The 121,480-nt window shown below is 38.4% G+C and overlaps 3 protein-coding genes and 2 long non-coding RNA genes across 5 annotated transcripts; 2 read left to right on the top strand and 3 right to left on the bottom strand.

The window, feature by feature from the left end:
* Nucleotides 1-4,224: 4,224 nt before the first annotated feature.
* Nucleotides 4,225-23,254, top strand: LOC122661156. Its single transcript, XR_006332836.1, has 3 exons — nucleotides 4,225-4,353; nucleotides 12,690-12,692; nucleotides 23,244-23,254. It is a non-coding gene; the product is annotated as an uncharacterized LOC122661156 (long non-coding RNA).
* Nucleotides 4,282-9,208, bottom strand: LOC122661155 (triacylglycerol lipase OBL1-like). The gene is made up of 5 exons (XM_043856486.1): nucleotides 8,861-9,208; nucleotides 7,410-7,606; nucleotides 6,123-6,156; nucleotides 5,394-6,007; nucleotides 4,282-4,655 (listed from the first exon to the last, which is right to left on the bottom strand). Exons 1-5 carry the CDS (start codon nucleotides 9,174-9,176, stop codon nucleotides 4,359-4,361), a joined length of 1,458 nt encoding a protein of 485 aa, XP_043712421.1. The 5' UTR covers nucleotides 9,177-9,208; the 3' UTR covers nucleotides 4,282-4,358.
* Nucleotides 23,255-37,215: 13,961 nt separating the features above from the next.
* LOC122662582 (poly(ADP-ribose) glycohydrolase 1-like) lies at nucleotides 37,216-84,146 on the bottom strand. The gene is made up of 12 exons (XM_043858248.1): nucleotides 83,805-84,146; nucleotides 83,411-83,596; nucleotides 83,064-83,167; nucleotides 79,457-79,661; nucleotides 79,212-79,316; nucleotides 67,282-67,400; nucleotides 52,545-52,688; nucleotides 50,842-50,980; nucleotides 50,457-50,660; nucleotides 49,036-49,098; nucleotides 47,339-47,592; nucleotides 37,216-37,228 (listed from the first exon to the last, which is right to left on the bottom strand). Exons 1-11 carry the CDS (start codon nucleotides 84,051-84,053, stop codon nucleotides 47,437-47,439), a joined length of 1,674 nt encoding a protein of 557 aa, XP_043714183.1. The 5' UTR covers nucleotides 84,054-84,146; the 3' UTR covers nucleotides 37,216-37,228; nucleotides 47,339-47,436.
* On the bottom strand, nucleotides 53,796-55,201 carry LOC122662583. Its single transcript, XR_006333056.1, has 2 exons — nucleotides 55,086-55,201; nucleotides 53,796-53,839 (listed from the first exon to the last, which is right to left on the bottom strand). It is a non-coding gene; the product is annotated as an uncharacterized LOC122662583 (long non-coding RNA).
* Nucleotides 84,147-86,906: 2,760 nt separating the features above from the next.
* Nucleotides 86,907-107,236, top strand: LOC122662579 (6,7-dimethyl-8-ribityllumazine synthase, chloroplastic). Its single transcript, XM_043858245.1, has 8 exons — nucleotides 86,907-87,113; nucleotides 87,229-87,341; nucleotides 88,337-88,432; nucleotides 93,513-93,608; nucleotides 94,846-94,924; nucleotides 95,083-95,129; nucleotides 96,373-96,432; nucleotides 106,829-107,236. The coding sequence occupies exons 1-8, from the start codon at nucleotides 86,984-86,986 to the stop codon at nucleotides 106,865-106,867; spliced, it is 660 nt and encodes a 219-aa protein (XP_043714180.1). The 5' UTR covers nucleotides 86,907-86,983; the 3' UTR covers nucleotides 106,868-107,236.
* Nucleotides 107,237-121,480: the final 14,244 nt, after the last annotated feature.

Genomic DNA, 121,480 nt, shown 5'->3' with positions numbered 1-121,480 from the left:
TGAATACAATGCACAAACCAGGGGGAAAAAAAAATAGAAGGTTCAAATATATTGTTTTGGGAAGAATCAAATAAATTATAATTCAAAATTAATTGTGTATATTTTATGACTTAGCTTCATAAGGATGAATATTTTACAAATGTCCTAAATTTGCTTTTGACTTAATAATGCTTTATTATCTTTGAAAATCCAGTTGGTTCTTTCCTTCACCGTATACGAACAAGCTATAAATATAGTTATTCCACATAGAACTTTCCTTTGTGCATCAGTGGCTTTCGAAGTGCTTTTGGTGGCAACCACAAACCCTAACTCTAAACTACTAATATAATTAAAGTAAATTCAGTTTGGTTCTCATCGAATGGTTTCACCCTTGAAATTGAAAACGAACCGAACTGATAAACAAATCAATTCTTCTCCGATTCAGTTCAGCCCGATCTTGATTTCGATTTTCGATTTCAGCTCCAAATTGACACCCTTAGCTGTTAGGGAAATGCAAGAAGTAAAAACATATAGATTTCACCGCAAAACACAGTGGGCTCCAAACTGTAAATAAGTGGAGCCCCCAATGTTTCTTTATGTATATGGTCTCACAATCACGATGTGCAATAATCTGTTTACAATTGATCACATTTTCCGTCAAGTGGACCACTAATTGGATTGATGAGAATAAGTAGCTCGAGTTTTGTGTTTTAATGGGCTTTTTAAACCCGCACCGCCACTTTTCTCTATGCTATCAACAGATAAGGGCCTTGGTTGCCTATAGCTAAGGCTTTGGTTGGTTTTAGCTAAAGTCATGGATTGAATCCTTAACCTAGGAGATGGGTTGGAGGGATATAGTTAAGGGTGTTTACGGGGTTGAAAATATCGTATATGATAATTCAATGGGAGTGGTTCAGCATGGGTATCATTTTGTGTTGGATTTATGTGTCTATCAAACCCGATTTACTTTAAATTAAATCGTTTATTTATTTTGGTTTAATTTTATCACCTGTGATATAAAACTTTTTGAGTTGTTTGTGTCCTTAAGTTTACAATTTAAATTGGAGTCATGACATACTAGGGTTCGGGCTGAGCACCTTTATCATATGGTCGTCGCATTGGGTATGCCTAGGTATGTTGATGTCAAGGTACGAATGTGAGCACACATGTGTGTGTGTGTGTGTGTTTGTGTTAGCGAAGAATCTTATCGTGCTGATTCCCGCATGTATAACTGTCAGTTATAGGTAAGGGATAGGCACAGGTCACCGAGACTCTATACCTGAGAGGGCCTTGTCACTGCAAAATGTGAACGTGTACTTTGGTATATCAATGACTAAGGCCATATGGTCCAAAGCCGATATGTTGGGTGCGGGTGAGCATTTTGTGAGTGAAAGAGTCACTCAACAAGGTTTTCCACTGTCCGATTGTGGAACATCAAGAGAGAGATTGTTTGTTGATGATCTGATGATAATCAAGATCTTGTACCATTTTAGAAATGGTTTGCAAAATTTATTTGCTTCTAACTTAGTAATGTTTTATGTCCTTACCTTTGAAAATTCAGTTGATTCTTTCTTTCACCATATACGAACAAGTTGTAAGTAGAATTATTCCACATAGAACTTTCATTTGTGTACCAGTGGCTTTCGGAGAGCTTTTGGTGGCAGCCACAAACCTTAACTCTAAAAAACTAATACAAATAGAGTAAATTCAGTCTGGTTCTAACCGAATGGTTTCATCCTTGAAACCGAAAATGAATCGAACTGATAAATGATTCCTTTTTTTAAAATCAAAACAAATCAATTCCTCTCATTTCCCCCTACGCTCTGTAACTTGCGGATCACCCAAACTCCCTTCCCGTGATTTTTAAAAATTCTAAGAATACCCCTATTTTTAGGATATCTAAGGTAATAGCTATACTAATGTGGTAGGTGTAGCTTATTAAAATTCTTTCATATTATATAAATAACACGGAAAGAGAGGTAATGTGGGGCTACATTGAAAATTGGAAGATTGAATATGACTGGCAAACTACAACAATCAAGGTAGCTCAAGCCCTTAATTTCAAGCTTAGAACTTTTAAATCATATACAAATTCTAGCCTTTATCCAAAGCTCAGACTTGGCCAGGCCCAACTGAAGCCCGGTGAGCTGGGCACAGGCCCAGAAATCTTAGCCCAAGGTCGAGCCGGTCCAGACCTAGTCCAAAGCTAAGGTACCCATGAACTGGGCCTGGGCCTAATGACCCATGCCCAGTCCAGCCCAGTTACATCCCATTTGTATCGGGTTGGAAGCCTTCCAATTGATATATGGCTTGATATGTAAATTCTTAATTTAATCACCCCCCCCAAAAAAAATGCCAATAATAATTGGAATCATTAGAGGATCATCAACAAAATATATTAAGGGAGAGGGATAGGCACACCACTTGTATGCGGTAAATTAACGAGCGGCACCAATGAGGATGCGGGATAAGGTATCACACAAGATAAGCAAGAGGTCATTTCAAAGGGAGATTGTTGCCTTAAATTCTATTATTCTTCAAAATATATACTGATGGTGCTTGGAATTTTTCTGCTTCTTTTCTAGGATGGCTGAGAGTCATGATTCGGAATCATAAAGGAGCTTTTGTGGCGACCAAATGTAAGCATGGATGCAGTGACTCAGCTGTGGCTATGGAGGCCAAGGCAATTAGGGAGAGTCTTCTTCTAGCAAGGAGTATTAAGTTGGATAGTGTGTTGGTGTTTTCAAATTGCAAGTCTTTGGTTGTGTTGCGTGTGGAAATCTTCGATGCTTGGTTCGCCCACGGATGAGCCTGCAAAGACCAAGTGATGAGCACAAGAGAGCCGGTGTGGCTCCGGCCTAGGACTCTCCGATGCTAAAGTTAGATCACCAGTGCAACAGCGTAACTGCTAGTAAAAGTGAGATGATGAATGGTGCTCCATACCTGGGTATTTATAGAGTGAGGATGAGATGAGGCGGTTGGGAGAGTCCTAGTATGGTAGGAGTCCTTCTTTTGGAAGGCTCTCTCGCGTAGAGCGGAGTGGAGAGCTATTTTCGGGGTCGGACTCTTATTAAGGTAAGAGTCCATGTAAATTGTGATTTCGTATTGCGCTGGGATCGTGGATCGATCCTTATCCCGTGATTCTCGGGATGTGCTGACGTGGCCCCACGATCCCCGGTGGGGCGCTATGGTAGCCTCTATGGAGGAGGGCTCGGCCTAGGAGGTCGGCCTGGTAGGTCGGTCTTGGCAGTCACCTCGACCTGGGAGGTCGGCCTGGGAGGTCGGCCTGAGAGGTCGGCCTGAGAGGTCGATCTTGGCAGTCAGCTCGGCCTAGGATGTCCTGTGTATGCTCGGTCAGGAGTTTATGGCTGACTTATGTGAGCTTGGCTCAGAGCTCAGCCTCAGCCCCGGCTGACTTGTGTGAGCTCGGCCTCGGCTTCGGCTTCAGTGCTTGGCCTCGGCTTTAGTGCTCGGTCTCGGCCTCGGCTTCAATGTTTGACCTCGGCTTCAGTGCTCGGCCTCGACCTCGGCTTCAGTGCTCGGCCTCGGCTTTAGTGCTTGGCCTCGGCTTTAGTGCTCGGTCTCGGCCTCGGCTTCAATGCTCGGCCTCGGCTTCAGTGCTCGGCCTCATCTTCGGCTTCAGTGCTCGGCCTCGGCTTCGGTCTCGACTTCAGTGCTCGGCCTCATCTTCGGCTTCAGTGCTCGGCCTCGGCTTCGGTCTCAGTGCTCGGCCTCGGCCTTGGCTTCAGTTCCAGTACGTTTACGTGGTAGCTTTTGGTTGGTTGGGGGATTTTATGACACATCAAGTTGCCTTCCTGAACAATTCTACCCCCACTCTACATTGGGCAGCTTCATTGATAGAGACGGATATTCGTCATTTGGTTCAATGTTTTTATTCTATTGATTTCAAGTATATTCCTAGACTGTTAAATAAGGAAGCTCATGTTTTAAGAGGTGTTTCTTTGTTATCACTTTCCTCTGTTTGGTGGGTTAATCCCCATAATTTTGTTGTATACCCTTCTCTTCTTAAGATGAGGAACATTTCTACTTGGTTTTAATAAATTGTTTGGATCGAAAGGCCTTTTGATGGACCAAAAAAATTTCAAAGGGGGAAGAAAGATAGATATAGTGGATGCTAGTTTACGGTACAAATCAACTATATATTATGCATGCATAAAACTCTAGGCAAGCTAGTTATACATACCTCATTCTTGGCAAACCAGTTACAAAAAATGCATTTTTACTTCTTAGATAATACATTATTCAGTGGTGTTGTACCATTGTCACCATAATTTTTTGGGAGATCAATAGTCACCAAACACACCTTCCAAATGAAAATCTAAAATTCTAGCATTTTAGATTTTAATTTAATGTGTAATCTATATTTTTTTCTCATATTTCAAACCTTTCTGGTGAGTTAGATCTTGGATTTGAAGGGATGGAATCGAGGAACACAATCTGGTAGAGTTTACATAATCTTGAGGTCCATGAGCTGATAATCCTGGGAGTAACAATCCAATAAGCCTAAACATTCTCAGAATCCCTCCTTCTGCATAATCTCTTCCCTTTGCGTATGGAATAATGAAGCCTCTTATCAGTTCCCACATTGCATTTAAGTATATGGGTATTGCCTCCAATATCGACAAGTAATTCTTGTTTGGTTCCTCTCCCACAATCTGTTTTACAAGAAAAACAAGATAATCAATGTTAGTGTTTTTAACTCTTTTTTTTTTTTTTTTGTGGGGGGGGGGGGGGGTGTCCTTGTAGGCTTCACTATGCCTAGTGAAGTATAACAGTTCACTATTTACCACTTGAAAGTACATGGGTTAGCCCATGTGATAGAGGACTCCAAATACATCTCCATCAGTGGCTAATTTTGAATCCAAAATAAACAAGGAAAATTGCTCAATCACTGATTCAAAGTTTTAATGAATTACCAAAATGCCATCAAGTAGAGATGAATATAAAAAACAAAGGGTCGATGTTCTGTATGGGGAAGCATGGCCTTGCGTGCGTGGGGCCAATGAGAGTATGCATGTTGGCATCATGGGGGACAGGATTTCCACCTTTCATGGGGCCAGGGGGCCATTTCGCCCTCCCCTTGATATCTGGGCGTGGGTGATGTACTCTCCTCTCCCGCCCACCATAGAGAACTTTTCTCCAAATACAAAATAACACATTTCCTAATTTTATCTACTTCCTCTACTCATTTTAAGCAGAAATTGTACTTGCTTATCCTCTATCATATAGACTAACCCATGTATTGCCATGTGGCAAATAGTGAAGCGTTATACCTCACTAGGCATAGTGACAGGAAAAAAACCCTTTTTTTTTTTATGTAAAAATCAATGTATATGATGGCTTGATGCATATAAATATGAGAGAGAGAGACAGAGAGAGACAGAGAGACTTACTTTTCCTTCATAGAAGCTATTATAGTAGAAGCAAGTCCCAAAGTGCTTAAACAAGAGGGTACAGTCATCATAAGGCAACCTTGGAACCATGTCATTACAATAGACTAATCTCAAATATTTAATACTATGCACCTTAAATTGTTTGTTCATGTATTCTCCAAGCTTCTGATCACCTACTCTAGGCTGCCCAAATGTATAAACCCCTTCCATCCTCTCCAATAACCATGCTTCATCATGTAAAGACAATACCAATGGGAAGAGAATAGCTAGTGCACCACCCAAGCTATGCCCAGTCACAATAAACTTTGCCTTTTCATTCTTCTTTAGCATGTCTTTCAGCATTTCCCTGATTGCATAATAAGCAACAGAAGGGTTGTTATTCCCTTTTCTTACTTCTTTTGGCCATCCTTGGCTTTTTTGTAGGCCTAAAGCTTTCATGAAACCACCATGGATCTTTCCCACACCTGGGAGCTCATACCAAGATATATCAAAATCTGTAATCCAATCATCTGCATTGAATGGTTCAGTGCCTCTGAATGCTACCATTATAATTTCTGGGTTTATCTCTTTATCTTGGAACATGAAGGCCTGTGTTGTCAATTTCTGTTCATAATCTGAAAGCAACATTAAATGTAATAATATAAGCAACTAGAGTGTTAATAAGTAAAGAGCTGGAAATATAAACAAGTGATGGGAAATAGTACTTTACTACTTCAATATTCTTCTTACCATTCCAGAAATCATAGAAGCCTAAGAATTTCATCTGCAACAAAACAGAGTAAACTTCAGTTATTAAAGAAAGGGAAAAGTGTCTCTGACTCTACAGTCTACTCTCAGAGACATTTGAATTTTTTTACTTATTTTCTTTTGAAGAGAGATATTTTGATAAGGTAATGGAATGTGTTTGGCATAGCTAGCTAGCCTACATGAGCTCAGAGAAGCCTTGCCTTTAAAGAAAAAAGGGGGAAAAGGTTTCACTTTCACTAATATTTTTTTTAATAAATAAATAATATATTAGAAAAAAAAAAAGGGACAATATAGGGGAGACAAACCCAACAAAACAAGCCACCAAAGAAGCCAAAATCAAGGAGTTCAAGGGAGCAAAACTACACCTTTTTTTTTCCCCACTAAAAGGATCAATTATATTAAAAGAGGGAAAAAACAAGTACAAAAAAGATAAAACTGGCCATCACCAGATACAAAAGAAAAAAAAAAAAAAAAAGAGCCTAGACCCACTGTCCCATCTACAGCATAGCCATCAATTGACCTACAACACAGAGTTTTATTTTCTCGCTAAAAGATCATTTGTTTTAGAAAAACAAAAGAATTACAAACGGACAAGAGATGAACAAAAACAAAATGCTAAGACCCTCTTCTTAACCCAACCTACGACATTGGCATCAGCTGGGGAGAGGGCAAACAACAATCATAATTATAAATTCTGCAACCGATATCTCGGTCTACACTGAGCATCCACCAAGAGATTGTCTTGCACCAAAGAAGGAAAGGCGGGAGAAACTACACAAAGAGTTTTTAGCTGCATCCTTGGCCAAGTAGTCTATAATCGGATTTGCCTCATGGAAGCAATGAGAAGAGTAAACCTAATGAGAAGGAATCCACCGGAGGTTAAAGCCTAGGGGAGCTTGAGAATTGCATTGGAATATTCCAAGAAGAGACAATAATTTCCTTGATAGATTTCTGAAAGGGGAATTGAGGAATTTGAGGGAGAGGGTTTTCTGACAGACATCAAAGGAGATGGAAGCTTGGATCTAGGAAAATGAGCAAGAAGAGGTAGACCAATGTCTCATGTTCCATGCACCAAGTAGAGATCTCTAGTAATAAAGTAGAATTTGTCATCAAGAACTTCTTCTTTTTTTTTTTTGGTGGATGACCAGCTCCCCCCCATCCCCCCCCCCCCCCCAAAAAAAAAGAAAGAAGGGAAGGAATAAGAAAAAAACATAAAAAAATAAAAAAGGAGATAACTCCACAATAGGGATCAAGAATTTTAATTAGTACCTTCCAGTGATTTGTGACTACATTTTGTATGAAGGCTTTATTCTCATAGACTATTTTAGATGCCATCATAGAGAGTTCTCCATAATATCTGCTGTCTCCATTTTTGATGCTCTTGTCTAAGTCCAGTCTTGTATCCAGACTTCCAATATATGATGTGAAAGTGGCTGACGATTTTTCAGGAGGCATCACAACATTCCCTACATCACCATTAGTTCACATTGTTAAATCCAAATTATATAGAACAATTTCTTTTCATAAATTCTGTCTTTTCAAGATGAGGAAAAATACTTTGTTTTTTTTTTGGTGTAGAAAATACTCTCTCCCCCCCCCCCCCCCCTAACATGCATTTATGAATAGGTAAACTGGTTTAAATCAAGTATTTGGAGAGCAATGTAATTAATTTATAAGAACTTTCTAACACATTGAATGAAAATTTCAAATACCTTTCTAAGCTGTTTAAAATTTCACCATTTTACCTTAATTTTTTTTTATGTTAGAACATAATCAGGAAGAGATTCAAGAGAGAGGAATTCTGTATGATAAAAGTCTAGTTACACTTCAGAGTTTGGTATGCATTCTTGGAATGCAAGAATGCATTCTAAGTCAATTTTGCATTCTCGGATGATAAAAATAGTTGTTTTTATTGTCTGAGAATGTAAAAATCAACCTAGAATACATTCAAAGAATGCATACCAATCACAGCCTTAACTGCCATTAAAATATGTGAATCATTGTAAACATCTTAGGAAGGTGTGAGAGGAAGTGTACCTAGCAAGGGTTTCTCAGTAAATATACAACCATAAAGTAATCCAAATGTGTTCACCAAAACACCTTTTCCAGAGTCATCACTTTCCACTACATCTTTAAAATGCCTTATTTTCTTGTGGATTAGATGTGGCTGTCCCAGGCAGTCTTTAAATGTCTCACAAGGTTAAAGTTTAAGAACTTGATTAATTAGAAGGTATGTCAAGTTAACAAGTTCAAATACAAAGATGTATGATTAATAATCTGAAATTATTTTAAAAAATGTTTTATGTTTTGGATTATAAAAAATGACACAAACTTTAACACCTGATAGTACCCTGACATAGTAATTGGGAATTTTGCTTGGCTTGTAATTTTTCTTTGATTTCATGTTTGACTCTTATCTTCTAAGTTTAGGTTGTTGGGAAGAAGAAATTCCTAGCTCATCTACAAGGCTTTGCACTTACTCCATAAATGGGTCAGTAGGTGAAGTATAACAGATTAAAGAAAGGCAAATCAGCAGCTATGTTCCCCTCCCCCCACAAAACATCTTTGTTTAAACCTAAGCTTAAACAATAAAGTAATTCAATTATTAGTTTGGTTCTTGAGGAATATCTGAACCAATTGGACTCACTAGTTCATGTTTGATCTACTCAAGGCTTAAATTGATTTTGAATAATTTCAGATAAGGAAGTAAGGAGACAAACCTGTAATGAGATTGAAGATAAGTTTGATGAAACCACCATTACACAAAAGAAGATTCAGCCACTGCTCCAAAACTGAACCAAACCAAGACATGGGTTTTGCTGAGAGGAGAAGAATTTTTTGTATGAAGACAGATACAAAGATGATCCATCGACGTCGATGATCGACCTTCTTCGCGCCTTTTCGATGATGTTTTACAAATTTTCTTTTCTCTAAGTCACTAGAAAATAAGAGATGGAATAGATCCATAAAACTTGCTTCCTTTGGGTTCATAACAAGATAGTTATCACAGAATCCCTCATTGCAATTGCAGGCCATGGAAACAGAGTGGGGGGGTTCAAGGAAGAACAAGAGGAAGAAGAAAGTGGTTCTGAGTCTTCTGACTTCAAAGTCCTCAAACTTTACTTAGCCAAGGCATACATGAACAAAGGAATTGTACTCATATTTAAATGTTTGAAGTTCATATAAATTATTGTATTATTGAAATACTTATCTTGTTAATGGAATGGTTATTGAATCAGAAGTCTTAGAGAGAGGACATTTACAGTTCACACATTTGATTTAAAATTAAACTTCATTAACTGGACAATATGGGTTTAATGGGTTGCAAAGCATAAATTAAGGTAATTGGGGTCCCATTGACTTGGATTAAGTTCATATTTTAAATGTGTTAAGTATATCTTGAATCATTTCAGGATCTTTAAAATGCTTAATTATATATCTTAGTGATTGGCATGATTTCTGAAAGAGAATAAAGTTCATGAGAGTCCATTGGGTCTGGTAGATCTGACTTGTTTTTTACCAGCTAAAATAAGGTGAGGCACATGGAACCTTCATCATTAACCATTTAATTAATTTACCATTAAGTCAATAAACTAAAGTAATTAACACTTTTAATTAACAGTTCCACGTGGGTTTGATGGTTCAAAGCACAATTTAACTGAGGTAGTTAAGGTTCTTCCTTTTGGGGTACTGTGAAGGCTGTGAAGTATATGAAGTAATTAATGTCTTAACTCTTAACTTTTAAACAAGAAAGTGACGAAACACGTGCAATAGAAGAGAAAGTTCAAAGAAAGAGCACTTAGAAATTGCTACTTTTTTCCTTTTCTTTTGTGCAGAGAAAAAATGACCTTTTCTATTCTCTCTCTCTCTGTGTGTGTGTGTGTGTGTGTGTGTGTGTGTGTGTGTGTGTGTGTGTGTGTGATGCAATAGAAGAGAAAGTTCAAAGAAAGAGAATGGAGTGGATTCAGTGGAGGACTTAGACATTGCTACTTTTTTCCTCTTCTTTTATGCTGAGAAAAAATGACCTTTTCTATACCAAGGTTCTCTCTCTCTCTCATGCAATAGAAGAGAAAGTTCAAAGAAAGAGAATGGACTGGAGGGATTTAGAAATCACTAGTTATCTATACCAAGGTTTCTCTCTCTTATAAATATTCAATTCAAAAGCCCCAACTAGTGGGTGAAGGGTTTCATAGATATATGAGGGGATAGAATTAATGTCTCACGGGTAATCGGCCAATGAGGGACTATTTTCTCGAATAATTATCACCTTTAAATTGCGGGTACTTTCAATTCCTTCAATTCCTCTAATAGGGAGTGGACCCCACCTTAGGTAATATTTTCGAGGAGGGACTAAGGTGGTCATTTCTGCCCCCATGTGAGGAATTGGAGGAATTGGAGAGGACAGCGAATTGGAGGGGACAACGATTCGTATTTTTTCTACACATACTCCCCTTCACGTGTAGTTAAGACGAAATTGTGTACATGTGGACAGATGAGCGAAAACAGATCTGGAGGTTCCAATAGTAGAATTGGAAAAAAACCCTCTTTGATACATGTAAATATTCAATCCAAAAGCTTGAATTATTAAATAAAGGGTGAGAGGACATAAGATCTCAACACCTATGTGAGACTATTCTCCCAACATCTTTCTCACGTGTGCATGTGTACACACGCATGTGCACACACACGATACGACAAGAGAGAGAGAGAGAGAGAGAGATATATGGAGATATATTTTAAAGGAAACAAAGAGAAAAGGAGATGGTGTACCATATGATTTGCTCTAAATTGATTCCTATATATTCTAGTGAAATTGTCGCATAAATTATTCAAAAGGCACAGCTAGCATGAGCCTTGAGCAGCCATGAGCCCACACGAAAATCAATAAATAAAAAAAAACCCTCGCATGAGGTCTCAGACACAAGAAAAACATGAAAGAAAGACATGAGGGTACAATATCCCCTGATCCTAGGAGGAATTCATCATAAATTATCAAGCCATTTTGAGTTCATGTTATCATCATTATATCCTTATTCACACATTTAAGTTCTATTCTATTCATCTGCAAAGACTTGATATTTGAGTAAAATTAATTATCATCGCTCGAGTAGTTAGATGGAAAAGGACTTCATAAGGTTCAGATTTTCAGCCATCACAGCAGGTCGAAATCTGAGATACAAAGCAGAGAGAGAGAGAGAGAGAGAGAGAGAGAGAGAGAGAGAGAGAGAGACCTGTTACTCTGGTAGTTGGAATTGTAAACCAATAATTAGAGAGAGAGAGAGACCTGTTACTCTGGTAGTAGGAATTGTAAACCAATAATTAAGATTGGATTTTCTTCTCCGTCACTATGAGGGTGGGCCTTGGTGCAACGGTAAAGGTTGCTTCATTGTGATTAAGAAACAGTCTCTCTGCAAAAGTAGGGGTAAAGTTGTGTACTTATGACCCTCTTTAGATCCCGTAGTCTTGGGAGCCTTGTGCACTGGGTATGCCCACTATGCGTAGTGAAGTATAATGTTTCACTATTTGGCAGATGACATAGTCGCAGTACATGTGTTAGTCTATTTGTCTATGTGATTGATAAGGGGTGTCAAAACTAAGTTCGAACTGGTGAAATCAGCTTGACCTGAACCGATATAGCACTCACCGAACTTAACCAATCCTTATTGGATTGGCTTTGGACCAAACCGAACCCAACTTAACCCGAACTGGATGGAAAATCGAACTAATACCAAAATCAAACATATATAACCTGATACCTACCCGAAACTCATTATGAACCATATTTTTTTTTCTTCCATAATGTTGCATACATTATGTAATAGAGGACTCTACATACATCTCAACGGCCAAATTTTTTGTCTAAAGTTGTTTCCACTTTTTTTTCTTTGGCAATCAACGATATGAATTGAAAATGCACAGGCGTGCCATAAAATGAATTGAATCAAAGAGTGGGTTCTTTCCAGTGCCTTGGTACTCCAAAGACTTTTAAATGTGCAATGCCAAGAAGAGAAGAAGAAATCAAATCGCTAACTTTACAGAACGTATCTGTTGAAGTCTTTACAACTTGCTAAATTCGAACTGCTGAGGCTTACAATTTGGTATTTAAATTACAATACTAACACTACAACTACTCTACGATCAAATTGCTTACTTCCCAAAAATGAATTTGTTGAAGTCTTCACAACTTTGCCAACCACGAACTGTTGAAGCTTGCAATTTGATGATAATGGATTCTTTTGAAACAAGCCAAAATATATGTGGTTGGATAAAAGTTTACATTGCACTACTCCTAAGATAAAAGATAAAGGCTTGTTGAGTTGATTTTTTAGGGTGTCTCTTCCTTTGTTTTGAATTCTACGTTACACTACTCCTAAGATAAAAGATAAAGACTTGTTGTGTTGATTTTTTAGGGTCTCTCTTCATTTGTTTTGAATCTACTTTTTTATACAGTTTTGGTGGTTTTTGTACTTACTAGGTAGTTTTACAACTACCCACCTCTTAGAAAATTGATCATAACCACACTGCTGATTGTTTGTTGATCACTATCAGTTTGTCAATCACTGGACATTTCGGTCATTGATCGTTTTATATCACTATTTGATCACTGAAATATTTCTTTATTGACCGAAATAGACCAAAAATAGAATGAACAAAAGTAAATAAAGAAAATTGTTCAACATTAATTACATGGACTAACTCGTGTATTACTAAATAGCAAATAGTTAAACATTATGCTTCACTACGCATAGTAACACCCAGATGGCCGAATCCATTAAGATTTCATTTAAGGTTAAGAAATTTTTTTTTTTTGGGTACACATTTAAGGTTTAGATTTCCAGTCAACAAAGCAGGTCGAAATCTGAGAGAGACATTTTTGGGTGAGAACGAGAGACACGTTGTGTGGAATTTATTGTAAACACATAATTAACCAACAGAGCTTATCTCAATAATGCTGGAGGGTCCAGGCTACCTACCTACCTGGCCAGCATACCCATATGGAAGAAAAATCTGGAGGGATCCAGGTGACAAAAATACTCCAAATTAAGTGAAAATTCCATTCCACCGACTTTCCTCGTTTACTTTTTTTATTTTGGTAAAAACATTTCTTCAATACTTGTGAGCATTTCACTCATAAACGTTTTAAATGTTTAATTTTTGGATAGGGGTGTCAATTGGTCTGGTTTTGGGTTATCGATCCGATTTTTTAACGGTTCTAATCCTAAGGGGTCAGGATCAGAATCGGATTAATAAATTAATCGATTTTCAAACATGAGATTCAGGATCATTAACTAATGGGTGGATCGATTTGGTTCCTAGACGGTTCCAAGCAGTCCAATCAAAATTTAAAAAAAAAATCCCTAACACATGCTACATATATTTAATAATATTATAATAAGACACTAATTTCAATCACTAGAGATATGATTCTTGTTTTTTTTCTTCATCAAATCACATAATTAGTCTATATTACCTCTTGTTTGGTATTAATTAATAAGTAGGAACACCATCACCCTTATAAGTTAGAATTATTTTAAGGTATGTTCTTAAGTTAGCATTCCTAAATGGACCTTAAAAATTTACAGCCAAATCTTTGGTAAAATAGTATATGAGACAAGTGGTATCAGCCAAAATTGAAAAACTAAAAAAATAAAAGGGTTTGACCTTAGCTCTCATGACCTTGAGTCTTAAGAATTAAGGTTAGGATGTGAATTTATTCCGGTTCTACCGGTTCCTAATTGGTAGATCTGAAACCGGACCAATAAGCTATTGGGTGGATTGGTTCCGATTCCTAGCGGGCCGGTTTTGGTCTGGTTATCAATTTTGGTCCAAAATTGACACCCCTACTTTTGGGCTTCTCTTTATACAAAACGATGGAAGATTGGAAAATGACTAAGTCAGTCCACAACAGGGAATAGGGAACACCAACTCCCCCACCCCTCCCCCAACCCAAATATTTTGATTAGGTTAGATGATGTCTTGGCTGGGGAGAGCAGAATAAGAAAAGGAAAAAACTATATAGACAGACCTTGTGGTAGTGCAGGTGCTCCCTAGACGTTTTCGAAGTAGATTGGAGAGATTTCTTCATCGAAGGGGTTGAACACTCAGTGTTCTCAAAGGGGCCCCCTGGCATCCAAATCGTCTGACGAAGATGAACAATTACGTAACCCAATTTTTTTGTTCAAAAGAAGATTTGTTTTCCTCTGCATTCTCAACAGGAATGCACCAACAAGACTGTCCTTCTATATAAACTAAAACCATGCACACTTAAAGAGGGAGAACTGAAGGGTCCACAAGCTAAATTGGTGAGTCCCAATTAAAGGTAACCATGAACCTATTCCTGGTGTTGTCAATACATGAGTCTTGGATGAATTGCAATTTTTCTCGAATATCAAAGGAGATAGAATCCCAGATTTGATGAATAGTTCTAGACCTATGAACCCAAGTCTATAGATGAAAGCTACAAAAGCAACCTTGCCAATCGAATCAATAGTGGACTTTCCTTCGATCTCTTTTTTTTATCCATCTCCATTTTCCCTTTAGATCCCCCACCCTTCGATTACTAGGATAACACTTACACAAAATACCTTCCCAAACTCTCGAGGAAGTGGATTGCTCTTTAGACCTGGCCAGTTCTTAAACAAGCACGTGACTAATTTTATGTCCAGCGTTTGGGCTATGGTTGTATTCCTTAAAAGCCTATGCACACTAGGCCTTCAGGTCGTCATCTTACAAGTAAATTATAACAAAAAAAAAACTTTCAAGGGAACAATGTAGATATTTCTTCTTACCTTGTTTAATTAAAAAAACAAAAAGCTTGGATCAACAGATCTTCATATTTATTTTGTTGTCGCTCAACAACATCTCCTAGAGCTTAATATATAAGTCAAATAACACCCTGGATCACACTCAATTGATCTCAGAGTGAGAGAAAGAGTGCATAATCTTTTCTATAAAAAAATATGCATCATTGCATCATGTGTTTAAATATATGGTCATCCAGTATTACATCTCGTGTCCTAAATTTTTTTTGTCATTTTTGTATAGGAAGAGCTGAGCTCAACAAAATACAAATCAAAGTTGAGAATGATCTTCCCTCAAACCCCATTTTTAATTACAAATTACTCAATCTCTCAACCTACCTCCATGGTCAAGGAATGTAGTTTGTCTGTCCAAGCATTCACCTAGCGAGCGTACTCAATACCTGGTGCTCAAGCCAAGGCATTCGTGAACAAAGGAGTTGTACTCATATTTAAATGTTTGAAGTTCATATAAATTATTGTATTAACGAGTAATAGTGATTATTGAAATGCTTATCTTGTTAATGGAATGGTTATTGAATCAGAAGTCTTAGAGAGAGGACATTTACAGTTCACACATTTGATTTAAAATTAAACTTAATTAACTAGTCAATGTGGGTTTAATGAGTTGCAAAGCATAAATTAAGGTAATTGGGGTCCCATTGACTTGGATTAATTAAGTTCATATTTTAAATGTGTTAAGTATGTCTTGAATAATTTCAGGATCTTTAAAATGCTTAATTATTTATCTTAGTGATTGGCATGATTTCTGAAAGAGAATACAGTTCATGAGAGTCCATTGGGTCTGGTAGATCTGACTTGTTTTTTACCAGCTAAAATAAGGTGAGGCACATTGAACCTTCATCATTAATCATTTAATTAATTTACCATTAAGTCAATAAACTAAAGTAATTAACACTTTTAATTAACAGTTCCACGTGGGTTTGATGGTTCAAATTAAGCACAATTTAACTTTGGTAGTTGAGCTTCCATTGGCTTAATGTCTTAACTGTTAAACATGAAAGTGACGAAACACATGCAATAGAAGAGAAATTTCAAAGAAAGAGAATAAATGGAGTGGTTTTGACTTAGAAATGACTTCTCTCTCTCTCACTCTCTCACTCTCTCACTCTCTCATGCAATAAAAGAGAAAGTTCTAAGAAAGAGAATGGAGTGGAGGGACATACAAATTACTACTTATCTATACCATGGTTTCCTCTCTCCCATGCAATAGATGAGAAAGTTCAAAGAAAGAGAAATGGAGGGGAGGGATTTAGAAATCACTATTTATCTCTACCAAGGTTTTCTTCTTGTAAATATTCAATTCAAAAGCTCAAACTATTGGGTGAGGGCAAAATTTTGCTGTTAATCGGGTAGCCAAGGAAATGAGATCTTAAAGGGTATTTTAGAAAATACAAAAACCTAGGAGGGTATTTATGAACCCAAAGGGGAATTGAATTATTCTATTTCCTTAGCTGCTAGCAAGGGTAACAGGAACATTCTTGCTACCCAAGTAGCAATAAATTTTTTAATTCGGTGAATTGTAAGGATTCATAGGTATATGAAGAGATAGAAGGTCCCAGGGTAACCGACTGGTGAGGGATTATTTCCAAATACTCCTCTTCACGTAAAGTTGCGTACATGTGGATAGATGGACAAAAACAGATCTGAAAGTTCCTATAGTAGAACTGGAAAAAATCCGCTTTGATACCATATAAAAATCCAATAATCCAAAAGCTTGAACTATTGACAAAAGGGACTCACATGTGAGATTATTCTCCCAACATCTCTCTCACATGCGCATGCGTGCACACACGCGTGCACACACAATCCGAGAGAGAGAGAGAGAGAGAGAGAGAGTGTATGATGGAGACATATTTTAAAAGGAAACAAAGGGAAAAGGAGATGGTGTACCATATGGTTTGCTCTTAATTGATTCGTATATATTCTAGTGAAAGTAATTATTCAAAAGGCACAGCTAGCATGAGCCCATGGCACGAGAATCTATAAATAAAAAAACCCTCGCATGAGGTCTCAGACACAAGAAAAAACAGAAAAGAAAGACATGAGAGTACAATATACCCTGATCAAAGGAGGAATTCATCATAAATTATCAAGCCATTTTGAGTTGATGTTATCATCATTATCTCCTTATTCATACATTTAAGTTCTACTCTATTCATCTGCAAAGACTTGATATTTGAGTAAAGGAAAAAAGATCTCAGTCCGGGAGTGTGGCTTACGCCAGCACTCTCATGAGTCTATCTCTTTTCTCCCCATGTGAAAAAACACCTCTGCCACCTTGTTTTAAGGAGGAGAGAGATAGACCCATGGGAGTGCTGGTGTAGGCCACACTCCCATACAGAAAACTGTTTCCCTTGAGTAAAATTAATTATCATCGCTCGAGTAGTTAGATGGAAAAGGATTTCATAAGGTTCACATTTTCAGCCATCACAGCAGGTCCAAATCTGAGAGATACATTTTTAGGTGGGAGAGAGAGAGAGACCTGTTACTCTGTTAATTGGAATTGTAAACCAATAATTAAGATTGGGTTTTCTTCTCCGTCACTATGAGGGTGGGCCTTGGTGCAACGATAAAGGTTGCTCCATTGTGACCAAGAAACAGCCTCTCTGTAAAAGCAGGGGTAAAGTTGCGTACTTATGACCCTCTCCAGACCCCGTAGTGGCGGGAGCCTTGTGCACTGGATATGCCCACTATGCGTAGTGAAGTATAATGTTTCACATACTATTTGGCAAATGACATAGTCGCAGTGCATGTGTTAGTCTATTTGTCTATGTGATTGATAGGGGGTGTCAAAACTAAATCCGAACTGGTGAAACCAACTTGACCTGAACCGATATAACACTCATCGAACTGAACCAATCCTTATTGGATCGGCTTTGGATTGGGATATTGTACACCTAAAACCAAACCGAGCCAAACCGAACCCAACTTAACCCGAATTGGATGGAAAACTAAACTGAAACCAAAACCAAACATATATAACCCGATACCAGCCCGAAACTCATTATGAACTATATTTTTTTTTCTTCCATAATGTTGCATACATTATATAATAGAGGACTCTACATGCATCCCAATGGCCAAATTTTTTGTCTAAAGTTATTTTCACTCTATTTTTTGGCAATCGACAATGTGAATTGAAAATGCGTAGGCGTGCCATAAAATGAATTGAATCAAAGAGTGGGTTCTTTACAGTGCCTTGGTACTCCAAGGACTTTTAAATGTGCAATGTCAATAAGAGAAGAAGAAATCAAATCGCTTACTTTACAGAATGTATCTGTTGAAGTCTTTACAACTTGCCAAATTCGAACTGATGAGGCTAACAACTTGGTATTTAAATTACAGTACTAACACTACAACTACTCTACGACCAAATTACTTACTTCCCAAAAACGAATTTGTTGAAGTCTTCACAACTATACCAGCCACGAACTGTTGAAGCTTGCAATTTGATGATAATGGATTTCTTTTGAAACAAGCCAAAAGATATGTTGTTGGATAAAAGTTTACATTACACTACTCCTAAGATAAAAGATAAAGGCTTGTTGAGTTGATTTTTTAGGGTGTCTCTTCCTTTGTTTTGAATTCTACGTTACACTACTCCTAAGATAAAAGATAAAGACTTGTTATGTTGATTTTTTAAAGTCTCTCTTCATTTGTTTTAATTTGAATATATTTTTTATAGGCATCTTTGACAGTTTTGGTGGTTTTTGTACTTACTAGGTAGTTTCACAACTACCCACCTCTTAGAGAATTGATCATAACCACACTGTTGATTGTTCGTCGGTCACTATCAGTTTGTTGATCATTGGACATTTCGGTCATTGATCGTTTTATATCACTATTTAATCACTGAAATATTTCTCAATTGATCGAAATAGACAAAAAATAGAGTGAACAAAAGTAAATAAAGAAAATTGTTCAACATTAATTACATAGACTTTGCCTCTTTGGTATAGTTTTTAGTTTTGATTTTTGCCTTAAAAAACGTTTTTGGTTGCGTTTGGTATCGTTTATGGAACCTGTTTTTATTTAAAAAAGATTGAAAAAAACCAAAAACCAAAAATAGACCAAAAGCCATTTATGATTTTTGGCCAAAAATCACTTTTGATCATTTATGCGGGACTTTAATAAGCACGTGCTCATTGATCTCAAAATAGAAGGATAAGAGTGTCATTTCATTGTTTAATTAGAAATATCGATCGTACTAGTCCAAGAACTTCTTCTTCTTCTTCTTCTCCCTGCAACCTCATTCACCACTTCCCATCTTTATTTGAGTTTCAAGGTAGGCTAGGAGTTGATTTTCCTTTAAATACTTGGCTGTACCCAACGATTGAGGTTGAATTGTTTTAACTGAAATAGAAAGAAGTGTTTACCGGTGCTGCCTAGAGCTGTGTGTGCAACCTTTCCTCCTCTGATCGTCTCTCTCTTTTCTCCCATACTCCTATCTTCTCACTCTCTTCGTGTGATATTAATACCTATTTCCAGCGACACCTGCAACCTACCAGATCTGAACCAAACTCTAATTATCCTGTCCAGTTCTACCTGAAAATTGGATCGAAAGATCTTACACTACAGGGCGATTTCCCCATCTTATTTTCAGACCGAAATACACCAAGGGCTGTGAGGTCGAGACTAGTAATTACTGTTGGTTCCAATTACACCACCAGAAACGAAACCAGGTAGTTTCCCTTGATGATTTGAAGGCTGTTCATTGGGATAGTGCTTGGATTTTAAAGGATTTTGATAAGCAATTCAAAGCCCTAACCTTGGCTTGATTGACTTTGCTGCTTGGAAATTTCTGGTGATCGAACTCGTAACCTCTCCTGTTCTCCACTGGTTCTGCTTGACTCAAGGCATGGAAACAAATCTCGATTGAAACCACAGGCTTCGACCGAGTCTCAGTTATGAGTTTATGCTTTGGGAAGGAAGATGGGTAAATGTGGCATCTCTCCACCTACTCACTTCAAAAAACCTATTATGCATATAGATATGCCAAACATGTTTTTTTGTTTTCAATCTATTCTGTGTAGTGATTTTCAAACGATTTTTATGTTTTGACAAAAAATGATTTTCATTAATGATTTTTATTAAATTGATAAAAATTAAAAATAAAAACTAGATCAAAGAGAGCCTTAACTCATGTATTACCAAATAGTAAATAGTTAAACATTATGCTGCACCACGCATGATAACACCCAGAAGGCCGAATCCATTAAGATTTCATTTAAGGTTTAGGAATATTTTTTTTTTTTTGGGGGTACACATTTAAGGTTTAGATTTCTAGTCAACAAAGCAGGTCGAAATCTGAGAGAGACATTTTTCGATGAGAACGAGAGACACGTTGTGTGGAATTTATTGTAAACACATAATTAACCAACAGAGCTTATCTCAATAATGCTGGAGGGTCCAGGCTACCTACCTACCTGGCCAGCATACCCGTATGGAATAAAAATCCGGAGGGACCCAGGTGACAAAAATACTCCAAATTAAGTGAAAATTTCATTCCACCGACTTTCCTCGTGTACTTTTTTTTATTTTGATAAAAACATTTTTTCAATACTTATGAGCTTTTCATTCGAAACCGTTTTAAATGTTTAATTTTTGGGTAGGGTCGTAGGGGTGTCAATTGGTCTGGTTCTGGGCTATTGATCCGATTTTTAACGGTTTTAATCCTAAGGGGTCAGAATCAGAACCAGACCAATAAGCTAATCGATTTCCAAACATGAAATTCAAGATCATTAACTAATGGGTGGGTCGGTTTGATTCCTAGACTATTCCAAGTAGTCCAATCAAAATTAAAAAAAAAAAATCCCTAACACATGTTACATATATTTAATAATATTATAATAAGACACTAATTTCAATCACTTGAGATATGATTTATTTTTTTCTTCAAATCACAACTAGTCTATATTACCTCTTGTTTGGTATTAATTAATAAGTTGGAACACCATCACCCTCATAAGTTAGGATTATTTAAGGTATGTTCTTAAGTTAGCAGTCCTAAATGGACCTTAAAAATTTATAGTCAAATCTTTGGTCAAATAGTATATGAGACAGGTGGTACCAGTCAAAATTGAAAAACTAAAAAAATAAAAGGGTTTGACCTTAGGTCTCATGACCTTGAGTCTTAAAAATTAAAGTTAGGATGTGAATTTATTCTGGTTCTATCGGTTCCTAGTTGGTAGAATTGGAACCGGACCAATAAGTTATTGGGTGGATTGGTTCCGATTCCTTAGGGGCCGGTTTTGATCCGATTATTGATTTTGATCCAAAATTGACACCCTTTTTTTTGGGCTTCTCTTTACACAAAACGATGGAAGATTGGAATTTGACTAGTCAGTCCACAATAGCGAATAGGGAACACGAACTCCCCCACCCCTCCCCCAACCCAAATATTTTGATTAGGTTAGAGGATGGCTTGGCTGGGGAGAGCAAAATAAGAAACGGAAAAAACTATATAGATAGACCTTGTGGTAGTGGAGGTGCTCCCCAGACGTTTTCGAAGTAGATTGGAGGATTTCTTCATCGAAGGGGTTGAACACTCAATTCTCAAAGAGGGCCCCCTGGCATCCAAGTCGTTTGGCGAAGATGAATAATTACGTAACCCAATTTTCCTGTTCAAAAGAAGATTTGTTTTCTTCTGCATTCTCAACAGAAATGCACCAACAAGACTGTCGACCTTCTATATAAACTAAAACCATGCACACTTAAAGAGGGAGAACTGAAGCGTCCACAAGCCAAATTGGTGAGTACCAATTAGAGGTAACCATGTACCTATTCCTGGTGTTGTCAATACATGAGTCTTGGATGAATTACACTTTTTTTCTCGAATATCAAAGGAGATTGAATCCCAGATTTGATGAATAGTTCTAGACCTACGAACCCAATTCTATAGATGGGAGCTACAAAAGCAACCTTGCCAATCGAATCAATACTGGACTTCCCTTTGATCTCCTTTTTTTATCCATCTCCATTCTCCCTCTAGATCCCCCACCCTTCGATTACAAGGATAACACTTACACAAAATACCTTCCCAAACTCTCAAGGAAGTGGATTGCTCTTTAGACTTGGCTAGTTCTTAAACAAGCACGTGACTAATTTTGTGTCCAGCGTTTGGGCAATGGTTGTATTCCCTAAGAGCCCAGGCACACTAGGCCTTCAGATCGTCATCTTACAAGTAAATTATAGCAGAAAAAAACTTTCAAAGGAACAATGTAGATATTTCTTCTTTCCTTGTTTAATTAAAAAAACAAAAAACTTGGATCAACAGATCTTTATATTTATTTTTGTTGTCCCTCAACAACATCTCCTAGAGCTTAATAAGTCAAATAACACCCTAGATCACACTCAATTGATCTCTGAGAGAAAGAGACAGAAAGAGAGAGAGAGGATAATCTTTTCTATAAAAAAATATGCATCATTACATCATGTGTTTAAATATATATGGTCATCCAGTATTACACCTCGTGTCCTAAATTTTTTTTTGGTCATTTTTATATAGGAAGAGCTGAGCTCAACAAAATACAAATCAAAGTTGAGAATGGTCTTCCCGCAAAACCCATTTTTAACCACAAATCACTCAAATCTCTCAACCTACCTCCATTGTCAAGGAATGTAGGTTGTCTGTCCAAGCATTCACCTAGCGAGTGTACCCAATACCTGGTGCTTAATTTGGGTAGAAATTAGAATAGTCTATTGACATTCTGCAAAATGTGTATCTCGGTTGGAAAGGAACATGGCATCCAACTCTTTAAAGTGGAAAATGAAATAAGGCAACTCTAACATTTTAATTTATGTGGGGTGTTTGGTGTTCGAACTCTATAAATATTGCTTTATGTTTATCCTATTAGCAGTTTCAATTGGTATGTTCTATTTTCTTAATTGGCCATTGTTATATCACAAGTAGGGGCAGTCTAGAGTCAGTCAGTTGAGTTTAGAGTCTGGACCTAAAATGGCAAAAATAGGGGCAACCAGGTCACTTAGGGTTAGCCCGGCCCAACCTTTGGCATTCAAGGTCAGGTTGGGCTGGGCTGAGCTCAACTGACCTCAACAGGCTAGGCCTGGGCTGAGCTATGAGGACCCAGTGTTGGGCTGGTATTTTAGAAAACATAGCCCAACCCAGACCGATTGCACCCACTACTAGAAAATTTTACTTCTTATTGGTTGGCATAACACCCCCATATTGAGCACATTATAGCGAAGTATCCGATCGGTAACCTGTACCTAGGGAGAGAGGTGAGGTTTGAGAGGTGTCCTATATATATAAACTAAGGAGAAAAATTTTCTGTGGAAAAGTATACAGCCCACGCCCAGACATAGTGGAAGTACGAAATGATCACCCCACCCCATGATGCCAACATGCCCATGCAGGGGCCATGCTCCCCCATAGAGAACATTGACCCATAAACTAATGTAAGATTGGAGAACCACATAGAATGGAAAACAAATACTGTCTTGGCTGAACCACGTAATCTCTAGTTACTGCTTTCTACTTTTTTTCTTTTTTCCCCTTTGATTGCTATATTTAACATGGGATCAAAGCTCTAGGTCGCATCTTTTTTCTCCAAATCTTGTTGGAACTTTCTTCATTGACAGTGTGTTGTGATCGGATATTCTCCACCATATCGCTGCCACCTCCGTTGCTGTTGCATTGTCCCAAGCCACAATCCAATACTTCTTTCCTAGGATCCTCTTCTTTGACCAGTTTTGGGTTGTTGTCTTCACATCATGATCCAACCCTTCCTTCCCATTCCTGTGATCGTCAATTACAACCTGTTGCAACCATCCCTCCCTTTTCATCACTCTGATCACCTCACTATCAACAAATGCAACATAGAAAGAAATTGAGTTAGCATCAAGGCAAACAAAAAGAGAATCAAAGCACAGATAAAAGACCAAACCAAGAACTCACCAGGACTCAACTTCCAAAGGAACAGAAAGGCTTCCGACTCCAACTGGCAAACGTCAAACTTGTTACCCTTCAGGCACCAAGTGAGAGACTCGTTCTCAAAGTTATTCAGGTCGAGAGAACGATTCACACTCCTCAGGTCGATCGCCCCCCAATGGGTCCGAAGTGGGCATTGAGAGATCGTGACAAAGAAAAATCGATCCCTCCAACGCTTAACTGAGTTAGGGATCCTCTCGAAGAAGTCGAAGTTGATGAAGGGACCCTTGAGGGGACAATCGCAACAATGGTACCATCTCCCCTCCTCAACATATAAAAATGCGAGAATAAAGGAACAGTAGCGGCACGACCCAGCCGAGCAAAGAACACAAAGAAGCCCAGGATGACCCTCCATGAGTTGGGTAACACCTGTCCGGGGGTGAGATGCCAATGGTCTAACACCAACTCGACAAACTTAAGGATAGTGAAGCGAAGGCCAAGGGAGAACAAAACCTCATAAAGGCATATCTCATCTGCCCGGTGGGAGAAAGCACGATCACCTTCCTTAGAGGCATGGAGGATGATCTCAGAAGGAATGTGATATAACTGACATAAGGTCGCTAGGTCAGAGGTGGTCAAGATACTTTGGTACTGTCCCATCCTACTAGTCATATCCATTACTGGGGGAGACACCTCAGAATCATCTCCATCAAAACAACCATCTAAACCTGGGCTCTCGTCAGTGCAGACGGGACCAGTGGCACCCTCGCCATCATTACTAAGTAGAGGTCTAGGGGAAGGCAATGGAGGGAGGGTATCCACATCAAACTCAGACGAGGATGAGCCTGAAATAGACCCATCAGTGGTGTACCCCTCGGGAATAGCAACAAGATCAGAGTCACTCGACATGGCCACAGGAAGAGAAGACTTACTCAGATGAAGCTCCCCCACCAAATCAAGCACCTCAAGAGAGAAGAGAGCTGCAATATGCCCAAGCACACAACCAAGTTAATACCCCCTAAAAAAATTATTAAATTAAATTTGATGGTAGCCAAACCTGGAGGAGACCGTGCGGGTGAGATGGCCGAGACCAAGGCACGCGAGCAAGATAGCCAAGACCAAAAAAGGGATGGGAGAGACCAAAAAAGAAAAAAGAGACGGGAGAGACCAAAAAAGAGGAAGAAAACGTAAAATCTCTCAAAGAGGAGAAAAGACAAACACTTGGGGGCACGAAAAGTGGACTTAGTAAAAAAGGGTGAAGATGGGTAGAGCTCCAAGGAAGAGAGAGAATGAGGAAAAAGTGTAAAGTGGGAGAGTGAAGAATGAAGAGAAAGTGAACAAAAGAAGAAATAGAAAACGTGGGCAAAAAGAAAGAAAAATAGGATAAAAGTGTAGTGGGGGGGTTTTGAACCCCTCACCTCTCCCACTCATTAATAAGAGAAAAAATCATCTACCCCAAGAAGCAAAGTTTATTCAAAGGTCACGAGATGCTCATCACAAAGCTCCCTCCAAGAAACTTTAATTACAACAAGCCCCTCACAAGCTTGAAGACAACAAGGACACTACTCTCTTGAGCACTCTGTTTCAAGAGAGTGGGGGGCAAGTGATAAACCAAAAATACACAGGCCAGACCCGAGATGCCATGTGTCCTGACCCAAAGGAGAGGTTTGTCCAAGCTGGACCACGACTGAATCCATTCGACAAATTCAAGAGGAATAGACCCAAGAAGTCATCCAAAGACCAAGTCTTCCATGCAAGCCAACAATGTCCAACCATGATGTTACCGCCAAGGTCTACGTCATCTTATCATTAGAAGGACGTTATCCTAAAGATATGTGATCCTATCCGGACTCATACCTCAAGGATCGTTATCCAACACGTGAAGAACACGCATATTTATCTATTAGGGAACCTCTTCCCTACCAGGACTCTACGTCTCATAAAGAGACACCCTACTACGTGATAGACTCTTCCACGAAGAATACTTATCACCAACAGAGACTCTCCACATCGCCATACTCAAGTATTCTAACCCATTATTCATCTTGAATTCCAATAATTCATCTGTTGCTAAGAGAGATCTAACTAAGGCATCGAAGAGTCCTAGGTCCGAAACCCCATCGGTTCTCCTTTGTCACTGACGTTCTTTTGCAAGTTGGGCACCCGAAGGGCCAATCGGCGATTTCCTGACGCAACACATCTCATAATGATAAGACCCCCCAAAATAGAAGGCTAAGATTCATCTCGCGGTCTAATTTTAGATCTAATGGGCGATATGTATCAATGATGGTATATCCTGAACCATGAGACTGTGGATTAAACATTTGGGTTGAGCTTAGGATATTAGAATCAAAGTCATACCCTGATTAACTATTTCTAATAGTTCTATTTTTTGTTCATGATATGTTGTTGAATGGATGCAATCCTATTGAGTTCTCCACTTTAGAATTGGAATGCCTATGATTTCTTTGCTGGTTTTTTTCTTTTAATCTTGGAGTGTAAGATGTCTATCAAACCCTCTACCATTTTATAACATTTTTTCATTTCTAAATTAAAATGCCTATGATTTTCTTGCTGAATTTTTTACTTTCAGTACAAATGTCTATTGAACTCTGTAGTGTGTTGCCATTTTAGAACTGATGTACTTATAATTCTCTTGCTGATTTTTTTATCTTAGAATGTGATTATCTATTAAACTCTATAGTATCTTCATTTTAGAATTGATGTACTTGTGACCTCTTTGCTGAATTTTTATCTTGGAGTGCAATTGTCTATTGAACTCAATAGTATCTTCATTTTAAGATTAATGTACTTGTGATTCGTTGTTGAATTTTTATCTCGAAGTGCAATTGTCTATTGAACTTTATATTATATATCTTTCCATTTTAGAATTGATGTACTTATAATTCTCTTGTTGAATTTTTATCTTGGAGTGCAATTGCTTATTGAACTCTATATTAGAATTGATGTACTTATGATTCCCTTACTGAATTTTTATCTTGGAGTGCAAATGTCTACTGAACTTTCTTGTATCTTCACTTGCTAAATTTTTCATACTGAAGTTCAATTGAGTGTTTCTTTTTGTTGAACTTTTGGGACGGAATTAATGCACTTGCGTTTCTTCTTGTTAAACTCTTGGGGTAGAATTGATGTACTTATGTATCTTCTTGCTGAATTCAATTAAGTGTTTCTTCTTGTTGAACTCTTGGGACAGAATTGATATATTTTTTTCGCTATACTCTTATCTTGTATCTTCATTTTGTTTTTTTTTTTTTTGTTTTTTTTTATACTTTGTAGTAGATACTTAACAATGCTAGTTTTTATTTACTTGTTTGTTGATACTTGATAATTGCCTAACTATAGAGACTAGAATGGATGATCTTCATTGTAATACTACATTAGCTGCTACACTTGGTAGTGTTGTAGCTCCATTTAGTACTAATCATAAAGAGAATGAAAATGCGATTAAGTATGAGGAGACGAGTACACATAAAAAGAATGAGAAATGGGAGAAGAGTAGTTGTGTGGGTGTAGCATAGTCACACTCACAACCCAAACGTTGGAAAATTACTTTCGTAGTTTGGAATGACTTTGATAGGGTTGTTCATATAACAAGGTGACAGAATAATGAAAGCATTGTAGAAGAGTCTTTAATGGGTTAAATTCTATGGAGACATCTCACTTAAATAACCATAAAAAACTTGTAGTAGAAGGACCCATTAAGATGTTGGTCAACAATTTATTTCAATAACAAATAATATTAAAAGTGAGTCTTTTTAAGTTGAAAAATTATAAGTTTGACCCTGAGCTCATCCGAAAACATTTTGCTCGGAAACATGGTTGAGCATGAATATTACAAATATTTGCAAGAAGTCTAAACCTCATGTTCAAAGTTTATTTAAGGAATATAATGAAAAAAGATGTTAGAAATGTCTTTGAAGAAGAAAAGGAAAAAATATATCAGGAGTTGGACAATTTGTTTTCTAGTGTCACTTTCATTATAAGTTTGTGGACAATAGAACACCAAAATCTTGGTTATTGTATTTTAACGTGTCACTACATTAATGATGAGTGAAACTTACATAAAAAGATCCTTTCTTCTAAGGTGCTTTTAACCTCCCATACTGGGAAGCTATAAGTGAGCACATAAAAGTTCAACTGTTAAGTTGGAATCTTGACAAAAAGGTTTGCTCCATTGCAATGGATAATACATTCACAAATGATGTTATGATAAATCATCTAAAAGAGTGGATTAGTAAAAAAGGAGCACTGATAGGGAATGGAGAGATTTTTCATGTGCAATGTTGTGCACATATTTTGAATCTTATTGTCATAGATGGATTGGTAGAGCTTAAAGATGCACTGATAAAGATTCAACAAATGGTTAAGTGAATAAATGCATCACCATCAATGACTGAGAAATGAAAGTATGATTTGTTTCAAAATAGGTTTTTTAATAGATAGAGGGTCTCTGTGGACGTTTCTACATGGTGGAATTCCATTTATGAAACACTTTATAATGCTTTAGAGGTGAAAGTAACATTTGAATGTCTGGAAGGATTGAATAACAATTTCAAAACTTTGCCAACTGAGGAGTGGGAGAAGTGCAAAAAAATTGAGCAATGTTTAGAAATTTTTTTTTATGATGCTACTGTGCACATGTCGGGTTGTAAATATCCTACTACGAATTTCTACTTTAAAAATTGTGATTTTCTTTCGAAGAAATGTATATGAGAAAAAAGTAAAGATGATTGAATTTATTCTATGGTCATTACCATGAGATTAAAATATGAGAAGTATTGAAAGAGTGCTAGTTTGTTTATGATGCTTAAGGTTATTCTTGATCCTCGCTACAAGATGACACTAATTATATTTTGTATGTATAGGATTGTGAGAATATTGATGCTGAACATTATGTTTTGCAGATCAAATTTGATGTGATTGACCTCTCTATTGAGTATGTAAGCAACTATGGTAGTTCTTGTATCCAATCTGATGGGGATGTCTCTAAAAGTGTTGCTAACAAGAAAGAGTCTTATGATAGAAGTTCTAAGAAAGAGAAAAAAAAAAGTATAATGATGATTTTAAGAAATTTGTAGTTGAAGAGTGGAGTGGTTTAATGTAATCCCCAATGTCTGAATTGAATTAATACCTAAAAGAAAATTTATTTCTCGATGTGGACGATGATTCTTGCTTTGATATTTTACATTGGTGGAAAAATAATGGCCCAAAGTTTTCAATCTTTTATAGAATGACTCGTGATATCTTGGCAGTTCCAGGTTCAACAGTTGCTTTAGAATCTACCTTTAGTATTGGAGGTAGATACATTATTGAATCTCGCTCATTGTTACTTCTGGACGTTGTTGACAGTTTACTTTGCTTGAGAGATTGGTTGCCATCATTTAAATTTGGTAAGTATTTACAAAGTTTATAGTTTTAATTATTCTGATATTTATAATGTATATAGTATAAACTTATTGTTTTCGTACTAATTTGGGCATTTTTGTAATGTTTAATGGATCAAATTCCATTATGGATGTATGAGCATGCCTATCAGGTGTTAGTTGTTGGTGTTTTTTCTATTTGATGTAGCTCTTTATTAGGTTAGACAAACTCGGATCGGGAGAAAATAACAATTACAAGAGTAAAATCCAAAATTCGGACAAATTGACCTTTTTGTATATAACTTGGTTTTAAGTGTAACAAGTTGGGTATGAAAGTTACCAAATAGGACTAAAATTTTTGTTCTTTGAGTTTCTGAAATTAGAAATTAAAGAGGATGATAAGAGGACGTGAAGTTGAGGTCACTTCACAGATCCGAATCTGGGAAACTATAGAATGAGTTTTCAAACTTGGTGTGCAATATAAAAATAAAAAGATAGATATTATGAAATCAATTTTGGGTTGAAAAGGATGAGAGGGATATGAAAAAATATCAAAAAATAGTAGACAAAGATAGAATATAGATGAGGATGAGAATAACTCCAAAAAATTACTCTTTTAAGTCTTTTAGTGGAGGTAGGTTTACCAATTCTTCAAGGTTGATGGAGACAACACTTCAAGGTCACCAGAGGTTCTTCAATTCTTCTAGATTAAATATTGAAACTCAACTTTATTTTAGGTGGAGGAACTCAACTTGGTTCACAAGAATGTTTAAAGCAACAATGGAGAATTTTATTCAAAATGGATGTCTTACAAACAACATAGATAGGCCTTTTATAGGCAAATAAAGAAAACCATAAGAACTCCTACGATATCTCAACCATTGATTTTCAAAGGTTGAGATGACATGCTTAATTCTTCCAAAAATAAAAATTATAGAAAATAAATAACTAAAAGTAGACTTCAAAGCATAAGGGTTGTTCCAATGTGCCTTGATGCAAGCTTCAAGGTTGAAGTGGGTGTCCGAATAGAAAATCCCTTAAAAGATGTTTGCTGCTTTGTAGTATTTTAAGAAGACTCTCTTGGGCTATAATGTAAAGTATTAATTCATAACTAAAAAATTTAATTAATTAATTGTATCTTTATACCTCCTCAATGCTTGAACGGTCTGCTTCTGAATGCTTAATGTTTGAATCTGTACATGCTACCATTCAGGCCATCTTTTGCAATTCATACTTGTTTTCTAACCGTGGGTCTACAGGTCCTGCATATTCGCTATATTTCATTGCACGTGATAAGAGAAGTTTAGTCTACTCTCACATAGACAGAAAAGACCAACAAAGTCAATTAATGGATGGAGAAATATAGGGTGATGAATGATTTTATTGAAAATATCAAGATAGGAACATACCCAGTCGACAATGCTCTCTTCGACAATCTCTAAGTCAATACTATTCGGCATAACTCATTGCTTGGTAATCAACTCTAGCAATATGACATCAAATGAGTAGACATCGGATTTTGTTGTTGGATTGCCACCTTCCACAAGCTCTGGAGCTAAATATGACATGCAATATTAACATGATAAAGAAAATAATAATCTTATTTGTATATGTGAAATTATAACTTGATTCGTTTTCATAAATCAATATCTAATGGATTTTATGATTTTCACCCAATATTTTTCATTGGTGATCGCTTCATCCATCCAAAATTTATCACCTGGATTAATATTATTTTAAGTACATATATTATTACCTCAGGAAAAAACATGAGCAGTACTGATGATTAATAAATAAATAATCTTATACCCTCTCTCTAAGGCTTTTACGTTATGTGCTACAAACAATAATTATTTGGTTACTACAATAACAACTCAGCCTTATTCCGATTATTAAACATAATAGTTTATATAATGAACCTGAACCATTTCTTAAGGCTATTTTTCAACTCAAACCTGGAGCAGCCTTACCGTTACGCCAAGGTATACCCTATTAACTTAAAGTATAGTGATAGGTAAAATAAATTCTAGTTGATATGATTTAAATAGATAGTTAATTGTTATCTAAAATCCAACCACACGTAGATAACCATATAATTATAAAAAACTAGAACATTTTTTAAACCTAACTATTGAAGATTGTTACTTATTAAGAAATCTATTCTTATTAGTGAGCATGTTACATATTTTCACTACCTAGTGATTTGTACTTTACAAAAAAATACTGGTATATGACGGTGAATAAATTTAAATACGAAGGGAATATTTTATGACAAACTGATCACTATCATTTTCTATACAGAAAAAATTGAATTCATAAAATGACAGCAAGAGATGATGATAGAACAGTCATACCTTGGGTTTAAAATTTTGATCGAAGTATATATATTTGAAGCTGAAATATTTCAAAGGACACTTCGAGAGTGATCTACAATCAATAGTCGAAATTAAGATAAGAGTGTGTGTAGAGATTATAAACATATTTATTCTGACATAAACTTAAACATACAACCTCTTTAAAGGTTCTTCGGCTATGTCCACTGCAATCTGGAACCTTGTTTCTCAATCTAAAGTTGGACTATTATCTCCTAACAAAATAACAGAATCATAAAAATATGGATATAAAAATAATTAATTAGTGTTAACAATAGAAAATAATAGAGAATAATAGAGAAGAAGATGACTCAAGGATGTTTTTACGTGGTTCAATTGTTTCAATCTATATCCACGGTAATGTATTTTCTTCACTATTTGATCTGTCGTATAAATTTCTTATTTTAGGATGAGTCAGGTTCTCTCTTCCTAGTTATACGAGATAGATTTGTAATAGGACTCTCAATGTGATAACATTGATTTGTTGAAGTCCTATGTGGATAATCACTGGGCTTTCATTTGTGTATATAATATCCATTAATCGCTGAGTTCATTGGTACATATATAAGATAATGATATACTTGACGCATGAGATAAGGTAAGATTATCTTTAACAATTGGAAATATATCTAAGATCAAAACAATAAAAGTATTACGGTACGTACCATGAAAAAGGTAGTCTAATGTCTTGTTAGAAAAATAGGATGAATTTGAGAAACAACTCATTTTTTTAGACAACGTTTGGGCTTTAAGGGGTTTGTGATTTCAGAGGGTGATGGTGGAAAACGAGATCTACAACTCGTTGAAGTAGAGAAAAAAAAAAAAAACAGAGATGCTCAATGGTGTAAGTGCTCTCTCTAATACCCCAACAACTCTAAAAAATCTGAATTATTTCAAAGGGTAAAACAAATATCACGAAAACACAGGATCCAAGTGCCGATTGCAAGTTTGACAGAGCACTAAGACGCCACTCTTGGGAAATACAAATTTTTTCTCTAATGTTGGTAGGATGGCATGATTATCATGAGTTCAGAGTTCAGACAATTGACCCAAATAAACGAATTCTAAAACTCTCAAGCTCTGATACTAATTGACGCAGTCTCGATCGAAAACATAATTAAAATAATAAAATTATTATGCTATTTTAATGAACTAAGTGATTAACAATAATAAACAAAAAAAAGAAGGGAATATAGTTCTTCAAGACTACTAGAATAACATGACTATTTAATGAACACAAACGTTGATATCATAGTTGTCACGACAACATGACGGTCCAAGGTGGTGGAGGCCAACCTAAGAGCTTAGAGGGTAAAACGTCCACCAAAGCGGCGCCTAAGCAATAAAGGCAGTCTAGTGTTAGTTTTCCCCCCTCCCCCCCCCCCCCCAAACACTCAATACATGATGTCATGATGCATCATACCTTATATCAGAGAGTTAGTGAATTACAGAGAAGAAGGAGGCTAGATGCAGTTAAGTTACAGAGAAGAAGAAGAAGAAGAAGAAGCAGTTAAGTTACAGAGAAGAAGAAGAAAGCTAGAAGCAGTTAACTACTAAACTAAGCAAAAAAAAAAAAAAAAAAAGTAACAACATGCATTACAGACTACAGAAGTTAATCAAGCCAAAAAAAAAAGTAGCAGCAGCAAACGTAACAAACTACAGAGAAGAATAAGCAGAAGAAGCATACAAGTTACCACTTACTAAGCCAGAAAAAAAAAATAGAAGCAGCAGCAAGTGTGAAAATTTTTTACAAAAAAAAAAGAAAGAAAACATATAAGTTAATCAAAGGTAGAAGAAGCACAAAAATAGTAGGCATTATAAAATACAGAGAAGAAGAAGCAGAAAGCAAAAAAATTTAAAAAAGAACCAGCAGCAAGTGTTACAGACTACAGAGAATAAGAAAAAGAAACAATCAAACAGCATTACAGCAATTAATCAAAGGTAGGACGAAGTAAGCGTTAAATTTTTTTTTTTTTTAAAAAAAAAGGAAAACAGAGAAGTAGAAGAAGAAGAATACTAGGGAGTAGGGATTTACCTTGCAGGAGCTGGACAGGTAGGAGGGCGAAGCTTTGCTTGAGTGTAGTTGCTGACTTGCTGTTGCCGAAATAGCAGAGATTGAGTGTGAGACACCGCCAGAACTGGAAGATCGCATAACCTTTTGGGTTACAAAAAAAAAAAAAAAAGGAGAATAGAGAAGTAGAAGAAGAACTAAAGAAGAAGACTACGGAGTAAGGACTTACCTTATCGGAGCCGAAAAGGTAGGAGCTTCGCCTGACTGCCTGAGTCGAGTTGTTGTTGTCGGAATAGCAGAGACGCCGAAACTGGAAGAGTCGAGTTGCTTTTGCGCAGAGAGGAGTAGAGGACTCGAGGGTTTTAGACTTTTAGCTTTTGTGCAGAGATGACTTTTAGGGATTTTAGATTTTTTAATTTTAAATTTATTCCATGTAGCAACACACATATAATACATATATACCAACCAATAAAAAATAAAAAAACCATACTCAACATTGGCGTCTGACTTGACCCCATGGCGCACCAAGGCGTTGCTTTAACCACCTTGGCGACGCTTAGATGGTCAAGTCGGTCACAAGTCGTGACTCTTGTTGAGCGTAGCCCTACTCAGTGCTTGCATTTTCGCCTGAACTCTAAGGCAGCGCCACGCCTAGGCGATGCCTTCACAACTATGGTTGATATGTTATGCTGATACAAACCTGATACGAATTTTGAAACTCTCAAACTCTGAAACGAATTGCCACAGTTTTGGTTATAAGTATAGATAAAATAATAAAATTATTGTGTTGTAGACATCTGATTTTTATCACCCCCTTGGCAACGATGATACACGAAGGACTTGCGACTTCGATCTCAGACACATCAAAAAATAAAAAAGAGAGAATGTGTGGACTTGACCCATGGAAAAGCCCATTGGTGTCAAGTCCATAAGGGGGTGCCACATGGCATCCAAGGGAATCAAAAAAGAAAAGGATAAAAAAGAAAAAAAAAAAGAATTTTCTAAACCTAAAAGAGGGAAGGGGTAAAATGAAAAAGAAAGCTTTTTAAAAAAACAATATACCTAAACCTAAAAGAGGGGAGGGGTACAGTGGAAAATAAAGCTTTCAAAAAGGAAAAATCTAAACCTAAAAGAGGGAAGGGGTAAAATGGAAAAGAAAAGAAATACAAAAACCCCAAACTAAGAAAGGACTTTAAAAGAGAAAGAGAAGAGAATTTTTTTAAGGAGGGGCAGCCGTCATTCAAAGGGAGGGAGAAAAAGAAAAAAGAAAAAAGGACAAAACAAAAAGAAGAAACAGAATAGGGGGGAACACAGAGAGAAAAAAAAAGGGGAAAACAGAGAGTGAAAGAAGCAGAACAAAAAAAAAAAAAGAAAAACCAGAGTGAGAAGAAAGAGGGAGATGGTCTGAGAAGATAGCTGCAAGAAGCTTCCCTGAGCCAAGGAGATCTGCATTGAGTTCCTCTTCTTCGTCTTCTTTTTCTTCATTTTTTTAATTTGTTTCCTTCAATGGAGCTATAGCTCTTAAACCATCTTCTCCTTCCATTTCTAATGGATCTATACCTGAACCGAACCCATTCATCCTCCTCCATCTTGTCCATATAACCCAAAACCCATCTCTATTCTCTGTCCACTCCCCCTAAGATCAGCCACCCATTTACCCACTTCCATTTTTTGTTCCTGTCAATCTATTTGGAAGTTTATGTCTACATATGAGTAATTACTGAGCTTCAAATTGGAGACGATCACAGGAAGGTCGAAGCATTCGTTCATCGATGGCGTTTGGGTGACTTGCATACGGGTAGTACCTTCCGAGCTCTTCGGTCCGGCTCCTCATCCCACTCAATATTATTTTGTTTAGCTTTCTTTTAATTGCCAAAATAGTTTGTAATTAAGTCCCTTCCCTTTTTTTTAATCCCCAATTTGTAATAAGTCTCTATCCCTTGATTTCAAGTTCTGTCATTAGTGTCATGGAGTCACACGAAGCCCTCGGGTGAATTTCTATTCTCATAATATTTTTGTTCTGTCTTCTTTTGATCTATATGTGCTGCCATGCCCCCAATCCCCTGTTATTCTATTTTGGATTGAATACTGTGATCCCATGTTTGCTCCGTTACATCTGTTGCATGCTCTCCTTCCCCTGCTTGGAATAGCCCATTTCATGCTGGTATGTTTGATCTATTATGTGCATATCCCATCTCTACTTCATCCTTGTTTTTTTGGTTTTGTTTACTGTCATTTCTCTGTTGTCTACTATATCTTGATTTTAATAAGAGGTTCTGACTTGGTTTAAAGGCATACGTCAGAATGAATCAAACAAATTAAATGAAAGTGGATCAAAGGAATTGGTGTAAGTCTACGATGATAAAATGACTCTTCAAAGAACATAAGTGAATAGAAACGTTGATAAATTCTATTGATCCAAAGTTGATACAAATTTTAAATCTCTGATATCAACTAATGCACATATTGATCCAGAGACGCGTTGAATAACTCGCATCTTAGATGAGTTCCAATTAAATTAAAAATGTATGATATTAAACCAGAAAAAAAAGAGAGTAAAATCAACATCCATTTTATTCTTGTATCTCCATTTATGTGCATATAAGTTTTACATGTAATGTATTACATTATAATCTTTCGAGAAATTCTCCACCCCGTCAACTAAGAATGCCTCACTATAAAATTTGGTCTGTTTAACTATGTCAATCCAATTTATATTATCCATAGACTTGTTTAAAGCATTCGCAACCACATCCAGATGACGAAATAAAAATATTTCGTCTAGCAGTTCCAATAGAAAAGAATGTTTTTGATGAAAATCCCAATAGAATGGATGTTCTATGAATTTTTCCTTTGTTTTCACTTCTTTGGCATAGGTTGTTGAAGTCAGTCAATTTTAATGCCTCAAGAAATAGTTTGTCAATCATATGTAAATTTTTCAAGTTCTGTCTTAACTTCTCATCCTTTCCCGTTTCTTCATATTCACCTTTGTAATTCTTGAGAAAAACAAATTTGCATGCATTCTCCTCAATAGTAAAAACTATATTGTTGATGAGCTCATCATTGATGCTCAACTCTTCGTCATCCAAGTAGAGAAGTCCAATAATTATTTTCTTGCACAATTTCTGGAGTTGCGGCGTCGAAAAAATTGGTATTTCGCTTCCTTTAATTATAAAATATGTACAGTGGTCTCTTATATAATCGCAAGATTCTAAACTCTCTCATATGAAATTATGTCAGGTCTGTTGTAATTTGCTCTTACTTTGGCCCATGGTTTCAATACATGTTTTGACTTTCAATTCTTAATCTTCAAGTAGAAGATCTTAAAGGATTTTCACAAATAAATGGTTGTTTCTTCTTTTCTTGGAAGGAAAAAATGACAATCGACTAATTTTTGTACTCCCTCACAGATTAAAGTAGCGGGTGCTAATGGCAACAAGGGAATATCAGATGGAGGTACATTGATTGATACATAGTTCTTATAATTTTTCATAATGATTATCGTTTTATCTCTACGATTTCCAACCGAAATTTTATGAAAATTAAAATCACTCATCTTGATTATACGTCCCAGGTTTCTTAAATGCTTCTTCAGCTCCAACAACACTTCTTCAGTTCCAGTTTGCTCAGTTCTTAAATGCTTCTTCAGTTCAAGCAGCTATGAGAGGGTTTCTCCTTCTACTTCAAAAAATGCAACGATGCTGCTCTCCCATTCTCCTTCAGAAATCCCAATCTTCATAGACCACACTCACCCATATCCTCCATAGACCACAACCCCATAAAGGTGTTGGTGTATTGATGGAGGTTATTGTCCAACATTGTCATGCCCTTTGACGACAAGCATCACAACATCATATCAATTTTAGAGTTATCATATGCCTTAGTGGTTGATAACCACACTCCCTCTATTGTTACACTGTTGACTGCATTATGGGCAAAAGTTCTCAAGTTCCGTATTTTTTCTATGACTTGGGAATTCGATTCGTATTCAAAAGGGAGAAATTTGTGTTATTATTAGTACGTGAAGTATACTCAACTTCAAGTGCTATGCATGTTGATAAAAGAAATTCAACTTTTTGCACTCACCACTCTCTTTTTGTAGACTTGAATTCAAAATGTTTGCACTTAAGTTTGATCTCCATATCTAACATGACAGGAGTGGGAAAACCTTTATGTGGATCATTATTGTCAAGCTCACCTTATTTTTGCAACAAGCTTGCATGCGCCCATCCTTCCATCTCTTTTTACAGTTTACATAAAGAAGAAGATGTTACATAAAGATACCAATTTTATATTAGTAACGGTGCATGAAACATCACATACACTTCTAATGAATGCAACACTTTTGGAATAAATGTAGATCCATATTTGACGGATACTGTTTCACCGTCCCGGTAAGAGCTCCTTAGCATTCTTAGTAGTTCGAATTTGAATACATTTTCTTACATAAATATACATGGAGGTCTTGCAATAAGATTATATCATTTTTCCATTTTAGCATTCAAGTTTTTTAATGGGTTAATAACATTGAAGTTGGATTTTCTACCTGCTATAAACATTATACTTTAATATTTTATTTAGTTTGTATTTGATCCCGGTGACACGAGAACACTTTTGGGATTAAAGAATAATTCAAGAAAAAATGATATAATCCAATTGCATCTAAGCTCAACAACTAAACCTTTATGGAGTTCTACCGGCATCAAGCTCACAAGCTCACAAAGTCCACTTGACCCATAATGCAAAGCAAGCCCATTACTAACATCTTTTAGTCTTGATTATGCAATATAAAGGTTTAATCGTTTACCAAAAAATATAAAGGTTTAATCTTAGTTATTAAAGCTCAATTGAAATCAATGACTGAAATATCGTAGGAGATGTCAGAGTTTGTTATGTGGAAAGCTTCATAGTGGAAGATGATGTGGCAACCTTTCTCTCACAGATTCTCTTGGTCCAAGCTCTTTCAACTACTTCTCCCAAGAGTCTTCCTTTAAGACTACTGCAAGGCATTCCAAAGTATATTCCACAAATGATTCTAAGTTAGATTCTTAGTCTTTTTCAAAGCTTAGGTGTTACTCTGCCTGTCTTGCGCTTAAAATATTCATGCGCAATACTAATTGAATTCTTACCATGACGTAGGGAAAATTCTACCTATAGGATCTGGATTTCTTTTGGTTTCAAATCACTGTGACAGTCCTGAGAGTGTGATAGGAACTATATGGTCAGTATTAGGAGACTAGAAAATAGACATATGATTGTTGAAATAATAGAATACTACTGTAATTGTTAATTAATATTTTTTTTTTTTGTAAAATTGTTAATTAGTACTTGGGACACTAAAAAAAGCAGTTGTTCAACCCAAACTAATTGAATGAACACTACTCTCCAAAATAAAACTTCACTGCTTGGAAAGCATGTCATATAACTCCCCTCCCTCTTTTATCATTTTTTGGATCATTTTAAAAGCATACAACATGAAATAAATAAGGTGAAAGTGTCAGTTGTCTTTGGTCTATTGCTGCCAAGACTCAGGATCGAATCCTACCTTCGCCTTGCATTTATGTGTTCCCTTCCTCCATACTATGGCACTAGTAGATTAGGTTAGTTTTGATGACACCCCCACCCCCCAACCAAAAAAAAAAAAGAACAAATGGGATAAATTAGGTAAGCGCTTTCTTTTATCCAGGGATCATCCATACCAATATTGACATACAGAAAAGTCTATGCACATAAACAGAACGTTAATGGAGTTTTCACAGTTTTCAGAGTTTCTATAAAAAAATTTCCTGCTTTTCGCCATGGTGGTGTATCTAACCTTCAGTTACATGGGTGTCAATTAAGAAACTCTGGTCTGTTCTTCCTTGTATAATAAAAAAAAATCATTTCTTAAATCATTTTTTGTCAATTAACCTGATTCCTAAATAAATCGAAGTAAATCAATAAATGTAAATAATTATTTGTAAATTTGAATCTGTTGCTCAACTAAACAAGCTAAGACGTGAGGATAAAGACTTGTAAGTTTATTGTTCATCAATTCCTTCTTTGTATGACATTCTTTGTACCTTTAGAGTTTATTAGAAATTAATGAGACCATAGTAAGGTAGTACTTTGGTTCTTCTTAATTCCACAGCTCTAAAGGAGACAAAAGCATGTTACAAATAGTTCATTACATGATAACTACATTACATAGTTGAAGTTGCATGTGGACAAGAAAGGAAAAAGAACAAATACCAAAGTACTCAATGAGTTTCATATTATAAAAAACTAGTCAACTTTCAATTAAAATCACCAAAAAAAGTTTATCACATTCCTCAGTTTACTTTCAAGTGTTTCTATACCTAAGTCTTTCAATCAGAACCACTAAAATCAAGTTTACCATATTCTTCAGCTTATTTCCAAGTATTTCTATACCCAAGCCTTTCAATCAAAACTACCAAAAAAAGTTTACCACATTTCTCAATTTGGCTTTATTACAGTTTGTTTGTAAACCAACTTCAATCTTCCAATGACTTCCGGTGCGAAATGGATTACGAGCATATTCCAAACAAATATAACTAATTCAATCCATACTAAAACCATAAGTATAGCAAATTGGTAGGATCTTGAATCCCAATGATGTATTACTTGAGAACCCTTGAATTCCTTAGTATGGACTAGGTTATTCATCATGGCAATTGCGTGACAACACACTACTACGGTTAGAGCTAGCTAAGTCAGACATAACAACATCCGCACATATATTCGGGGCAAAGGCAGCCCACTAATAATCATAAGCACTATAAATAAACAAGACATAAAAGCCAATGTATTAATGCATGCTAAATAAAATTCATAACGTGGTGGGTTGTAATACGCCATGATGGAAGTTTCAGCCCGGTGTTCAGGAGTGGTCTCTTGCCATAATCCATCGGGTGGGGTGATACAGGCTACAAACATCATCCCTGCAACAAACGTTGCCACCACCATTAAGGATGTCCGATTTTCTGTCATCCACCTTTTATTTTCTTCAATGTTTGAAACATCATCATTTTTCTCATCATTCACCGGAATTGAAACACCATTATTTTTCTTATCATTCACCGTTTTGTTGAAATCCATGACCTAATAATTCAAGATCTGCATATTTTACAAATATTGAAATCTTATGGGTAGAATAAAGTAATTAAAAATATTTCATAATAACATAAAAATATTATAAAATATTAATTAAAATAATTAAAAATATTTCATAATGGAAGAACCTCACACAGTATAATGAGAATATGAAGATTGAGATAAGAAAACCAGCAACATAACTTGATTTAATTGATGGATTGGGAGAAGCTTAAGGTGTTTTGTGTCCGACTGTATGATCTGTTGATTTCACACAGCAACTGAGACAACTATTACTTGTTTATTCAATATTTTATTTTTGTGAAGTGTAGTTAACTTGTCTATTAAATTCTCTTTCTCTTCTTTTTTTTTTTTTTTAATGATCATCTAGCATCTGTTGAGAATATTAAGGATATCTAATCATCTATTGGCTGATATTAGGAATTTAAATACCAAACCATTGGATTTTGTGTAAAAAAAAAATACACCAACACCTTTGTGTGTCTTGAGAAACACAAGAAATAAGATTTGGCTAAGGCATAGCATATCAAATCCGTTGAATGTAGGGCAACTGGCACATCATGAAATGAACAAAATTTTTGTTACTCTTCTTTAAAGGGGTTCATTTGCTTCATATAAATCAGTCACAACAACTTCACTTTCACACATAACATCATTCTCATATACAACATTCCACAAGTCTTTCAAAGTAAGCAGATTATAAGATGTGCTATTAGGTGTAAGGATCTTAAATGGTTTCATAAAGGGTGTCAATACAATCTTACTCCCCTCATACTCAAATGAGTATATATTACGATATCCATCATAAACTGCTTTTCTATTAAGCTTCTATGGTTCAAATAACTTGTATCCATGGGAACCACATCACACCACAATTCTTCATAATATGTAGAATTAATAGAGAAAGAAATCAAACATTGTTTTGAGACTATTACCTCAACACCTTTCTTTAACTATGTAACTTTGTAAGATATAAGAATTTCTTTTATCTCTAATTGTAATTTTTATGCCGCTATTTCAGAAATAATATTCTTATAGCAATCAAAGCTGATAATGAACCGATAAATCTTTCTAGAGATAGTGCACGCCAAATTAAACACATTGTGTAATCAATGGTCTTCTGTCCTCCGATACCAAATGATGCAACCCTTTGTTAGGTTAGACAAACTCGGATCGGGAGAGAATAGCAAATATAAGAGTGAAATCTTAAATTGGGACAAATTGGCCTTTTTGTAGTTAAGTAAGGATGCTTTTCTGTATATAACTCGGTTTTAGGTGATTCAAGTTGAGTATGTAAGCCAACAATAGGGTTAAAATTTTTGTTCTTTGAGTTTTTTGAAATTAAAAATAAAAAAGGGTGATAAGGGGCCGTAAAGTTGAGGTCACTTGATGCAGCCCAATTGCATTCAAGCTCAACAATTAAGCCTTTATGGAGTTCTACCTGCATCAAGCCCGTAAGCCGACAAGCCCACAAAACCCACTTGGCCTATAATTCAAAGCAAGCTCATTACTAACATTTTTTAGTATTTATTATGCAATATAAAGGTTTAATCTCAGCTATTAAAGCTCAATTGAAATCAACGAGTGAGCTATCGTAGTCGTAGGAGATGTTAGGGTTTGATATGTAGAAAGCTTCATAATGGAAAATGATGTGACATTCATTCTTTTTTATGTGACAGTTCTTCTCTTAAAGATACTCTTGGTCCAAGCTCTTTCAACTACTTTTCCCAAAAGTCTTCTTTGAAGATTACAAAGTTCCATTAGTCCAAGGAAGTCTTCCTAAAAGACTACAAAACAACAAACATTTTTTAAGGTCTTTTCTGTTGGGACACCTACTTCAACCTTGAAACTTGCGTCAAGGTACATTGGAACAACCCTTATGCCTTGAAATCTACTTTTAGTTATTTATTTTCTATAATTTTTATTTTCTTAGAAGTTAAGTATGTAATCTCAACCCTTAAAAATCAACAACTGAGATATCGTAGGAGCTTTTATGGTTTTCTTTATCTGACTATAAAAGGCCTATCTATGTTGCTTATAAGACATCCATTTTGAATGAAATTCTTCAGTGTTGCTTCAAGCACTCTTGCGAACCAAGTTGAGTTCCTCCACCTGAAACCAAGTTGAGTTTTAATCTTTAATCTAAAAGAATTGAAGAACCTACAGTGACCTTGAAGTCTTGTCTCCATCAACCTTGAACAATTGATAAGCCTACCTCCACCAAAGGACCTAGAGGATGACTTTCTTGGAGTTATTCTTATCCTCATTTATACTATATCTTTACCTATTATTTTCTGGTATTTTTCCATTTCCCTCTCATCCATTTCAACCCAAAATCGATTTCATAACATCCATCTTTTTATTTTTATATTGCACACCATGTTTGGGAACTCATTCTTCTCAGATTCAGATCTGTGCAGTGATGATGCAAGCCCAAGCCCATCAAGTCCACGAGACCCAGAGCCTAGTTAAGTCCATAACTACCGGACCAAAAAAGAACTAGTCCAAGATCAACAAAAGCCTTGCTCCTGGAGAATCTCTACAATGCCTCTTGAACTTCTTAGTACTTGATGATGTGGCATCCACTTTCAAATTGTATTTGGTTAAGTTCTTCTCTTGAAGATAACATCAAGGCTTCTCAAAACAATAATCAAGGTTCTTTGGAACAAGTATCAACACCTTGAAATAAGAACCAAGACATTGTACTTATTGTTTGAAGCAACCAACAAGAAAATGGAGAAGAAGCTCTGGAGTTCTCCTAAGTCAAGATGTAATCTCAACCCTTAAAGCTCAATGTAATTCAACGGCTGAGATGTCATAGGAACTTTTATGTTTTCTTTTCCTTTGCATATAAAATGTCTACTTATATTATTTGTAATAAGAACTAGAATTTTTATGAATGAAAATTGCTTTAAGCATTTTGTTAGAACCATGATAAGTTCTCTCCTTTGAACTAAGATTGAATTCAACCTTAAAAAACCTAGAAGTGTTTTTACTTCAACCTTGAAGAGTTGAAGCTTTCTCTATCCTCGGCATCCTAGAAGAGTTGTCCACACAACCTTGAAGAATTGTGCTAATTCCCCCTTCTTACTATCGATTTTTGTTGCCATACTTATTGGCCTTTTCTTACACATTGAGAGTGTGTAATTTACCTCTCCCAGTCTCACGCATCCGTCAACTGCATTACTACTACTGGTAACCTTTGATCTTAATCTCTTTGTCTTGAGATTTCTTATATTCTTATATTTCTGATTTTGTTTCCTTGTAGAGTTTCGTCAATGTTTAGATGTGGTCTTATCATCAATTGGGAAATCAAAGAAAGTAAAGTTATTATTGTAATAGGTTATGGGTGGTACTGTGGTTTATAATAGTTCGAATCATAAAACAATGAGTTATGGGTGTACTGTGGCTAGTTTAGCATTACTTATGCCTTAAAACCTATAAGCACAATTTTACTAGAGACCGTGTGGATCGATGGTTAATGTACTCTAGTTTCAGTTATGAAGTTAACTTAGTCAACCTCAATTTTTTGATTATGTTTCTTATAGAGATGTTAGTTGAAAAATGTATTATTTGCATCCTTGATGTTCTCTATCATTTAAAGCTTGGCTTTCAAATTGCATTTTTCATATTAAACCTCTGCTGAATTTCAAGTTTGCCTACATCATTGATGTTCCTCATCTTAACACTTAGAAGTCCAGATTGCACTCTCATTTTAAGTGCTTGCTGAATTTTTCATATTGGAATTCAATTAGTATACTTGTGACTTCTTTTGCTGAATTTTTTTTGTTGGAATTTAATTAATACACTTGTGACTCCTCTTGTTGAATTTTCATATCAGAATTCAATTAGTACATTTGTGACTTCTCTTGCTGAACTTTTCATGTTGGAATTCAATTATTATACTTGTGACTTCTCTTGTTGAACTTTTCACTCAATTAGTGTACTTGGTATCTTTTCTTGTTGAACTTTTCATATTGGAATTCGATTGGTGCATTGGTGTCTCCACTTGCTGAATTTTTCATATTGGAATTCAATTAATGAACTAGTGTTTTCTTCTCAAGCTTGGCACCGTTGGATGTTGCATCTTCCACGTGTCGAGCTCTCAGACCCGAACTGCAAGGCATCGCAAGATTAAGGCACTGCAGAGGATCTTTTCCCATACGAAATCCAACCAATACCATTAAACTCATCACCCGGTGGAAAAGAGACTCAAAACATCATCAAGAAATTCATCCTACCCCACTGGCCCACCTCAACATCAAAACTAACCAAAACCACCACTCTCCTTCTATCTCAATATACCATCAACCGCCCACCCAATCATCATTACTGACAATAGTTTCGACTTAATTTAAGAAATATGTGGGTGAGCTGCAATCTTCATTATAACCACAAATTCATATGGATTTTGGCTATGCAGGATAACCTCAAGAAGCAGAAGCCAGAGGCATCAAGCGAGGAGTCATTGTTTCAATTTCAATGGGACAATAACGAATAGAAGTTTGGACAGATACTCTACAACTTGTCAATTGGCTACAGAACCCGGACAATAATCCCTGGCCATAGGAACTTTACTCCATCTCACTTGACATCCAGGAACTTTTTAAGTCTTTTGATATGGTTTGTATTAATAAAGTAGATAGCCATTGTGTTTCTATTGCTCACCAACTTGCTGGGTTAGCTAGAACAACCTCTGTACAAGAAAATGTTCTATCTAGCATCCAAAGTCCAAACTTTGTATTACTCCTCCTTTTAAAATATCCATTTTATGTTCCAAAAATAGATAAATAAATAAATCTGCACAAGAAGGACAGACTCCGGAAGTAGTTAAACAAGACTTGAGATCAGACAGACTTTGAGACTTAGAGAACAAGAACCTCAACAGAAACCCTTATACCCAGGCCAAAAAGGAAAAAAGAGAAACCCTAACAAACACCCTGAAATTTCGAACAAGAAAAAAAAAGACGCAAACACCAAAACATAGCAAGAAAGAAAAGTGAAAAGACACTACCGAAACCCTAATCAAAGCATCCAAACAGAAAGAGAAAAGGAAGAATCAAAACATAGCTCAAAGACGAGAAGAAACACGAGAAGAAAACGATGCACAAAATGCAAACAGATAACAACAATAACAGAGAGAACCAGGAACAAAAGAAAACAAAAGACAACAAGAAAGAGAAGAAGATGAAGGTAGAACAAAGTATGGCCACAACCACACGAAGTCTTCACCAGAGAGGAACGTCAAGCACAAGCATAGTTCTCGCTGGCCAGGGGAATGTCCCTCTCGGGAGGGGAATTCTTCAGCAGAGATAAACCCTAGACCAAGGAAACAAGAAACTCAAAGGTAAAGACGAGCCTTAAGGAGCAAGGGTCTGTCAAACATTTCTTTTCTTCAGAAAAGATAAGAGACTAGCTAACAAAGTTGACAACATGCCTGAAGCCTTTGACAACATCAAACAGTAGTTGTAAATAACGAATGAGGAGAGAAAGGGGTCATAACTACTTCCACCGAAATCATACTAAATGCCTTATTTTTACTTCTTTCTATTCGAAAGATAAAAACAGGTGACACAAAATTACATTTTCACAATTTCTCACTAGATTTCTACCCAAAAAAAAATAAAAATTCTCACTTGATACAAGGAAAATAATAAAGAGGAAGGCTTGCTTGCTGAACCAGATCCAGGTTGTCTTGTAATCTTTAACTGGCAGCTTAGCTTGCATTCAGAAAAGACTCCATCTGTTGGTCAAGTCACCCTTCCTGTAAACTTTAAACTGAAAAGCACCTCACCATGCAGCAACATGAGGCCCCTTTTCTTGAGAAATTTATTATTAAGAAAGACACCAAAATTTTACCAGCAAGTGTTCAGAAAAGAAAGCACAGTAAGTTATGGGCCACGTGGCTGACAGGAACAACACGATGAAAGAAACATATAAATTACCAATCAGATTCAAGGTTTCAAGTACCAGAATCAGGTAGTGGCCATAGCAATCTGGATCGGCCACAATGATTCAACACATGTCGATGCCCCCAATCTTTTCCTCCAAAATTGAAATATAGAAAAAGGGAAAAAGAACTTTGTACCGGAGTGTGGCCTACGCCAGCACTCTCATGAGTCTATCTCTCTCCTCCCAATCTGAAAAGACACCTCTGCCCCCTTGTTTTGAGGAGACAGATAAATACATGGGAATGCTGGCATAGGCCACACTCCCGGACAGAAAACTACTTCCCATATAAAAAAGATCAGCTGATTCCATCCTGGGATAAAAGAAACATATTGGGATTTGTGTTGTCCAATCCATCCTGTGAAAATCCTTGACTAGAGGAAGTTTACAAGATAAATTTTCCTGATTGTTCACATCATCCACTGACCTTGTTTTTCAAGCGCTTAGCTTCTGCTAGCTGCGGGCGGCAAGGCCATAAAGTCAGTTCAGTTGCAAGCCTAAGCCAAGAAGGTACGAACAAAGTGACGTGCCCCCTTACTCTAATTCTAATAGGGGCGGCTTTCTTTTGGTAGTAATTGCAAACATCTCTCCTCTTCTCTTAGCGTGCACAGTTTGCTTGCATGCCGCCTTAGGCAGATCTCTCTTTCTTAGTTTCACATTGAAATTATAGTATGCATCAGCTAGCAAAGGGATCTAGATGACCCACCAACCACCTTCCCTGGAAAATGCTTATTTATTCTGTCAATAACCGAAGATTATACTGATTTACAATTTTCAGTAGACAAGAATGGAAGGAGCCAAGTAAAGAAACCAGTATCAGTTTCACCCTTCAATCTCTTGGACGAGTATTCTGATAACATATTCCATAGATCTCCCACCGTCCATTCATGTGACACTATCCATTGCGTAACCTGCCAAGGGTCATTAGATATTTAAGCGACACAGGCTTGCTACAAATAGAAATGAATTGGCAACCTGAAACGTAGTCAGACCCCACTTCAGGTCACCCAGATAACATAAAAGAATCCAAATTGAGTGATCAAGTGTGATCCCGAACAATGATCCAGAATTTGGTCAGGATGGCTGATGCGGGAGCATGATCACTGCCATTGGAAGTGGATTGATCTTTTATTTGTGCCTTTGACTTGGACCTTATAACTTGGATGCATTGTAATGATGAAGGGTTAGATACAGAGGACAGTTTTAAATTTATTTTGAACCTCTAGTGGGGCACATTAGCTATCAATTAGGAAGTTATTTTATTTAAAAATATTAGTGTGAGATCTGGTGGGACATTTTTATAATTAGTTTTGTCTTGTTAAGAAATTAATATCTAGAATAGTTCTATTACTAGTTTCTAAGTTAGTTTAATTATTTTAGGAAATTAGTTATGAGAAGGATTCTGTTTTATTTTCTTTCGAGTCTAAATAACCTTGTAAACAAATCTATTGATGGAGGAATATGAATAAATATTTTGATTTGAAGAGTTGGTCTAGTCAACGCCTCTCTCTCTCTCTCTCTCTCTCCCCCATGCAGATCGATCTCTTTCTGTCTCTACCTATCAATCTGGTATCTCTCTTCTCTCTCTCCTCCCTACGGTTGTCTTTTCCTTCTCTTTGGACAGCACATCTTTTTTCTCTCTCCTACTTTCTTTCCCTCCCCATTGATCCTCCCCTTCTCCCCATCTTTTCTCTCCCTTTTTTCCCATCGCAGGCTGCTGGATACATAACCTTTAAACCTGGGCTTGCATTGCAGCCAATCAGATTCTTGATTCCTAATCTGGAATCATGGTTGTCTGGCTGCATAATGGAAGCATAATACACCAAAGTTCTCTCTGTCACTATTACGTGAAACACCTAGAATAATCCATTCCATCAAATGAATGAATGAGCTGAGAAAATCTGGGTAAGATAAGTGCAATACTTGATCAGCAGAACTAACTGATTTATGAATTATGATGTCAAAACTCAGGGCATCTTGAAGGGGTATTAGAAGGGCTGCAGTATGCTCTAGAGGGTTACATTCTTCAATGATCTATGAAAAACTGTAATTGGCGAATGCCAGAAAGCATTTGATTAACAAGATTTGACCAGGTTCAGAATATGTTAAGGGCGTATGGGGTGGGTTTGGTGATGCACAGGAAGTGAATATTGAGTGGCTTGACATATGCCTAGTGGCTGAAATTTAGGGGGTCAAAATTTGCTCCTTAGGGGGAGCAGATTTGTTTTGTAATTGTTTTCTACATGCTGTAAAGGGCTGGGTCTTCTGATCTACTAGTAGATCTGATTTAGTAATAAATTTCTGTCTGCCAATACTCATAAAAAAAAAAAGATTCAACCAGAGGAGGGAAGTACCTGTTCTAGATTCCGCAAGGCCTTTTCTCCAAAAGTACAATACAAAATGAAAGGTCTGAATGCCTGGAAGAGTACATTCCAATATTAAGAGTAAGATCCACAAACAGAATTGAGACAAATTTAGAAAAGAAAAAAAATTCATGATAGAGTTCTTAACAGATAGTCAAATCCTTCTTAAACACAGCCCTTTGGAAGCTGTATATAGTCATCTACTGCAAGGATGGTCCAACAGGGTCCCACTTATAACAAATGCTTGCCCAATGCAGTGAATTGAGTGACACTAACAATCAAATGTAAACCAGTCTGCTAATCAAATTGGGGAAAAGAATGGTAAAAGATGGACTGGACATTTTACTGTGCAACATGTACATCATGGTAGGGTGGCTGTTTCAGCCCAGTCGAAATGCCTTTGGGATCAGGGCCTAGGCTAGACATATGTCCAGCTAGTATGGAAGGGCATTTTTTTTTGTAATAATGATATCTTATAAGAATGAATGTTATTTATAAAAAACAAAGCGTACATGCATACACATACACTATTATACATTCTAGTTCAATCAAAGTGAGCAATAACCCTTGTCTTTGTTAAAGCAGGTAGTGACTTAAGTTTCTATTCAGGGTGTGACATGCCAAAATAGTCCTTGCTTAGTTTTGTAACTAGCTTTTTTTTGGATAGATATTGAAATATTTATTTAAAAATAAAAGATAGAGTGCAAAACAAAGAGAGCTACAACATCACAACATAGAGTACAACAAAAGTAGGGAGGCCAAGGCCAATAATTTAGGGGGGGGGGGGGGAACTAGTTGCTCCATGTTACTGCGGTCTATATCCAGCTATTGTATCTCACTAAATTTTCTGTTGGTCTTTATTAAAAGAAAAATCTGCTGGTCCAATAGGTCACCAGCCTCTAACTAGGGCCAGCTCCAGGAGGGTGTCCAGACCAAAATGTTTGATGTTCTATTCTCAACCTCACCAGACCAGCAAGCCTGGCTGGGTTGGATCCAAACCGTGCTCAAAGTTTTTTACATGCAATTATCAACCTGGCCTGGCGCATCAACTCAAATTGACACCCTACATCATGGTTGGTGTCTTGGTGAACCATCATAATAGTCCATCTGCAGCTTCCTCTGATGCACATTTTATACTCAAACTGGGTTCAAACTCACGAGGCCATCACACTACATTTTGCAGGCAAAACATGGTTCACGCAGACTGCATGCGTAACACCATGAGAAGCCTTATTTATTCTATTTTTTTGAGAAAGACCAGATGACAGTAACTCCCAAGGGAGTGCAACCATTAGCTTGGTGCCATTAAACCCTTCTGTTTACTGTCCCCGCGGCTTTAGCACCATTCTTTATTAGCTCACGTTTTATATTCAATATCTTCACAATATGGATGAGAGTGGAGCAAAAAATACCTGTGAAGCAGCAAGCCACTGAATTGTAGTCTTAAGTTCAGGGTCTCCTCCAAAAGCACCACAGCCCCAATTCCCTGTTACAATCCCAATATCATTTTGCGAGTCTTTAGCCTGTCTACTCTGCCCAATATGAGATTTATTAATCAATTCAGCTGCAGATGCTCCATCATCTAATCCCTCAGTAGAGGAGGGAGGTTTGTCCATCTAGAAAAGTACAACATGGAGAAGAAAACCCATTAAGATTTACAAAAGGATGCATAGTCCATGTAATAGCTGCACATCATGCTAGATCATCAAGCAAATCCAGAAAAAGTTTTCAGGACAGATAAATCTAGCATGTAAATATTAATTTGAAAGAGACACGCATAAGAGGTCGCTCAATCACCTTGCCACTCTCAGCCCTGTTACTGATTTCAACATCCTGACCAACCTTATACCTACAGGATGCTTCTGGTCGAAATATTTCCTGGTTCAGATGCTGCTTTGATTGGTCGAAAAATCCACAGAATGCCTTATTAATCTCCCTGATATAACCAACAGTTGTGATGATGCTAGTTAATGGGAGAAGAATAGCTACAAGTTACTCAAAAGGAAATAAGAATTATAAATTAGTACATAAATGTGTTAGTTCACCAATCCAGAGGTCCTCTTTAACTGGGACAGCCCATAAAACGTATATCAAATAAATGATCTTAAAACACAATGAGTTTGTAAGCGCGCGCATACAAAGGTTTGAGATTTTGGTTTCGACCTTGGTTTTGACCCTGGTCGAAACCAAAATGTTTCGAGTTTTGACTGAAATTTGACCGAAATTCTGCACGTTTCAGCTGGCCATTTGGTGGTCAAATGGTCATATTTTAACCTGGAACTTTAGGGAAAGCCTAATCAAGCATTTCTAATCATATTGGAACCTTTAGATTGTGAAGAAAACACACCAAAATGGCAGTTTGGTTTTGTACCCTAGGTTAGTATTGTACGCTGTACCCTGCTGTATACTTTTTCAAATACAACCTATTTTACACATAATTTAGTACGAGAACACACAAAATTCAATGAATACAATATGCATTCGGAATGAAGAAAAACCATTTAATATTACACAATGTTAAAGTGTTATAAGTATTATAAGTAGTCAAGTATATGTGTACAACCAAGGTTAAAACACCCCTGTGAAACAGTTCCTTCAACTATATGTCAGCAACTTTATGTCAATACCACATAGAGTTTTAGAAAGGCTCGAAACCTTTGGGGAAAAAGAGTTGACCTCTAAGTTTGAATCTTACACAAATCTAGCTCAAATGTGGCAAATTGTCATTGTAGATGCATTGTAGTAATCTCCAACACTTCGTTCCACCCAGAAATGTAGGTAATATGACCAAAAATACCAAATCTAAGATTTTTTTTCAAGTTTTTCCCCTCTAAACCAAGTCGAAACTGAAATTTTAATTGAAAGAGTACTTTTATATGTATTGTTTGTACCAAAACCGAGTCAAAACCAAAATGTAGGTCTAATCCTTGCATTCCTACCATGGAACAAGAACTCGCCGAGATCTCAGTAATATCTCCTTTTTTTTGAAACACCGAGATGAGATCATAGGCGAAATAGGAGCATTGCATTGTCTCGCCGAGAACTCGGTGGGAAACCTTGGTATACAGACACTTAATGATCACAACTTTCACACCATCTCCTGGCTCTTGGGTTTGGAATGGAATCAGATCAATCCTACCAGAACTTTCTAATCTTATGTTGGAAAGTTGGCTATAGTCACTCCATAAACATCTGGAATTCCACCATGGATCCCCTCCCTCGATGGTTATTGAATTCCAATTTCCATTCCACCCAACCCTTCTTTCATCACAGTTAAAGATGTATCTCTTTGTCCGGTTGGTGGATCATGCTTGAAATTGCCACTCTTACTAGAATAATAAGTCAACATGGTATTCTGGAAGTACTCTCAGCACTGATCCACTACCAAATGCAGCAGGAAGCTAGTAGTCCATCCAAATAGTATCTTTTCTTCCTCTCTTTTATTTGATATACAAAATGAAGTTCCAAATATTATCTTCAAGGTCAAAATCTTAACGTACCGGAGGAGGCATGCAGGTTTATATTGTCTAAATTTTGGGTTGAATAATGCATCTATTGCAACAATCCTTGTTTTCTGCCTGCCCATGAAATCTACTGGTTTTCCACCCACATAGTCGCCCACAAAACGGAAAGAAGAGGCATACCTGTACCACATAAAATATGATTGCAAGGAAAGCAATTACAAAATGAATAACCCAGCAAGATATTGTACATTTTTATCAAAGAAGCAAAGATTTACAATAGAACAAGTTAGCAACTGCAGCAATATGATGTTCATTTAGTACAGTAATCCTGCAAACATTGTAGTTGGTGAAAAGATATATCAGGATAATCACCCTGTAACTCAGAATCTGAAATACAATCCCCTTTAGTGCAGTGAATTTCCATTTTTAGCTAGATCCTATGAAGTAGATATGTAAGGATTGCTATAAAGTCCAGAAAAGGAGTTCTACTGTGCAAGACTGAATTTATAGATGCCTGTGGGAATTCTTTGGCTGAAAATTGAAGGTGTGAATGTGTGATGCTTTCTCCATCAGTAAGACTTGGACAACATATGGACAGTTAAGGCTTTGAAAAATTGCTCTTGGTTTTGGAGGAAAATTCTTAAACTTGGATCCAAAGCAGAGGCCTGGGTGGAACATATTATTGGCAAAGGGCAGGCAACCAACCTTTGGTTAGAACCTTGGCACCCAGATGGGGTCCTCTTGAACTGATATGGAGATCGTATCCGTTATGATTCAGACTCTGGCAGGGATGCACTGGTGCACTCAATACTCAGTGATGGAAAATCGGACCCAGGCCCCCAGCCTCCATGGTGCTCCTCGATATTTGGTCTCAGCTATCCAGTTTACAGAGACTTGGTCCTAGTGATCCAAACAAGATGCATTAGAAACCTGCTTTGTTAGGGAAATTTTCGGCTAAATCAGCTTGGGATGCTATTAGACATAAGAGCACCAGAGTGGCATGGGCGAGGGCTGTTTGGTTTCATGGTAATATCCTGAGACACTCCTTTACTACTTGGCATTGTTTGATTGATGCTTTGCCCACAGTAGACCAATTGAAAAAGAGGAATATTATCAAATCCCCCTTTTGTCTCTTTCGTTGGGCCGGGTTAGAAACTTGGAATCTTATGTTTTTCCAGTGCCCATTTACAGCTTCCATATGAAAGGAAATTAGGGCCCTTTGTTCCAATAGCAGAAGGCACATCACAACTGCCATGAATGAAGCTGAATGGGTTGCACAAGTTTGGAGGGGACTCTATTGGTGCAATAGCTAAGATGACTTTTGGTGCTACCTAATGTAGTCCTAGATAGGTAGGAGACCTACTAGGAGCCAGATAACCAGGACCTGCTGAATGGCTAACTCGATGGGGCAAAATTGATGTAAATTAGGGCAATTCTAGGGTTAGGTTTATGATAATGGGTTAAATCTTATATGGTTTTAATAGGCAGGTCTAGGAGAAGTTAATAGTGTAGGTTTGAACAAGGTTTGAATTAAAATTAAAATTTCAGAAATTAAGGTTAGGGTTTCGGGTTTTGGAAAATAGGAAAACAACCAAAACTAGGTTTTAAGAAGGGATTTTGGGGCAGGGCTTAGGGTCGAGTATTAGGAAGGATGAGAGGGAGATTCGGTTGAAGTTTGAAGGGTTTTGGATGGCTAGATTGGTCTAGACTGGTTTTAGGGTTTTGGGGTTTTAATAGGGTTGAGGGGAATTAGGGTTTTTGAAGGGAGAATGGCCCTAGGGTTCAGATCGAGTATTCGAGTGTAAGGGGTGAGGAGAGGGAGCTGTGGTCCAATTTTGGTGGTGTTCTAATGAGGGAATGGTGCTGGACAGATTTTAGAAGAATTAGGGTTTATGGGGATCGATGGGTTTTTAATGGAGGAAAACAATGGGGATCAATTAGGATAGGTGTGGCTTGGTTGGAGGATTAGAAGAAGAAGATTAATTACAAAAACTGTAAATCACTTACTGATTTGCAGATCTGCAGCAACAGCAGCTTGAGAAGAACTAAAAGAAGACCTCCCGATCTACAAGATACAAGGAGTCACTGGAGATCCACCAGCCCTTCACCTTGATGTTACTCACAAGGCAACCTTGATGTTGCTCACAAGGCAAACTCATGTAGAGCTCAACAGCAGCAGCAATGGCAGCAGCAAAACATATATTTTTTTTAAAACTAAACTGTGGGGGAGCCTCCCACGTTTTCAATATTAATAATAGAAGGCCATAGGCCAAATCCTAATCTAAACAAAACACTCCCTCACTAAATCGTGGAGGGGTGGACCTAATTAAAACAACTTAAAATTTTAAAAGGGTTAAAAGACCTATCTACCCCTAATAACTTAAAATAAAAGACACTTAATTAAATCACTTAAATTAGACCAACTTAAATTGAACCAATTGGATGCAACCAATTTGAACTGTTTTAGTTAAAAACATAAAAATAAAACTAAGTATAGAACTAATCTAAGGCTCCTACTATGACCCTATGCCTAGGGTGGTTTCTTCAACTCAAGGAGGCTTGGATCTACATCACCACCATTGCTCACATTTGGCAAAAGAGAAACTCCAGGATTTTCATCAATAAGACCAGAACCAAACCTCGCATAATTATGGATATTCGGTCTGATGTGGTGAACAAGAGTAGTGGATTGGAGATTAAAGGAAAAGAGTTAGGAAGGAATCGATATTTGGTCCAACAGTGGGGTGTGCAGGCCATATGGACTCATCACTAGATCTTTCTTCGGGTTGTGGAGTGGTTCTTTACCCGCATGTGTTTTTACTTTTGTTGCTCGGCTTTGGCTTTTATTCTCATGGGTAGGGCAGTGATGTGTTTACTTTTTGCTTTGGCCCCAAGGGGCTTGTACATTCTTCATCTTTTTTCATTTCCATTCTTGTGAATAAATTTGATATTGCCTATAAAAAATAAAAATAAAAGACTTGGGCAACCGTAGTTTCTTCATAAAGAACGCCTAGATCAATCTCTTCTCCTATTTCCTATTCATATGCTTCTTCTGTTCTTTTTTTCCTGTTAACATTGTATATTGGTGGCTAGTGTCAAAGTGACACAAGTAAGTTTTCCCCAAATCTCAACATGGTATCAGAGATGAGATCCATCATGGGATCAAAGCCCTAATGTCCTAGAGCCTCTCTCTCTCTCGCGCTTTCTCTTTCTTTTGCGATTCTTTTTCCTACCCTCGGTGGTGCTTTTTTCCTGCCAAGGGTTTGTCCCTGGTTGCTTCTCCACGATCTAAACCAGACCTGGTGTTCGGAGATCTGGTGATTGATGTTCATGTGTTAGTTGTTGCTTGCTACATTTGAGGTAGCATGTGTTCGTGATTCTTTCTTAAGATTAGCTCGTGAAATCCTTGAGATCAACAGTCATGGCACATACAAAAGTTTCTACTGGATCAACTGTTTCGGACGGAGGAAGTCATGGAACTCATGGTGACTTCCCTTTGTTCCCTGCTAGCTCCATCAAATTGGATGGGAGCAACTATTTGATGTGTTCCACATCCTGCTTTCTATCCATAGATTCCAGTGGTTTTTCCATGTATCTCACAGGAGAATCTGAGAAGCGTACAACTGCTGGTCTCTCTCTGAAGAAATGGAGTTCTAATAACTCCCTTGTGATCTCTTTCCTGCTGAATTCAATGAACCCTAACATTGCAAGGGATTATCTTTTGATGGACACTGCTGCCAAGATATGGAAGGCAGCCAAGGACACTTACTCCCAGGTAGGGAATGATGCACAAGTTTATGAACTGAGGAAGAAGATTCATGAGATGAAGCAGAAGGAGACATCCCTTTCTCAGTACTATTCCAAGTTGTGAGGTATGTGGCAAGAGCTGGATTTTTATGATGATTTTCAGGATGTCTGTTCTACTGATGCTACAACATTCAAGAAGCGTGAAGACAAGCTAAGGGTATATGATTTCCTAGCTGGTCTAAACGTGGAGTTTGATCAGATTCGGGCACATGTTCTTAATCGTGACCCCTTCCCATCACTAGAACAAGCCTACTCCATGGTTCAATCTGAAGATAGTCGTCGAATTGCCTTGCTTCAGCCTCTAACACAGGAATGATCAGCCTTATATACTGGAACTGGTTCTCCATCTCGTAATGGTTCTACACGGTCAGGTAATCGTTCTACTTTAGAGAAGGAACCTGTGAAGTGTGAGTATTGTGGAAAGGAGCGTCATACCAAAGAATTTTGCTGGAAACTTCATGGGCGACCTAACAGTACTCGTGGACGTGGCCGTGGTTGATCAAATCCGTCCCATGCACATCACACTGAGACTTCTGATGCTATTGCCCATATAGGAGCCTCTTGATCCTAGGATGAGGTATCACTTTTGCATCGTCTAATGACCAAGTTAGAGTTTTCATTGTCTTTTGCCATTGCTGCTTCCAAGCCGGTTACATCTGAGTCTCATTCTACCACTTTAGGTACCTTTTTTGGTGGTCATCCCAGGATAATCAGCTCAGGTGCAACTGACCATATAACTGGTTCTTCAAGTCATTTTTTGTAGTATTCTCCATCTTTAGGTAAAGATAAAGTTCGTGTAGCTGATGGTTCCCTCTCTTCTGTTTCAGGAAAGGGTAACTATTTAGTGTTCTTTCTTGTTACCCTTGTCATCAGTATTACATGTTCCCAATTTTTCTACTAACCTTTTATCCATTAGTAGTATTACTTGGGACTTGATTTGCAAAGTAACTTTCTTCCCTCCACATTGTGTCTTCCAGGACTTGGTGACGAGGCAACGATTGGCAATGGTAAAGTGTGTGGTGGTCTCTACTTGCTTAACAATGATTCACTCTCCATGGTTTCTACTCAGGCTCACATCGACTCTTCTTCTGCATTGTCCGAATTATCCAAGTGGCATCGGTGTTTAGGTCATCCTTCACTGGGAACTTTAGCTAGAACTTTTCCTGCTTTGTTTACAAAATGTAATCCCAACATTTTTTTTTTATGCTTGTGTCTTTGCCAAGCAAACAAGAAATGTTTATTCCAGTTCAGCTAATAGAAGTTTAGTCCCTTTTTCATTAATTCATTATGATATGTGAGGCCCTTCTCATTGTGTTTCTATGACTGGATATCGCTGGTTTGTCACATTTATTGATTGTCATACTTGGCTGACTTGGCTCTATATGATGTGCCATAAGAATGAAGTCTTCCAATGTTTTAGGATGTTTCATTGTTTGATTCAGACTTAATATGATGCAAAGGTCAAGATATTTTGCACTGATAATGGAAGGTAGTATGTGGATAGCGTTTTTCAATCCTACCTTGCTGATCATGGCATCGTTCACCAAACCAGCTATGTTGACACTCCGACCCAAAATGGGGTAGCTGAACGAAAGAATCGGCACTTGCTAGAGGTGGCCTAGTCTCTTATGTTTGAGAGGAATATCCCTGTCTTTTAATGGAATGAAGCTGTACTTACCGCCACTTATCTCATCAACCGGATGCCATATTGAATTTTGCAGTCACGAAGCCCAATTAAGGTCCTGACTAGGTCGTCTTCCTTTGTGGTTCCTCCCAAAGTTTTTGGTTGTGTGTTTTACTCGCAACCACCAACTTCATGGGAAACTAGATCCCCATGTCCTTCGGTGTGTTTTTATTGCCGATGATATCGTTTTGGTGGCTGAGACAAAAGAAGGGATTAACGCTAAGTTCGAGCTTTGGAGATCAGCCTTGGAAACAAGAGGCTTTAAGATTAGTAGAACGAAGACGGAGTATCTGATGTGTAAATTTAGTCACACTATGGTGGATACTGACATGGTGCAAATTGAGGAAAGAGAGATACGGCAAAATCAATATTTTAGACATCTGGGGTCAATCATAAATAAAGGGGAAATAGAAGATATGTGTCACAGAGAATTAAAATGGGATGGATGAAGTGGGGAGGTGCGTCTGGAGTGTTGTGCGACCGACGTATTGCTTTAAAGCTTAAAGGAAAGTTCTATAGGAGTGTTGTAAGACCCGCGTTGATGTATGGGGCAGAATGCTGGGCAGTTAAGAAGTGACATATTGAGAAGCTATGTGTAGCAGAGATGAGGATGTTAAGATGGATTTGAGGAAAAACTAGGAAGGATAAAGTACATAATGAACATATTAGAACTGATTTGGGAGTCATTTGAGGTGGTATGGTCATGTACAATGGAGGCCTATGGACGCCCTAGTAAGGAGGAGTAATATGATTACGATTGAAGGAGCTAAAAGAGCTAGGGGCAGGCATAAAATGACTGTAGGAGAACTAGAGAAGTTGTGAGGAAGGACATGCATAGTCTAGGTCTTATACCAAGTAGAACCTCAGATAGAGCCCATTGGAGGGCAAGAATCCATGTAGTAGACCTCATTTAGCTGAGATTCTCTTAACTTGTTGGCTGTACCTCTTTCCTCTTACTCTCATATTTCATCTTGCATCTTTCTTTCTCTTTTTATTTTCTATCTTTCATGTATCATTTCCCATTTGCCATTTCATTCCACATCCCTCTTTTCCCATATTTTTTTTTAGACCTTAGTTTCTCTACTTTATTTTGTTTGGATCCATGTAGCCGACCCCATTAAGTTGGGATAAGGCTAAGTTTGTTGTATTTTGCTACACAGAAGAGCTAAAGTATTACCATCCACCTTCTCGTTATGTTGGTCACAATGGATGTGGTTTTTCAGGAGACTTAAGCATATTATCCTGAGTCGGCACCTCTTCAGGGGGAGTCTCTAAGAGAAAATGATGAAGATGTGCCTTTGGTGGTTCCTCTTGATGACAGTCCAGTAATTCAAGAGGAGAAATGATTGTTTGAGAAGGGGATGACAGACAATGTGGTACCTATTGGCACTGATGCTATAGTTCAAAGGGATCCAAATTGCCGAAATCAGCCAGAGTTGAAGTTTCTCCTATTACTGCCATTGCACCTAGACAAGTTGACACCACTACCACCACTATGCCTTGCCAATCGTCTACCCCTAATCCAGGATCCCACACTCTATCAGGTAATTCCTCACCTCTTAGTAATAGTGATCCTTCTTTTGATATACCTATTGCTATTCGTAAGGCAACTAGAATTTGTATTCAACATCCTATTTCACATGTGGTGTCATACAACTCCTTATCCCCTTCCTATAGGGCTTTTGTGTCTTCCTTGTCCTCTGTTTCTATTCCTCAGAACTGGCAAGAGGCCTTTGCAGATCCTCGATGGAAAGATGCTATGAATGAAGAAATGAGGGCATTTAGAAAGAATGACATGTGGGATTTGGTTTCTCTTCCACCACATAAAAAAAACTATGGGGTGCAAGTGGGTATTTACTGTCAAGCAGAAGGCTAATGGAACTACGGATAGGTACAAAGCCAGATTGGTAGCCCAGGGATTTACTCAAACTTACGGCATTGATTACCAAGAGACGTTTGCTCCGGTGGCCAAAATAAATACCATCAAAGTGATCATCTCATCTGCAGTTGACTTAGGATGAGAGCTCCAATTAGATGTCAAGAATGTATTCCTCTATGGTGCGCTTGAGGAGGAAGTTTATATGGATATCCCTCCTAGGTTTTTTGTCAAGGAGACTCGAGGGAAACTGGGAAAGTGTTCAAGATGAAACGTACACTATACGGGCTAAAACAATCACCAAAGGGCAGGTTTGGTTGGTTTCACAAGGCTATGATTTTAGAGGGATATAAGCAAAGTAATGCTGATCACAGTTTGTTTATCAAGCATGTTGGTGGTCATATTACTATATGTTGACGACATTGTTGCCACTGGGAATGATCCTATTGAAATAGCTAATTCGATGTCTACCTGGGCAAAGAGTTTGAGATCAAGGACCTGGGCAAGTTGCGGTATTTCTTTGGTATTGAAGTGGCTCGATCTACTAGAGGTATATTTCTTTCTCAACAGAAGTATACTCTAGATCTCCTTTCAGAGACAGGCATGTTAGGGTGCAAGCCAGCTGACACCCCTCTTGAGGCTAATGCTCATCTTAAGAGTAAAGATGGTGAATCTTTTGATAAAGGTAGATATCAGGGGTTGGTTGGACGACTTATTTATCTGTCCCACACTCACCTAGACTTAGCATAGGCTGTTAGCTTGGTGAGTCGATATATACATGATCTCTACTCTTCTCACATGGAGGCAGTATACCGTATTTTGCGATATTTGAAGTCTGCACCAAGGAAAGGCATCATTTTTTCGCCCCATGATCACATGTGTGTGGAGGCATTCACAGATGCCGACAGGGCTGGCTCACCAGATGATCGATGCTCCACGCTCCACATCAGGCTACTGTACCTTTGTTGGTGGCAATCTTGTCACTTGGCGTTGCGAGAAACAAGCTGTAGTTGCACGGTCTAGCGCCGAAGCTGAATTTAGAGCCATGGCACATGACATTTGTGAGTTATCATGGCATCAGGTCTTCTCCATGACTTGGGAGTTCAAGTCCAGGTGCCAATGTCGCAGCGTTGTGCATAGCTATCACGGCAGCATGGAGGTCCAAGGCGGTGGAGGCCTGTCTAAGCGCTTAGGCTGTAAAGGCGGTCTAGTGTTAGTTTTCCCCCTCCCCCCCCCCCCCCCCAACACTCAATATATGATGGCATGTGCATCATAGTATCATACCTTATATCATTAAAAATTAACTGTAAGCCACCTCAAGTCATCCAAATGAAAAATCATACATGATACATCAAATTTCAGAATAATCAAACATCAAAAATTAATTAAGAAACTAAAAGACATAGCACAAATGACTAATCAACATTCTCTTATTTAGTAATCAGTTAATCACTAATCAATAATTACTAAGTCCTAGATAAAAAAAACTAACTATTATCATCATTTCATAAAAGACATAGTTGCATAGCATACTGTAGAAAACCTAGGACCTGTAACCAGTAACTTTAGAGAGGAGAAAAGAGAGAAGAGAAGACGGAAGAAGACTCTTGAGAAAACATAAGCTTGGATAAATCGAATTCCATCCCAAGCCTTCTATTTATAATTTTTTTTTTTTTTTTGGTAAAGTTCTATTTATAATATTCAAAAGCTTGAAAGACAAGTAAACAAAACAGATAAAATACCCAAAATACCCTTATCGGGTTACATATCTCAACACTCCCCCTCAAGGTGGAGTATACATATATCAAAAGAAAGCTCCAGCTTGGACCAATAAGAATAGAAAAAAATAAATGCTACACCAATCTTGAATAGTAGTCGTAGACTCCAGTAAGCACAGAGAGAACTCCAATCAACCACCATAACACACACACACCAAACATTCCAACACTCCCCCTCAAGTTGGCGCATAGAAAGCACACATGCCCAACTTAAACGAAATAGGACGAAGCAGCTTTCCAAATTGTCGCAGCAGTGTCTGGCAGTAAGTACCCGCTTGTAATTTAGGACTTGGATTTGACACATGGACGAATGGATGATGCTCCCAAATAATCCTGGACAGTTAAATCTTCAAGAACCGGAGATAATTGATCTTCCAAACTCGGACAGACTTGATCAACAAACCGGGACAGATTTGTTCTGCAAAGCCTAAGAAGAATCGTTCTTCAAAATAGAGAGAAGCACCAATCTTAATAAAGACAGAAAAAAAGCAGACACAATCTTCCAAAAAAAGCAGCTTTCATCGATCTTCAATAGCTGTCCAGTGATGAATCTCAGATCTTCAAAGTAACATATAATCTTGAAAGAGAAAAACATATAGGGTAGTAAACATCGGAAAAACCTGAATCAAACCAACAGTAAATCCTCAAATAGATTTTCAATACTTCAAGCTCCCCCTCATGGCAAATACAACCCAATAACCAAAGATACCCAATGGCAATGGTGGAGAAAAACTGGTCTTCAATGTTTTGCACAAATGTTCTTCAAGTTCTGCAAGTTTGCAATGGAATTGTACACAATCTCCCCCTCACGTGTAGTAATACACGGGAACAAATAATGAAGATGATGTAAGGGATAATAGCAAAAATGTAATTTTCCAGAATTTTCCAAAGGTGCTATGGGTAATTAAAAAAGAATGAATGGTAAAATTATAATTTACCATAAATTTCCAAAGGTGTTATGGGTAAATACAAAAGGTATGGAATATGAAGGGAATTAGAATTATTGCAAGGGGAATGGCAGAATTGTAATTAAATTGAAATCCAATTATAAACCCAACTAGGCAAAAGGGTAAACTGGGAAGGTATGATAAAATATGGACAAGGGATGGATTAGAGGAGTAGGGAGGGGTATTAATGGAAACTCATAATAAAGCAAACAAAGATGAAGAGAAATTGTGGGAAGAAGCTCTTCTTCAACCTCACGATGGGAGAAGAACTCAGTCGAGCGGTAACCCATGTCAACCCTAAGGGAAAGAACTCCTTCAAAACAAATCTTATTTGGACTGAAATTTCGGGGATGAGTTCGTAACTCAGGACCCTTGTACCAACACCAACTAAAAGGTTGACTCTCCAATATGAACAACGAGTAAACAGTTCTGAAAACAGACCTGGCAGTAGAAGCAAGGTCAGATTTGATTGCAGTCAAGTGGGTCTCACCAGGAAGATGTGAGTGAAGGTGAATCTCATAGGGATTAAATCTCCCTTGACTAGCGATTGATATTCCAGAAATAGGGGCTGAACAAAACGGTATTGAAGGAAATCAACTCTCTCTTTCTCTAACCAGATGTAGCGCAAGAACAGAGCATCGGAGTAATGGATGGAGTTGACGAGGACAGCAAGGAGAACGAGACCTTCATGCAACGAGAGAAAAAACCAGCAACACGGCCGAAGAAACCAATTCCGAGAACCAGCCACACGAGGAAATCGAGAACAAGGGATCGATTCAAATAGTGGTTCTGTAGCCTCCGCTAGAAAACGAGAGTCAAATAAAGTAAACCAGCAAGCATGGTGGGGTGGCAGGTCTTCTTCTCAGACTCAACAAAAACCCTTTAGCAAATCAATTCAACATCAGCAAAATCAGGAAGCAAATCAGAGACAGAAAGACCACGAAACTGCAATCGGTAACCAATATGGAGAACAAAGAGAGTCCAGCGGACCACGACTCTCAAACAGAGGCAGCAGGCGATCGAGGAGAGCCCTCAAATCTTGCAACAGTTCCTTCGATCAGCAATAGTTTACGAAACAAGACACCAGTAGCAGTTGTCTTCGTCAATCGAATGTAGCAAATCAGCAATTTAGTATATGAAACCCTAGTTCTTCTTCTTTGATGAACTAGGGTTTCTTTCTAAAAACAAGAAACCCAAAACAACTCTCAAAACGGCAATCTTGGAGAGAATCAGTCACTGGTAGCCTAGCTTTGATACCATGTAGAAAACCTAGGACCTGTAACCAGTAACTTTAGAGAGGAGAAAAGAGAGAAGAGAAGATGTAAGAAGACTCTTGAGAGAACACAAGCTTGGATGAACTGAATTCCATCCCAAGCCTTCTATTTATAATATTCAAAAGCTTGAAAGACAAGTAAACAAAACAGATAAAATACCCAAAAAATCCTTATCGGGTTACATATCTCAACACTTTAACCTGGATGCTACCAAGAATATGGAAAAATTGAAGAGATGTCAACTGTCAAGGTTTTTAACCATTTGTCAAAGTTTTTAACCATTTGACAAGGTATTTGTCTGTAAGGTCAGGCCAATGCCCATACTTCCACCCTGGGTCTTTTTTTTTTTTTTTTTTGGATGAATAATAATCATATTACGAAGAAAGGAGGAATACACAGGCCCTAGGGCAAACAAACCAAAGCCAAGAGCTAACTAGGCTGCAAAATGGAGAGAGGAAGACCCTAGGATACAACAATGAGCCTGTTCCTTGGGGAATCCATTACATTTGAGAGAGGAAGAGAGCGGATTTTAGAGGAAACATCGAAGTCTCCAAATCTTGTCGAAAGAGCGAGAGTTGGAGGTCCATCTTCTAAGGTTGCGCTACATCCAAATATGGGAGACGATGGCACAAAAGGCAAGCTTGCTCACAGAATCACAGGCTGAATGCCCTCCAAATGTCATATCTATCCAAACCCATTCCCGATGAAGCGGGAGGGGGCTTCTTCTACCTAGCTAGCAAGAACGCATGACTCTTTTCCAAATGGAGGAAGCAAAGGGGCACAAGAAGAACAAGTGATCAGTGTCTTCTTGCCCATTCCAGCAGAGGCAATAGCGGGGAGAAACCGGAATGTGTTGGTGAATGAGGAAGACCTGGGTTGGGAGGTAGTTGGCGAGAGCACACCAAGAGGTGAAGCTGTGACGCGGGATATGCCCTTTGAACCAGACGACTTTGTGCCAAGGACAGTGGATCCCTCTGGGCCTAACCAAATTCCAAGCAGAGTGTGAGCTGAAACTGCTGGAGGGAGAAGGGAGCCAAAGAATGGTGTCCCCTCTGCCACGATAACCAGGAGGGATGGGGGGTGGGGAGGGAGCTACAAAGATCCGCAAGGGGAGGGGGGGAAATGGGGGGAGAGACCAGGAGCCACTGGGGATGATGGAGGCGACCAAGTAGGACCTGCCTAGTGGGCCAGCCCAGATGAGTAGATATCACCCTGGGTCATTTGATTTGGCCTTCCTCTTTGGGTCTTTGAATGGATCATACCCCGCAGTACTACGTTATCAGGCCCACTACTAGCAACATTATTATGAGTGCCATTGCCGTCCATTGTGTAATGAATCAATATTCAATACTTTGCAAGCTTGCAATGTGCCAAGGGATAAAAGTAACTACAAAAAAAGGAAAAGAAAAAACAGAGAAGCAGAGAAGGGTAAGAAAAAAAAAAGAGAACATGATTCTGATTCATCCTTGCAAAGAAAAAAAAAAGAGATTATGATTCTGATTCATCCTTGCAAAGAAAAATATAAAAAAAGAAGAAGAAGCAGCATCAGCATCCATTGGTCTATCATCAATCCATCATCACATCATGTCATTGCAAAGAAAAAAAAATAGAGAAGCAGGGAAGCTACAGCAGTATTTAATATTCTAATATCTATTTTAGTGATTCACCATTACAAAGAAAACATCAAAACAGACAGCAGCAGCAGGTGCAGGTGTTAGTACTACAGAAAAGAAGAAGAAGAAGAAGAAGCAGTAACCAATAAAAAAAAAACAGAGAAGAAGAAGCAGCAGTTAAACAAAGCAAAAAAAAAAAAAACAGAGAAGAAACAGCAGCAGTAGGCGTTACAGACTACAGAGAAGAAGAAGAGCAGTTTAACCAAGCATTCAAGCAAAAAAAAAAAAATTAGGGAAGCAGCAGCAGGCATTAGTACGTTACAGAGAAGAAGAAGCAGAGCAGCTATCAAGCAAAAAAAAAAAGGAAAACAGAGTAGAAGAAGAAGACTACTAGGGAGTACGGACTACTGACTAAGTGACTAGTATACTTACCTAGCCAGAGATGGAAAGATAGGAGGAAGCTTCGCGGCCTTTGCCTGAGTCTAGTTGCCAGAATAACAGTGCCGGAAAAGAGTAACCTTTCGCCTTCGTTTGAGCAGACTCCGCAGAAAGAAAAAAATGGTCCAGGTCGACTGGTCGATGGTTTTTTACTTATTTTTACTTTTGAGAAGTTTTAGCCTTCTAGGGATTTTAGTTTTACAAGGTTATTCATATAACCATGATCCCATGTAGCAGCATACACGAAATACAACTATACATTAACAAATAAAAAGTAAAGAAACAGAACAAAGGAAGAATGCATGCAAAAAAAAAAACCGCACTCAAGAGAGGCAGCCGACTTGACCACATGGCGTACCAAGGCGTCACTTTAACCGCCTTGGCGATGCCTAGTTGGTCAGGGCAGCCGCCTTTCGTGAGTCCCATTAAGCATGCCATCGCTTATCACTTGGTTTTCCGCTAGGACGCCTAGGCGATGCCTTGACAACTATGGCACTGTGATAGTAAGTCAGCTATTAGTATTGCTCATAATCCAGTTCAGCATGATTGTACAAAACATGTGGAGATTGATCGACACTTCATCAAGGAGAAGCTGGAGTAGGGTCTTATTTGTATCCCTTTTGTTAAATCTGGTGATCAGTTAGCAAATGTCTTTACAAAAGGTCTTAGTAGTAAAGTTTTTCATCCAATTTTGTGTAAGTTGGGCATGTGTGACATCCATGCACCAACTTGAGGGGGAGTGTTGTAATATGGGGTATAAGGATAGATTTGTCATTAGGGTTTCTTTTTTGTTGCCCTAGGGGCATTACGGTACTTGTACTCTCTTTACTTTATTATAAATAAAGGTGGCTAGTGTCAAAGTGACACAAGTCAGTTTTTCCCAAATCTCAACAACATTGTTTTGTAGCATCCTGAACTCCAAACTTCCATTAAAGCCGGTCACAATTGTTTTTACCTTGACCCTACTAAATCCCAATCCCAATCCCAATCCTAAATTTATTAGATAACAGCACATTATATGTCCACTGCCCAACCCCTTTCTTTTCATACAACTTCACTTGCAGCCTTTCTAAACCTGTAAAATCTGCTGAGGAATTCAGGAAAGCACCCAAAAATTAATAAAGCATTACTTAGAAATAACTTTTGGAATTTTTTTATCTTTTTTTTTTTTTTTGGGTTTTTTTTCTAGTGTTGCACCACATGTAATGTGCGTCTATGCAACTAATAGAAACAAAAGAATTCATGATGGTTTTGGTTTAAATTCAGTGCTTACGCAATAAGTGATACTATAGAAATACCAAAGGTACCTCACAAATTAAACATAAAGTCAAAAACTATAGTCCAAAATGAACTCACCCAGTATAGTTTGAAAACCTTTCAGCACCAACAATTTCTATAGCCTCATTATCAGCCATGGAAGGCAAGAAAAGCATGCCAACAATTAATTCAGGACTGATCATGAAACGGATCTCTTCCTACACAAGATAAAAGCCACACCAGCATTAAAAAAGGATCAAAATTCCACAACTTGAGTCAAATTTCAGAGAGACGATGTCCTATTTTGAATTGTCTAAACAAGGGTGGTTGAGGAAAGGAAGAAAAGATGCCATGTGTGGAACAAGAGGAGAAGAAGAAGAAAAAATACATTCAGTAGGACAGGAACATCCAAAAGGCCACCAAAATAAATTTCAATTATACTAAGCACAATGAAAGAATTCTTAAGTTGAACAGTGGGCAACCAATGAACTAAGCACTCGCCAAGATTTCCAGGCAGCAACCTAGGCAATCAGGCATGTGCATAAGCACCATTTTGGGCTCGGGTACCACCTAGTAAGAGATATGTGCAATTGTGTACTTTATAAAAGAGATGCTTTTACTTTGTTGTTATTGGTTTTGACTGGTGTGTCCACATACTTTTGTTCATTGTCACGTTGTAATGTTAAGATTCTATTTAGTTGTTTTCAATCAATGATTTGAGCAAACAATATGCATCTTTCAGTGTTGTAAAGAATCCCAGAACCTGTAACGAAGAGAGAACAATGAGAGCAAAGCGTTGTGCGATAGAATGTGTATTCTACCGTACCAGCCAACATATATTTATATTAAACCAAAACAGAATTACAAAAGGAATATCACTCTTACCTAATTAAGCCTAAAGCCTAAAATAAGAAACTTACTTAGACTAGGAAAGTAACAATTAAAGACATAAACCAATAAAGGAAACCACGATAGGGGGACTCCTCCTATTGTGTTACATATCTCTTAACACTCCCCCTCAAGCTGGAGTATACACATATCAAAAGAAAGCTCCAGCTTGGACCAACGAGATCAAATATGAAAGGCAGCACCAGTCTTGAACACATGTAGTTATAGACACCAGCGAGCTCAAAGCAGCACTCCAATCAATAAATCCATCAACAATAGCAGCCTAAACAAATCCAATCATCAACACACCAACAAGAAAAGCTCTTCCTAAGGAAGATAACAAAATGCAGCATCCAACGGCTACATCAAATGTCCTTCCCAATGAAGGTGTTGTAATATGGGTCCAAGGGTAAATCTGTCCATAGGGGTATTCTTGTATGTGGGTTTTAGTCCCACATTGCTTAGTTATATTTTTGTCATATGATTTCAATATTATAAATAAAGGCTGGGCTATGATCACATTGATCAAGCCAGTATTCACGGAATTCCACATGGCATCAGAGCCAAAAATATTCCGGGGATATGGGAAGTAAAATTTTTTCGTTTTTTTCTGTCTTCTTTTTTTTCTTTTCCGCCATTTTGCCCTAAAACCACCCACCGCCAGCCCCTCCACCACTTCCGCCAGCCACCAACAACCACCGCCGACCACCGCTGGCCCTCTCCCTTCCTCCCGCCACCTCCGTAGGTCCCTCCCTCCTTTTTCCGCCACCTTTACACACCTACGAAGGTGGCGGGAGGAAGGGAGAGGGCCAGCGGTGGTCGGCGGTGGCTGTTGGTGGCTGGCGGAAGTGGTGGAGGGGCTGGCGGTGGGTGGTTTTAGGGCAAAATGGCGGAAAAGAAAAAAAAGAAGACAGAAAAAAACGAAAAAATTTTACTTCCCATATCCCCGGAATATTTTTGGCTCTGATGCCATGTGGAATTCCGTGAATACTGGCTTGATCAATGTGATCATAGCCCAGCCTTTATTTATAATATTGAAATCATATGACAAAAATATAACTAAGCAATGTGGGACTAAAACCCACATACAAGAATACCCCTACGGACAGATTTTTTTCCGCCACCTTTACACACCTCGGGGGGGGGGGGGGCTTCCACCTTGTTCGAATTTTTTTTCATCCCTTGGTGATGAGTTGACTCCCACCAAGGGTTCATTTTTTACCCTATACATGTTCTGATTTTTTTTGGGGGATTTGTCTCTGCCTATTTTTCTTCAGCCACCATGCCTGACGAGTCCGAGATCACGACTGCTTCGACTGGTTCTGACGATTCCAACCAGCGGGACTTTGTTCCCTTTCCGATGAATCCCATAAAGTTGAATGGCAGCAATTATCTTCTATGGTCTCGTTCCTATTTATTTGCTATTGGTTCCCGTGGGCTCTCTGGTTATATCACTGGCACTAAAGTCAGGCCTACAGAGGCTGGATCGGCTCAGGATCGATGGATGAATTTCAATTTTTTGGTGATGTCCTGCTTGGTTAATTCCATGGACCAGACCATTGCTGGTCGTCATCTGCTTCTTGACACCGCTACAAAAATTTGTAAGACGGCTCATGACACATACTCTCAGGTTGGGAATGCAGCCCAATGCTATGAACTCCGTCAGAAGCTCCATACTACCAAGCAGCTGGAGTTGTCTCTGTCCCAATATTACAATACCATGTGCACATTGTGGCAGGAATTGGATTTTTTGGGCACATTTAAGGCTACCACGGATGTTGATGCGACGGCCATCAGGAAGTGGGAGGATGGTCTACAGCTGTTTGATTTTTTGGCCAGCCTCAACATTGAATTTGATAATATCAGGTCCAATATTTTGAATCGGGATCCTCTTCCCTCTTTGGAGCAGGCTTATGCCATACTTTCGACTGAGGACACGAGGCGCACTGCCATGGTTCATCCTGTCACTCAGGAACCCTTGTTTCTGGTTCTCAATCTTCCCGTGGAAATTCCTCTCGTCCTCCTCTTACTGATCGGCCATCTAATGATCGCCCGCCTATTAAATGCGATCATTGTGGGAAGGACTGGCACACCAAGGACCAATGTTAGAAGCTTCATGGTCGTCCTGCGGATACTCGTGGGCGTGGAAAGGGGGGTTCCAATTGGCCCAGTTCCTCTCGTGCTAATCAGGCTGCTACTGAAGATCCATCTGAACAGTCTCTTTCCTCTGTGATGGCTGAGTTGCAAAATCTGCGGGATATGATGAATCGCTTAGACACATCTTCTTCGGCATTGTATCGCCTTCCATGGCGGTGTCTCTACCTGCTCCTTCCAATGCACCTTCTTCCACAGGTATTTCTTTTGGTGGGAATTGCACCTCGGTCATGCCTGACTCTTGGGTTATTAACTCAGGAGCAACCGACCATATGACAGTTCTTCCTCTATTTTTACCACATATACTCCTCTTTCGGCCACCAAAGGTTCGGGTTGCTGATGGGTCTCTTTCTTCTATTTCTCGGGAAGGGATCCGCTCAGCACCTCCTCTCTCACTCTTTCCTCTGCTTTTACATGTTCCTAAGTTTACTACTAACTTGTTGTCCATTAGTAGTCTAACTAACGATTTAAACTGCAAAGTAATATTTTTTCCAACTCATTGTTTATTTCAGGATTTGGAAACGGACAGTACGATTGCATGTGGTAAGGTGGTTGGTGGTCTGTACGTGCTTGAAAGTTCCCGGACAGCATTGACATCACAGCCGGCATCTTCTACTTTTGATTCTGCATTGCTTGAGTTGAATAATTGGCATCGTCGTTTGGGCCATCCCCTGATTGGGGTTTTATATGCTTTATTTCCTAGTCTGGTAAAACAATGTAATAAACACAATTTTTCTTGTGATGCTTGCACTTTGGCAAAGCAAACTCGGAGTATTTTTCTTTTGGTTTAATTCATTCTGATGTTTAGGGCCCTACCCATTGTGTTTCTACCTCTGGGTTTCGATGGTTTGTCACATTTATCGATTGTTTTAGCCGGACGACTTGGGTATATTTGATGCATAGCAAGAGTGATGTGTTCAATTGTTTTATGTTATTCCACAAAATGGTCCAGACGCAGTTTGATGCCAAGGTGAAGATTCTTCGCTTAGATAATGGCAAGGAATATATGGATGGTGCTTTCCGTTCCTATTTGGACAGCCATGGGATTATACACCAGATTTCTTGTGTTGACACTCCCGCTCAAAATGGGGTGGCTGAACGCAAGAACAGACATATATTGGAGGTAGCTCGTTCCCTTATGTTCACCATGTCTGTCCCTCCTCGTTTCTGGGGTGATGCCGTGCTTACACCTACTTACCTCATCAATCGACTTCCATCTCGTGTCTTGGGTGGCCGCTGTCCCTTGGATATGTTGGTTGGCAAATCCACCTTTGTGGTGCCCCCAAGAGTGTTTGGCTGTGTTGTGTTTGCATGAAATCACCACGTCCATGGTAAGCTTGATCCCAGAGGATTACGGTGCATTTTTCTTGGTTACTCACCGACTCAGAAGGGCTATAAATGCTACCATCCTCCTACCAGAAAGGTGTTGGTCACCATGGATGTTGTCTTTCGGGAGTCGGAGGCTTACTTTCCACCGCCGGTACCTTTACAGGGGGGTACTCAAAGTAATGAAAAGGTCCCACTGATTGCTCCTTTAGATGTTGAGATACCAACCATTGAAGATGTTTCTATTGAACTAGAGGATGGAGTTACAAGTCAAGAACAAGAAGTGGGACAGATTGAGCAACAGGTGCAGGGGGAGAGGCTTGTGACACAGAAATACACTCGGGGAACTGATTTTCCTATAGATGGTCCTCGGTACAAAGAGAAAGAAACCACCACTGCTGCACCACCTACGCAATCGGCATCTGTTCCTACTCCAAATCTTGCTCCTAGTCATACTTCGGGTAAGCCCCCTCTTGATCCTAGTCTTGATTTACCCATTGCTGTTCGCAAACAAAAAAGAAGTTGTACTCAGCATCCTATCTCAAACTTTGTGTCCTACAACTTTCTAACTCCTGCCTTTCATGCTTTCATATCCTCTTTGTCCTCTGTCTCTATACCTAACACTTGGCAGGAAGCAATAGCCGAACCAAAATGGAAGGAGGCAATGAATGAAGAAATGCTTGCCCTTGCGAAAAATCAGACCTGGGATTTGGTAAGTTCTCCACATGGGAAGAGGCATGTTGGTTGTAAATGGGTCTTTGTTGTGAAGCACAAGGCTGATGGTTCTATGGAGAGATACAAGGCGAGATTAGTCGCCAAAGGGTTTACTCAAACCCAAGGAATCGATTATCAAGAGACTTTTGCTCCTGTAGCGAAGATGAATACTGTACGGGTCATCATTTTTGTGCTGTAAATCAAGGATGGGAACTTCAACAATTCGATGTGAAGAATGCCTTCCTACATGGAAACTTGGAAGAAGATGTCTACATGGAGGTATCCCCAGGTTTTACCTCTTCAGAGACTCGGGGGAAAGTGTGCAAGTTAAAGAAGGCCCTGAATGGTCTAAAGCAGTCCCCAAGGGCTTGGTTTGGCCGATTCCACAAGGCTATGATCGCATATGGGTATAAACAGAGTAATGCAGACCACACATTGTTTGTTAAGAGAGTGGGACAGCAAGTTACCCTTTTGATTGTCTATGTTGATGACATAGTAATTACAGGCAGTGATGCACATGAGATTCAGAAGCTGAAAGCTTATTTGGGCACGGAGTTTGAAGTCAAGGATTTGGGCAAATTGAGGTACTTCCTAGGGATTGAGGTTGCCTATTCAGCTAAGGGCATATCTCTCTCTCAAAGGAAATATACCTTGGATTTATTGAAAGAAACAGGGATGCTTGGGTGTAAACCAGCAGATACTCCTCTGGAGCCCAACACACATTTGAAGAGTAAGGAAGGTGAGCCAGTGGACAAAGGCAGCTATCATAGGTTAGTGGGTCGATTGATTTACCTCTCACATACCCGGCCAGACATCACATTTGCTGTAAGCCTTGTCAGTCAATATATGCATGATCCTCACTCTTCTCACTTGGAAGTAGCATACAAAATTCTCCGTTACCTCAAGTCAGCTCCGGGGAAAGGAGTATTATTCTCTTCACACGGCCATCTCCGGATAGAAGCATACACTGTTGCAGATTGGGCTGGCAGTCCTGATGATCGAAAGTCCACATCTGAATATTGCACATTTGTTGGAGGTAACCTAACTACTTGGAGAAGAAAAAAACAAGCTCTTGTGGCTCGATCTAGTGCTGAAGCTGAATTCTGAGCTATGGCACAGGGTATTTGTGAGCTTCTTTGGCTCAAGGGGCTTCTTCAAGACTTGGGATGAGTGTTGATCTTCCTATGCGACTTCATCAGGATGGAAGTCAAGCAATCAGCATTGCTCACAACCCGGTCCAACATGATCGGACCAAACATGTTGAGATTGACCGCACTTCATCAAAGAGAAGCTAGAACAAAGAATTATTTGTATTCCATTTATTCAGTCTAGTGAACAGTTGGCTGATATCCTTACCAAAGGAATAAGGACAAAATTGTTCTTTCCTACTGTTAGCAAGTTGGGCATGTTTGATATGTATGCACCAACTTGAGGGGGAGTGTTGTAATATGGATCAAAGGGTAAATCTGTCCATGGGGTATTCTTGTATGTGGGTTTTAGTCCCACATTGCTTAGTTATATTTTTGTCATATGATTTCAATATTATAAATAAAGGTTGGGCTATAATCACATTGATCAAGCCAGTATTCACGGAATTCCACATAAGGCAACAAAATGCAAGTAGTAACCTGTTCCAACAAAGACAAACAAAAGTGCAACTCCAACGGTTACACAAAATCTCATTAAAGTGCAGCTCCGATGACTTCACAAAAAGCCTGTAAAAGTGCAACTCCAATGGCTACACAAAATTCCACAAAAATGCAGCTCCAATGGCTACACAAAAGTCCATCTCGAGGAAGGCACTCCAACAACAATCAGACTCACTCTTGAATCCCGAACACAAAAAAAAATCTCAGATAAAATTGCTTGCCGTAGACATTTTCAATCTCCCCCTCACGTGTAGCATTACACGTGAACAAATAGTGACCAATGATCAACATCTCAAAGGACGGATATCGCAACAAATCTCATAAGAAAGAGCACCAACAAATAAGATCCCAATAAATTAAGCTTCAATCACACCCCACACGGTAAAATGCTAGGCAAGCACAATCATCACTCCATCCAAAAACGTAAGCCCAATGGCAATTCTGGAATTAATCCATGATATCTTTGGTCAAGTCCAAGCAAATATACCAAATAAAGTAATCCAGGGTTCCAAAACCTGGTTCAGATCATTTGTGGATCCACCCAATCAACAAAATGGTAGGTATTACAAGGTAATGACAATTTCGTAAATAACCAGAATATGTTTAAGGGGCAATTGGTTAAATAAGAAACAATGGGACGTGAAAGGAATTAGATTTATAGATGGGAGAAATACTTGGAAGGGAAAATAAGTAAAGGCTATGAAGTAATTGAAGGCAAAAGTAAGGGCAAAAGTAGGGGCAATAATGGGATTCAGAAATATAAGAATAAACACCACGTTCTGTGGTTGTCTTCAACCTTTAGAACCTGAGACGATAAAGTGAATAGAGAAGCAGCACCTTGGGGAAGAAAAGGGGCGTTTTGCAACGCTGAACCAAGCAGCCAGCGGAAAAACCATGACTCAATAGAAATCTCGTCTTCAACCTCTGGACTCCACAAAACACCAGAACCACAACAAATCAGGAGAGTCGTGGACTATCTTCTACCTCTTGAGAGACACGATTCTGAAATTCTTCTCCAAGTTTCAAGACCAAAAATTTGCTGAAGATGCCATCAGCAAATCAACACGGTAGCAGAACGCAAAAAAGACACTTTCGACTCCACCAATCGAATCAATCAAACCACACAGAAGCAGCATAAACCAGGGTTACATATTTTAACACCAACATCAACAAGAGAAATCAATGGTTGCCTTCAACCTTCGAAACCCTTCGTCTTCGACCGAACACCAACATCAACAAATAGTAGTATATATGGTTCTATGTACAAACACAACAATAAAATCAGCAAATACTTAATAGAAACCATTGATGGAGCCATCGCTTAGGGCAGCAGCAGAAATTGAGAACAATACAATATTGTCAGACAATCCAACAGAATAGCAAATCAACATATCAATCTCCTTCAACCCTCTTCTTCGATCGAACAAAACCAAAGGATCCGCAACAATAATAGATTGAATCGTAGCAGGATAATCTAGCAAGGGAACAATGAGGCAGAGCAACAAAATTGAAGAGAGACACCAGCTGTTGCAAGTCTTCAGCAATCGATTAAGAAAAAATAGCAGTAGCAATCGATAAGATATGATTCACACCACTGCCAGCAAACATTCGAAATAAACATGTATGATTTTCCACACTAAATCTTCATGGAAACCCTAGTTCGTCGTCTTCTTGAACTAGGGTTTCATTCTTCAAACTAGAAACCCAAAACGACTCTCAAAATGGCTTTTATGGAGAGAACCAGGTACTGGTTAGTGCTCTGATACCGTGTAAAGAATCCCAGAACCTGTAACCAGTGCCTGGCAAAAAGAAGAGAGAAGAGAGAACAATGAGAGAAAAGGGTTGTGCGATAGAATGTGTATTCTACCGTACCAGCCAACATATATTTATATTAAACCAAAACAGAATTACAAAAGGAATATAACTCTTACCTAATTAAGCCTAAAGCCTAAAATAAGAAACTTACTTAGACTAGGAAAGTAACAATTAAAGACATAAACCAATAAAGGAAACCACGATAGGGGGACTCCCCCTATTGTGTTACATATCTCTTAACAAGTGTCAATTAAATTCCTTTAATATTATAATTCATTTGTTGTTCTGGTGTTGTACCACAATAAAAAATGTTATGCACTTATTTTGACATAAAAATAGATCTAGAGTGCTTAAGTTTAAATCTTTCAGCCCAGGCAATAGGGGCTGAGGTTTGGCCTGTAAGGTTCCTCGGCAATGCCTAGACAACCAGAGGGTCCATAGCCTAACAAAATTGTCCCTGAAGTTTAATTTAGGGTCATCAATTAACATTGGACAGCTTTCAAATTCCTTAAGCATTAGCAGTAATTATTAGTTTAGGAAAGCTTCCGTTGTTTCCAATCATTGGCAGAACACTTTTATGGTTCCAAATTTTCTAGCTAGATTTGATTTTACTTGGAAACTTCAAGGTTTTCACTTCTCAACAGCCAACTTTTTTAGAATAAGAACCAACTGTTTTTAGAATAATAACTAGAGGTCAGGAGGAATATGGCATGAGATACAAATTATTCTATTATTCTATGAAGTTTAATAGATGAATCTCGAAGTTGCCTCTACAACCAGGTTTTTCTTCTCCCAATGATCCAACCTAAAATTGGACTCTATGTTACTATCTATTGAAAACTAACAGCTCCATACATCCCTTGGGCGATTTTTGGAGCTGACAAATTAATTCTCCCTCTGTCCCATTCATTTTCAAAAGAATACACATTTTAATAAATGGGAAACGGTTCTCCATGCCGCCAGTTTTGCCTGCACTAGTCATAGATTTTTTTCTTCTTTTTTCTCAGTCTCTCTCCTCCATCCTCCCTCCCAGTATTTACAAAACCTCCATCACCCCCTCCTATTGGTCCACTTGGGAAGGAACCCCCAAATTGCCAGCATGGAGATACTCCTCCCTTAAAAAATTGTAATCAATACTCTTTCCAAGTTTGTCCTCATTTAAAACATGGACACCAAGTTTGCATTAAACTCTGCCAGTGTTTTTATCCTGCCAGGCCCAAGCCCAGATAAAGTTTGCATTAAACTATTTCTATTCATGCATTAAATTCTTGAAATGACTAACATTTGGAGCAGTTGAAAAGCCCAAAGTGAAGGTAGTACTTTCCATAAAATTTAGAGAGTTGATTTGAAGCTTTTAGGTCTCTCCTAATCAAATCTCCACAAATATGCTTTGCATATTCCAGGGTTGTAACTTTGATTCATAATCGGGCTATATAGCATAATTGGTGTTGAATAAAATCTACCAAATAAATGGTGCAAGCATGGCTACAATTGGTTGCCACTTCTCAGTGGTGTACTGATGTCTAAATACATGCAGATTTCCCAAAGAAATTATTTTTTGACCATTTACCCTAACCATAACCAAACATGTGTTCATAGAAATGATAGAATTCAAAACCAGGCTAAGAAGTAGAAACCTACATGACGCAGCACCATGTGCCCACACCCGAAGGAAGAAGAAGAAGAAGAAGCCCTGAAATTAGGGCTTAGTTTGGGAGCCATAGCTTAGGTTTACATTTAGTAGGTTCTATACTTAGTTTTATTTCAGCTATTTTGTAAACTTAAATTGAACCGGTTCAAACCATGGTTCAATTTAAGTGATTTAATTAAAGTATCTTTTGTTTTAAGTTATTAGGGGTAGATAGGTCTTTTAACCCTTTTAAAATTTTAAGTTGTTTTAATTAGGTTCCCCCTTCACGATTTAAGTGAGGGAAGAGTTTAATTTGTATTAGGTTTTGGCCTATGGCCTTTATTATTAATATTGAAATCGTGGGAGGCTCCCCCCACAAGTTTTATGAGTTTAAAAAAATCGTTGGCTGCCATTGTTGCTGCTGCTGCTCCTTGTGAGTGTTTGCCCTTGTGGTTCTATCAAAGAAGAAAGGGTAGGTGGATCTCCTACGACTCCTTACGCCGTGACGGCTGGGAGGATCCCTGAATCTGAAGGTGGTTCTATCGTTCTCTGCTGTCCAAGCTTGCTGCCAGTGGGTTCTACTGTAAGTTTGAGACCCAATTCTGTTCCTAACCCTCTACTCCCCCCCCCCCAATCGATTCTCCTTTGTTTTTTGTTGAATTTCATAAACCCTAATCACCCTTAACCCTGTCCAGCATTAATCCCGCATCAGAATCTCATCAAAATTCAACCACAGCCTCCTTAGGCCTCCTCCACCACTTGATATTTATCTCAGTCCCATCCAACCACTCAAACCCTGATTTACATTGTCTCTGTAAAACCCCGAAAACCCCAAATTCCTGTATAGACCTAACCAGCCATCAGAGATTCAGAATTGCACCATATTACAGCCGAACATCCCTCTCATTGCCCTTAGCACTCGACCTTAACCCCTTGCCCTAATTCCATGTTTAAACCCTAATTTCACCCTAAATTTTAAAACCCAAAACCCGAAACCCTAACCCTAAATTTCTGAAATTTGAAATTTTATTCAAACCTAGTTCAAACCTACACTATTAGCTTCTCCTAGACCTGCCTATTAAAACCATATAAGATTTAACCCCATTCTCATAACCTAACCATAGAAATTGACCTAAAATCCTAATTCTGTCCATTCAAACCAGCAGCCCTTTTAGATCCTGTTGCTTGGCCTCTAGTAGGATTCTTCTCCTATCTAGAGCTACATTACTACACACATTTGTTCAGTGTATTTACTAATACACCTAGCTGATGTGCTTTCAAAAGCTCTGGAGCATCAATTGAATAATAGATTATGTCCCAATTTTCCTATACAGACACTTAAGATGGAATCTCTTTAATGGACGCATCTAGTTTTTCGACATGCAATATTGATGTGGAAAATCCGACAATTGGATATCTAGGGAATGATCTAAACAGGCCCAGTGTCAAATTTTATACTCAAACTCAATAATTACACTCGCATGTAATGGCAGTCTCTTAAATGTATGTCCATGCACCCTCTCGTAGTCTCACAAACCCTCTTCGCAGTCCTAAATTATTCCATGGTTTGTTTTTCCACATGACCAACTCCGTTCATGCTGAAAGTGACCTATGAGCAGCACGGGATTCTACTTGTCCACAAAATTTCAGTCCCATCTGCCCACCATGGGGCACAACTAGGTGCCTGCTAAGGAGATTCCATCCTAAACAACTAGGTGACTGCTAACGAGATTTCCATCCTAAATGGCCATTTAGGAAATCCAGGTTCGTACATTATATTCCTAATTTAAGCATTAAAAGTTTTAGCAGCTAAAAGACATTTTTATTCCAGGCTTTGAAGGGGAAAGAAAAACCTGTATGCAGCCCCTATGAAGAGCACCACCCCCAATATACTTATTGGCAAAATCAACTTCAAGAGATTCACATAACTGATCTTCAATCAGTCCTGAATGTGAAACCTGAACAGAAGAAGAAGCAACTTTAGCAAAACCAGGAAAGAGACATGATGACCCTAAAAAAACTAAATGATTTTCCATAAACATAACATCCAGATAACAACTTTAGATATAATTTTTTTTTAATTGTTTTTATTTTTTACCTCAAAATGGCAGAGGGGGACAACAGATTTGCTCCAGAAGTCAGTGTTGGGATAAGAAACAGAAGAATGAACAGGTTTCCAGAAAAGAACCTTCCGCTCAAATGAGACACAGCCTGCAGGCATGCATGTACTTATCCTCTCGAAATAATGTATGAGGCACTTTATCTTATGTTCTTGGTTCTGGTTATAATCGGTATAAACACTCCTGAAGACAGCAAAAACATATGGAATTACTTATTGGTGAGATGACTGTGGTATAGTCCACCCTTAACATGCATATAGCCACATACCTAAAAGTAATGTAAGGTAGATATTAACACATAGTAAAACAAACTGGAACACAAAGAGATTAATCAACAAACAAAAAAGCTAATCATTAATCATACCATACAGAAAATAATCCTCCCAACAATCAAAACATGCTTTGATAGAATCATAGTTGTCAAGGCACCAAGGTGACCCAAGGCAGTGGAGGGGTGCCTAGGTGCCGCCTAGGGAACAAGGTGCCCTAGTGTTTTTCCCCCCTATCCCATATATCTAGTATAGACACATCTTAAGTAAAACAACAGCAAATTAAGAAGCCAGCAGTTACATATAAATTAACATCCATTGTAAGACTGATCGATTGTTCACAACAAATTAGCAGGAAAAACCAGCAATTAAATATAAGAGAGAGGGTTGAGCATGCTGCCCGCTTGCGGCAAGCTAGCAGCATGCACCAATGGGAGGCAAGATGGGTAGGGGCATGGGGGTCATTTCCAAAGGGGAGGGAGAGAGATTGACACAGGCTGGGCATGCTGCTGGGGTGTAATTCAGTTCAATGATATTTGATATGTCACATAAGATCATAACAGAATCTAACAGAGAATTAGCAATAAACTATAATGGTATAACCAGATACAATAGTTTAGCAAGGTTTAAGATTCTATGATACCATGTATCGCAAGCATTATAATCTTGTACACTGCCGAATAAAAAGGTTAAAAAAATAATCTGTATTACATAACAAAAAAATATAGAGCCACCTAGGCAGACCAAGGAGTCCAAGGCGACGCCCAGGTGGCCAAGGCGGTCACCTTACCTACATCCAGTAAGGTGAGGTATCACCTTGACACCCTGAAGGCGCCTGGACACCTAGCGGCAGCGCCTTGACAACTATGGATGAAATCCACCTAAACATTTGAAGATACAACTTATGCTTAGGGTTTCAATGATAGTGGAATAAAAGGATAAAAGTGGTGCAGTTTAGATTGTTCAATTGGGCCTCAAAAGACTTTATTTTGGCTCATGGATGGGTTCTTTAGGCCTTGGGCTTTTTATTTTTGGGTTTATTGATGTAATGGGCTTCTTTTATAAGCCCATATATGGGGTCTTAGTTCTGAATATGGGATTAAATACATGGATAAGATTGCACGGGTCCCATGTGCTGTTACGTAGTTAAGTTATAGTACTTTTTAATTAAGTATTTTAAGTCTTTTCTCAACCTTCTCATCTTATCTTCTCCATCAGTTCCAGGTTAGTACCTATACATTCTATTTTCTGCACACCTTCAGATTGACTTAAATCTGATGCTTGATTGGTTGATCTGAGTTGTTGAACTTCTGTTTACAATTTTCCTTAAAGTTCTGATTCTATTCTGACTTCTGAGCATAAAAATCCTATCTTTTTGGTTTTCTGGTTTCTTGAATTCCTATTCCAACTAGGAATTTTCTAAAACTTCAAATCTAACCATTTGATTTCAATTCTGCATCCATACATAGCAATTGGTATCTGTTCTGAACCTTCTAATAGTTTGAAAATTCAAACTTGAAACTGATTTCCTATTTACCTACTACAAGTCTGATTACAGTTTCATTGAATTTAAAGCTTTGTTTCTAAATCTGATCTGATTTCTGATTATCATTATGCGTGTTATTTGGTACTCAAATAAATCTTGAATCTGGTTTGTATGAACCTTCTATCGATTCTTGGATTTGGGAAGTCCTTCTTCAAGTAGGAATCTTCAGATCCTGAGAATTTGACCATTGGATCAAGCTTGATTTTAGATATTATATCCTCCCAACTAATTAGAGCCTCTAGCCAGAATTTTGGCTGAATCTGATCCCTTGACTCTTTGTTCTTAAATTTTTTTGAAAATCTGGTTTTATTCTTTACCTGAGATCCTACTGCAGGCTGATTTCCCACTGGATCTCAGTGGTATGAGGTTAGCACTTCATTAAAAAGATTTCACCTTCCTCGTTTATCACTCGAACTATATTCTTCAGAACTGTTGTTTTTCACTAAGATAATGCAAATTCCTCATCAGATTCGTTATCAGTTATTAGAAAACATAAAATTTCCAGGGTGGGAACCATATAAAAGGATGAGGAAGACATAGAACTCAAGAGGTGCTGGTTCAAAGTGAAGTTGCCAGCTTCTAAATTTGGCTTTATGTTGCCTAGGTTCTTTGAAAAAAAATTCATTTCCTCCCTTTATACCATGTTCACTTAGATATTTTCTAGTTTTCCCCCCTCATTCTCAAGATTCAATGGACATTTCCAATAGGTAACAGTACACATCTGACTGTTTTGTTGTCAAGTTCAGGATTCAATCTGTTAATCTTTAATGGCTTGACAGCCCACCAACTTGAAAGGTATCAATATAAATGGCAACGAATTCATCTGATTCATCTGAACCAATTAAACAACAAGATGGCATCACGAAAGCTAGCAGGCATTGAGCATCTTTAGGAGATTTAGAATTTCTTTCATCCATATCCATAGAAACATTAGTGAACTAACCAAGTTGCAACCCAAGTCTAGTAACAAAGATCTTTCTCACACATGAGGAACTCTAGCACTTAAAATATCATTTTCTGTCTGATTTGTTAATAGTCTTTTCATTTATCAACTTATCATCATCAATCAAAAATATCATGCCAAAGGTAAATCTCAAAAGACAAGTATGTATTCCAGCAAGATTTAATTTTAACAGGTGAAGAAAAGGAGCAAAACTGGAAAATAAAGTCACATAGATCCACAAAGATAGACGTCAACCTACAGAGCATATTTGGCTAAGCTAATTTGTCTTCAGCTTCTGGGCTTTCCAAAAGACAGCTTCAAGGAGTTATTGAAGCGGGTCCAATAGAATGTGTCAGTTTGGAATCTTTTCTGCCTCCAGCTCAAGAAGCCAAGCAGCTAGGGGGTGGCTTCTAGGCTTCTCAAGCTAGAGGTGGTAAAGATTTCAAACTGACACATCTGGTTGGTCCAGCTTCCTGGTTCCTAGAAGCTGGCTTCTAAAATCCCATTACCATAAGCATGATAAGCTCCCGAAAACATGCACCTAGTCCCTAATCAACCCAAACAAACTAAGAATATTAATGAGGTTCATTCCACCCGAAGGAGGCAATTTTCACCAAACAAACACCTCATTGTACTTTCACAAATTCTTAAAGAGATCCAACTTGCAAGCTGACTCAACCTACCAGAGGGTTATGGGGTTGGCCTGTCCAATTGGGTGGACCACTTCGGGTTGAAACTACATATCTTTCCACTCATGCCTTAATCTCATTATCTTAGATGCATAAAGATTGTCAAACTATGAACAAGATAAGCTGAAGATTACATACGCAAATAAATGATCCAAGTTGATGCCTGGAAGATGTTTGGCATCTCTATTATTGATTGGAAACAAACAAAAGAAGGAGCATGTAAGAACTGCACCGATCAGTTCCTGTAAATCAACAAACTTCCAAATTCAAAATCACACCATGTATTCACATTGGGAAGGTACTAGTGGAGGAAGCATATTTGATCAATTTGTAATAGGATACTAATGCAAACACAAAGCTTCGAATACAAATTCCTCTGCATTGTTTATTCCCACTAAATCACTTCTGCCATGTCAAGAGTAGAGGAAGAACTAAACCTAAAGGGCTATGTATGGCCAACATAGATAAGTAGATAAAATAGATACCCGACTGAGTAAAACAATGCCTGCTTCTTGGGGACCTACTATCCGAAGACCAGTTTTGATTCCACTGAGAAGGTAATCCGCTTTCTGATAATGGATTTCTAACAAAGAAGGCAACCGCAACAACATAGCTGCGAGGGATGGAAGGACCTTCGAGAACCATTTCCTTGATTCAACACGAGACATTAACTGCACGAAATAACCTCAACGGCCTTAACTTTTATACATTCAAAGTCTGTACACAGTACGTCTAAGCTTTAACCGCCAAAATTAAGACTGTTGTTTTCTCATTTTATATAATGAATTTTTGGAATTACAACACTACAAACCAAAAAAAAAAAAAATTTGAATTTAATCGATAAATTGACAAGTAACTGTGAAATGAAAAATTGACTACCTCGTCGAAGAAAAGAGCATAACCTTCGGCGGCTGAAACCGCTAATCGTTCAGAGGAAAGACCGAGAGATTCCCGGAGATCAGAAATGGCAAGGAAGAGAACCTCTCCCGAGTCTACCCTGCTGTGTTCGGGTCCTCTAGACAGAGCTTTAATTGCTTCAACAACTTGACAAGGCCAGAACAGAGATGACGATCGAAGCACCAAAGGTAAAAATGGAAGGATCGACTTCAAATCTTCCCGGGTATCCATTAACTCTTTCTCTGTCTGCGTATCTTCTGTTCTGAAATATTGGCGGGAACAGTTGAAAGACCTAAAAATCGGTTCTGTGACTAATGAAGACTGAAGAGACGAAAATAAAGCTTTCTTCTGCGAGTCAACTTCAAACCCTCCGGCCGGCTGAACGCTGGACCAGCCGCCCCTGCAAGCAAAGTGCAAAAATGAGGAATCGGAGACGGAATCGGACAGTGGCGATTCTGATCCGGATTCGGAATCGGTTAGAATCGGTCCACATGTCCAAAAACATGGACATTTATAGGATTTGAATGTGAATAGGATTAGTCAAATCGGTCAAAATCGAGATCCAGGATCATGGCCGATTTCGATACATATCAGACGATTCAATGATCTGATTCTTGATTTTAAATCATAACCCAGATGAGGCTATAAGTAGGGATATAAACAATAATTTAGATATAAATGGGTTCATGGACATGGAATAGTATAGCTACTCTCCTTCCTTCTCTTAAGAACATCTCTTGGTATAAAATTGGATCCAGGGCTAATGCATATTGTTGGTTTGATCCATGGATTCTTTGTTCCTCGAAAACTTTACCCATCTCACATCCCCTCCAATCCAGAATTTTGTTTTAGTTAAAGATATTATAATTAATACTAATTGGAGCACTGATTAACTCTCGTTATTTCCCTCCTGATATTGTTAACAATATTTCTAATATTTACATTCCTATAATTGATGATACTTGGAGATGTACTCTTTCTAAATTTGGATCTTTTTCCACTCAGCTTGCTGCTAAATCCATTTCAAATTCTCAATCAAATCCAAACCTCTCTAAATGGTGGAGATGTTTTTAAGAAAATTAATGTTCATCCAAAATTTAAAATGTTCTTTTGGCGTGTCTTAAATGTAGGACTTCTCGGCAAGGCTAGTCTATCAAAGCGGATGGCAATCGAATCTACTTGTCTCCTGTGTGGTTCTTGTGATGAGTCGATGTGGCGTCTCTTTCTATCTTAATTGTGATTGGACTAAGCATATGTGGGCTTCTAGCCCCCTTGGATTGAGAACAAAACTTTTCTCCAGCCCCTCGTTAATTGTGTCGTTCCCTTTTCCTTTCTAATTCTTTGGGCAAACAATCTCCTGTTTGGTTTTGTTTAGTTTTTATTATTACATGTTATTTTATTTGGGATGTAAGGAACAAAGTAATTGATGGATCAGGCTTAGTTGATCCCTCATGTTGTGATGCGATTTGTAACAAAATGGATCTAGGATTTGAACATTTCTCCCGCTTATTACCCCTATGATAGTACTTCTATGGAATTTGTTAGTAACATTTCAAATTTCTATTTTTCTAATTTTGAATACTCTTGTCTTGTTTTAATATGCGCATGCCTTTTTGAACCTCAATTAAGATTAACAAGTTGGGCCTTTTGCATTGTCATATCTGGGCAGGCTGTTAATATAATTGCGAGTGATGTCAACTCGATGGATATTTTGGAAATGGACCTCACAGGGATGCTTCATAGCTGGAAACAAGCTTCGAAATCAAACATCAATATCTCAGAAGTTTGGAGCCCGAACAAAGAACTACTAAAGATTCTTTCTTGTGAATTTTTTAAAAGTCCCTGGTAGTCTCTTTCTAAAATTTTAGAACTTGCAGAACTCACAGACAACTTTTCTCTTTTAACTATCTAGTTGATACTAATCTTATATCTATGTTAAAATGTTTGGCTAGAAAAACTCTCATTGAGCATAATGGACTTCGAGGGTTCTCACTTAAATTTATATATATTTTAAAGCAATATATTCTATAATTTTTTTTTTCATAAAAAAATAGGAATGTAAATGGATTAGATTCGACACGGATCTACTACTATCCAAATACGAATCCGTTTATCAAATGACATATGTGTATATGATCCGATGTCCAACGGAATTTTAAAAACTAATATCATATATTAATTCGGGCGTTTTATCGGATATCCGATCCGATAAACTATTCATTAGTAACCGAATCTGACCTACATCGATTACGGATTTTTGAGTCTGATTATCGATTTTGACTCTGATTACCAAAATATCTTTATAAAAATATTGATAATAAGGATAATATAATAATATATCATATGGTTTTACAAAAATATTGAACTAATCGCATTTTACAATCTAATAGTAAATTATCCAGGTATTATCCGATTTGAAATGAAACTATCGGAATATCTTTCGGATGGATTCAAATATTTTTCAGAAACCAATGATGTATTTGGTATGCATTTCTTGTAATATATTATAGGTTGAATTTTTGAATAATAAAAATAATTATTTTTATTATCTAAGAATGCATACCAAACACAACCCTAAATTCAAGATTTGAAAACTTCTAAACAAATTCGAACATAAGTTGGACATGGATTTTCGGCCATCCATTTACATCCCTAACTATAAGCGAGGACAAGTGGGGTTGCTAATCCCTACGGGCCAATTATGAGACCTGAATAGGCATTTGAGGGTAGGTTTGTGAGGGAAAGATATTTGAACCACTTATAGTGTGAGAGGGCCTAGGTGAATTTACGTAAACAACCGCAAGTAACCGAAGTTTGTTTTTTTGGTAACACCAAGTAGCCGAAGTTGCTCCCACGTAGAACGGGTCGATGATTCAGCATTTCAGCAGTGGCTGAATTGGCTCCCGAATCCCAATGGAGTTTGGGTTAAGTGAATGAATCACTGTTTTTTTTATTCTTTTTTCGTGGGGTAGGAAATAGGCATCACCATTGATGTGTTTATGTGACCTTTCGGTCTCTGCTCTCAGTCTCGAGTATCGACTCTCAATAGCCAAGAGCACGGTTGAAAATTCGATCTCGATTTCTTCCCATCACTCATCTGTGACTTTCCATTTTCTGCCGCTGCAACTCTAGAGAGAGAGAGAGTGTGAGTAGCTGAAGGTATGGCTTTGTCCTTTGGTTCTTCTGTTGTTCACCGTCACTCTGTGTCTGCTTCGAGATTTGCTCCAGTGGTTCCATCTCTTTCTGGAAGCAATGGAAGAACACTCATTTCGTTTTCCTCTTCAGTTCGAGGTGATTCTCGGTCCCATTCATCTCTCATTTCGTACGCCGACCTCTCTGTATATTTTATAGAGTTCTCTCACTGACGTATACAAATTTCGGCTGGTTCTTGTTTTGATTCATTTAGGTTCTCCATCCAGTTTAGCACTTGAGAGGAAGGGTTCTTCGTTCGCACAGACAGCAGCAGTCCGACATTTAATTGGATACTTGACCAGAACCGAGGGTCTTCGCTTTGCTGTGGTGAGTTCTTCCTTTGGACATTAGTGATCTCTGTGAATCGGCTTGGTGATTTGCAGATTTAAGTCTCAAATGTTAAGAAAGCTATCAGGACATTTTTTCCCCCTTTTTTTTTGTTAAAACCAAAATAATTAAATTTTCGAGGCTTAGTTTGTGTTTGCTATGACTATGATTCTTCCTCGTACTTGGCTTATGGTTCTTAACTGATTCTGCGACAATGTCATTTGGGTTATGGTTACTGGAGTGTACCCTCATCTGGTTGCTTTGCTTGTAGGAGCATCATCCATTGAGAGTTATGCTCCATTTGTTCGTGGGGAATAATCCCACATCGACTAACTCTGGGACGACTTCATGTAGCAGTTGGCCTCTCCATCTACCAGTAGCTTAAGCTTTTGTGTCGGATACTTCAGTAGTTCATATTGTACTTCCTAGTTTTGTGGTTCTGCATTTTGCAGGATTTGTACACGATTTCAGTTTATGCTAGAGGTTCGAAGTTTTAATTCTCTCCTTAGCCTTCCTCTTGGACTTCTATTTAACATAGTTGTAAATGCATTATGGATTTTTGGTTCATTCTACCTACATCAGGTTGGTTACTTGGTTAGAACTCTTAGCTCGCTGTGAGGTAGTAATTATTATCATTTCTTAAGGTCTTAAGAAATTCTTCACGTTGATCCTTATTCAAAAAATTCTCCGAGCAAATGTCCTGTGTTGATCATGCCCTTGTTTCATTTGGGATTTTATCTGGCTCCAGGTAGAGCAGAAGGTAGACCAAGATCTGCAAACCTGTCTCCTTTAGTGGGAAGCAGGTTTTATTGTGAATTTTGAGTTTACTCAATTGTTTGTCCAGGATGTGGTGCTTCCTCAATCTCACCTGCTATGTCTTATATTTTGATTCTTAATATTTTTTAGAGTAATCCTAAATCCTTTAGTTATTCAGCTGTTTTTATCATTGGCTGCTCAATTTTATAATGAATTTCTTTTGGTTTTATGTTTCAAAGGTTATAGCACGGTTTAACGAGGTTGTGACAAAACTACTGCTGGAGGGAGCTTTGGAGACTTTCAAGAGATATTCAGTTAGAGAAGAAGACATTGATGTATGTGTTTGCCTTTGAAACTTTAGTGTTAAGTAACTTCTGTTTCAAACTTTTTTTTTGGGGTAGATAAATGTGATCTAGTGGACTAGTTTTTGAGGGAAGACTATGGTCTAAAGTAAATGAATGAGTGTAATGGCGTGTTCTCTTGAATGCTATTTTTACTATTTTGCCCTGTTATCCTGCTGATATAAATTACAACTTTATTAAAGTAGCAAAAAACCTAATGATACAACGACTACAACAAAGGAACAAAGCCAAAACAAACTCAAAAATACAACATATCAAAGCTACTGTCAGATTGTCACTCACACTGTAGGCTATGCATTGATATGCAAACTAAAAAGAGTTCCTTTTTGGCACCGCCGTTAGCTGGCTCATTGACAAAAAAAGTTGTGGGTCCTTTATTTTTTTGGGGGTTGGGGTGGGTAATCAGAAAGATTTATTGAAACAGAAAGAAGATACTTCCCCCAGAGGGTGGGCCTCAGCGCAGTGGTAAGGTTAGTCCATCGTGACCCAGTGGTTGCGGGTTTGAGTCGGGAAACAGCCTCTCCGCGGATCGGGGGGTAAGGCTGCGTACATTATGACCCTCCCCAGACCCCGCAGTGGCAGGAGCCTTTTACACTGGGTACGGCTCCAGAAAGCACCTGCTTAAAATACAATTACACAAATAAGTCTACTGTTTTCTGATCTCTGAAAACCGACACCGTGAATTTGTATGATGAAGAGCCCACCAGCATACACCTAGCTGTAGACAGAACCCCTATATGAAGGGACATCGTATCTATCAAAGACCCTTTCATTTCTTTATTTCCACATATTCCAAACTATAACCCGTGGAATAAGCTTCCACAACCTACTGCCCTCAGCTTAAAGAACTTTAGAATGCCGAACATTGAAGAAATAAAATGGTTCGTATATGGGACCCACTGCACTGCTTTAGATCTTTTAATTTCAGAGGATATTTACTCCAATAATTCACAAGAATATAATAGTGGCAGGAGTCTTTCTCTGCTTGACAAAGAAACATTAGGAAGCTCATATTCTCTAGAAATGAGGTGATTAGTGTTAGAATACTATCTTTGAGAAATCAGTCCAAATGAAAAACTAGAGTCTGTTGGGGACTTGGGGTATCCTTTCACAAAAGTCAGCTATGGATCGAGGTCCACTTGTTCCAGAGGCATAATAACTTTCAGAGTTTCAGTTGAGACTTGCTGCAGATGAACCTGAACTGTTCAGCTTTCAGACCCTTTCTGTCATTATTCTGCTGGCTAAACTGCAATGGCTTGGGCAAACCCGATAGAGCATCATACCGTGATTATCTCCCAATCACAAAGGTTTCTTCTGAAGACTGTAGTCTGACTGCCTGAGATCTGGCATTACCTAGCCAAAGAGATCTCAGCCTGTCTTCTTTAATCCTTATCATAAATAGTGTCCAAAGTAGTAGGAAACCCACTCTAAGAGATTGATCTCTGATCCCAATATCATTGAAGAAACTTGTATTCACCCCATTTCCCACCACCTATTTATCAGCTTAGAGAAAAGTATATCTGTTATTTATCATTTTCCTCCAAGGGGCCATGCAATAGGAAGAAGTCACAAACATAGTTTTCCATCTGGTTTAAGCCCTATTTTGATGCAATAACAATACCTCAAAGACTATGCACTTCACCAAATTGGTGGAGCCACTTAGATAGCCATTCTTTGTCAATATCCTCTAGTCTATGGAAACCAATTAGCCCACCCAACTCAGGGCTAAGCATTTGTTATACATACCTCTTTCGATTTGACTAGATGATAGCTTGCACCATCCTTCCACCTTGCCGAAAGAAACATGTCTGAACAGTAGAGAAATAGCAGAATGTTGGCTAGAGAAGATTCTATAGCATGATTTTGCTTCCATTCTATAAATAATTATTGATCTTCCAGCCTTTTCCCCCCAGCTTCCAACACTGATGTGCGCTTAAAGTAAGTTTGCCTCAAACAGAATTCGATGCTTTTAAAAGAGGACAAAGCTCTAATTTTCCTATCTAAATGAGGTAATCCCTAGGGTTACTTCTTGGAAGTAAGTGAACCAATAACAGTAGACGAGTTTCTTTTTCACCCAAAATGAGGAATCCAGAGTTAACGGTTACTCTTGCCCAAAGAAGAGTGGTTTGTTCTTGGCTAGCTAACTCAACAGGACTGGGAAATATGGTGATTGCTCTTCTGTTACTGTTGTGACTGGCACCCTATACATGAAGGTGCTGGGTTAAAATGGAACATCCATAAAAGTTGATCTGGATGACCTAGCCCCAAAGGTGGGGGACAAGGTTTCAAGTGTCTTTCTGTATCTGCCGATACTAACCGATACGGTATGGTACTGATATGATACCTAAAACAAAATTTTGTATTAGTACATGTAGGAAACCTCTTCTTTAAATATAATCAATTGAATGCACTATACTTCTTGTACTTTTTTCTCCATTTTCTACAGGATATATTTTACGTATTACTTATTTAGTGTGTTTTATGCTTCAAAACTGTTTGTTTTACATATTTTCTAAGCATTTCCATGCGTTTCTTGACCATTTCCGTATGTATCTTTGGTGTATCTTACGTCTCTTCGATATGATACGAGATTGTCTTTTAAAATCACCCTTCCGATACCGATACCTTAAAACTTGGTGAGGGAGAGTCCCAATGTCTGATTTTCAAGGTGGGTGCATGTGATCTCTCCCTTCAAAGTTACAGCTGTCACACCCTGGTGCAGAACAAGAAGACATGTTCCAGGTCATCGAAGTTCAGCACATAAAACCATATTGTTCGCATCCTCATTCCTCTGCTCTCTTCCTACTGGTACAAAAGTCGACCTCGAATCAGGGAAACCAGGGGGGATCGATTGCAGCCAGGATCAACACCACAAGGAAGAACAAATTGAGTATAACTGAAACTTTTATTAATTTTTTTTCTTCCTTTTTTCTGTTTTATATGAAAGAAGAACATAAAAGAAAAGGATAAGAAGAAGAAGGGGATATAGATAGATGAAGGAGGGTAGGGGATAGGAGGGGGTAGGCTATCTCAGTCTTGGGTCTCTCACCCACAGCTATCTCAGCTGTTGAACACGAGTCTTCTCAGACCAAACACTTGCAAGCAAGCAATAGAAATTCCATTAATCAAGTCTGAATTCAAGTACAACTGATGGGGCCTATTTATAGCTTGGACTAAGCTTCACAAAATAGAAAATCTCAAAAATACAAACCAAACAAAAATAGAAACTAAATCCAACTAAAAGGAAACAAAGGACTGAAATAGAAACTTAAGAAAATAGAGACTTCTAAATAAAAGCTAAGCCTACTTTCTAAATCTGAAATTAGAAACTAGTACTAACTTGCTAAAACTGAATTTAGAAAACTATCTAATCTCCTATTACAACCAAACTGGAAAATAGAAACAAGGTAAACTGACATAACTAAACAAAAATAGGAACAAATCTGTCCATATGTGCCCCCAAATCACTGTTCACGTGAACAGTAACTCGGGTACTGTTCATGTGAACAGCAACTTCTTTTTTTTTTAAAAATTTATTTTCTGTCTTGGTCTCTTATCTTCTTCATGGTTCTCTATGGGCTGGGGCTGCCTTAGGTGATGCACCATCGAACCAACAAAAACTTGCCACATCATCAGACCAGGCTGCCTCTCACAGCTGTCAAATCCCACAACCTTGCTGGGCTGGTTTTGGGGCTTGTTCCTGCGGGTACATATGGACTTTTGATCTACATCACCTACTCTCTGTTATACCCTAATTTTCCATTCTTCTAGTTGCTGTGGAAACTAAAAAATACATCTGTTTTAAGCTTTATGACATAGAAACTTGATCTTAGTTGATTATCAGCCAATCGATCCCCCCCCCCAAACCCAAGAATGGAAAAAGAAAAGTTGGTTGACTTGTAACTTTTATTTTTTATGGTTTTTATTTCTGGAATTCACTTTGATTACTGCTTACAGGTGAAAATTGCATGCCTAGATATTTTATTGAGATAAATCAGATAAAATAGGCTTATTTTAGTGGAAATAAGCTTTGGTTTGGGTTACAGTGTGTTAGGCCTTTGGTCCAATGGGTTTTCACTGTAATAGGGTGTACTTTAATGAACCTAAAATATGGGTAGGAGGTAGCGATACGAGATTTACTTTATTAGTTAGTCTGTTTCTTATTCAATTGTTATTAAAGTGTTTTAGTTAAGCTGGAATAGATCTCTATGAATCCAGCCCTGTTTCAAGTTGTTTTCTTTATTATTTTATTGTTTCCTAGTCAGTTAAGATCATCTTCATGGTAAGATATTGGCTGGAGGAGTTTAAGGCATAGTTAGAGTCCTGTTTAAAGTCTTTTATATAAGTTTGTAAGGGGTTACAACCGGACGCACGAATTTGAGTAAGGAAAGTTGGCTTTTTGCCTTTGGTTCTGTGGTGATTCCGAATATTTCCTGCTCTAGTGATTCAGTAGGACCCCTGATGGTGATTCCAAGGTTTGGGTACTGGCGGTTATTACAGCTCTGCAGATCAGTGACAAGTTAAGTTCCCTTTGGATATCACTGGTTCAGGACTAGCACTGCATTAATGTTTCTGGTCTTTCAATTGATTCTTTTTTAGTGGCTTGTCTATCAGCCCTGTTACAGCCCTATTTTTCCGGTCTGTATAAACCTTAATATAACACTGTTTTACCTAATCACTAATCGAACCTTTTTCTTCTTGCTGGGAGGGGGGGGACATTTTAAATTTACCTTAGCTCTTCTTCCAGCTTTCTAGCTCACAGAATTTACATAAAGCACTTATTCCTATTGTTGTTTGTTTTAGTTGGGTCATTAGTTCCGTTTGCCCTACAGCATAGTCAATACAATTTCACATTACTAACATGAGATTAGTCCAATTTGAATGACCAGGCTATTATATGACTAAGATGTCTTCTATCATTTGAGTAATTTGGATACTTTAAATTTGGGATTCAACAATGTGATGAAAAACACATAAGCTTGAGTCAGTTATCGGTCTTACTTTCATATGAGCACTTTTTTAAAAGGATATTGTCATCTTGTCTGTCCACCAGGTTGTATGGGTTCCTGGTAGCTTTGAAATTCCTGTTGTAGCAACAAAGCTTGGGAAGTCAGGAAAATATCAAGCTGTTTTGTGTATTGGAGCTGTGGTAAATTTCCTCCACTTTATCAAATTCTCCTCTTCGATGCTATGCTGTAGTAATCTAATATCACATTAATTCATTTCAGGTTCTCCTTTTTACTGTTTATCTTGCTTAAAACGGTCAATACTGAACATCTCTTCTGATGCATTATGGGGATAGTGTTCTTCTTACAAATATGAAGAGTTCCTAAAGGAGATATAAAAACGGGAGTGAGGAGTCATAACTAGACTATTGAATTCATTAGAACTCCTAAAATACTTCTGAAATGAATATTTTGACGTAACAAAATTTATACATGAATTTAAAATATAAAATAGCTTCTAAAAAAACTACTACCAAAACAAGTCTTACATCTGATTGAACCCTTGCAGTGAACTCAAATAATCCAAAATAGGATTTTCCTATGCAGTTCATATCCTGTCCATCATTTGACCATATCATGTTGAAAACACGTCCAAATTACTGGACTTGGACTTGTTGTAAAGGTAATCAACTAGTGCTTTTTAATGATGCCAATGTTAATAAGTTTAGACAAGTTTTAGCACGAAACCCTGGGTCACAAGTAACAAAATATTGATTAGTGGAACATGGATCTCGATTCCATACTTGATGGCCATCATAAATCACATTTTCTCTTATGTACCTTAACTGTTGGTGTCCACATCTTGTGCCTCCTGCTTAACACATGATTGTCATGTGTATTTACTTTCAGTTATGCTATTGTATGTTTGCATGGTTCTGCATTCATGATTTGATGTCGTAACTAACCAACAAAAGGACCAGTTGACATATAATGGGTGTTAAGAAGTCATGCTATGTTACAAAGCCTCAGGTATAGACATATATCAAGGAGACCTGACTTCCAAAACTTAGGGTGGGGAATATTGGTCTTGATTCCATACCTGACAGCGTATCATAAACCACATGTCCAGAAATGGGCACAGGTATGGGGAATTGGGGATTTGGCTAAAACGAGGTAAAAGAAGTGGGTGTTTTATGTGTCAAAAACAGAACGGATTCACCAAATTTCTTTACAGCTGTGTCAGTCTCCAACTGGGTGTATGTATGATACATATTCCATATGCATACCCAGGCTGTGTCACGTTTACTGCACATGGATACTTCCCAGTACATGCAGTGTTCTGGTAACAGAGGTCATGGCAGCTTCCATTGTCTTTTTTTTTTTCTGGTTTTAAGTCAGACATGTTTGTCATTACTGCCCTAAAGATTTTCATGTCCGTAGGTAAGAGGTGATACCACCCATTATGATGCTGTTGCTAATTCAGCTGCATCTGGAGTACTTTCAGCAGGTTTAAATTCAGGTATTGTGGTGGATGTCGTTGTTTTAATTAGGAGCATGATTATATTAAGTTCATTTCTAGTCTCCTTGATGCATGAAAACTGCTAATTGAGATTGAATTAATCAAGTGCTTTTTAGCAGTGTGCCAGCTAAAAAATCCTAATAAGTAATGAATTGCAGGTGTTCCTTGCATATTTGGTGTTCTGACATGCGATGACATGGATCAGGTAAACTTACTGTTGACTTTACATTTTTATGCTTGTATGATAGTACCAATGGATTGTGATCTGTCTAGTTGAATCAGAACTGGCCAAGTGTTATGGTCTGCCTAAACTCCAATCTTCTGTTATGTGTTAAAATAGTAGTGTAAGGGTAGTTTAGTCTTTGTTCTAGTTTATTTCCCAACACTTTGTAATGTCGGTTTATGTAAGGGCATACTTGTCCTTTTTATTCTTTAGACTTTATTGTAAATAAATCAGGAGCAGACCTGCGGCAGCTTATTCAGTTCTGGCCGCAGGTCCTTTCCCTTCTTGGGATTTGCGTGCTTCCCTTTCTCCTCTCTTCTTCTCTTTCTCAATACTCTGGTCTGATTATGAGGTTCTGGTTTTATAACAGTATGAAATATATTTAGAAAGCCCTACTTGAAAATTGTGTTTTAAAAAGCCCACTCACCAAAATTCTCTATCAAACACAACTAAAATATATCTTTTTCTTGTTCAGCGCTTATTTTCAGTTATTGAAATGACTTGGTGCTCTCTCCATCATAAATGGTAGCTAGAATGATGAAAGTTTTTTTAGTGATACAAAAGCAATTAATCAAGAAATTTGTGAACAGACTCTGAAGCTGCCAATGTTTTCTTCTCCAACACTCTTTCTGTATAGTTCTCTGGCATTTTTCAAATATTAAATTTATTTGCAACTTTAAGTTCTAGCCATACATATAAATTGTGTATCAATGATTATTGGCATTCTAATGGTGTTGAAGTCATTTTTATGTGCTGACGTTGGTGAGGATGTGAACAAATGTATTATTAGCTTGTGGATATGCCTGAAACAGATTTTGTTTAATTTTTATGTTGTACAGTGAAAATTGTTTTGCAAGATATCTTTTCTTTCCTTTGGTATCGAGATGAGGAAATTCTATATTCGGGCACATTCTTTTGCTTTTTCTGTACCCTTTCTACTATTAATGCTTGGTTTGGACTAAACCACCCTTTGCTTTGGAATATGAAGAAGGGTAGGGTTTCTTGGGAAGTGGGAGGGAAGTTTTATCCACTGCAGCACAAAAGATAAATTGAGGCATGAAAATAGCACCCTCATAAAATTAATTGGATTTTCACTATATCCACTCTTCGACATAACATACTCATTATTAATATAATTTTTCTGATGACTAAAATAATTTCCCTTCACATAATGCAAGAGGCATAGTGCTGAGACATAATGGATTCATTTTCTTTTCCCATACAGGCTATAAATCGGGCAGGTGGTAAATCCGGAAACAAAGGTGCCGAGGCTGCTTTGACCGCTGTAAGTTTCGTGAGTTTTTATTAAGTAACATTGTTGCTAGGTTGATTTCCCTCCTGAGGACCTCTACTTGCTGAGAAACTGGTAAAAATAACTGGTTCATTTGCTAGAGTGAAGCCCTTGGGGTGAGTTAGTTCTTACCAGACTTAGATACCATTTTCCCTTTTCATTTTTATTCCTCGAGTAGTAGGAGCTTTTATTTTAGACGAGTGAAAAACATTACAGAAATGAATGATCATGAAGATGGGAAAACAAAAATTATATTGCACAACCTATAGCTTTGAACATGGCTCATATTCTGAAGGATCTTGATCCACCATTTACGTAGTACCACTTAGACTATCTCCTTTAACAATACCTACATATTGGTTGATCTTAAAGTGGGATGGATGAAATGGAGAGGCGTGTCCGGAGTGCTATGTGACTGAAGTATTCCTTTAAAGCTTAAAGGAAAGTTCTATAGAACTGTTGTTCGATCGGCCATGATGTATGGAGTAGAATGTTGGGCAGTTAAGAAGTGTCATATTGATAAGTTCTGTGTAGTAGAGATGAGGATGTTAAGATGGATGTGTGGAAAAACAAGGAAGGATAAAGTACAAAATGCACATATAAGATTAGACTTGGGAGTTGCCTCGATCAATGACAAGCTCCGAGAGGTTCGTTTTAAGGTGGTATGGTCATATTCAATAGAGGCCTAGGGATGCCTTAGTAAGGAGGAGTGATATGATTCCGATTGAAGGAGCGAAAAGAGCTAGGGGCAGTCCTAAAATGACCATAGGAGAAGTGGTGTGGAAGGACATGCATAGTCTAGGTCTTGTACCAAGTATGACCTCGGATAGAGCCTATTGGAGGGCAAGGATCCATGTCGCAGACCCCATTTAGCTGAGAATCTCCTGACGTGCTGGGTTGTGCCGCTTCTTTCCTCTTACTATCTTTCATCTTTTTATTTATTTCACATCTTTCATTTCCCATCTTTTTCCCCATCCTGCTTTCCCCATTTCCCTTTTTGGTTAGAACTCTGTTTTCCCTACTTTGTTTTGTTTGGATCCATGTAGCCGATCCCATTAAGTTGGGATAAGGCTGAATTTGTTGTTGTTACAAGTGATCATGTTGATGGATTGTTATAATCTGGATAATAGGGACCATTTGATCAGTTGTCTCTTATGCTGTTCTACAGGGTGGGAAGTGGGAACACTCGATAGTCCTCTTGGGTGTGCACATTAAATATTGCATGAATGAAGGATGCCCCAATCTTGCAGTCCTGATGGTTTATTCTTTGTGGAACCCATGGTCATTAAGATGCCTAGAGAGCTTGGGTTTGGTCCTTCTGTAATTGCATAGACACTTGGATTGTGAGTAAATGACATAGTTAACACCTACTGTGTCAATACTATATCCAAAAGGTCTAAGAGTGTAATGCTATGTATAGACCCCCCCCCCTTTTTTCTTCTTTTGTCTTAATACATAAACAAAAAAAAAGCATAGTGTGTAAAACAAAACCAACAGATGTCTGCCTGGCCTAGGCTGTTACTCTTATGCCTAAAAACTGAGACACTAACTAATGTAATTCTAGATGGCTAGATTACCAACTAGAACCAATAACCAAGATCTGCTAAGGTTGGAGGAATTGGCTAGAGCAAAACAAGTGAAATTCTGAAATTAGGGTTAGGGTTAGGTGGGGTTTAGGGTTTGGTGGTAGGGTTAGGGTAGGTTGGTGAAAGGAAGTCTTCTAGTGGTCCTGAGATGTTTTATGGAGATTGGGTATGTAAACAAAGATGAATATTGAATTAGGGTTTGGGTTTCTAGGTTTTGGGAAAGCGGAATGAAGGGGAATCTAGGGTTTAAAGTGGTCACCTAGGCCTGGAACCAGAATCAAGTTTCCCATATGGTGAGAAAAATTGAACCTAGAAATGTGGGGTTTGGATGAGTGGATAGGTCTGGACAGGATTTTGGGTTTGGGGAATGGAGTTCGAGTGTGGAGGAATGTTAGGGTTAGGTTTAGAGGATAAGAAGAAGAAGGGTTTGGGGTTGGGGTGTTGTACTTACTTGCTGATTGAAGTGAGCTTGAATCCAGTAGCAGAAATCCCAGTAGTGAATTGAGCCTTCAAAATATCGACTGGGGCAGAATTGAAATAACTTGAAGCTTGAATGCAGATCAATGGAGAGAGAGAGGCAGTGAAGGCTATCTCAGCCTGGGCATCCCACCCTCACAGCCTATCTCAGGACAGCGTTGTTTGCAAAACAAATTCTTCATTCATTAAATCGTGGGGGCCTCTCAGGAGCTCTTACACATATATATAGCTTATGGCTGGACAGAATTCAAACTCTAACTATGACTCAAAACTTAACTAGGACTCATAACTGAACTAGGAATGCTAACTAGGACTTCTAACTAGGATTCAAACTTGCACTAGGAATCTCAATTAGAATTACAATTTAATAAAAGACTGACTAACAATAACAACAACCATAACCTTGTCCCAACTAAATGGGGTCGGCTACATGGATTTGATAGAGGCTATGACAATAGTAGAAAAGAGAAGTAAAAAGGAAAATAAGTAAAGAAAGAAGTAAAAGCAGTAGTCAAAGCAACATCTCAGAAACATCCCCTTACAAGGGGTCGTCTACACGGGTCCTTGTCCTCCAAACAACTTTATCCGCGGTCATATTAGAATTGAGCCCTACAACATGCATATCCTTTCTTACCACTTCTCCAATATAGTCATTTTAGGCCTGCCGTTACCTCTTTTAGCTCCGTCAAACTGAATCTGGTCACTCTTTTTTACTGGTGCATCCATGGACCTCCATTGTACATAAGCATATAACCTCAAGCGGCTCTCACGGAGTTTGTCATGGATTGGTGCAACTCCCAATTCGGTTCTAATAGAATCATTTCTTATGTTATCTCTCCTGGTCTTGCCGCACGTCCTCCTCAACATCCTCATCTCTGCTACACTCATCTTATCTATGTTACTCTTTTTAACTGCCCAACATTCTGCCCCATATGTCATAGCCGGTCTTATTACTGTCCTGTAGAATTTTCCCTGAAGCTTAACAGATATGCATTTGTCACATAACACTCCCGATGTACCTCTCCAATTCATCCATCCTACTTTAATTCTGTGGGAAACATCATTCTCTATATCACCCTCTTTGTTAAAGGTTGACCCCAGGTATCTAAAGCAATCACTTTGTGGTAGCTCTCACTCCTCAAGTTTCACCACTTCATCACCTCTCCTAGTTTGACTGAAGTTACACATCATATATTTTGTGTTAGTTTTGCTTTACTTAAAAACTCTTGATTCTAAGCTTGATCTCCATAGCGCTCCAGTTTCACATTAATCCCTTTCACTGTCTCATCTATCAAAACAGTATCATCTGCGAATAGCATACACCAAGGGACCTCATCCTGGATGTGCCTAGTTAGATCATCCATGATGAGTGCAAACAAATAAGGGCTTAGAGTTGATCCTTTGATGTAGATCCAAGTCTCCATGACCTGAAGAAGCCCCCTTAATCATAGGGTTTTAGTAGGAGCCTTAGTATAGTTTTCAATTCTATACTTAGTTTTTTTTAGCAGCTTTAAGGACTTGATCCTATTGGCTGAGATTGTTTTATTCTCATTGGTTCCTAGGGTATCTTTTATTTCAGCTGTTTTAAGTGATCTGATCCTATTGGTTGTTAGGGGATTTGATCCTATTGGTTGTTAGGGAATATTTAAGTTGTTTTAAGTTGTCTTAAGTTGTTAAGGGTAGTTAGGTCTTTTCCCTTTAAGTGTTTTAACTTCAGATTTAAACCTCCACGATTTAGAAAGGAGGAGTTTGAATTGCAATCTGATTTGGCCCTTAGGCCCTTATTAATAAGAGATCGTGGGAGAGGCTCCTCCACCAGTTTTTATGTTTAAAAAAATCGAGCTTTTGTTGTTGGCCTTTGCAGCTGCTGCTTCTCTCTTCAGAGACTCTTGTGTGTCATATCAAGACCCCCCTTGTGAGTCATGTCAAGGTTGAAGGGCTGGTGGACTCCAGTGACTCCTTGCATCTTGTAGATCGGGAGGTCCTCTCTTAGCTCTTCTTCAAGTTGCTACTGTTGGAGATCAGTATTATTCAAGGAAGTAGTTTATATAATTCTGAAATTACTTTCCTCTTCTTAATCCTCCACTTAACCCTAATCGATTCCTATAACCCTAACCTCACTCTAAAATCTGTCCAGCCTTATCCCTCCACTCAGAGTCATTCAAACTTCAGCCATAGATCCCTTACTACCTTCCCTCCACTCGATCTCAGTTACAGCCCATTCCAACAGTTAAAACCCTAATCCCCTTCATTCCCCATTAAGCCCTAAAACTCCAATTTTCAGATCTTATACTTCCCACCACCAAAAACCAACCAAATTCCAGTCGAGTTACCCTTCCACTGTCCCCTACCTTTGATCCAAGGCCCTGCCCCAAAACCTCACTTTAAACTCTAAATTCCATAGTTTTCCTAATTTCTAAAACCCGAAACCCTAACCCTAATTTTGCAGAATTTTCAAACTTATTTAAACCTTGATATTTTTATACCATAATAACCCCCTAGGTCTGCCTATTAAAACCATATAAGATTCATCCCCAAATTCTAAAACCTAACCCTAGTTTTGGCCTAGAAACACCTAAATCTGCCAATCTGTTGTCGGATTTAGAGAAGGATTTGTTATTGGCTTCTAGTGGGATTATTCCTATCTAGAACTACATTATTTGGTATCAGAGCCATGGATGAACATGGCAACCCTATTGTGGACCCCACACTACCACCCCCACCTAATCCCATGGCAGTAATCATGGACATGCTGCAGAAGTTAAATGACAAAGTGACACGATTGTAAGAACAAAGGCAGCCGGTGTCTCTTATAGACAACCCTCTCTATATAGAGGAGGACAAATTTCAAGTTCATTATGAAGTTCATGGAACTTTGGGAAGGAATCGACATCACAAAGATCATTCCAGAAGTCATAGGGACCACAAAGATCATTCCACGAACCGTGGAGATCACAGGGACAGAAGAAGACATGATAGAGGTGGTTACAGAGAAGATAGGGACAGAATTAGAGAAGATCTCCAAAGGCCTAATTTTGAGGAGTATTTGAGGTCCTATTTCACTGCTGATGAAGTCACTAATAAGAGGTATGATACACAGAAGGTCAAACTCGAGCTGAAAGAGTTTGATGGGAACCACGATCCCCAGGTGTTCTATTACTAGCTTGCTGCCCTGGACAATTACTTTGATTGGTATGACTTGCTTGAAGACCGAAAGATGAGATTGGCGCGTACCAAGTTGATTAGCTCTGCCCGAGAATGGTGGCGAAAAATAGAAAGAGACATGGAACTTGATGGCCATGCACCTACTAATTGGGAAGACATGAGGTATGATTTGAGGGAGAAATACTTGCCCAGACATTACAGAGCTCAGATGCAAGACCAATTCAACTCCTGACGACAAGGGACTATGACTGTAGCTGAGTACATGCAGAAGTTTGATGCTCTTCTTCCCGTACTGACACTAGAGAAGGAGCTACTCAGATGTTTTCTCGAATTTGGCTAGGATTGAGGTTAGACATTATTAGGGCTATTGGAGTGGCTGATGTTAGAGACATCAATGACTGTTTTGAGAAGGCATTAAAGGCTGAAGAGTTAATGGCTGCCAATAGAAGATCTGATTCCTCTACTGTCGACACCAACAAAGCTTTTCAAGTCCCCAAGTCTACCACCAATGGTTATACTCAAGCAGGACATACTACTGCTGGTTCTACTCGATCGGGCTATTATGTTGGTAGTTCTTCTCGCCCTACAGTCCCCCCACTTGCTGAACATAAGGGTAAAGCTCCCATGGACAGCAGTGAACCCCACAAGTGTTTCCACTGCAATGAGCTTGGACACTATGCCAAGGAATGCCCACAAAAGCATAAACCTGTTAATGTGGCTGCCTAGGCTGGGAACGATGAGCAAGGTATATATGCATTACCCCTTGGTAGTGATGACGACTTAGATGGTTACTTTGAAGATATGGATGGTGGTGCTCGAGGTGTCCATATGATTGCTCAAGTTTTCATGGATGATGTGGTTGATTGTGAAGAGGTAATTGGGAGCATTTTACAGGAAGGCAATGTCAAGCAAGTTGCTGCTCTTGAAGAAGTGGAGCTCGAAGAGAAGATTGTTAACATTGAAGACCCTATGGAGTTTGATCACATAGATTTTGTGATGCCCCCTTGGTTCTTTGAAGAGAAGGCTCCACGACTTGAAAACTATATTCCCCTTGTTCCAGCCTCAACAGAATTCTGCCCCGGAAGTGTTGAAGCTGCTGTCCACATGTTGCTTCCCCCTCATCATCACAAAGTTCGTGGACGAGTTTCTTCACACAAGCATAGTACTTGGATTTCCACTCATGCTGTCAACCAGCTCAGCCCCAAGTTGCAAGGGTGTTGCATAGATTTCACCCATTCATCGGTGATGAATGTTTCTAAGTCAGGGAGGGTTGATGTAGATCCAAGTCTGCATGACCTGAAGAATCCCCCTTGTCCCTCGATAATAGGGTTTTAGTAGGAGCCTTAGTATAGTTGATTTCAGTTCTATACTTGGTTTTTTTTTAGCAGCTTTAAGGATTTAATCCTATTGGCTGAGATTGTTTAATTCTTATTGGTTCCTTATCTTTTATTTAAGCTGTTTTAAGTGATCTAATCCTATTGGTTGTTAGGGGATTTGATCCTATTGGTTGTTAGGGAATATTTAAGTTGTCTTAAGTTGTTAAGGGTAGTTAGGTCTTTTCTCTTCAAGTGTTTTAACTTCAGATTTAAACCTCCATGATTTAGAAAGGAGGAGTTTGAATTGTAATTTGATTTGGCCCTTAGGCCCTTATTAATAAGAGATCGTGGGAGAGGCTCCCCCACCAGTTTTTATGTTTAAAAAAATCGAGCTTTTGCTGTTGCCCTTTGCTGCTGCTTCTCTCTTCAGAGACCGTCTTGTGTGCCATATCAAGACCCCCCTTGTGAGTTATATCAAGGTTGAAGGGCTGGTGGACTCCAGTGACTCCTTGCATCTTGTAGATCGGGAGGTCCTCTCTTAGCTCTTCTTCAATCTGCCACTGTTGGAGATCAGTGTTATTCAAGTAGTATATAATTCTGCAATTATTTTCCTCTTCTTAATCCTCCACTTAACCCTAATCGATTTCTATAACCCTAACCTCACTCTAAAATCTGTCCAGCCTTATCCCTCCACTCAAAGTCATTCAAACTTCAGCCACAGATCCCTTACTACCTTCCCTCCACTCGATCTCGGTTACACCCCATTCCAATAGTTAAAACCCTAATCCCCTTCATTCCCCCTTAAGCCCTAAAACTCCAATTTTCAGATCTTATACTTCCCACCATAAAAAATCAACCAAATTCCAGTCGAGTTACCCTTCCACTGTCCCCTACCTTCGATCCAAAGCCCTGCCCCAAAACGTCACTTTGAACCCTAAATTCCATAGTTTTCCTAATTTCTAAACCTGAAACCCTAACCCTAATTCTGCAGAATTTTCAAACTTATTTAAACCTTGATATTTTTATACCATAATAACCCCTTAGGTCTGCCTATTAAAACCATATAAGATTCATCCCCAAATTCTAAAACCTAACCCTAGTTTTGCCTTAGAAACACCTAAATCTGCCCAATCTGTTGTCGGATTTAAAGAAGGATCTGTTATTGGCTTCTAGTGGGATTATTCCTATCTAGAACTGCATTATCCTTGGTGTAACCTAATTGTAATTGGGAATTCACTACTTTGGCCCTCTACAGTTCTGACACTCGTCACCACGCCCTCATACATGTCCTTAATTACATCCACAAAGTTACTTGAGCTCCTTCTCTTACCTAAGACATGCTAAATGAGCTCTCTAGAGACTCTGTCATAGGCCTTTTCTAGGTCGATAAAGATCATGTGGAGGTTCTTTTTGTAAGCTCTAAAAATTTCCATAAGTCTCCTTAGAAGGTAAATAGCTTCTGTCTTGGATCTTCCTGGCATAAAACCAAATTGGTTCTCCGATATATCAGTGTCTCTTCTTAAGTGGGCTTCAATGATTTTTTTCCTATAGTTTCATGGTATGACTCATTAATTTTATGCCTCTATAGTTATTGCAGTTCTGGATATCACCTTTATTCTTATAAATTGGAACTATAGTGCTTCTCCTCCAGTCATCTGGCATTATCTTTGTACTCAAAATCTTGTTAAACAACTTGGTTAGCCAAGATACCCTCCGTACTCCTCAGCTCTTCCACACTTCAATTGGGATCTCACCCGATCCTGGTGTTTTGCCTACCTTTATCTTTCGTAGAGCCTCTTTAACTACAGCCTCGCAAACTCGATGTAAATGTCCATGACGTGTGTAGACTTCAAGATTACTCCTTTCCACTTCCGAATCCATCCTATCAGTCAAGGTAGCTCTATTAAGTAGGTTGTAAAAATATTCACCCCATCTCTCTATAATGTCCTTGTCCCATAATGGTACTCTACCATCCTCGCTTTTAATGCATCTAACATGGTCCAAATCTTTGCTCTTCCTTTCTTTTGTTTTAGCTATCCGATTAATTACATGTTCCTTCCTTTGTATTAAGTTTTTCATAAAGGTCATCATATTTCTTCGCTCTTGCTTTCCCCACGACCTTTCGAGTTTCTTTTCTGGCTGCATAATATCTCTTTATTCTCGACCTCGTTAGTCCTTTTGCATGGTCTTAAAACGATCTTTCTTAGTCTTTATGGCTGCTTGGACCTCGTCATCCCACCACCAAGACTCTCTAGGGGCCAGACGCATACCCTTTGAAATCCCTAGGGCTTCTTTAGCAATCCTCTTAATACAAGTCGACATCTCAATCCATATCTCATTGGTATCTCCCTCAAAATTCCATTTTCCTTGTAGAGGCACTTTATCGGTAAATGATTCTAGGAGAACTCCTTGTAGTCGCCCCCATCTTATCTTCGGGCAAACCTTTTTCGCCTTCTTATGTTGCCTCGTACCAAGGTACATATCCAAGACCACCAATCTATGCTGAGCAGTTAAGCTCTCTCCGGGTATAACCTTACAATCCTTATGTAATAGTCTGTCAAACCTTCTAGTTAGGAAGAAATCTATTTGGCTTGCATGTTGCCCACTCTTGTAGGTAACTAAATGTTCTTGTCTCTTTTTAAAAAAGATATTTGCAATGCACAAGTTAAACGCTATCACAAAGTCTAACACTGAGATCCCCTCTTCATTCCTTTCCCCAACTCCGTATCCTCCATGAACCTCTTCATAGCCTCTACGATCTCTGCCCACATGTCCGTTAAAGTCACCTCCTATAATAATTTTCTCTCCCTGACCAAAACCTTGCGCTAAACCATCCATGTATTCCCAAAATTGTATTTTAACATTCTCATCTAATCCTGTCTGGGGCACGTACGCGGTAACTATGTTGATAACCTCGTTGTCTAGGACCAGCTTGATAGATAGGATCCTATCTCCAAATGTTTTAACATCCACTACTTCGTTCTTAAGGTCTCTGTCCACCACTATGCCCACTCCACCTCTCCCGCTTTCATCTCTCAAGTACCATAGCTTGAAGTCATCTAACGCCTTGGCTTTGTGACTGACTAAAAAAATTAAAAAATAAAAATCCTAACTCAGCCCTCAATTTTAACTGTTGGTGTAAGGATTCCCCTACACCTACCAGATGGCTACTCATGCTGGTGTAGGGAAGACACCTGTGGCTGGTTTTAGACACCCAATTTACATCACTAACCCACTTATGAAACTAAGGTTTGTACCAGGGGGAATTCCTTCGGAGCACCTGGTCAGCTAGCCTTCACCAATGCTTTGATGACCATGCGCAAAGAATAAACCATCATTGTTTGCATGATGTAATTTCCCTCTAGGATAAAGGTTATGGTTGCGGGGTCAAATGATCTGGCAGCTACATGAACCACATTAGTCAATCAACAAGTTGTCAACCCAAATATACTGTTGTGGCTCGAATATGTATGTGTGGGATTTCTTTAGTCTTCATGCTGTAGAACTTGATTCTCAATCTGTTTAAAGAACGTATCAGGAACCCCATTATGTGGACCGAAGGACTGGGCAATTTCCTTGTTACTTACAACCTGAACTGGACTTTTTCAGATGCCATCTGAACTTTTCATCACTTAAATCTGGCTTTCCAGAAAAAATATGATAGGTTTTGGCACTAGTTGAAATTATTGGATGTTAGGTCTAACCTTCCTCCACATCACTGGAAATGTGAAGTGTTTTAGACAGGAGGAAAAACACTATATATCCAACGTGTGACAATTTTTTTTTGTTGATTGTTTTAGTTATAGGATCAAAGAATCTGTTAACGGTTTATGTGGTTTGGTGCAGATTGAAATGGCATCGTTGTTTGTACACCATCTGGAGTGATTAATGAAACTATTCTCATAATCTCCTTGCCCAATAATTAGAACCAGGTTCTGGTTGAAGATGCAGAAACATTATCTATGCACAGGACAACATGCTCGTGCAAATTGGAGCCACAACTGGAAAAAGGGCTTTTTGATAGTTTGCTCTGAAACGTCATTTTTGCCTGAACAAATTCTTCGAGAGATAATTGATGCTTGCAACAGCTTCCCCTTTCTGTAATTTTATGTTCCCTTTCAGCTCCATTACTTTTTTTGACGCCTTACGTTTTGCTCCAGTTATTGATAATTTATAGACCAAGCTTGTTAAGATTGGGGCCTCTATAAATTGGTGATGATCTAATAGTTGGTACTTGTCTAGAATGAGACTAGTCGAAAAGTTGTTTCATTAATATAATAATTTGGACTGGGAATTATTAGACATGTTTTTGAGTCGTGATAAATGGAGTCTTATTTGTGGTTATAGTTGAACCATTGTTGCATAATGAATCCCATAGAAATCGTAATTTGTGGAGCACGAGTCTATTTTCACGCTATTATGTTGAAGGAATGATAAAATGTTGAATCATTTAGATGTGTGGACAACATGGAATATATTAAAAGGGTGTACCTAGTGCACGAGACTCCCGCTACTGTAGGATTTGGATAGGGGTATATGTACAGAGCTTTAACCCCCACTTTTCTGTGGAGAGGCTGTTTCCTTGGCAACCAGCAATATTCTGCACAAGTTTTTTATTGTGGTTCTTGTACATGTTACTCCTTTAAGTATCGTGTGCCATGGTCCATGAATATGGGAGAGGGTTGTCTGAGATGCATAGAAGGTATCAATGAGGTGTCACAAAATGGTATTGTAGAGCAGCAAGGTCATTTCATCCCTGCTTCAATGGCTCAAAGAACTTTTTCCCATACATAGGTTTGGGTTGGGGGGGGGGGGGGGGGGAGGGGAAGGGATCTACATAGTGCCCACATGTGTAGGCATCTCTTTTTTTGTTGGTAGGAAATAAGCTTATTTATTGATACGTGGTCTGCACGTGGAATCTGGATTACAAAGTTCTAAAAGCCACGGAGAGGAAGATGGCCACACTGTCTCACACGTAAGAGACAAAGCCTTCCTAGCAAGAGAGTCAACCACATTGTTATTCTCTCTTTGATACATGCTGAAAAACATAGTACTTGAAGTAGGAAGATATTTTGAAGATATCTTGAATGATGGTGAGGGCCTCAATGATGGGATTTTGACTCTGAGAGAGATTGCGGATGAGTTTCAAAGAATTAGACTCCACAATGATATCATCAATGCATTCGGAGAGGCAATAGAAGAACCCATCTCTAATAGCAATTGCTTCACCTTGAAGCACTAAGGAGAAGGTGACTGGCTTGAACACGGCTAAGATAATCTCCTGTTTGTGAGATCGAAGGATGATACCAATCCCTTGAGCTCTCTCACTACTTGCTGCGTCCGTGTTCAGCTTGAAGAATGGGGGGGGGGGGGGGAGAGTCCAAGTTGTCCTAGGATGAGCTTGGAGAGGACCTGAAGGTGCAGGGACCTTACTGAGACCACCCATATTGTCGAGAAATTCTTGGGCCATGAGTTTTGCCTGGTGAATAACTTCCTCTGGAGGACGGCAAATACTGTTAAAGATGAAGTCATTTCTAGCGTGCCATATACACCAATAGGTAAAGGAAATAAGGCAAGTAACCTCCTTACAAGTGAGCTTCCCTTTCTTGGAAATTACTCCCTAGCCATTGATGAAGGCAGCAAGATTCGGAGTAGAATCCGGTGGAATAAAGGCCAGTTTGGAACCAAACCATATGGCTCAGGCGAAGGGACATTTAAATAAGATATGATTGATCGACTCTGAAGGAGCACCACACCGGTAACAAGAGGGATCAATGGGAGATTGTCTCTTCAAAAGGGCTTCCCCCGATGCCAAGCCATCATTACAAGCACGCTAAAGGAAGTTGCGAACTTTAGGTAACGAATGGCACGACCAAATCCTCCTCCAAACACCCTCTGGGATAGTGGATGTAGGAGATGATGAAGAGCGTGTTGCAGCTTACTCCGCGTGGTCCCTTTGGTTACACAAGAAACGGTATCCAAACTTTCCCGAGTAAATTCCATTCTTGGATCCTCCCCACACTTGAATGTCCTCTGAAGAAAACAGGCCAAGCTTAATCTTCAGAATTGTTTCAATGTCTTGCGGGTGGAAAAGTTGATTAAGCCGATCTTGCTTTCAAGTACGATTCTCCGGATCGATGAGCTCCGAAACCAACTAAACATTAGTGGAGTCTAATTGAGGAGGATGACGAATCTTGAGGGTTGGAGAGGATGGGATCCATTGATCATCCCATATACGAATCTGAGATCCAATTCCAACAATCCAAAGAAGACCAGCAGAAAAGCATTTTCTCCCTTCAATAATCCCCCTCCATGCCCAGGAAGGCCTTGACCCCAATTTGGCATTTAGAAAATCGGTCTCTGGATGATATGCCTGCTTCAAGAAAGTAGCCCAGGGAGAAGAAAGAAACTTCCAAAGCTTCTAGGCCAGTTTAGTAAGAAGGGCTTTGTTGTGAAGCATGGGATCTCTGAAGCCTAACCCCCCCTTTCTCCTTGGATCTCACATGCGTTTCCAAGAGAGCCAACAGATTTTGTTCTTACCTTCCTTTTCCCCCTAAAAAAGTGTGGGGCAGCCCATTTCAATTTAGAGTGGTGAGAAACTGAGAGCTTGAAATGTGATGCTGCAAACATATTCATTGATAAGGCCACATATTTGAGGAGAACTTCTTTCCCCGCTTGAGACAATAACTGTTGTTTCCATCCCTGTAATCTGCTCATAGTTTTTTCCGAAATGTCCCTAAAGAGTTGCACTTTAGAAGCACCAAATTCGCTAGGAAGTCCAAGATACTTCTTGGGCCCGTCTCCATAAGGCATTTTCAGGATCCGAGAGAACCATCTCTTGAACTTAGGGGCCGTGTTGGTACTAAAAGTGATGGAGGATTTTTGGTAATTGATCATTTGTCCACTTGCTTGACAATACAATTTCAAACAATCTCTCAAGTTATGAACTTCAGAAAGGGACACCTCAAAAAATAGGAGACTGTCATCAGCAAAAAGCAAATGAGAAATAGGGGTAGTTCGGGTACGGACCTTCATGCCACGGATTAATCCCCTTCTTCAGCTTGGGTGAGGATAGAAGGAGAAAGATGGCAGGGGAAAGAGGATCACCTTGTCAAATGCTGCGAGAAGGAGAGACAGAGCCCCGAACAACACCATTGATAAGCAAGTTGTAGGAAGCAGAGGATATGCAGGACATAATCATCGAGACCCAGGGTCTACAGAAGCCTAGCCGGAGGAGCACTCCTTCTTCAAAGGCCCACTCGAGACGGTCATATGCTTTGGACATGTTAAGCTTCAGAGCCATAAAGCATTTCTTTCCTTTCTTCTTTTGCTTCAGGTAATGAAATACTGCATGGGCCATGAGGATGTTATCTGAAATTGCACGATCAGGAACAAATGCTGAAGACGACTTGCTGTGATTGACAATCTTGACAATCACATTGCAGAGACTGATCGGCCTGAATTGATTCACCTTGTCGGGTAGGTCCACCTTAGGAATAAGGCATATAAAGGTTTCATTTGACACTCTTGGACATATGCTAGTCCGAAAGACTTCAACAAAATTACAAATATCAATCCCTACAAATTCCCAATATTGTTGAAAGAACGCAGGAGGAAGGCCATCAGGCCCTGGGGATTTAAGGGGAAACATAGAGAAAATGGGTACACGGAAGGAAGTATGTCATGATTCATATATAAAGCTAACATGGTCAGGAAAGAGTGTGCAAGAGTTTAATATCGTCAGTGTGTGCATCATTTTTCCAATCAATATATAATTCTAATTTCTTCTTTTAGAAAAAAAATGTAGTTCCAATAATACATACCATGCACACTTTTGTATTGATCTTCACCTTGTCAACTCTTCCAACCCACCATAGTAGGTGCAAATTATCATGGCTGTGGGGGAATAGGAAGCTTGAAATAAAATCCAAGAGGAATTTACATTAATGCTTACAGAAAGTTTTTCTTTGCCGTGGGTGAAGAGAAACCCACTGTTGTGATCTTGTAACTACACTCCCTCCCCCCCTAAATGAAATGTCTCAAGTATCCTCGGCACTGCTTTTGGAATCCCGTCCAAATGTCACAACGTGTAAGTGACGAAAGTTTTTATTCATCATGGGTGAAGGAAAACTCAATCCTTGATACTTTAGAAAGATCAAAAGTCTAGATTTTTTCAGAGCAAGAGGCGGCGGCCTCTTGATATGTAAGCTTATTGTTTTCATATTTCAATATTTTCAAGATTATACAAGATAAAAATTTTGCAAAAGCATTTCATGGAATGATTAGAGAATGCTTTTTTTTTTAATAATGAAAGAGTAGAGAATGATTTTGAGTGCAAGAACTTGTACATTTTGCTCAGTTTCATGATAGTAGACAGATAAGCTTGGCATTTTGCTATAAACTAAGATTCTGGACAAGTGAACATATTTTATTTTTCTATTAAAAAAATCTGAGAAGAATTACTTCATCATCAAGTATCTTACATATTTTCTTAGGGAAATTTTCAGTATCTCCCCTATGGCATATCTGTATTTACTACATAATACCCCACTTTTGCACAATTGTACCAAAATTTCTAAATTTAACACTTTCTAAGTTGCTTCATTCCAAATTCCATCATTACCCTCAGCATATCTTTTCGAACATCATTTAATGGATTACATCTAGTAGGGATGTTCTTTTTGTACTTCATTCACAAAATTTATAATCCCCTCCTTTCTAACTATTATATGTATCTCAAGGAAAATTAGAATTATTGATACTAGAATGTAGACAATATTTATGCAAAAAAAAAGAAAAAAAAGAACGGGAATGTACGTATATGGTCGAAAAAAGGTGTAACATAATGGTTAGAACTATCAAATAGTATCACGCTAACTCTGGACTAGTTCTGTTTTTATTTTGTTTTTTTTGTTTGATGAACTGAAAAAGTATATATAAAAAACTAAACAGAGGAAATCACATTGTTCAAAAGGGTATGGTGAGCTAACAACTTAGCCCTATGACAAAGATGGCCATTTGTGCACCATTTAAAGTTAACAGATGTAAAATTAACAGTAGCATCAACAAGGTCAAAATAGGACTTAATTAGGTTCCAGGGGATGCATAGGAAATCTGTTGGATGAAGAAGATCCACAATTCTCCATTGTAGCACCACACTTGCTTTAGCTTTATATTTTCCTTCTCAGCATGTTTCCATCCTTGGAGAATTCCATATAGCTCTGCTTGCTTTGCATCTGATGTGGACAAACTACCTGCATCTATTAGCATTTCTTGGCCAGCTAGCAAAATGTTAAAAGCCCTAATCTAATTCCAGAGTCATATATGTCTGCATAGATTAAAACAGGGAGTTGCAAATCAACGTTAGAACCATGTGGGGATAAGTTAGAACTGTGTGTGTTAGTTGGGTAATCCAATCTTGCAGTTAGTTTAGATGGCGGATGAATGCTTAATCAGATGGCCATCGAAGAACATCACTTAAAACTAGCATAGGATCGGCCTTGGCCAATCCTTGAATAACTTTGTTCCTTATATTATAGATAAAGTAATAGGTAATAATAAAAACATAAAAAAACCAACTTAAAGATTATTTTTCGAGGACATTAGAACAAAGAAGAGCACATATATATATGCAAATGAGGGGCCTGAGAGATGCTCGGTTCTCAATCCGAGGGGGCCAAATGCTCAGATGCGCTTAGTCCAATCACATGATAAGAAAATGTGTCAAATTGATTCATCACAAGACCCACAAAAAATGCATGCAAGCTCGATGGACATCCATTTCGAGATAGTAGCCCTGACAGATAATCCTGCATTTAAGATACGTCAAAAGAACATTTTAAATCTCGGATGAATATTAATTTTCCAAAAAAAAAGGCTACCAGTTGGACATCAAAGGGCATGGATGAATAGTTGTAGAAATGAACTTGGCCGCAAGTTGAGTGGAGAACGACCCAGTACTAGAAAGGGAGCATCTCTAAAGATCGTTAGATTCTGAAATATTGATTTTAAGGATTTATTAATGACTTCAGTAGGAAAACAACAAGAGAGTGATGCAATATTCCAATTTGTATTATGTACAAAGTCATTGACTTTAGTGAAGGATAATCTATGTACAGGAGGGGCTGATATACCTTGGACTAAAGGAATCCATGGATCGTACCAGCACGAAGTATTCTTCCCATTACCCACTTGTCGAATGACCATGTTTTTTAGATCAGGAAGAACAATTGCTATGCAGTTTCAAGTCCATGAACCCCTTTTAACCATGATTTTGGGGTAAAAAATAGATGTTCTTGGGAAGTATTTTGCCTTTAAAACCTTGGCCCAATGGATGATTCCTTAGTGAGGAGTCTCCAACCCAACTTTAAAATGAGGGCCTTATTATGGATAGATGATTTCCTAATTCCAAGGCCCCCACTTTGAGGAGGTTGACAAATTTTGTTCCTCCCAATGAAGTGACCTTTCCTCCTACCTCTAGAATCATTATTCCAAAAGTTAAGATAAATGGAATCAAGAGAATTGTAGATTTTTTGAGGAAATAAAAAGCAGGACATGAGATAAGATGGAGTAGAAGCTAAAACTGACTGATAAGATGGAGTAGAAGCCAAAATTGACTTAATTAAAATTCTACGACTAGCATAAGAAAGAAAATTAAATTTCAAAGTGAGAGTTTAGATCTTACTCCATGTACAATAAAGCTCAGATCCTTACATTTTGATCTTGAATGACATAATTTGGCTCCCAAGCAAAGTGAATCAGGGGACATTTCCTTCATTTAAAGGAGGGAACACAGACGGCGATGTGGTCCCATCACATTTTTGCCGAAACAAAAAGTTCACCTCCTGTCCAGTTAAGTCAGAAAAAAGGTCTAGGATAAATTTAATGGTAAGAAAATCATCCTCAGTAAGCCTACAAAAAACTGAAGGTGTCATCTGCAAAAAGAAAGTGAGATATTTTTGGTGCATTTCTTGGACTAGTTCTTATTAGCTTATTCTAGTTTACTTGGGTCTGGGTAGTTCTATGAGAAATTCCCAGGGTGACTGCTTTAGAAATGACCATTCCAATGGCAAGACCTTCACCTTAGAGAGCAATAGTGAAATGAAGAAGAGCAGATAATGCATGTAAGGTCCTTCACATATCTGACCGGAAAACCAAACCAATGCCTTCCTCCGAGTTGCCCTATTTCAAAGCCACATCATAATTTACCTTTATAAAACCCATTGGAGGTGGGAACCAATGAGTGCCATGTGAAGAAGGCTCTAGTTGAATTGTAGTTGTTCCCGTTGAGTGCTGCAACCCTTTTCTTAAAGCTTTGTGCTCCAAAATCAAAATGACTTCTTGAGGGTTCCATGTCTTTGCACCGAAGGCATAGTCATTACATGATCGCCAGATATACTAACATATAAAGACTACTCCAGATAATGATTCTTTGGCTAACTTCTTACCTCACCAGAACAAACCCTCCTAGCTCTCTAGCCATAGTAAAATAGATGGGTCTTGAACTACTAGCAGAACATAGGACATAGAACTTTCAAACAAATAGATAATGCTATTTTCTTTGAAATGCAACAAATCATTGTGCTTTTCTTCATGTTCCCCAAATCCAACTTGTCTTTGTGAAGAATCTTTCTAAGTGGGTTCAACATTTGAAAATCTACAATTCTACTAGTCTCTTAGAGAGTATTGATGATCAATCCCCCTTATCCCCTTTAATTGTCCACTTATAATCATCCAATAATCATTTGTGATACAGTTTTGATTAACATACTGAGCCTATGTAAACTTACTTAACAATCGATTTGTTTTGTTACATATAAGCTTTGTGTTTATGAAATACGTAAGAAATAAAGTTTGTTAAGGTATTGCAAGATGCAACTTTATAGAAATATGGATTGACTATCAAAACTTGGTGGATTGAAGAGAATAACAAGATATCTACCAATGGCCTTGGAAATTTATTTTCCCTTTTGATTGATATTCTACTATTGTTATGGAATATATTAAAGCAAATAGGAACTTGACATCTGTGACACACAGATTGGCTAAGAAAAGGCCAAAACTATTAAAATTAGGGGAAAACATCCACATACCTACACTTCAAATTATTTAATAATTCTTTACCCAAAAAAAAAAAAAATTTAATAATTTTTTCTATAATACTTTTTCTCATTATAAAAAAGAAAAAGAGTAAAGGACTTCTGACCAGGGGTTTCCTTATAAGGGTTGTCTTCCAAAATTATTTCAGTCTAAATGTCTTAATACATTTCCCCTAGGCAAACAGACAAAGAGAGATCTAGAATTTTAGATGGTGTGTCCTTCTCAATTCGCTTACCACCTCAAGGTGGGTCCCCTCCCAAAATCCAATCCAATCAACCAATTCATAATGTTCTCTCTCTCTATTGCAATATTTTTCTTCTTTTTCCTCTACTGGCCCACACTTTAGTTCAGCTCCACCCCCCTCCCGCCTCCCTCTGCCTTTATTACTTCCATTATACCATTTTAAACTGATTCAGTGATATGGTGTCCATACATGTGGGGTCTTGTAAAAGCCCATTAGATTATGGATGATGAGTGGATTCCAATCTAACGGTTCTAACTGAAACTCTCTCACTCTCTCTTTCTCTCTTGATGGTGGACAAATTTATCTCCATTGCACATAGAGATAGAGGAGATAAGGTAGAAAACATATTGTCAGAGTAGATACAATGAACTTGGGGGTGGGTAATGGCTAGCTAATGACATTCAAGAGCTCTCCATGGGGATGTTGGACCCTTTGTGTAATGTCTCACATGGCTTCTCTGATGTCTTTCTTTGACCTCTCTCTCTCTCTCTCTTCCTTCATTTCTTTCTTTCTTCTTTCTCTTGGATAGGATTCGGATAAAAGGAATAAATGGCCTTAAGTACTGAGGCATGACTCATGAGACATGAACACTTCCATCTTTCGATCGTGCCTTAGGAGGCAACCGACCCATCTTTCTCAATTGCGTGAAACATTGACCAATTCTTCTTCTTCGTCAATTTCCTTATATTCAAATTTACATTCCTTAATTTTATATTGAACATTGTTTTTACATGAATATTGGATCATGGATCGATTCTGGTCTAATTTGATAAGAATCAGTTGGATCCAATTCCTGATTCTATCTAATCCTCGATTTCCGATTTCTAGAGTTCAAGTCGATTCTGGTCGATTCCAAACCGATTGGAATCGGTGGAATTCAATCCAGTTGGCGATTCCTAGGGGTGTCAAACGATCAGTTCGAGTGTGAATAGGTGAAATCAAAGCCGGCCCAGTAAGGGAAGGTTTGATTTCGGTCTCAGTTGGGCTCAATTTTTTGGGTTTCTTTTATCGTGCTGTTATCGGTTTGATATGAGGCGTGGTCCGGTTCGATTTTGGTTTGCTATATATATATATATTTTTTTTGGATTAAGAGCTTATAATAGGGGGGAAATTAGGGGATGGGGATAGGCCCCAAGGTGGTTTGAACTCATGACCATTGTTTATAAGATATAAAATAGCATCCATGTAAGATTTATATGGGCAAAATAGAAAAGAGAGTGCAATGTGGGATCCACTATTTATCATGTAAGAAGGATATAAAGGAAGCTGCGCAAGAGCATGTAGTAATCTTTTTCCCTATTAACAATTATGGCAAAATATATTCTTTTATGGGTTTTGGGATTGTATTGGTTGTATATTGCTTTTGATCTAGTTTTCATTTTTGATGTGGTTTTTGGTTGGTTCGGTATGGTCCAATTTTCAACCGATTTCATAATACCCCAATCGAAACTAGCATAAAATGAAATCGTTTCGGTTCAAGTTAGTATTGGTTTTATATTAGTTCCGATTAGATCTTCAATTTTGATGCAATTTTTGGTTTGTTTGGTGTGCAATTTTCAACCGGTTCCATAATACCCCAAATCAAAACCAGCCCGATTGGGAATCAGTATGATTCAGATTTGTGGGATTGGGTTCTGTCATTTTGGCCTGTTGGGTTTAGGGTTTGGCCACAGTACCTAATCCACTTCTTCCAACCTTTATTACTATACCCAGATTAGTTAGCCATGTTCGGTGAATAACAATGTTGTTTCGATTTTCACTATGCACTGAATTATCAGAATTAAGGCACCCCTACCTCTTTTTAATTGTAGTTAAAAATCCCTTGCAACTATAGTTAAAGTCCCATTGGGTAGTTAGATAGGGTTAGATAGGGTAGATCGGAGAAAAAAAAAATTCATAAAAAAAAAAAGGGGTGTGCAAAATGACCACTGCACCCCTAGTCATTTCCATCTTTTCAAGGGGTGCAATGGTCATTACGCACCCCCTGTGTGGGCACAGATGTAGCGTGTGCTACGCAACTAGGTTGCATTCTTGGAAAAAGTGTTGGGGGTTCACATGGAAGATAGAAAAAATAATGTCACATCGGATATGAATGGGAATGTTGGGGAGATGGGTTATAGGTACTTAGACCCTCTCTTTAACGACTAGTTTTTGATGATGAGTTCTACCCAAGTTCTTAACAAGTGGTATCAGATCCAAGGTTGTGACAAGGCCAAGATTGGGGCAAAACTAAGGCGTGGGAACTTGGTCTGATCTCAGATGCTCCCGTGTGGAGGGGAAGATATGAAAAAATCTCGACCAATGCTTCTATGTGCACTTTCATTGGCTAGGAGCTACACAACCGGTTAGCATTCTCTTGCCCAAATAATGGGCATAAAAGATTGCTTTAGTCTGATATGTTGAATATATGCCATCGTTTAGACAACTCTTAATTCATGTATGCAAATATCTCCTAAGTGTTTCGAATAGTTTTAAGGTATTGAAACCCTTCTCAGTATAGGATGTAATTAATTATCATTTGTAATCATCACAAAGATGTTCCATTATGCGGGGCTGAGCGTTTAGCTTAGATGGCGTTGCCAGCTTTAGGTCTGGTTGTAAGACGCTGGAGGTCAGGTGTTCGACTCTCTTTGTTCCCACTTTCTTCCTACCCAAAAAAAGAAAAAGATGTTCCATTTTGCTATTTTCTTGCCCCAATTAGTATTGTCAACTGACCTTGATGAGAAACTATATATGCATCCTATTTGAATGTTTAGTATCTGCTACTTTGAAGCCACAAGTACGTGGCCCATTATATAAATGGTGCAAGTACTGCCGCTAGTCATATGAGAGGCTTTTGTACCAGGAAGGTGACTTTAGCAAGATAATACCATTTGTGAGTAGACATGTTGGCTATTTGATATGGACCATGCAAGGAATATGAACCATAGGTTCTCTCTCTCTCTAAAATAAATTTGGGATAAGTGATGAGAGAGGATAGAATTTAGCTTGTCTCCAGGGAGCCCAGCACGCCCAGGGTGTTGCCAGCCGTTGGGCACACATCCCTAGACATGCGCCGAGATGTGTGCAGCACAGCTCAATCGCTAGATGCCCCCTGGCGGCACCTTGGGTGCTGGGCTCCCTGGAGACGATCTTGATCCAAAAAGATGTGCATAACCTTGGGCGAAAAGTTCTCTGTGGGGGAGTGCCAGGCACGGGGGGAGAAAAGTTCTCTGTACGTGGGTTTTATGAACTCTAAGATGGTTGCTGAACCTAGCTTCATCGGGTAGTGAAGGAAAACTTTGTCCAAAAAAAAATGTTTGAGAAAAGGCCTTTGCTAACCTCACTAAAAGATGGAAGGTAGGTTGAACGCCAATGACACCAGAACTCTGTAAAATAAAGGGAATAAAAAGGAGAAAAGTTCTCTGTGGGGGAGTGCCAGACACGAGGGAGAAATGACTGGAAAAATTTTTGCTGCTACACTTGTAGAAGGAATGTTCCTGCTACAAGGCTCGCAGACAAGGAAATGGAATAATTAACTTCTCGTTTGGGTTCATAAATACCCTCTTAGGTTTTAGTATTTTCTATAATAACCTTTAAGATCCTATTTCCTTGGCTGCCAGCTTTGTAGTAGGAACAATATTCCTGCCACAGGTGTAGCAACAAATTTTTTTTCAAAATGATTGCCCCGCCCCCATGATGCAAATGCATGCATGAGCGTGAGCCTGTGCACGCTCACCCATAGAGAACACCGGCCTGAATAAAACTTGCAAAATTTGGGATTACTATTCTATCCAATTCCCTATAGCTCGGCAGTGCAGCAGTGCTAGTGTGGATGTCTGACACATGGCAGCTCGGACATCCAACGATCTGAGCTCAACATAGTCAATGAGCTCGAACCGTTGGATGTCCGAGCTGCCATGTATCGGACATCCACACTACTACTGCTGCACTGCCGACCTATAGGGAATTGGGATGCATAATTTTCTCAAAATTTGTGAGGTTAGAATTTTTAAGAAAACCCTAATTATGACTTGCGGATCCAACCAGTTAATTCACTGGCATGCTTCTGCAAATTTTTTTTTTTAAAAGGCTATTAGGTTTCAGAGATTGAAACAAGCTAGGCTTATTAGCAGTTAGCCGTCAGAGGGGGAGAAAGGAAACAGTGACAAGGCCGGGACAGAGTGACCCAACACATAACTTCTCTTCTCGTGGTGGGAACATTCTTAAACACTCCATGTTGTTGAGATACATAGATAGCTACCCAAATTAATGTACGTGGGAATCTTATGTCCTCCTTTACAGTCCATGAGAGAAGAAAGTGCCCCTACACACATGCCCCTTTTTATTTGTCAAATCCATTATTCAATTCTTAGGTGACCTAATTATGAAGGACGGTGATACCTAGAGTTGAGCACCTGTGGGCAATGGGTTAGCTGGATGGTCCTCCCTTTGTCCCAACCGTGAGCCCAAGGGGGTCCAGTTCGGTCCAGTCTTAATTTGCTGGTTTATCAAATGTATTAAGTACTACAAATTAAAAGATTTGAGGCTTCCAATATCAATTTAAGGATGTCAAAGTTCAGCCCAAATTGGGCGGACCTACCGAAACCGGCCAATTGGTTCAGACCGGATTGAACAGAACTCTTATCGGTATGGTTTTGGGTTAGGGTTACAAATGCCACCGATCGAAACCAAAAAACAAACTGAACCCGATAAAGAACTGAGACCAGATCTATAGTAATTTGATAAGAAACCGGAAACCCAAGAACTGAAACCAAGCCGGACAGAACTCGATAACAAAAACCGATAAAAAATTAAATCGGACCGAAATCAAAATGAATAAAAAATTGAAACTTTCTTAACGGTTTGGATTGACAAAACCAATTCAGACTTGACTGAAACTGGGCCGAACCAACCGATTTACACCCTTAGATCGATGTCATATCAATAGGTTTGAGAGAGATGGTTTCATATGCAGTAGGCCCATTTGGTGTGGAAAGAAAGAAAGAGAGAGTGAGAGTGTAGAATCCACTAGTTAGAAAAAGTGAGAAAGCGTGGGAAGGAATCCCCACACTGCTCTCGTGGGGATCTTTTTCCCTAATAGATATAAAGAGTATCCTGAAATTGGATGACCCTCATGGCCGGTCTCCTATCTAATGGTTGGAAAAAACGCTATCACAGATTCTCATCCATTGGTGCATTCATTTGCACGTGCTACACTACATGATGGATCTGCCATTGGATCAGGATCAAGATAGCTCATGGATGAGAGGAAAATTGAGAAGTAAATGTCAATAAAACCCTTACAGCGTGGACTGCCACATCAGGTTTGCGAGTGGGACCTAATAGGCAGGATTCACGTGGCTACTATTGACTGTAGGGGATACGAGTTACGACGTCGTCGTCATTCCGAATTGTTAAAAACCACCGCAGGGCAGAGCATCACGTGGAACCCCCATGCACTTTATGACAAATCCTTTTTTTTTTATTTAAAAAAAAAAAAGATATCTGGGTCTTCTCTCCCTTTCTTTTTTGAATATGACTTGGAAAACCCTACCATGTCCCCAACTTCATTTCATTTCAATGTTATCTCAAGTCTTCAACGATAGTCATAAACCCTTTCTATATTATCTTCCGGTTCTCCCCTCTTTCATAGATGTCTCTTTCCATAATCCTGTCAAGATTATCTTTCAGATTGTGAAGATATTGATAAACTTAAATCCACAGAACTTTCAACTGTTGGGTTCCATGTAAAAGCTGGTAGAAGTAATAATCACACATTGGATGTGATTAACTCGATGTAAAGATTTATAGATATTTGAGTACCTTCTCCTTAACGATTAGTTTTTAAGAATAAGTTCTACCTGTTAGAAAAACAACGTTGAGACTTGAGAATGACGATTTTGCAGAAGAAAAATGAAGAGAAGAGAAAAACAAGCACACAAGACAAGATTTACGTGGTTCACCCCTAAGAAGGAAGGCTACATCCACGGTTGATCGATAGAATGATCCTACTACTTTTGTGAAGCAAAAATACAAACCCTCAATTTCAAATCTCTCAAAGAGATAACAACATTATATAGGAAAACCCTAATCCAGAAAGTACAAAACTGTCCCTAAAGACCCATCCGGTCTGATTCGGACCTGAACCAACATATATCAAAATACATATCAAA

Source organism: Telopea speciosissima, chromosome 5 (assembly GCF_018873765.1).
Source record: "Telopea speciosissima isolate NSW1024214 ecotype Mountain lineage chromosome 5, Tspe_v1, whole genome shotgun sequence".
NCBI lineage: Eukaryota > Viridiplantae > Streptophyta > Magnoliopsida > Proteales > Proteaceae > Telopea > Telopea speciosissima.
The sequence above is the reverse complement of the archived record's forward strand: the minus strand, read 5'-3'. Positions and strand labels throughout refer to the sequence as shown.

Coding starts and splice junctions, on each gene's coding strand:
- LOC122661155 (XM_043856486.1), bottom strand. CDS start 9,176: ATGGCCTGCAATTGCAATGAGGGATTCTGTGATAACTATCTTGTTATG. Junction 6,157..7,409: donor TAGTCACAAATCACTGGAAG/GTACTAATTAAA, acceptor GTTTTGTTGCAG/ATGAAATTCTTAGGCTTCTA. Junction 4,656..5,393: donor ATAGCTTCTATGAAGGAAAA/GTAAGTCTCTCT, acceptor CTTGTAAAACAG/ATTGTGGGAGAGGAACCAAA.
- LOC122662582 (XM_043858248.1), bottom strand. CDS start 84,053: ATGGATACCCGGGAAGATTTGAAGTCGATCCTTCCATTTTTACCTTTG. Junction 52,689..67,281: donor AGGTTTTCAAACTATACTGG/GTGAGTTCATTT, acceptor TATGTGGTACAG/GTATGCCTCTTCTTTCCGTT. Junction 47,593..49,035: donor CCTTGCGGAATCTAGAACAG/GTACTTCCCTCC, acceptor GACCCTTGGCAG/GTTACGCAATGGATAGTGTC.
- LOC122662579 (XM_043858245.1), top strand. CDS start 86,984: ATGGCTTTGTCCTTTGGTTCTTCTGTTGTTCACCGTCACTCTGTGTCT. Junction 88,433..93,512: donor TTAGAGAAGAAGACATTGAT/GTATGTGTTTGC, acceptor TCTGTCCACCAG/GTTGTATGGGTTCCTGGTAG. Junction 93,609..94,845: donor TTTTGTGTATTGGAGCTGTG/GTAAATTTCCTC, acceptor TCATGTCCGTAG/GTAAGAGGTGATACCACCCA.